The sequence below is a fragment of the Camelina sativa genome, chromosome 17 (assembly GCF_030686135.1).
Source record: "Camelina sativa cultivar CO46 ecotype springtype chromosome 17, ASM3068613v1".
Lineage (NCBI taxonomy): Eukaryota > Viridiplantae > Streptophyta > Magnoliopsida > Brassicales > Brassicaceae > Camelina > Camelina sativa.
In genome coordinates, this window is record NC_141896.1 from 29756721 (window position 1) to 29870744 (window position 114024).

Here is a 114024-nt window from a genome sequence, read left to right on the forward strand (position 1 = left end):
CCATACAGTTTGTAAACCCATCTTCTCTTGAATAGAACTCTTTAACCCATTGATATATCTTGCCACACTACAACAAATATGCACATTGATAGCAGACGGAGATAGCTCATTTTCCGTCACTGCTATGAAAGATGAGATTTTTTTTCGGTTACTTTATAATAGCATCTTATAAACGCTATGATAGGAAAATTATGTAGCGGGAAACAAAAGTGACTTTTGTCCGCCAATACTTAGTGAAATACTAATTCACTTAATCGCCTAATAAAAAAAGCCAAAAATTCGACACACACTCTCTCTCTCTCTCTTGTTACAACCTAAGCTCGCTACACTCGATTTCTTCTTCTAAATTCGTTGTGTGTGATCAATTTCGTATCTTAAATCTCTATCAAATCTTCAATATTATCGCTGTTTGTGAAAAGCCCCAATTTTGCCGTTTTTGAGAAGCCCTAAATCTCCATATCCATCGCAATTGAGAGCTCGAATCGAAGGCATGTCTTTCTTCTTCCTCCTAATTTCTTTATCTGTTTCGATTATTTGTGAATTCAAACAGCTTATGTGTGATTTCGATAAGTTTATGTCAGATTTATCTAGTTTAGTCTTCACACGAATCCATCTATTTTGTTAGGGTTCGATTATTTACAGATTTGACTCAAACTTAGCTTTCGGATTTGAGTATTTGCGCCTTCATAAACGATTAAATTTGCGCCTTCATAAACTTAGCTTTGTATCCTTCATAAACTGAACGATTATTTTTTTTTCCCCAAGTGTTGGTGATTGCAATGTTGGGGAACTGAAGCTTCTCATTTCTCTGTACTCACACAACAGGTTAGTATCACTCAACCAAAATAAGGTGATTGCTATGTTTTATCCTTTGAGTCTGATTCGTATAAATAGTGATTAGATTAGTGAGATTTTACACAGTTTGATATTGGTTTAAGAGCATCTGTATGTGTCTAAATTAGTGCAGTATTGACTGATTCACTAATACGAAACAGTTTTATACAGTTTTAATGTTGGTTATGCTTTGAATACATGTCATGAATTGTCTGAATTGTTGCTTAATGTGAGCTATGTATAATATGTATCTTTATTTTATCTATAAAGGTTAAAATTTATATTATAACATATAATGTTGGACAAGGCATGGGTGCATCTATGCAGGTAAGGAATTATATTTCATAATTAGGTTTCATTTTGGGTTTGGATACTTTAAGATGTTCTTTACTTATCCATTGAAGAGCTGATCCTGGTTATAAAAGTGGAGCTTCGAAATTTGTAAGGGATGTGTTTGCGGCTTTCGGTGACATAGAAATGATAATATGTCCTTGTAAAGACTGTCGTAATAATGGACGCCAGTTAAACAGTGTTGTGGTTGAGCATCTTGTAATAAGAGGGATGGATGAGGCATACAAGCTGCATAGTGATTGGTATCATCATGGAGATGTGAAGTCAGTAGATGAAGTTCAAAGTAAACCAACTCAGTGGAATGAGGAAGTTTTTGAGTTATATAAAGCTGCTGAATTTTTTGATCAAGAGTTGGCTTGTAGAGGTGACTTAGCTGACCAACCTGTGGGCGACTTAAGTGAGATTGCAGAGGGTGAGGACCAACAAGAAGATGAATTCCTTGCAAAGATCCGGGATGCTGAAACTTCACTATACCCTAGCTGTTCAAACCACAGCAAGTTATCGGCTATTGTGACTTTGTTTAGGATTAAGACACATAATGGCTGGTCGGATAAGAGCTTCAGTGAACTGCTTCAGACATTGCCAAGCATGTTGCCAGATGATAATGTCCTTCACACATCATTGTATGATGTCAAGAAATTTTTTAAGAGCTTTCATATGGGATATGAAAAGATCCACGCATGTGTTAATGATTGCTGCCTCTTCAGAAAGAAGTTAAAGAAGCTTGAAAAATGTCCCAAATGTAATGCTTCACGGTGGAAGACTAATAAGCGGACTAATGAGGTAAAGAAAGGTGTCCCACAGAAAGTATTAAGATATTTTCCAATTAAACCAAGGCTGAAGAGAATGTTCAGATCATAGGACATGGCCAAGGACTTACGGTGGCATTACACTAACAAGAGCACTGAAGGAAAACTTTGACATCCAGTAAATTCTGTTACATGGGCTCAGATGAATGAGAAGTATCCTTCATTTGCAGCTGAAGAAAGGAACATACGGCTTGGGCTGTCCATAGATGGATTTAATCCATTCAACATGAAGAATAGTAATTATAGTAGCTGGTCTGGGCTATTGGTAAACTACAATTTTCCTCCTCACCTTTGTATGAAGAAGGAGAATATAATGTTGACATTATTGATTCCTGGTCCACAACAACCAGGTAATAATATTGATGTCTACTTATAACCTCTTATTGAGGATTTGAATTATCTGTCGAATAATGGAGAGCTAACATATGATTCTTTTAGTAAAAGTACATTTACTGTAAAGGCAATGCTTCTCTGGACCATTAGTGATTTCCCTACGTATGGAAACCTTGCTGGTTGTAAAGTAAAAGGTAAAGGGATGTCCTATGTGTGGGAAAAATACTGGTAGTATGTGGTTGAAGTTTAGCAGGAAACATGTCTACATGTGTCATAGAAAAGGTTTGGCTCCAACACACAGATATAGGGAAAAGAAGACTTGGTTTGATGGAAAAGTTGAGCATAGGAGAAAGTCAAGAATTTTAACTGGTCATGAAGTTCATCAGAATCTGAAAAACTTCCAAAATGATTTTGGAAATGTGAAAAAGGCTGTGATGAAGAGAAAGAGAACTGTCTATAAAGAACCAGTCTTTGACAGTGATTATGATGAAAGTGAATCCGATGAAGATGAGGAAGTAGAAGTAGATGAAGATGAGTTATCAAGATGGAAGAAAAAAATCCAACTGGTCACAATGCTACATCACATGCTTCTTTGTCTGCATCAAAGGCCAAGTCTGCAGCCACAGCTTCTAAGTCTGCTACAGATTCCAAAACTACAACAACGGCTTCAAAGGCTGCATCGCAGGCCAAATCTGCATCTATGCAACAGGTCCAATATCTCCAATAAAAAATACTTTACCATCACAGTCTCCTCTCAGGAAGTCTCCAGTAAGTGTTTTCATATGTTATGAAGTTGTTTTTGTTAATTATATGATGACTGATGGTTTATATTGTAAACATGGCAGCGCATTAATAAAGTTATTTCCAAGGAGAATAAGAAGTGCAAGTTGAAGGATTTAACTGGAAAGAATAGGGTTGTGGCTGAAGGACGATGGGGAACAAATGATCCGGAACATAAGGTTCACTTTACTCGCTTGGGTTCTAATGTAGTTAAAGTGTGGATAGATGTTGTGAATGTGAAAAATGTAAAAGTTCGGAGGCCATCCGATGAAATAGAGATTATTGAAGATGCACTTAGCTCCTGCATTGCTTGGCCAGAGAACAAGGTCATTATGTCTTAAACTGATGGTTTTATTGTGTAATGTTAAGTACTTGAGACTGATTGTTTATTTTGGATGTTCTTGAGACTTTGATGGTAAACTGATGTTCTTGAGACTTTTGTTATGTATTTTGGATCAGAGACGTTTAATCAATGGTCAATGTATGAGATTTTATAAAACAGGTTATGTGTGCTATAATCACATATCAGAAAATGCTATAAAAGTAGAGGTAAATGTTATGATAAAAGAATATACCATAGCACAGTAAACAAGATAAAACAGCATTTCGCAACAGCTATATCAGATATGTATAACATAGCACGAAAAATCAAATATTGTATAAATTTTTGCAAAATTATAATCTTGGTAATACATCAGTTTATTAGAGCTATGTTATAAAACTATAACATAGCACGAAAAAAAACATGTTGTATAAATTTTTTCAAAATTATGATCTTGATAATATAGCAATTTCTTATAGCTATGTTATAAAAATATAACATAGCATACGTAAGTCGTGCTATTGTATATGGGGTACATATAATAACAGTGCCCTAAAACAGCGCTCATGAAAACGCTATCAAAGATCATGAAAACGTTTTTCTCTGGTTAACAATGTGCATACTTGTTGTAGTGCCACTTTCTGATTTTCTATCTCTCCAAGATCATTACGCTCAGAAAATCGCAGAAACTCTGATGTATACTTTGTCACAGTCCTTTTTCCTTGAACAACACATTCAATATACATCGTATAGAGAATCTGTTCATAGTCCTCTGGTAAGAACCTATCCATCATGAACTGTTTCATCCGCCTCCATGTCTTGACTGGTCCCTTTCTTTGTTTTGCCTCTGAATAACAAGTTTATCCCACCACACAGCAGCAGTACTCTTCAGCCTAATTGCCACCATCTTAACTTGCTTGTTTTCAGGGACACCCATGACTTCAAAGAACCTATCAACGCTTATTTGCCAATCTAGAAAATCTTCAACACCCATAGTTCCATAGAACAATGGAATGTCAGCCTTTACACGGTAGTCATGATTATTTTGTCGATTCCTTTGCTCAACTTCATCCTCCACAACTACTTCTTCATCAGAACTTGAACTCTCATGAATAACAGCATGATTGTTGTCCACTCTTGGGATTACTCTTCCCCTGTTTCTATGTTAAATTTTTTTTAAGCCCAACTTGTTCGCCTTCTCTACCTCTTTGTAGATTTGCATTGTTGATGCCGTTTCTGATCTCAGTTGTCAGGTTCGTCATCCCAGTTGTCATATTCGCCATTTGGTCAGTCAAAGCAGTTAGGGCTGTGGTAATAGCCTCGGTAAAACCCTGTAAGTCTGCTTTGGTGGCAGATTGATCCCCCATAGCTGATCAAGCTTTGAAAAAGAAACAGGAGAAAGCCTGCTCTGATACCACTTGACGCAGTCGGAAACTCTAAGATTAGCAAGCACTAAACCTAGCTAGAAATCAAGTTCTCAAGCTTGAACTCTGGAAATCCACCAGATTAGAGAAGAAAACTCTCTGCTTTTTATTAATTAGAATCAAAAACTGTCTTACTAATAACCTAAGCTCTCGCTATATATAGAGAAGAAACCCAAAACACAAAATAGAAAACTCTAAACAAAAATAGAAAACTAACATAAGTAGATATCAAAAGAAAATTTAAATTCACTAAATCCTCCCTACGTCAGGAGTTCGTTTGGATTTTTGACTTGTGCGTCATGTGGAAAGGAATTTGCACAGGACTTCTAAAATTAGAAAGTTTCCATAAATGGAAAGTTTCTAAAAATGGAAAGTTTTTGAGGGGTAGAACTTGTCCATTTTCGAAAAGGGTGCAGGGGGACATCCAAAGTGTTTGAGACGTTTGGAGTGAGGCCTGGGGGTGGCCATGACAGTGGTGATATTCTGAGAGAGATTATGGTGCTGGTAGGACATTGAGATGTTCTACGCGGATCATGAGGGGTGGTCTTGGTTGGAGAAATGCTTATAGACGTTATGACCGTCCTGAATAACTCATGAGGATATGGGGGTTCTCCTGAGGGGACAGAGGGTTCCCTAGATACCGATAGCTCGAAGGACTGCGGTCCTGAGGGTGGCAGAGGAGATGGGGGTTCTCCTGGTACTGAGATCCCGAGGGTGAGGCCTGAGGGTGAGACGGTACTGCTCAAACACGGGAGGTTTGAGAGTGAGATCGGTATGGCTTGAAGGTTGTGACCTAAGAGCGGATGAGTTGGGGGAAAAAGGGTCAAGGACGTGGGAATAAGCATTGTAATTAAATGTGGATTAAGGAGATTAATGGGGGTTCAATCTCATATTTCCTATTGTAACCAGATGTGGATTTAGGAGAATGATGGGGGCTCAATCTTAGGTTTTTGGTGTAGACCGGATACGGACCTCGGGGTTGATGGGGTTTCGATCTCGGGGAAGGAGTTTATGTGTGTTGACCAGGAAGGTTAGGTTTATGCTGGTCAGGTGGAGACCTGAGGGTGTGGCCGGTGTGTTATTGGTGTTGCTGGAGGTCCAGCGGGTGCTGTGAGTGTGGCAACATGTTTTGCACTGACCGAGATGACCATATTGCAGATTTACTGACAATGTTATTGTAGAGGATATAATAAGATGATTAGTTCTTATTGAATCTTGATGTGGAATGAATTAAGGGATTATGCAATTCTGGAAATGGAAAGTTTCTAAAAATAGGAAGTTTCTAAATATGTGAAGTGTTAAGAGAGTTAGAGCTTTGCTATTTATGGAGAGTGTTGTTGCAAAAAGAAAATAGAAAGTTCTAGAAAAGGAAAGTTTCTTAAATAGGAAGTTCCCGAAAAGGAAAGTTTCCATAAATAGAAAGTTCTATGAATAGTTATGACTTGTCTATTTTTGGAAAGGGGATGTGAAATGCCTGGAGTGGCGGGAATGTTTAGAGGTTGACCTGAAGAGTGGTCACAGATGAGATGATCAGTTCTCATGGATCTTGATTGGTGATTTCATGGTGCTATGAGATATGCGGGTTCTAAAAATGGGAAGTTTTATGAATAGTTAAAGCTTGCCTATTTATGGAAAGTGCAGTTGCAAACAAATAGAAAGCTCTATAAATAGTTAGAACTTGTCTATTGTTGGGAAGGGCGTGTGTAAACACCCGAATGGTTGAGAAGTTCTAGTGTTGTTCTAAAGAGTGGTCATGGGGTGGTGATATTCTGGTGAGGGAATATGATGGTTGGAAGGACATTGTGTTGCCTTACGAGGACGACGGGAGTGTCGGGAGGTGCTTAGAGACGTCAAGACTTTTTTGCTCTAGGGACGGTGGGTCCTGAACAACTCATAAGGAGATGGTGGTTCTTCTGAGGGGATGGTGGTTCCCCATATACCGATAGCTTGAGGGGTGGTGGGCCTTGAGGGTGGCAGAGGAGATGGTGGTTCTCTATGGTGGTTCTCCTAAGGGGATAGTGGTTCCCCTGGTACAGAGATCTCGAGGGTGACAACCCAAGAGTAGACGGTATGACTCGAGGACGGTGGTCTGAGAGTGAGATCGGTATGGCTCAAGGGTTTTGACCTCAGGGTGGATGAGTTGAGAGCAAATAATGTCTAGGACGTATGGATGAACATAGGGACCGAAAGTGGATGTCGGGGTTGATGGCGGTTCAATCCCGAGATTTAGTGTTGACCAGTGGGGTCAGGACTTTGTTTGACCGGTGGGGCAGGATTGTGTGGACCAGTGGGGTCCAGATTGTGTAGACCAGCGGGGTCAGGATGATGTTGACCAGTGGGGTCGGAATGGTGTTCGCCGGTGGGGTCGGAATTGAATGACCAGTGGGTTCAGGGTGGTTTCGACCAGTGGTGTCCTTGTTGTGGTAGAGCGGATGGTTGGGTGGTGTGAACCATTGCGACGGTTGTTGGAGGAGTTTTGCAGATGAGCTGAGGTGTATTCAGATTCGAGGATGAATATATTGTTAGAGGGGGAGAATTGTAATGCTTGTATCCCGAAAAAATATGAAATATTGGAGTTTATATCGAGAATTGGAGTGGGTTCGGTTTAGTGTCCGGTTGGTTTACTAAACTGGTGGATTTATTAATTAAATCAAAGGATGGTTAATTAATTATGGTTTAGGTAAATCTCGGTTTAATTTAATTAAACCAGTAACCCTTTTTTAATAAGGGGATGCTTCCTTCTTTTGTGATTGTCGACATTGGTTTCTCAGAGAAAGAGAGAGAGATCTCTTGGTTGATTTGTTGTGAAGGAGAAGGAGAAAGAGATCAACAAAGCTTTGTCTTAGAGAGAAGGAGTAGGAACAAAATCGTTAGGTTTTGGGAGAAAATAGTTTTGATATATCAAATCGTTGTCAAAGGTTAGAAAATTTGGTTTTCAAGCCTTTTATCATCATTCTCCTTTTACAGATGTGAATTTAAGTTAATATTCTAGGAGATATTGGCAGTTTCGTGGGGCGTTTCTTCTCAGTCGCGGATTGAGACCAGCGGATTTTTTGGAATCGATTGCTGTTTCATCTGAGATTTGATGGTCCTGAAATTTTGTGGGAAGTTTCTGGACCTCCAGACCTTGCTTTTCATCGGAGGGATTGAAAAGTTAACGGTTCATTTTGATTTCGTGGTTTCACTTGTGAGGTTGTTCTTTTCTGATTTTTCTGGCAGTGTGTTTTCAATGTTTGTTTTGTTATTATGATTGGTTGTAGGAGCGAGTTTGGTTGTTATTGGATATTGGAGAGCTTCTCTTTTGGCTGTAGTTATTTTCGTGAATCACTTGTTAAGGTGAGTGCGTGACCATGAGCTTATTTAAGCGATTGGGTTGTATAACTTGTTTTGTGTGATGATGTGTAGTTGTGGTGAATGAATTATTGGGCGTTTTATTAAATGAATTGTTTGTTATGTTTTATCTGTTGTTGTACTCTTGATTTGTTTGTGTGTATAGCTTTTAGATGGGAGGATCGTCTCACTGGGTATTTCTGGTAATACTCACGCATCTCATTGTGTTTGTGGTGCAGGTAATGAATGTGTAGCGTGGAATCAAGGCGATGAGGAGGAGGATGATCTAGGATCTCAATTATTGTGTTGCGGTTATGTTGGTTAGGTTTATATGTTTCCGCTGTGCATGTTGATAGTTGGTTTTATGTTAATTGGAGTTGTAGATGTTGGTTTATTGTTTGGGTTGTAATTAAATATTATGGGATATTTAATTATATTATTATTAAAAAAAATGGGTCGGGTTGTTTCAGTTTGGTATCAGAGCCCTTAAGGTTCTTGGATGGTTAAGTGGATGGTTTTGAGCGGTTCAGGAATTTAATTGGTTGAATTATTTTCCTGTTGTTTGATGCATGATGCTGGGTGATGGAATTGATTATGAGTAGTTAGTTAATTTGAGTGAGTATAGAGTCCTAGAATCATCCTTTTCGAGCCCTTCAGTGAGATTCCACGGTAAGTTGTTTTGTGTGTTGTTAGTTGTGTTGTAAGAGGTGGATGAGAAAATATCGTTAGCGGCAACTTGTGAAAGTGGATGTATTGCAAATGGAGTTTGTTTGCGCGGGACTTCTAAAATTGGAAAGTTTCCATAAATGGAAAGTTTCTAAAAATGGAAAGTTTTCGGGTGGTAGAATTTGTCCATTTTCGGAAAGGATGCAGGGGGATATCCAAAGTGTTTGAGACGTTTGGAGTGAGGCCTGGGGGTGGCCATGACAGTGGTGATATTCTGGGAGAGATTATGGTGCTGGTAGGACATTGAGATGTTCTACGCAGATCACAGGGGTGATCCCGATTGCAGAAATGCTTATAGACGTTATGACCGTTTGCTATAGGGATAGGGGGTCATGAATAACTCATGAGGAGATGGGGGTTCTCCTGAGGGGACGGAGGGTTTCCTAGATACTGATAGCTCGAAAGACTGCAGTACTGAGGGTGGCAGAGGAGATGGGGGTTCTCCTGAGGAGATGGGGGTTCTCCTGAGGAGATGGGGGTTCTCCTTAGAAGATGGGGGTTCTCCTGGTACCGAGATCCCGAGGCTGAGGCATGAGGGTGAGACGGTACTGCACTAAGATGGGGTATCTGAGAGTGAGATCGGTATGGTTTGAAGGTTGCGACCTAAGAGTGGATGAGTTGGGGGCAAAAGGGTCAAGGACGTGGGAATAAGCATTGTAATTGAATGTGGATTAAGGAGATTGATAGGGGTTAAATCTCAGATTTCCTTTTGTAACCAGATGTGGATTTAGGAGATTGATGGGGGTTCAATCTCAGGTTTTCGGTTGAGACCGGATACGGACCTCGGGGTTGATGGGGGTTTAATCTCGGGGAAGGAGTTTATGTGTGTTGACCGGGAAGGTCAGGTTTATGCTGGTCAGGTGGAGACCTGAGGGTGTGGTTGGTGTGCTTACTGGTGTTGCTAGAAGTCCAGCGGGTGCTGTGAGTGTGGCAACAGGTTTTGCTTAGACCGAGATGACCATATTGCGGATTTACTTACAATGTTGTTGGAGAGGATTTAATAAGATGATAGCTCTTATTGAATCTTGATGTGGAATGGATTAAGAGATTATGCAATTCTTGAAATTGAAGTTTCTAAAAATAGGAAGTTTCTAAATATGTGAAGTGTAAAGTGAGTTAGAGCTTTGCTATTTATGGAGAGTGTTGTTGCAAAAAGAAAATAGAAAGTTCTAGAAAAGGAAAGTTTCTTAAATACGAAGTTCCAGAAAAGGAAAATTTCCATAAATAGAAAGTTCTATGAATAGTTATGACTTGTCTATTTTTGGAAAGGGGATGTGAAATGCCTCGAGTGGCGGGAATGTTTAGGGTTGACCTGAAGAGTGGTCACAGATGGGATGATCAGTTCTCATGGATTTTGATTGGTGATTTCACGGTGCTATGAGATGTACGGGTTCTAAAAATGGAAAGTTTTATGAATAGTTAAAGCTTGCCTATTTATGGAAAGTACAGTTGCAAACAAATAGAAAGCTCTATGAATAGTTAGAACTTGTCTATTGTTGGGAAGGGCGTGTGTAAACACCCGAATGGTTGAGAAGTTCTAGTGTTGGCCTGAAGAGTGGTCATGGGGTGGTGATATTCCGCTGAGGGAATATGATTGTTGGAAGGACATTGTGTTGCCTTACGGGGACCACGGGAGTGTCGGGAGGTGCTTAGAGACGTCAAGACTTTTTTGCTCTAGGACGGTGGGTCCTAAACAACTCATAAGGCGATGGTGGTTCTCCTGAGGGGATGGTGGTTCCCCATATACCGATAGCTTGAGGGGTGGTGGGCCCCGAGGGCGGCAGAGGAGATTGTGGTTCTCCTGGGAGATGGTGGTTCTCCTGAGGGGATGGTGGTTCCCCTGGTTCCGAGATCTCCAGGGTGACGACCCAAGAGTGAGACGATATGTCTCGAGGACGGTGGTCTGAGAGTGAGATCGGTATGGCTCAAGAGTTTTGACCTCAGGGTGGATGAATTGATAGCAAATAATGTCTAGGACGTATGGATGAACATAGGGACCGAATGTGGATGTCTGGGTTGATGGTGGTTCAATCCCGGAATTTGGTGTTGACCAGTGGGGTCAGGACTTTGTTTGACCGGTGGGGTCAGGATTGTGTGGACCAGTGGGGTCCAGATTGTGTAGACCAGCGGGTCGGGATGATGTTGACCAGTGGGGTCGGGATGGTTTTGGCCGGTGGGGTCGGAATTGAATGACCAGTGGGTTCAGGTTGGTTTAGACCAGTGGTGTCCTTGTTGTGGTAGACCGGATGGTTGGGTGGTGCAAACCATTGAGATGGTTGTTGGAGGAGTTTTGTAGATGAGCTGAGGTGTATTCAGATTCGAGGATGAATATATTGTTAGAGGGGGAGAATTGTAACGCCCGTGCTCCGAGAAAATATGAAATATTGGAGTTTATATCAAGAATTGGAGTGAATTCGGTTTAGTTTCCGATTGATTTACTAAGCTGGTCGATTTATTAATTAAATTTAAGAATGGTTTAATTAATTCTGGTTTAGGTAAATTTCGGTTTAATTTAATTAAACCAAAAACCCTTTTATTAATAAGGGACGCCTCCTTCTTTTGTGATTGTCGACATTAGTTGCTCAGAGAAAGAGAGAGATCTCTTGGTTGATTTGTTGTGAAGGAGAAGGAGAAAGAAATCAACAAAACTTTGTCTTAGAGAGAAGGAGTAGGAACAGAATCCTCATGGTTTAGGAGAAAGAGAATCCGACTGCCCAAATCGTTTCGAAAGGTATTGATTTTTGGTAGGGTTGTAGCTAAGAGATTTTCGTACACTCTTCTTTTTACAGAAATGAATTTGAGTTAATATTCTAGGAGATATTAGCAGTTTCATGGGGCGTTTCTTCTCTGTCGCGGATTGAGACCAGCGGGTGTTTCGGGATCGATTGCGGTTTCATCTGAGATTTGATGGTGCTGAAATTTTGTGAGACGCTTCTGGACCTCTAGTCCTTGCTTTTCACCGGAGGGATTGGAAAGTTAACTGTTCGTTTTGATTTCGTCGTTTCAATTGTGAGGTTGTTCTTTTCTGATTTTTCTGACAGTTTGTTTTCAATGTTTGTTTTATATTGTGATTGATTGTACGTGCGAGTTTGGTTGTTCTTGGATATTGGAGAGCTTCTCTTTTGGCTGTAGTTTTTTCGTGAATCACTTGTTAAGGTGAGTGCGTGACCATGAGCTTATCTAAGCGATTGGGTTGTATAACTTGTTTTGTGTGATGATGTGTAGATGTGGTGAATGAATTATTGGGTGTTTTATTTAATGACTGGTTTGTTATGTTCTATTTTTGGTTGTACTCTTGATTTGTTTGTGTGTATAGCTTGTAAATGGGAGGATTGCCTCACTAGGTATTTCTGGTAATACTCACACATCTCATTGTGTTTGTGGTGCAGGTAATGAATGTGTAGCATGGAATCATGGCGATGAGGAGGAGGATGATCTAGTATCTCAATTATTGTGTTGTGGTTATGTTGGTTAGGTTTATATGTTTCCGATGTGCCTGTTGATGGTTGGTTTTATGTTAATTGGAGTTGTAGATGTTGGTTTATGTTTGGGTTTTAATTAAATATTATGGATATTTAATTATATTATTGTTAAAAAAAATGGGTTGGGTTGTTTCAGAGACGTCCCTGTCATCCTCTCCCCATCCTTCAATATCCTTGTCAGGATCAGACCACAAGAGATCACATGATCAGGAATGATCCAAGTGCTTCAACTCAGGGTATAGCCGCCATACTCAAACAATCTCAATAGATCAGAGAACTAACCATGATTATCTCCTGTTAAAACATGAAATCGAATATAGAAGTACTACGCTCACCATAAACTCAATCCCCACACAAGCAGCAGATTCATACGCATTTTTACAAGGGTAAATTTCATAAAATAACCATGCACCATGTTATACGCCACATTTTACAATAAACATATACCACTAAGTGCAATTTTACATTCTAAATTCAGATTTTATTTCAAACTTTTCTATCTCACATACATTTTTCTCTTCCATTCTTACACTTACGATTACAAATTACAATTACATTTTCACATAGATTTCAACACTTAGGATCAGTTTCATTTTTGCCTCAGATCTCCTTCTAATGAACCAAAAATAACTCCCTTGAAGTTTATTGCGGCTCAAGCAGCGGTTTATACAATTTGGCATGAGAGAAATGTTTGCATTTTCACCGGCAATCGTACCCCTGTTACAGGTTTGTTTCAATATCTTGATAGGAGTATTCGTAACACTTGCCTAGGTAGAAATCATATACTGAAGCTTCATGACTTTCTATTGTTATGGTTATGATTTTCTTCTACATAATCTTACTTTTGTATGTTATGGTTCTTGTACCGGGTTTGTTCATCCAAAAATTTTTTTATTGTTGTGGCACTTTATTTATAATCTACATAACCAGAAACAATGCCATTTAATACCATAAAATATGTACATACATACACGAGTTCAATGTACATTGAGATCATTTGCGTACACGAGTTCAATGTATATTCAGATCGTGTGCGTACACGATTTTAATGTACATTGACATCGTGTACATACACGAGTTCAATATCGTGTACTAGAGACTATAGTAAAAGTAGTATGATAAGGGAGACATTGTATGTTTGAAATGTGTTTAATATATATATATATATATATATATATATATATATATATATATTGCAAACAACTAACCAATAAGTAGTTAGTACTATAATATTATTATCATTTGTTATGGAACCAACTATTTACAACTATCAATGAACATGTATCAGTTGCTGCATGGTGGAGTATCTACAATTACAAACCTCCAACCTCGTTCCCACAATGGAGGTCCACTGATTTGAAGCTGACTAATATGAAACATAAAAAAAATCAACAATGTCGACTACTACATTGACATTTGAAATCATGTCCTACAATACCTCACTAGTGGTCACATAGTTAGCAAAATTACCGTATAAGTTAAGAATAAAACATATGCAAACTTGACATGAGGAGCAATTGATCTAAGCAATATGTCCAATTTAAAATGATCGTGTATGTATACCGTGTATTTTCTAATTTTTAGGGTTTGTTTAAAGGTTTTATAATCGTGTGTACGTATATGGTTTACAGTTTAATTTTTAGGGGTTGTGTTTGTTAAATTTAATATGACTGTGTACTTATACGGTTTAAGGTTTTATTTTTAGAGGTTGTGTACGTTTAAATCAATATCATGTACGTATATATTATTTAGGGTTTAATTTAAGGATTTTTTTAGGAATTATGTATGTTTAAGTCAATACGATCGTGTACGTATACGGTTTTAGATTTATTTTCCCTTTAATTTAAATATTTATCATGTACGTATACGGTTTGGATTTATTTTTCAAAAAAATTCAAATAAATAAAAAAAATAACTATATATATTATATATATTTTAATCATATAATTTTAAATGTCATAAGGTTTGTGTACAAAATTATGAGTTAATTAAAAGAAATGCCATGAACAGTAAAACAATTTAGTCAAAATGCCACTTTATTCACTTCTTTTCCACAATGCCACAACTCTCATTTAAAAAGACAAAAATACCCCTTGATGAATACTATGCTGCTGATAGACAAGATACAGATGACGGACAAGATGCGGATGATGGACAAGATATGGATGATTGATAAGATGTCGATGATGGACAATATGCAGATAATAGACAAAATGCAAATGATGGACAAAATTAAGATGATGGACAAGATTATATGGAGAAAGATGCCGGCGAGAAACTCAATTCTCCACTTTCATCCACATCATCCTCTTTTGGTCCACCATCCTCGACATACTCTTTTGGTCCACCATCCTCTATGCTATCACTTTATCCATCATCCACATGTTCTTTTGGTCCATTATCCTCCACATGTTCTTTTGGTCCACAATCTTACATGTTATCACCTTATCCATCATCCTCCATGTCATTTTTTTCTTCATCGTCTTCTCATCCTCCTCCCTATCATCTTGTTCATCATTTTCTGTATCATCTTGTCCATCAAATGCTTCTTGTTCATCAACTGAATCTTGTCCATCAACTGCATCTTGTCCATCATTTTCATCTTGTCAATCATATTTATCTTGTTCGTCATATTTATCTTGTCCATTAACCGCATCTTATCTCATCCTTCTCCCTATCATCGTGTCCATCATTTTTTGTATCATCTTGTCTATCATCTGCACCTTGTCCATCAACCGCATCTTGTCCATCATATTTATCTTGTCCATCATTTTATCCACCATCTTGTCCATCATTCGTACATTTCCCTCCAAAACCATGAAAGAGACACAACTTTCCCTCTTCTTTGCTTCATTATTATCATGAGGGAAAAATCGTCTTTTGACATTATGTCATAAAGTTGTTTTGTGGCATTTTCTTTAAGGTTTTGAGAATGTGGCATTGGTGAAAACTTTTTTAGAAAATATGGCATTTTTGGCAAAAATCCCCAAAATTATGCAATGTCACAAGGTTCATGCTTTCTCCATTAGCAATGTCGATGAACACTGCATCCCAAATGATTCTCTCTTTCTTTTTACAAAGGTTGAAGTCTTTGAATCTTCTTGTTAGTTTATAAATAAGTTCAGAGTCTGTAATTGTAAACCAAATTTTCTTAATTTCCATCTTATTCTTGTTTCACGATATGAGTGCGTTCATTTCCGGATGATGTAAAATAAATATACCAAATCAAGCTAAAAAAGACATGTAACATCTATGTATACGATTAATAATGTCACTTACATTAGTTTGTATCACCAATTCGATTCTGCATGAGCAACAAAAAGTTTGTTGTCTACACTATAAAGTCTAAAAAGCTTGTAAATATTTAATATGTTTTCAACCAACAAAATTGAAATAAAAAAGCATGAATATATTTAACAAGAATTTAGATAATTTTGCATCTTCTCCTTTTTCTATTAAATTGTAAGAAACATCTCCAACCTTCACCATAATTTTTGTTTCTAATTCTGATTATTTCAGCTTCATGGTTATCGTTATTCTCTTAAGCCATCAACGGTTTATGGTTGATCATCCAAAAACAACACTTTTCTTTTAATCATTTTTTGGATTTCTTACAGACACTTTCGTGATGTAAATTTTATCCTCAACAAAATCATTAGTCATATCATGATGTGTAAATGAAAAAAATTACGTACATAAAAAGAACAAAGGACGCCGACAAGAAAAAGGCATAAAAAGTATGTACATATATATATTTACATGGATTTCAGCTTTGGATGTGGTTGTATGAGCCATTCAAAAATTTAACACAATATGCTATGCAGTTCAATATTGTCCTTAATCACTCGACAAAACCGAGAATCACACCAAAATTCTTCTCGATCTAGTCACATCAAAAAAATTTCAATAATTCCCAATCTAAAATTTTGAGACTTGGGTCAGATGATCTGAATATCACGACACCAAAATCGTTCTCCCCTCTTCGCCACAGTTCTCTCATTCTTCTTATCTAGGGACAATATGCACACCAAATTATTCGCCAGATATCTCTTAATCACTCCAACTAGGCAAAAAATCTCCCAATCGACTGAGATCTAATCTCTCTCTTTGATAACGAAACATAAACAATTATCCTACCATGATTAATTTACAATTCAAAATAAGTCTCTGTTCTATTTTACAGATGAAGAAAAAAAAATTGTTCGTTCACGACTTCCTCTGTTTTTTTGCTCCTAATATCTGAATTTCTGATTTTTATAATATCATAATAAAGAAAAAATTGTTACCTCATTAGTTAGAATAAAAACCATACAAGCACAGTCTTTATAAGGATATTTTTGTCCAAAAAAAGTAATGGCTATTGTGTGGAAAGTCTTTTTGACTTTGTCAAAAGGTGAAAGAAAAACTGAAATTGGTGGGATTGGTGAAAATTTCTTTTTTACAAAACTAAGAAAGCTCTCATATCAAAGAAACAACTAACACGAGTTGACCAATCATCATAGTAAAAATTCCTCTAAATAATTTCAACAGCTCTAATTAGCTAATCAACATCGAAATCTGTTCTAATAATCAAACGTAATCTAAGCAAAGAACAAAATTGTAAGGACTTGTGGTTCAGATAAATGAATACTGCCAATTTTGATAGAAGTGTAACTCTCGTTTCCCGAAAAAATGGAAAATTTGTGTGTATGTCCGGAATTGGAGTGAAGCCAGTTTAATTGTAGTTGGTTTATTAATTTAATTGAGTTATGAGTAAGAAAGTGGAAGAAGGTTGCAGATAAAGGCAGTGTGGAGGAGCCTTCTTTGAAGGCTCTTCGGGGCCGGATCCAACATTGGTTTGGAAAGGTAATGTTATTGGCGTGATCTCTAACAAGCCAAGAGTGCAAAGCAATTGGCGGATTGTTAGTCGGAGTTAAATTGAAGGAGCTATGCTCATTAATTCCTGGACAAATAATTGCTGGAAAGGTGAATGCTGGTAAATGGTGCAATTTATGTTAAGTATGGAACATGTGCGAGGATGATTCCCGTCGAACCAGATGGAATCAGCTCACGATTTAAGAATCTATAGAAAGGTCTCTCTGTCTAGAAACTATAGCTGCCGACGGAGCTTGATTTGGGTTATAATCAGGAAGTTATGGACGTTTCTTTCTGGTCCAGTAATTGGAGAACTAGAAGCCTAGAAACAGTTCGTGTTGGCCTCGAATGGGAAATCAAAACTTGTCCAATCTCCACGTAATTTGGTACAGTGCTGCATGAAACTACTGGCTAGGTAATGAACGGTGGGATTGCGTTTCTAACGGTTAGTTTGTGTTTTATTCGAGTGTTTATATAGACTTTTGTATGGACTGAATTGTGTTAAGTTGTGTTGTTGGTTGAACAAACAAGCTCGGTTTGAGCTGGAACCTCCATAAGCTTATGGAGAAAGGTCATGGTGGTTGTAGAACCAAGTTAGAGCTCAGGAGTGTCGGGTTAAAGCTCAGACGGTGAATCAGAGGGTTCATCAGAAAAGGGTTTTCGTGGCTGGACAGAATAAAGTATTCCAGCCCACCTCTCTTGTTACTCGGTTGCTAGGGATTGTTGGTTGTACGACTTAGTAACTAGATGAGGTGGTGTTTGGGATACATGCTTAAGTGGCTTGTTCGGGTGGATCAAGAAGTGGTCTGTTGGAGGAGTAATCAGAGTCTATAAATGTAAATTGCTTGTGGAGCTGAAGTACATTTGTATGATTACTATTAGTAGCTGTAGAGCATGAAATAATTTACTTTAGCTAGTATTTGTACCGCTTTTGTAAGAAGCGGTTAGCACCGGTTGTCTTTGCGGAATTATGGGGTTCTGGTGAGATTGTTTCTCGTATGTCCGGTGAGAATCCGAGTGCGGTTGTTTCAAGGAGGCTCGAGTTTGAGAAGATTAGGTTGACTGAGAAAGATCTGCTTAGTCGTAGAACAAAGTTGATTAATTGTTAGGAAGGTCAAGTGACCTGGGTAAAATGTTTAAATAAAGTTTTTTTGCATATAAAATACTGAAGTTTTTGTAGCAAATTTAGTTTTTTAAGTAATTTGACACCCCCTAATCTAGTTTCAAGACTCCAAAACTTCACCAATAGTCTTTTTTGTGTGTTTAAATATTTAACTTGGAGTCGTATTTGACAACGAAATTGTGAAAAAAATGTTTTGATATCAAAATCACAAAATTTATTTTTTTGGGCTAATTCGAACACTCAAAAAATCGTTTAGTTAAATAATATTTTTTAAGAAATTCTCGCTGTACATATATTAGAAAATTTTGTCTTTTACTCTTTTTTTTTCAAAAAAAAATCATTTAAGAGTTTTATTGTTAAATATAATTCTATGTTTCTAATGTAAATTTACACTAAATTTACTAATTTTATCCTTAACTTAAAACTAGTAATTCATTGAATTTATATTATTAATTTATGCATTTTATATTTTTAATAATATAAATTCAATAATGTGTTCAAAACTTTAAATGACATTTTTTGTGAAATGGAGAGTATATATATTTGTATAAAATTTCCAACAATTGACCTGTAATTCTACACAAAACTATAGGTCCAACACATTAAGTTTCAGGAAGATGAAGAATTGACAAGTAGACTTTTTTGTGTTTTTTTTTTGTTTTTTTTTGTTTTTATATATGTATAAATTAAGATGCAGCCTTTTTCCCTATTTAATTATGAGAAATTGGAACCACTTGCTCTTTTAGTTGTTTAGTTTCGTAGAAAACGAAGGCGTGGCGTTGGAATGATATAAGATCAGATGTGTAACCATCATTACTTTGAGTGGGTCGTGAAAAGCTTGATCTATTAATACTGAGATGTGAATGTGTTATCTATTATTTTTGCCAAAAAACTTAACACTTTCTTTCTTAGCACTGGTGTTAATTTTGGCACTTGTTAGAATAAGTCCTTAAAAGCCAAGCCCCGTATTTAGAATCAGATTTAGTCTTAAGGTTAAAGAAATAAGTACCACTGTATACAATATACTTTATGTTCTTTTCTACAAATTATTGTAAATGTGAATTTCTCTATTCCAGCTTTATACACCAGTGTTTCAAATGAATATCGATTATATATTTGTAACGTTTGTGAACCGGAATTCCGGTTTAGGGGATACATCGGTCGATGCAGTTTATGCATCGGTCGATGCAGCTTATGCATCGGTCAATGCAAGTGTTGGTTTTGTACAGAGCGACTAAGTTAAACGCTCGTTTTGTTGCGTTTTTTTTTTGGAAAACCTCTGGATCGGGTATTTAAGGGTGAAAAGTCAACAATTGTGATGTTGGACCGTTTTTGGTATCTTGAAAGAGTCAGAAAAAGCTTCTGAGAAGTTCTGTGAGTTTTGGGAGCTTTCTGGGTCAGTTTTTGGTGTTCTTGGAACGTGAAGAAGGAGAACTGAGCGTGCGTGTCGAATAGGGGTCGTGGAAAAGCTTGTTTGTCGTTGTTCTTCATCAGATTTTGTCATACGCAAGGTGAGTGATAATGAAATTGTTTTCATTATTTGTTATGATTTTCATGGTTCTCTAAGACTGGTTTTTGGTTGTGGATGTGTTACTGGTCAATTGGTGATGTTGGAGGACGATTCACGGCGTGGACGGCGTTTGGAAATCGAAACTAGGCCAACTGCATCGATCGATGCAAGCAGTGTGTCAGTCGACGCAGTCGCGAGGATTTGCAAAAAATCATTGGGATGCATCGGTCGATGCAAGGAGTGCATCGGTCGATGCAAGGAGTGCATCGGTCTATTCATCTAGGGATTTGCAGAATTACATCGGTCAATGCAAGTTGTGCATTAGTCGATGTGAGGCGTGCGTCGGTCGATGCACGGTCGATCCGAGGCTCGATGCATCGATCAATGCAAGGGAAAGCTGCATCGGTCGACACAAGACATGTGTCAGTCGATGTAGACCTCAATCAGTGATGCTTTGTTGTTTGGTTGACTGTATTGTTTTCTGATTGTTGTTTGGTACTTAGATTTCATACTACTTTTTTGTATAGCCTAGTAGATGGAAGGATTGCCTCACTTAGTATTTCTGGTAATACTTACGCCTCTCTTTTGTGTTGTGGCATAGGTAAAGACAAACTATGATCTTGGAATCAGGACGATGAAGAGGAGGATGTTCTAGAGATTTTATTGATTGTGTTCTAGCTAATGTTAGGTTGTTAGAGTTGAGTCAGTAGGATAATTTAGGATGTTGGAATTTGGTTATTCACTTGGTTGTTTATTGGATAATTCATTGCTCAATTTTTTAATGATTTAATGGTATTGTTCGGTTATCCTCTGTTGTTGATTGTTGTTAGGTTATTAGTGGGTATGGAACCACCAGAGATTTATAATATATATAAAAACAAATAACGGGAAGAGTTGTTTCATTTTGGTATCAGAGCCCTTAAGGTTCTAGGTCTAGGGTTCAAAGTACTTTTTGCTATTGATTTTTGGGATTTCATGCTAGAGTTGATTATGTGAGTTAGTCAATTGTGTGTGGCATAGGGTCCTAGAACATCCTCTTCGAGCCTTCAAGTGATTCCACGGTAAGTTTTGTTTGCTTAGCCTTCTGTTCTTGGTGATACAAATGGTTAGAGGTGGACCTATTGCTGGTCGTGGACGTTAACGTGGTCGTGGTCGGGGTAGGGGCATAGATCCAGTTGCCAGTGAGACTGTGGACTAGAGTTTAACAACTGAGGGCGTCGGCGAGTCACAGACATTTTAGGAGGGATCAGTGGGTGTAGCTTGTAGTGGTACCGATGGTGCCGTAAGAGCCGGTGGGGGTGGTGTCAGTTTCGGGTTTGTCGGTGGTGCTGGGCTTCCAGATGCGGGAGTTGCAGCGGATGGAGCCCCTGGTCGAGATGAATGTATTGCGGACTTGTTGACGTAGGTGCATGAGCGGTTGTCGAGAGTTGTCCTGGTGCAGGCTCCAGTGGTCCCGCCAGTTGCAGAGGAGGTGCAACAGCCAAAGGATGCTGGACTGGGTGTTCACTCTCAGTACGTCGGAATGCTACGGGAGATTGGTAGGATCGGTATGATGTTGTTCTCGGGCGGTACCGACTCTACAATGGCTGATGCTTGGAGGACGAGGCTGGAACGCAACTTCCAGTCTCTCAGGTGTCCTGAGAAGTATAAGGTGGATATAGGGGTCCATCACTTGGCAGACGACGCTCATGTAGGGTGGAGGTCGGTGACTCTCAGGAGAGTGTAGAGTGACATGACTTGGGCTGACTTTGTGGAGGAGTTCAACTGCAAGTCATTTCTTAGGGAGGCAATAGACCAGATGGAGATGCAGTTCATGCAGCTGACGCAGGGGTCTTGGTTGGTTTGTGAGCTGGATATGGAGTTTAGTCAGGTTCTGGTGTATGGGGGCCAGGCGATGGAGTCCGAGAAGTTGCAGATCTAGAGGTTTTTGAGGGCGCTTCGAGACGACTCGCGGGTCCATTGCAGGGGGCAGAGTTATGCCTTGGGAGCGGATTTGGTTGAGATCGCCGATAAGATTGAGGAGGACATGAGAGCTCATGTGGTGGCAGCTGGTTCAGGGGTTCAGCCAAAGAAGGCTTAGCTTCCTGGTAATTCTGACAAAGGGCAGCAAGCCTGCGCAGGGAACCAAGAGCAAGTGAGAGGCCACTCAGAGACCGAATGGTGCATCATGCTATGGGTGCGGTAGCATGGACCATAAAGTCGTCAACTGTCCGCAGAGAGTTTAGTAGCGGCAGTGACAGAGCAGCGGGCGGATACCCGAGCATGCTATTACTGTAGGGAGACAAGGCATATCAAGCCTCGTTCTCCCAAGTTGCACCAGGTGGCAATAGCAGTGCTGTTGGCTGGAGGATAGCCAGGAGTGCAGCTGGGTGTGCAGCCGGTGAGGCGGGTCCAGTTGATACCGCGGGTGTACACGACTGTGGAGACAGGTGGCAACAATGCAGGAGCGATCACAGGAACTTTGTTGGTGGGTGGGTTTACGTCCTACGTCTTGTTTGATTCTGGAGCAACTCATTACTTCATTATCCCAGAGTGCGCTGAGAGCGCTAATATTAGAGGAAATTTCCGGTGAGTGAGTGGGAGTGGTCAGAGTTGCGGGAGGTAAGCTTCTGAGAGTTCTTGGCCGGGCGAGGGATGTGGATATTCAGATTGCATGGGAGTCAAGGCCAGCGGATCTGGTTATCTGTCTCGTTGAGTTATATGATGTCATCTTGGGGATGGATTGGTTGCATCGTCACAAGGTACATCTGGACTGATACATGGGTAGAGTGGTCTTTAGGCGTCTAGAAGGGAACTTGGTTTTTAATGGGGTGAGACCAACTTTGGGGAGTCTTGATCTCGGCCGTGCAAGCCGAGAAGATGATCGAGAAGGGGCATGAGGCCTACCTGGTTACAATTTCAATGCTAGAGTCAGTGGGGCAGTCTACGGTATGAGGTATTCGGATTGTGGAGGAGTTTGAAGATTTTTTCCAATCGTTGCAGGGGTTACCACCATCTCGGTCTGATCCCTTCACGACTGAGTTGGAATCAGGGACAACACTATTGTCTAAGGCGCCCTACAGGATGGCTCTAGCTGATATGGAAGAGCTGAAGAAGCAGCTGGAGGATTTGTTTAGCAAAGGTTTCATCCATCCTAATTGTTCACCGTGGGGAGCACCGGTGTTGTTTGTCAAGAAGAGAGATGGGATTTATTGCTTGTGTATCTGCTATCAGGGTCTAGACCAAGTAACTGTGAAGAACAAGTACCCTCTCCAAGATTGACTTGGTGTCGGGTTACCATCAGATCCTGATATAGGAGGCAGATGTAAGGAAGACTGCCTTTAGGACGAGATATAGGCATTACTTGTTCTTGGTGATGCTGATCGGGTTGACAAACGCACCAACATCATTTATGAGATTGATGAACAGCGTGTTTTAGAAATTTCTGGACGTGTTTATCATCATTTTCATCGACGATATCCTAGTTTATTCCAAGAGTCTTGAGCAGCAGGCAGTGCATCTGAGAGCAGTTCAGGAGATCCTGCGGGAGGATATATTGTTTGCTAAGTTGAGTAAATGTAGTTTCTTGCTATAGGAGATGGGGTTCTTAGGTTACACTGTTTCTGCAGAGGGAGTTTCAATGGATCCAGATAAGATTCAGGCCATCAGGGAGTGGCCAAGACTGTAGAGTGCCACTGAGATCAGGAATTTCCTGGGGTTGGCAGGTTAATACAGGAGTTTCGTTTATGGGTTTTGCGAGCATGGCACAGCCGATGAACAAGCTAACAGGGAAGGAGGTTCCATTTGTGTGGTCACCGGAGTGTGAGACAATTTTTGCAAGCCTCAAGCAGATGCTGACTACCACGCCGGTGTTAGCACTACCAGAGCAGAACGAGCGTTACGTTGTGTACACAGATGCTTCCGGAGTTGGGTTGGGTTGTGTGCTGATGCAGCAAGGAAAGGTTAATTCTTATGCTTTGTGGCAATTACGGGAAGCTACAGGTTTTCGTCCTGAAGATTTGGAGGTCCTATCTTTATGGCGGGAAGCTACAGGTATTTACAGATCATAAGAGCTTGAAGTACATCTTCACTCAGCCTGAGCTGAACTTGAGGCAAATGCGTTGGATGAAGTTGGTAGCGGACTATGATTTGGAGATAGCTTACCATCCTGGTAAAGCTAACCTTGTTGTAGATGCTTTGAGTCGGAAGCGGGCGGCTTTGGCTCAGGATCATAATATGGAGATGTTAGTGGGTGAGATTAGTGCATTGAGGATGTGTGCTATGTCACAGGAGCCTTTGGGCTTGGAGGCAGCTGATTGAGCGGACTGATTGAGCAGGATGCAGTTAGCTTAGGAGAGTGATGTGGGGCTGGTAAATGCCTCTATGGCTGCAGGTTCAAAGTATCAAGTCTCTACTAATGGGACTATCTTTTTGCATGGTCGGGTCTGTGTGCCCAAGGGTGAGGGTCTGAGGCATGAGATATTGAGAGAGGTTCACTCTAGCAAGTTCTCTATTCATCCAGGAATGAAGAAGATGTACCGTGACCTCAAGCGGTATTATCCTTGGGTCAGGATGAAGAAGGACGTAGCCGACTGGGTTGCAAAGTGTAACACTTTCTGGCCATCAAAAAAACCGATGGAGCAACAGTTTTGGCTAGAAAGTATGTGAGGAAGATTGCATGGTGTGCCTGCCAGTATCGTGTCTGAAAGAGTTACCATGTTCACTTTGGTGTTCTGGAGGGAATTTCAGGCTGAGATGGGCACGAAGATACATATGAGCACAACATATCATCCTCAGACGGACGGTCAGTCGGAGAGGACGATCCAGACCTTAGAGGATTTGCTGAGGATATGCGTGCTAGATTGGGGTGGACATTGGGCAGATCACTTGAGCTTGGTGGAGTTTGATTACAATAACAGCAACCAGGCGAGTATTGGGATGGCTCCTTATGAGGCGGGAGGACATTTCGTACACCATTATGTTGGACTAAGGTGAGGGAGAGGAGCATTTATCGTGCAGATTTTGTTAAGGAGACCTCAGAGAAGATCTGGGTTCTAAAGCTGAACATGAAGGAGGCTCTGGATCGGCAGAGCAGCTATGATGATAAGATGAGAAAAGATCTCGAGTTTCAAATGGGTGGCAGAGTGTAACTTAAGATGGCCATGTTGCAGAGTCCGAACAGGGTATTGTCAGAGACTAAGTTGAGTTTGAGGTACATGAGTCCATTCAGAGTGGTTGAGCGGGTGGGACCATTGGCATATAGGCTGGAGTTGCCTGATGTTATGCGTGCATTCCACAAGCTGTTCCATGTGTCGATGATAAGGAAGTGTCTTCTCAAGGATGATTAGTTGTTCGCTAAGATCCCTAAGGATCTTCAGCCTAACATAACTTTGGAGGCGAGGTTAGTGAGGGTTTTCGAGAGAAGAGTCAAGGAACTTCGGCGAAAGAAGATTCCTTTGATGGAGTTAAGGAGCATACTTGGGACCCAGAGGCGAGGATGAAGGCAAGGTTCAAAAGTGGTTCGAGAAAAAGGTCGCGGCTTGAACTTGTCTAGCATGGTCGCACTTGCTATTGTAGATTTGGGTGCAGTGAAGTCCGTGACTGGAGCGGAGTGGAGTATTCCAGCCCATCTCTCTTGATACTTGGTTGCTTAGGGGCAGTTGGTTGTGCAACTAAGTACCAAGATGAGGTAGTGTTCGAGATATGAAATTCCGTGAAGTGCACTGCTAATAGTGGAAAGTTTCTAAATATAGAAGTTTCTAAAAATGAAAGTTTCCATAAATAGAAAATATTGAGGTAGATCAAGTCGGGAGATATTCGATGGCATCAGACTTGTTTGCTCAAGGCGGTGTGGGCCCAACTCATCTGAAACCGATAGCTCAATGGACTTTATGGCCAAAGAGTGGGAGAGGTATGTTTGCTTCGAATGACGATCCGAGAGCGCGCTCTAAGGTGACGACCCAAGAATGGAATTTTGAGACACCCTGGATACCGTAGCAGTGGGCCGCGGCTCGGCAGTAAGCCGGTATGTCTCGAGGGTTGCGACATGAGAATGTGGGGACTAGGTGTGAGTGACTTTCTGGATGTCGTAGCTTAAGGTGGTTAGCCTGATATCAAGCCGGCATGATTTGTTAGTTCCGACCGCGGACGGGGGAAGCACTGAGTTGTGAGCAGAAAACGTCTAGGATGTAAGTATATTGACTAGAGGGAGACCTAGAGGGTTCAGTCAAAGTTGTGGGGGCTGTACCGATAGTTGCACGGGAAACCTCAACTAACGGTGTTTGGTCCAGTCAGAGGACGTGCCAGTCGTGTTGACGATTGTACGGAGGTCCTTGGTGGATTGTTAGTGCTGCGGGATTCGAGGACGAATCCTTGTTGGTGGGAGAGAATTGTAACGCCTGCGAACTGGAATCTCGGTTTAGGGGATGCATCGGTCGATGCAGGTTATGCATCGGTCGATACAAGTGTTGGTTTGTGTGGAGCGATTACGTTAAACGCTTGTTTTTTTGCGTTCGGCTTTTTGGAAAACCCTTGGATCATGTATATATGGGTGATAAGTCGACAATTGTGAGGTTTGGCCGTTCTTGGTATGCTGAAAGAGTTAGAAAAAAGTTTCAGAGAAATTCTGTGAGTTTTGGGAGCTTTTTGGGTCAGTTTTTGGTGTTCTTGGAACGTAAAGAAGGAGATCTGAGCATGGGTGTCAAGTAGGGGTCATGGAAAAGCTTGTTTCTCGTTGTTCTTCATCAGATTTTGTTATTCACAAAGTGAGTGCATGACCATGGCTTATGTAAGCATGAGATCTTTGAGTTCTTTGTGGTTCTTTGTGATTATGGAATTTTTTTCGTTGTTTGTTATGATTTTCATGGTTCTCTATGACTGGTTTTTGTTGTGGATATGTTAGTGGTCGATTGGTGATGTTGGAGAACGATTCACGGCGTGGATGGCGTTCGGAAATCGACACTAGGGCAACTGCATCGATCGATGTAAGGAGTGCGTTGGTTGACGCAGTTGCGAGGATTCGCGAACAATTATGATGATGTATCGGTCGATGCAAGGAGTGCATCGGTTGACGCATCTAGGGATTTGGAGAATTGCATATGTCGATGCAAGGTGTGCATCGGTTAACGCATCTAGGGATTTGGAGAATTGCATCTGTCGATGCAAGGTGTGCATCGGTCGACACGAGGCGCGATGCATCGATCGATGCAAGGCGTGCATTGGTCGTTGCAGGGGAAAATTGCATCGGTCGACACAAGGCGTGTGTCGGTCGATGCGAACCTCAGCCGGCGATGCTTTGTGGTTTGGTTGAATGTATTGTTTTATGATTGTTGTTTTGTGCTTAGAGTTCATACTGCTTGTGTATATAGTCTAGTAGATGGATGGATTGCCTCACTAAGTATTTCTGGTAATACTTACGCCTCTTTTTTGTGTTGTGCCGTAGGTAAATGCAAAGTGTGATTGTGGAATCAGGGCGGTGAAGAGAAGGATGCTCTAGAGACTTGATTGATTGTGGTCTAGCTATTGTTAGGTTGCTAGAGTTGAGTCAATAGGACATGTAGGATGTTGGAATTTGGTTATTGACTTATTGGTTTATTGGATTATTCATTGCTGGAATTTTATTGATTTAATGGTATTGTTTGGTTATCCGCTGTTATTGATTATTTCTAGGTTATTAGTGGATATGGGATCACTAGAGATTTATAATATTAAAAAAATGGAAAGGGGTTTGAGTACTGCTTGAAAGTAACCATTGGTCATGTAAACAATCTTGTCATGTAATGGTTTTTTATTGTTAATCTTGTTTGGGTTCGATAGACACATATCAGAGAATGATAGTTGGTTTTCATTAATCTTGCTTATTTTAGCCATTTTTAGGGAAAAAAACTATGAATAAATGTATTAACTGTGCTGTTTCATATAATGATAATTTTTTTTTGTCAACCAAATATTTATCAGAAAAGAACTCCACGGTTGGTAGCCTTAACCGGTAGGAAAATTATATTTTTGTTTTATATAGATTGTATGATATGTATTTTCTTGTTTCGTCATTTAGAGCGTCTCTAACCAATTTCTATATTTTGTCTCTACATATAGAAAAAATATAGTGTTAATCTCTAATTTAGAGACAAATTTTCTCTTTGTACAAAACAAAAAAAAAAAGGCAAATTTTTTCCAATCCACCTCTATTCACAACTTTAAAGTAGAGATTGATATATTTTTCTCTATATACAGAAAAAAAATAAAAAATAACAATATCTATTTTATAGGTGATAATAGAGGTAGATTGGAGTAAAACTCACATCTATTATATAGTTTCTTTATTTTAGAGATAAAAGTAGGAAAATTTATTGGAGATTGTCTCTTAACTATAGAAATCTAGAATGATCTTAGCTAGCTGTAGTTATTACATAAATAGAATAATATTAAAAAATTGATGATTTTGGTTCTTAACGCTACCAATCGAAGATATATTGTCGATGGTACTTACTAGAAGTTCGAACGAAGGTGACGAAGCAAAGATATTGCAATAAGTGTCGCAAATGATGACCAACTACCATTTTTATTTTTATCGGGTTAGACAATGCAAACTTCAAAGCTGATTTAAGTTAAAAACGAATGCTCACAAATCCAATTCGTAGATTTGATTTCTTTAGGCAATAATTGAATATTTGAATGCATATTTCAATTTGAATTAACGATTACTATAAATCATTAGGTTATATACATATATAATTTGTTTTATTTTGTGTTCAATAGTTTTTTTATATGTTAAATGGTTGGTTAACTTTTTTCTTAACTGGAAATGATAATTTTTATAGTGTAAATGGAATGAGCTCCGAAGTAAATAGAATTGGCTCCACAAACGGAATTATGTTTGAATTAATGTATCCGATGTGGACCTCACGTTATATCACACTCTCATCATTACCGGCACTTCCTACCAACCCCTTAAACACACCCTCCTGGCTCAATGTCACCATCATTTATTTATGTTCTTTTTTCAGTAAAATAGGACAACTTTCAAAATTTACTACTAAAATAAAAAATATTACAAAATATATTTTTTTTCAAAAAATACTAAACAAAAACCAAAACTTTTAAATTAGAAACCAAAACCCTTAAACATTATTTGTTAGGGTCAATGTCAAGGACATAACTAATCCTAATATTTTTCTTTTATTTTGGCAGAATTAACTGTAATTTGCACATTAGCCACATGTATTATTTCGCACAAAAATGTCTCTGATAAGATTGTAATCTGGTTAGGAACAATACACCAATCTAGTTTCTTAAAGTGAAAGGAGAAATCTATTCTTGCGTAACGTGATTTACGTCAATGAGATCCTTTATCACCGTACCTGTTTATTCATTGTACGAAAGGTTTGATTGCTAATATTAAAAAGGTTGAGAGAAAAAAAAAATCGGGTATGTCGTTAGTTCGTGATTGTCTTCCTATTTAACATATATTATTTGCTGAGTAGTCTATTCTTTTGTAAAGTAGAGGAGGATGAATGTAAAACAGTAATGAATATTATTGGTAATTATAGAAAGGCCTCAAGAGAAGAGGTAGACCTTGATAAATCATATATTTTGTTTGGGAAGAAAGTACCATACCAAACTAAAGAGCAGTTAAAATCTGTGATTGATATTTCTAAAGAAAGGGGTATGGGTTCCTATCTGGGTATCCCAAAAAGTCTCGGGGCCTCCTGCAATAAGGTTTTTAGTTATGTTCGTGATAGGCTTAATATCGGGTAAATGGCTGGTCAGAAAAATATATGACGAAAGGTGGGAAAGAAATATTAGATAAATCAGTTGCTCTGGTTCTCCCCACCCATGTCATGTCTTGTTTTAAACTTCTTCAGCATTTGACTTCTAAATTAACAAGCGCCATCTCTAGTTTTTGGTGGAGTTCTAAAGATAAAGATCGAGGATTACATTGGATAGCTTGGGATAACTAGGTTACAAGAAAAAGTAAAGAAGGATTGGGTTTTCGAGATTTGAATAAATTCAATGATGCATTGCTAGCTAAACAAAACTGGTGGCTCATACAATATATGGATTCTTTGTTTGCTCGGGTGATGAATGGTAGGTATTATAGGAATACACATCCTTTATTGGCTAAGAAGCCTTTAGCTTCGTCGTTTTGCTGGAAAAGTATTTTTTCGACAAAAAATTTAGTTAAACGTGGTGCTAGGTGGTTGATAGGATCTGGGTGTAATGTTTTGGTATGGCGAAATCCCTGGATTCCTGATCATCACCCATGTCCCGCGAATGGTAGGGGTAGGTATTTACAGCCAAATTTAATGGTTAATCACTTAATCAATTCAGCCACTATGGAGTGGCATCTGCCTATTCTCCAAGATTTATGGATTCACAAGATATTCAGATTATTCGGGGTAAGGCTATGAGTAAGTCTTTTAAGCCAGATTGTTTAGTATGACATTATACAAGATCCAGGAAATATTCAGTCAAAACGTGTATGGGCTCGCACGGGACATGGTTTAAAACAAGACATAAACAAATCTTTTAGCCTTAAAAAGGGGAAAAATATTTAATGTCCTAGAAGGCCATTCTAACGGTCCATAAGAGGGCTGATGACGTTGTGGGGTTGGTGACCTAGTCGGCAATCAAAACAATGAGAGCATGGTAACTACGATGGGTCGTATTGTGGATACATCCATTTTGCTCCCTCCAAACAAAATATATGATAGTTTAGAAGAGCAAGCGAAGGAAAGTAGTGTCCATGGCAGGAGATGTTTGGTGACTGATGTCCTGCAAAGTTGTTGTCCAGTCTGGGATTGAGCAACGCTGAAGGAGGGGTTCACTCAGTGATGACCATATAGAAAACGAATACGGACAAGCGAAAAAAAGATGATCTCTAGTCTCATTTTTTCTCCACAAAGCGGACAAGACTATAGCCGTCCCCAAAGTCGCATGCGTTGGTCAGTAGATAGCCGATCACGGATCGCAATCCAAGCAATAAAAGAAAACTGTTGCACTGCTTGAGGGAACCAAACAAGACGTGACCAAGATACTCTCAGCAATGGTTCACGAATCTGCTCTTAGGTACATTTACACTACAAGAAAACAGCCGCAAACCGACGGTCATATCTGTCGGAAACCCGTTGGGAACGACCCATACTGACGGAAAAGAAACAGCATCAGTCCGTCGGGACTAGAGCGTCGGAAAAATAAAATCTGTCGGGAATCCGTTAGCCTTTCCAACAGATTTCCGACGGTTTTATTATTCCCGACAGATTACCAACGACTGTTGTTCCCAACGACATGGCGACTGCTAATGTAGCTGTCGAGAACCCGTCAGATAACTTCCCGATGGATTTCCCAACGGATAAATTTCCGACAGATTTCCAACAACTTTACCGATGGTAATCCGACAATTAATACGATCAATTTCTCTGTTTTTCTCTGTTTTTACCGACAAAATCCCGACGGATATAATGTTCTATATTGATTAGGTAATACGATCAATTTATCTTTTTCCCCTGTTTTTACCAACTTTTATGGTTTCTTTTTCTTTCCACAACAACTACTAATTAGGTAATAAGAACTTGAATTCATAAATTTAGAAATCCAAAATACAATATACACAAACATCCAAAAAAGAAAATGCAATATACACAAATCAAAAAGAAATAGAAAATGAAACTTAAATATTGTGAAAACTAAGAACTTGAATTGTCGGAGAACTTTGATCTCATCTCTGCCATGAACGACGCAAGCTCCTCATCTCTCTGCTTGTTCCTCTCATTCTATTTTTCCATCATCTTCTCAAGAGCTTCAATACGGTCATATTTCTCTTGGAGGGCTCGAACAAGTTCAGGATCACGATCATATAGTATCAAAGAATCTGATAAAGAACGGAGTCTTTTTGCAACTTTCCCTAATCCAAAGATTCGACCCTTGGTTTGTGTAGTTTCCTGAAATTTAGAACAATTAGAACCCATACCTGTAAATCCTTTTGTGATAGCGTTAGTAACCCAGACAGTTTTTTCCTTAACATTACCTTTATCTTTTCCTCGATATACCTGTGTAAAAAAACTGAAAAAGTAAGTACGTTTGCTTGATCTAGGAGACTAGAACCCACAAAGAAATTAGCGTCAATCTCAAGTACTCACAAGAACAGACAGATTTTGATGAGGTTGTATGCCAGACAAAACAATACTCATCGCCTGAAATATACAGATGCATCAGAGTGGGAAGCAGGACAATCTAAGCTGGTATTGTTCATGGCAACACATGTAACAAAAGCATGATTCAAAGAAAGAAACAAAGACTTGACCGAAGATGGATGAAATACAAAACCAAAGAAAATAAGAACCTCCATGGTTGTATTACTGATTATAGCAAAAGAATCGTTAATGACAACATCTCCATCAACAAGAGATGGTACAGTACCCAATGGATTGATCTTCTTGAAATCTTGAGGATCATAATTTTCTCAAAATCAAAGAACCCTAATTTTCTCAAATCAAAGAACACTAATTTCTAAATCCTTAAACAAAAATTGATTCAGAAATATGATCAAACTACCATGGGAAAGAGATTGGGTGGAGCGGTTTCTTCCATAACGATATGCTTCGTAGTCCCTTTGAAGAAAAAGAAATATTACAGTTATACAAAAATACAAAAACTCAATAAAACATCAACTAAATACCCATATAAATCGTACCAACTGAATCAGTGAGGAAGAAGAAGTGAGTCGGCTAGGGTGAGAAGATGAAAAGTTAGGGGTTTGTTTTTTTGGTTAACCAAAATTAATTAAACGAATTATTCCTGCAATATCCAAAAAATTTGGGCCAATACTTCGCGGGTAAATTTTGCATCTTATCCAACAGAATCCTGACGGAAATTATTTTTTAATTTTTCACTATAACCGACGGTTTCCTGACGGATCTATGAAATTTTTTCAAAAAACATCATATATAGGGTGAAAAATATATTTCCTACTCAATTACCATTACAATAAGTATACTACATAGCTTGCAAATCTGTTTTGTTAAAAAAAACTATAAAAAAAAATAATTTTAAATTTTAATTATTCACAACATTCAAACTCTTAAGTAACATTATAAGTGTATATAGAAAATCTTATGATGAAATCATGTTAAATTTTGAAAATTTAATTTTATAGTAGTATAATAGACCAAAATTGATTGTAAGTGTTTTAAGACTTAAGAAATAGTGTTTGTGAATGTGTTAAGTTATAAAGTTTCATATTTCAATACCCTATACCCTAAACCTATCGAAAATCTGTTGGTAATCTATTGAAAATGCCCCAATGACTTTCCGATGTTTTCCCGACGGAGTATAAAAGCACGTGTTAAATGCAGTAAAATTTATAAACTTGATAAAACTCGTAAGACTGTCGGGGATCCGTTGAGATTTCCCAACAGATTATCAACGGAATTATCATTTTTTCAATTTTTTTATCTACAATCTTTATAATTTATTTTCTATATTATTGTCAACGGAAGACCGATGGATCACCGACAATTTTCAAACGATTTTAAAAACGGTAACATATGCGCAGCGGAAAAACGACCGAGTTCCGACGAGATCTTCTAACAGACGTTTTCTGTCAGGATTCCGTTGGGATATGGTCCATAATTCCCAACGGACTAACTTCCGTCGGTAATGCCTGACGGATTACCAACGGATAACGACGGTTCAAATCTTGTCGAAAATCCGTCAGAAAGAGCCGACGGGATTTTGTCCGTCAGGAATTTTGTCGGATATCGCCTTGTTTTATTTTAGGGTTAGATGAGAAATTGGCCCTATACTCATCTTGCTTCACTTCAAAATAGAAATTTAAGACGGTAAACACTTTTTCTTATTGTTAGAATTAATAAAAATGTTTTTTAATTATATAAATGAATTTTTGTTTTTTTATTAGAAATGGTAACTCAACTTGCCATATCATATAACTCACGAAAATTTCATGATTATGAATTATGTTTTTATTTCACAGTTTTAGTTTTAAAACGAAGATAACTCAAAAATGTAAGTCAATAGCTCAACAAACTCAAACTCATACTCAAGCTGTTAAAATCAAATCATGATTAGTGACATTTTTCAATCATGTTTATAATTTAATTTTAACTCATACTAACTCATGTTACCAATCAGATGTCATACATCATAATTAGCAAACCAAATTTTAAGATCGAAAATATATTTTTTCGTCGAAAATAGATTTTTATATTGATGAATGAATAAAATCAAGATACAGTTGGTTCACAAGCCAAGGTGGTGGAGAAAAACAGCCACTAAACAAAATAGAAGAGTTACAGCCATGTCTAGCTATGAAATGCGCTACATTATTACAGCTACGCTTTGCAAATACAAATTGGGAATAATTAAACTTGAAGGCCCAGAAACATATATCTTGAATGATCGTAACATCTGTTTGTTGATAGTATAATACTTACGTACAACGGTACAAATATAATACTATAATAGTAACCTTTTTATTTAATAATCAACAATATTTTTTTAAAAAATCACTACGTAGTACGTACCCGATTAATTAGTATCTACTGTCTACATCTAGTTGATGTTAAACATAAACCAAACTCATACAAGTCATTCATTTATTATTACCCTATTATTATATGTAAACTAGATGAGGACCTGCTCGATATGCGGGTTTAAAGTTTTATAAATTATATTAAAATTTGTTGTATGTTATTTATAAATTTTATTTTTGTTATAAAACAATGATTTATATCTATATACAAATTTTTTTATGTAAGTTACCATTAAAAATATATTTTTTTACACCTAAATATACTCTATGTTACAAATATATTTTCACACCTAGAAAATATATGTATGAACACATTATGCCAACTATTTTACTTTTACTTCTGCATAGTTTTTTAATTACTAAAATTGTTAAAAACATTTCGAATAAAAAATATATTACATAATATACTAATCAATGATGTATCATCACAATAGTGTATGACCACTACGGAGAAAACCTCGGTTCTGCCCTAATCTCTTATGCAGAGAACCTTGCGTCCAACATCCTCCATCATGGAGAAAACCTTGGCTCTGCCGTCCTCACCTGGAGAGATAAACCTTACGCCAAACCTCCTCCACCTTCCTCCCTTGGGGAGATAACCTTGTGTCCAACCTTTTACACCCTAGAGAGAACCTCGGCTCTGCCCTCCTCATGTGTGAAGAGAACATGTTCACGTATTATTGTTATCTCAAAATAGCTTGCTCCGAAAACCAATAAAAGTAAAAACCTTTTCTAACGTGACAAAATTTTTTTGATAGTAACTAATGTTAAATTTCCCAATGTATTCGAGGAAGTGTCTTTGACACACCATGATGTAGCCTCTATCTCTGTAACGCCTCAACCGCCACTTTGCTTAGTGGGCCCTATATCTATTTCTGGCTCGTGGACCCACTCATATTTGATGGCCGGTTTGTTACGTCTGGGAGGCTTTAAAAACTTGTTTACCGATCCTACAAATCAACAAATGATCTTTTCCTGTGTTTTTTCCTCACTCGTACAGTTCCGATAATCACTTCCAGGAAGGTAACCCATCATGAAATTTTCTCAGGACCCTGGACCAAAAAAATAAGTGCATTTTGGTGACAAATCCGTTTTCTGGATTTTTTTTCAAAAATAGTAACACCGTCACAATGTCGTTAACGGACGTAACAGAGACAAGGAGAAATTGAAAAAAAAAAATAGTTAGTATATTTTTTGTCAAATAAAAAATAGTTTGCGTATTTTTCTGATTTTTCTGACAACGAAAAAAGTTCATGTGTTTTTCTAGCAAATATTAAATAGTTGGTTTTTTTTTTGGGAATTTTCCCTTATCTTAATATATTTATGCCATCTTTTACTTCTATTTATTGTTTTTTTTAATTCCTACTATGTTTGGCTTCTAATATGTCTTTCATGTCTTCTATTTCTCCTGTTTTTGTCCTTCAGATAAGTTATCTTGTCATGTTCGCCTATATATCACTCACACTTGGGGATGAACCTTGCTTAAATTCCTTTTACATTACGTCAAAGGTTTGGTAATGATTAACGGTTAGAATTATCTGAATCATAGTGTTACTCTGAACTTAATGAGGTTTCAAACCCCAAAGGATTTTCTTATACTTTATTCTGAAATGTAACCTTTTTAATTTCAGGTTTTGCTTGGTCTATCTGGTGTTGTTCTTGTCATGCTTTCTGTCATTGGCTCTGTAGGATTTTTGAGTGCTGCTGGGATGAAATCGACCCTAATCACAATGGAAGTCATACCTTTTCTTGTTTTAGCTGTACGTCATATCTGATACTAATATTGCTTGCAACTTAAATATGTAACTGATGTTGTTGCCGATGATGTGTCTGTATTTTATATGATTTTAACCATAGTTTTCATACCTCTTTTGAGTCTTTTGTTAGGTCCAAATGTACTTTTAGAGTCTTTTTAGTCTTTTGTGAGTCTGTACAGATTCTAGGCTACTTTGGAAGGAAACTGAGTATTTTGGGGATGAAAGCATGCGTTTGGAGCTAAATTGGTTGAAGACTGATCGGATTGGCAAACAGATGGAGCAATCGCAGAAAAAGCATCCGAGATCGGCTGATCCACATTTGGGATCGACCAGTCTCGTACCAGAAGCAACTTTTCTTTTTATGTTTTAAACTGACTTTTAGGGTTTTATTTTACTATTTAAGCACGATGCTCGACCTCTAGAAAAACAATTCTTATTCTACGCAGCTTTTGAGTACTTATAAGCTTTGGGAGAAGATCTCTTATCCTTTCTAACCCTTTGGAGAAGAATTCTGAACCCTTTTATTTCTCTTTGCAATTCGATTATGATTTCTTCATCTTTGATTTGCTGTTCTTTTACTTCCATGTTTGAGTAGTTTTACTATTGGGTTTTGGGTTTCAAAGGGGGATTTACGATTATCTAAACTTAGGTTGTTAGATTTGGGATAGATCTATTTGTTATTCACCTATTGTTGTTCTTAATGCTTAAGCTAGATTGATCACCTAGATTAAGATCTTAGGTTTAATTCATCGTGGCACCGAAAGTGTTGTTGAGTTACTTGAAAGAAACATAGGTGAGCAAGGTGGACCTTAGCCAACAGAAGTTGAAGTTGAGCCACCTTGTGAACAAATTAAACTTGAACTTTAATGCTTGCTTGTTTATCTAGATTCAAACGGAAGTTTAGGGTCTAGTTATTTCTTTGCAAAGTTAGCTAATGCTGCGGAAGTAGGTTAGCTTTATAATTGTGATTTGAGTTCAAGAACGGTTCCTAATGCATTCCAATCTATCATCTAAATTTGTGATTGTAAACCCCTAACTGAATCCCTTCGCCCAATACCTTTCCTTGATTTTGAAACTCTCATTTATTTTCTTTTCCTGATCGGTTACTTGAAACACAATCTTTCTTATTGCCTTACTATATTCGATCTATACAATCTCATCGTGCATCGCTTCGTCTCTGTGGATTCGACCCTAAAGTGCTACGACGACACCACTAGATCGTGGTTGAGTGTACTTTGGGTTTTAATTGACTTTTGATCAATTTGGCGCCGTTGTCGGGGACCAAAACACTGCCTTTAAAATTTTAGATTCACGTTTAGTCTAAGGTTTATTTTATTTTAGTTTACTAACTAGTTCTTGCAACCCTATTCCTCTGTTTCAGGTTTATGCATACAGGGAGCAACAAGACAGCTGACTTGCGTATACTAGGAAACAGGGTGTTAGCACAGCTTGAACGCGAAAACCGGAAAGCAAAAGCCCAGGCCAACCCTATGGCTGACGGAGAAGAGACATGGATTCAAAAACCCAACCCTCAGTTGGGTATCGTCCAACAAAAGCAGAGGCAGAACCAGCAAGAGCAAGCTGCACCGAATCCGCCAGCAAGGCAAGCCACCTTGAGGGATGAAGATGCTTAAAACAGGCTGTTTGCAAATCGATCTGCGATTCAACCACCCGCTCCTGCGAGGCAATACTATGATAAGCATAATTTAATCAATCTGGTTCAGAATCGTGTGTTCCATGGGTTGCCATCGGAGAGTCCTCTAGATCACATCGAGGCTTTTGAAAGACTGACAAGTACGACGAGGTCCAATGGTGTCCCCTACGACTACCTCATTCTGACGTTGTTCCAGTTCTCTTTGGCGGATAAGGCGCTGAGATGGCTGAATCTTCTGGATTCTGGATCGCTCACCACTTGGGCACAATGCAGAGCAACTTTCCTGAATCACTTCTACACCAAATCACGCTCAGCCAAAGTGCGAAGCAAAATCAATACATTCTCTCAAGGTGGCATGGAGACATTTTGCGAAGCATGGGAGAGGTTCAAGGAATATATGAGAGTCTGTCCCCACCACGTTTACACCTAAGAGAACCTGATGAACATCTTCTATGGGGGTATCGAACAGAAGTACCAGATGGCACTAGATACAGCTAGCAAAGGAGATTTCTCCACCAACACCACGAATGAGGCCAATGCACTAATAGAAAATCTTGCGGCAAGCAATAGCAATCACGGCACAGATTATGATCGTACGGTGAGGGTCAATGCTGTCGAGACTGATGCCATCAAGGATCTCACAGCCAAGGCGAATCTCCTACTGAAAATAGATCACCAAAACGTTAACGTATGCGAGGAACAGGCCGGGGGATATGCAGATTTCGGAGGTGAGACATACCTCGAGGGTACGGAGGAGATGAACTACATAGGAGGACAAGGAAATTTTCAGAATCGAGGCTTTAACCAGAGCTTTAGGAATCATCCTAATCTGTTCCTATAGAAGCAACAATGTTGAGAACCCGCAGGATCAGGTCTATCCACCGCGACCTCAGCAGAGCAATTTCGCACAAGGCTTCCAGAATAATGGAACATGTTTTGGAGGATCGAATTTCCAGCAGAAACCTCAACTCAACAACTTCTCACAAGGGTACTAAGCACCACCACCGCAAGCCGCAGCCCCGTAGTAAAGAAAATTAGAACAAATGAAGCATGCTTTGATGGAGAATCAAAAGAAAAACGCCACTAAGGTGAATGTCAAGATCGATAGCATGTATTCAGAGCTGAATTGAAGGATAAAATTGTTAACGATTTTATCGCACAGCTCATTCAGCTCTGAATACATGCTATCGATAGCCACATGCGAGTGTTGGAAAACCAAGTGGCACAGTCTGCAGCGAGAGTTAAAGCACCACCAGGGACACTTCCAGGGAAAAACGAGGCTAATCCAAAAGAATTCCTAAACATCATTACCCTTCGAAGCGGCAGGGAACAGAAAGAACCACAACAGAAAGATGGGACTGACCGATCTAATAACAAGACTGGCCAATCCTCGACAAGAGAGCAGAAAAGCAACTCTGATGAAGCTCCTAACGAAGCTACTGATGGCATTGAAATCTCTGGTACAGTTACTGAGGGAGGACAACCCTGCGAACCTCAATCGCAATATGTGCCCAAGCTTCCCTTTCCCACTTGACGTAAGACCAAGATACAAGAGCGAGAGTATGCAAAGCTAAAATCAGTGGTAGGAGAGCTTCAAGTCAGACTCCCTTCATTGAAGCAGTCCGGATGGTTCCATCTCTCAAGAAGTATATGAAGGAGATCCTCACCGATAAGCTCAGTTTGGAGAAAGGAGTAATGTATCTCACACAATAATGCAGTTCAATGCTCCTAAATCGGATGCGAGAAAAATGTGGAGATCCAAGACCATTTACTCTGCCTTGCACAATACAGGATCTCAAGTTCAAAAATTGCCTTTGCAACTTAGGGGCAAGAGTGAGCCTGATGCCTCTCAGCGTTGCAATGCGACTTGGTCTGTACACTTTGAAGCCAACCCAAGTCACCTTAGTCCTTGCTGATCGCTCTACCCGCCGTCCAGAAGGAGTAATTGGGAACTGCTACATACCAACTGACTTCATTGTTTTGAAACTGGACAAGGAATCCCAAGAATCCATTCTACTTGGAAGACCCTTCTTGGCCACGGCTGGTGCAATGATAAACGTCCGAGAGGGAAAAATTGATTTTCACATGGATGATTTGGTTTTGAGATTCAACCTGGAGAAAGTGGCTAAGAAACCCACAATCGATGGCCAAACCCTCTGGATTGACACCATAGGAGAAATAGCTGATGAGATCTATGAAGAAGTATGTTCGAGTGATCACCTGGCCGTAGCATTGACTAAGGAGAAACCAGAGTTGGGATACTTGTATGAAGAGACTGTGAGGATGGCAGAAACACACGATGCTGCAGCAAATTCAGAATGCGAAGTCCTTTTTGTCAATATGCAAACTGGACTGATCGATCCGGCTCTCTCTGCAGAAATCACAAACAAATGCAGTGGAACAGCTATTCCTATTTCTGGATCGGTCGATAATGAACTCTGTTATGAGGCTTCGGACAACCAGGGGGACTGGAGCGAACTCAAGGCTCCAAAATTGGATTTAGAGCCACTCCCAGTAATTATTAACTCTAACCTGAATAATGTTGAGACCACACTCTTGCTCTGCGAGTTGAGAAAATTCAGGAAGGCTTTGGGCTATTCCTTGGATGACATTTCAGGTATCTCACCGGAGTTATACTCTCACCGCATCCACCTTGAAGATCCTTCGAAATCTTCTATAGAACACCAACGAAGGCTGAATCCAAACCTCAAGGAAGTGGTGAAGAAGGAGATCCTTAAACTATTGGGAGCTGGAGTTATTTTCCCCATCTCTGACAGCACTTGGGTGAGTCCAGTCCACGTTGTGCCAAAGAAAGGAGAAGTGACAGTAGTTGCAAATGAAAAGAACAAGTTGATCCCCACCAGGACGGTAACTGGGCATCGAATGTGCATCGACTACCGCAAGCTGAATGCAGCCACCAGGAAGAATCACTTCCCCCTTCCATTCATTGACCAAATGCTTGAACGCTTAGTAAATCATCCCTATTACTGCTTCTTGGATGGTTATTCTGGTTTCTTTCAGATTCCGATTCACCCGGATGACCAGAAGAAAACTACTTTCACTTGCCCTTATGGCACATTTGCTTACTGACGGATGCCTTTTGGGTTATGCAATGCCCCAGCCACTTTCCAGCGTTGCATGATGTCAATTTTCTCTGACCTGATAGAGGATATTATGGAGGTATTTATGGATGATTTTTCGGTTTATGGCTCATCTTTCTCCTCATGTTTGTCTAACCTGTGCAAAGTTCTCCAACGTTGTGTGGACAAACACCTTGTTTTGATTTAGGAAAAATGCCATTTCATGGTCTCCAATGGGATTGTCCTTGGTCATCGAATTTCTGAGAAGGGGATAGACGTAAGGCCAAGGTCGAGGTGATGTCCAGTCTGCAACCGCCTAAAACGGTAAAGGATATACGCAGTTTCCTCGGTCACGCTGGCTTCCATCGACGGTTCATTAAGGATTTCTCCAAAATCGCTAGACCACTCACCCAGCTGTTATGCAAAGATATCTCCTTTGAGTTTAATGCAGAGTGCTTGGAGGCTTTCCTCACAATCAAACAGGCTCTGATATCAGCTCCAGTAGTTTAGCCACCCGATTGGAACCTGCCATTCGAAGTTATGTGCAACGCAAGCGATTTTGCTGTTGGAGCAGTTTTGGGACAGCACAAGGATGGTAAGTTACATGTCGTCTATTATGCAAGTAGGACACTCGATGGAGCTCAGACCAAATATGCCACGATAGAGAAAGAACTCCTCGCAATAGTCTTTGCGTTTCAGAAGTTCATATCCTACTTGGTCGGCTATAAGGTAATTGTCCACACTGACCACGCCCCCCTGCGCTATTTACTCACAAAGAAGGATGCTAAACCACGGCTGCTACGATGGATTCTCCTCCTGCAAGAATTCGACCTTGAGATAAAGGACAAGAAAGGAGTGGATAATGGAGTCGCAGATCATCTTTCTAGGCTGAGGATCGATGTTGAGATCCCTATCAATGACCGGCTTCCTGAGGAGAATGTCTATGTAGCTGCAGCATATGAGGAATGTTTCAAAGATAAAGCTGATGCTAAGGTCCTCCAGCAGATCAGCGATGACTCCTCATGGTATGCTGACATCGCAAATTATTTGTGTGCTGGAGAGGAACCCCCCAACTTTACTGGTTATGCGAAGAAGAAGTTTTTGCGGGATGTGCAGCGTTACTTCTGGGATGAGCCGTATCTTTACAAGCATTGTGCTGATGACCTTTACAGAAGGTGTGTTCCAGAATCAGAAGTCTCGGGAATTCTTTTTTGACTGTCATGGATCCAACTACGCAGGCCACTTCGCTACGTTCAAAACTGCGACCAAAGTACTTGAAGCAGGCCTCTTGTGGCCCACTCTGTTCCGTGATGCAAATGATCTTGTCTCCTGATGTGATTCTTGCTAGCGACGAGGGAAAATAAGCAAATGGAATGAGATGCTATAAAATCTTATCTTGGAAATCGAAGTGTTTGACTGTTGGGGAATCGCATTTCATGGGACCTTTCCCACCTTCCTATGCCAACCTCTACATACTTGTGGCCATCGACTATGTTTCCAAATGGGTAGAAGCATTGGCGAGTCCCACCAACGATTCGAAGGTCGTTCTTAAAATGTTCAAACACATAATTTTCCCACGGTTCGGTGTCCCGCAGGTGGTGATTAGCATGGTGGAACTCATTTTATAAATAAACTCTTCGAGAATCTTCTAAAGAAGCTTGGAGTAACACACAAGGTCGCTACACCATATCACCCTCAAACTAGTGGGCAAGTTGAGATCACAAACCGTGAAATTAAAAGCATCTTGGAGAAAACAGTAAACTCAACAAGACTCAACAAGGAAGGATTGGTCTGCTAAACTCAATGATGTTTTATGGGCCTACCGGACCGCTTATAAGACACCTATTGGCACCACACCATTCAAGTTGGTCTACGGGATGTCCTGCCATCTACCTGTCGAGTTCGAGTACAACTCACTTTGGGCGACCAAGCAGATGAATTTCAATGTCAAGATCGCGGCCGAACGACGCCTGATTCAGCTGAATGAGCTTGATGAGATCCGCATGAATGCATATGAGAGCACCAAAATCTACAAGGAACACACTAAAGCAATGCATGACAAGAAGATTGTTCCTAAGAATTTTGCTGCTGATGACCTGGTTCTCCTCTTCCACTCTCGCTTGAAGATCTTTCCTGGCAAGCTACGCTCTCGCTGGTCTGGACCTTTCCGCATCAAAGAGGTTATGCCCTACGGAGCCGTCGTTCTATGGAACCATGATGGTAAGGAGTTCACTGTTTACGGTCAACGACTTAAGCCGTATCTCGCTGACCACGGTCCAACTGAGGAAGCTGCCATCTGTAACATCCGCGAACCAAGTTTTGTAGTTTTGGTGTGGGTGTCTATCGACACCCTTGGTGCATCGATCGACACCATGTGTTCCGGTTTGGTCGGGTTCGTTTTAATTGCTGTTTGGTTTGGTTTGGTTCAAGTAGAATCCCTAAATTGTATTTATAAGTGACTAAACGACAAATTAAGGGTTTTGGGAGAGTTTTGTTGTCGCCGTTGAGTGAGAAAAGAGAGAAAAAGGAGAGAAAACGTGTTCTGTGAGTTTCTGGGCTTGTTCTTGGTGTTTTGGAGAGATCTGTGGCTATAGAAGGGATAGCTGTTGCTGGGAACGAAGGAGAAGCTCCTGGAGGTGTTGTTTCCATCGATTTCTCAATCCAATCTTCCTGTATTTGAGGTGGGTGATTGACCATGGTTGATCTAAGCATGAGATCTCTTTTGTTTGGGTGTTTCTTTGTTGTTTGTGGTGTTTGCTTGCTTGGGGTTCGTTATTTTGTGATTAACAGAGATTTCCGAGGTGTTTGGGTGAGTTCGAGACGATTATGATGTGGATTGAAACAAAAGTTCGACGTTCGTGTTCGCGCATATCGTGTCTGCAGAAGAGGCATCGATCGACACCATGTAGCATCGGTCGACACCTTATTGTGAAGCATCGATCGACACCTTTCAGCATCGGTCGACACCGGGTCTTGTGGCATCGGTCGGCACCGATGTAGCATTGGTCGACACTAGTCTTATCTGAGACTTGTTTTCCTGGTTTGTTATATTGCTTGTGTTTTGTTTGCTTGCTTAAACATGAGGGTCTCATATGCTTGTGTGTATAACCTAGTAGATGGGAGGATGGCCTCACTGAGTATTTATGATAATACTTACGCATCTCAATTGTTGTTTGTGGTTTGCAGGTAAAGGCAAAGTGTGATCGCTGAATCAAAGGCGATGAGGAGGAGGATGTTCTAGAGGCTTGATTGATTGTGGTCTAGCTATTGTTAGGTTGCTAGTATTAAGTTGATAGAACATTGTAGGATGTTGGAACTTTGTTATTTCATTGTTGGTTTGGATTATTGCATTATTGGTTATTGGATTATTATTGTTGGAATTCTTATCGGATTAATGGAATTGTTTTTTTTGGTTATCCGCTGTTGTTGGTTGTTGCTAGGATGTTAGTGGGTATGGGACCACTAGTGAATTATATTATAAGATAAAAAAAAGAGAAGGGTTGTTTCACCATCCCTCTGATGGATCCTCAAGCTGCTTGAGCAGCAAGAAAAGTCAGGCTCGTGACTTTAAACAAGCGCTAATGGGAGGCAACCCAAGGGGGTTAGTTTTGTTTTCCACTATCTTTTCATGTTCTTTTAGGAATTTTTGTTTTGTTTGGTTTTCTTTTAGGAATTACCCGCTGGTTGAGGTGGAATTGAGTCTTCATGGGACATGTTCAAAACGCAGAAGATGTGAATTCTTTATACAAAGAGTGTTCCCCAGCCATTATGGATCGGTTAATCTGTTTCTCGATCAGCCGATCCCCATCACAAGTAAGTGAATTCGAGAGAAAAAGAGAAAATAAGAATGAAACTGGTTTATTCCGTTTATTGGACTTAAATTGAACCGGGTTAAACCAGATTCGTGTCTAACACCAGAATTTTAGACCTAATTTCATTCTCTTCTTCTTTCTTCCCTCTCGCCGACCCCGATTTACGCATCCATCTCTCTCTTTCTCGGTTATTTCTTTATTTTGTTGAGATTTGGATTCTATTTAATATGCCCACAGTTAGAATCGAAGCCGACTGAGGTAAGTTTTTCTCTTTCTCATTCTTGTGTTGGATTCTCGGCGATTTCACGGTTCAATTTTGGTCCTCCGTTATCTTTTTCCATCCTTCCTCCTACTTGAGTTGCGAATTGATGGGTTAAATAGTTAAAGGAGGTTTTGGAACTAGATTTAAGTTGTTGTGGCTTGAATTTAGAGATAGGCTTGTAACTTATGTTGGTTGACTAGGAGAATTTTTCAATTAATTTCGCTATCTCACAATGTCTAAAAGACGACGCAGTGGTAAGGAACATGCAAATTCTTCCGTCGTGCGACCAACTCGAATATGGAATGATGACGATGCTAAGTGGTTCAAATTGCTGGGTCAATGTAAGATGGAGCCGACTCGGTTTCCTGACCTAAAGCTTTTCGGGAGGATGGACATGCTTGCTGATTTCAATGAGTTGGTAAAGAACATGGGGTTTGGTTCTTTTGCAGAAAAGCTATGGGACTTACATGAGCAGCTTGCAAGAGAGTTTCTGGCCACTGTGAGGGTGGATATGCCTGCCGGTCCTGACATGTTGGCTGAACAATGTTCGATCAGTTTCTTTCTGCTGAATAAGCATTACACCATCTCTATGTTCGATCACTGTGACATTTTTGGTTTCCCTCGACACAAGCAATGCAAGATGGATAAGATCGAAATCAGGTCCGTTGTTTGGAACTTGATTGGAGCTGGGAACTATGTCTCATGCGGAGCCAGACAATCTCGCATTCGCAACCCAGTCCTTCGGATCGCTGCTAAATTACCATTTATGCTAGGGCTGAAACTAGCACATTGCAGCTACCTGAGTTATGGATGTTCTTTCATGGTCTTCGTTGGTTACTGCATCCTCCGACTTCTCCGGTCCACCATCAAACTCATGACGTTACGTTGGATTCTTGCTTTCTAAGGAGTTTGAGCAGATCCGCAAAGACATGGCCAAAGCAAAGAATAAGAGAATACTCATTGGTAGTTTGGTGACCCCCATCATCGAATATTGTGGCATTGCTTCATCCACTTCGATCCAAGAGAAGAAGCTCCTTGACTTCAAGTACATAATCACCAGTGAGATTCTTGTGCGTCAGAATTTTGTCTATAGATTTCAGGACAAGGCAGGTAACTTTCAGTACATGCGGATCCCTATGCTATCTTGCACTTCACTTCGCAAGACGGAGAACATTGCCTTTGAGCCTCCTGAATGAGCACTCTGCAACCTTGACGAGGTGGTTTGGATGGAGGAAGGTGGATATGCTACTCGCAAGCCCACACGTAGCACACAAGCAGGAGCCGCCGTGGAGTCCACACAGCCAGCTCGCCCCTTTCCACCATTTCCTCCTTTTGATGTGAGCCAATTCGCTGCTGACACACCTACACAAGCGCCTCAATCTGAGTTTGAAAGGTGGGTCTACGACACTGAGAGGAAGAACAACATGCTGCTCACTCGACTGGCTACTTGGCTCCAGGAGCTTGCTCCGTCCTGTTTTGCACCACCATCGTCGGGTCCCAGTGCCGCCAGTGACGACGAGGACGCAGCTACTGAGCCTCTCTTTTCTGACCATTCCGCGACCCCCTCGCCTACTCGCTAGTCTGCTGCTTCACCACAGGTTATCCTTTTTCTTTTTCTAGGATTTTTCTATTTCCCTTTTTTGTTGTCGGAGGTCCTTTTTCTTGGCTTTTCTTTCACACCGGGACGGTGTGAAGTAAGTCCGGGGGAGGGATGTCTCCAGGTTACTAATGTCGTTTTCTTTAGTTGTTTTCTTTTGGGTTTTCATTTATTTTGAGTCATTTTATCGAGACTAAAAAAAAAATTGGGAAACTATGATCAATTTTAGGAATTTCTGCTTTGATCTAACACTCTTATGATTACTTTTGTACCTCTGATTTGGAATGAAACTTGGAATGAACATGAGCAGTCTCAACATGCCCCAAAAGACATTCGACAAGGAGAACAGTAAGTTGAACACTAAGTTGTCTCTAGCTTTGACAAGACTTAACCGGATTTAACTTCTTACCTTGGGGCTTGGTATACATCGGACAAGACTCCTCCCTTCAAGCCTCATGAGACATGCATCTCCTTGCAAAGTATGCTTCCCCTCTCTCTTCCCTTCAGTACTCAGTAAAAAAAAAAAAGAGGATATAGGTAATAAAGAAGTGAACCGAGGGTTGTGCGTAAACCCATGCATCCTTCGAAACTCATGGAAACCTGTCCGCAAGATAAGAGCAAAGGATTGATAAAAAAACTAAAATGATACCCTAGAAAATTAGGGAGAAATCAATCCTTTGGAAGTGAGAAAAGAGAGAGGAAAGGGAGCATACGAAGGAGGTCTTGGGCGATAAAAGGTTGAAGGAGTCAAAAAGTTCAATGATCGATACTCCCATGGTAAGACCGCACCTTTTTATTAATCTGATGTAGAGAGACAATGATGGGGAGATTGAAGGTTCTCTAAGGCTGTGGAGTTCAGAGTAGGGAGTGTTGATCCTAATCATGGGCAGAGTACAAAAAGTAGTTCTTCATTTGATGTGATGAAGAGTGCAAAGAAGAAGTTCCCAAGAATATGTGAGTTTCCACTTTCAAACATTTTCTTTGTTCTTGAGTTTTTGTCTGTTCTTGCTTGAGGACAAGCAAAGATTCAAGTCCGGGGGAATTGATGTGTCTGTATTTTATAGGATTTTAACCATAGTTTTTATACTTCTTTTGAGTCTTTTGTTAGGTCCAAGTGTGCTTTTAGAGTCTTTTTAGTCTTTTGTGAGTCTGTACAGGTTCTAGGCTACTTTGGAAGGAAACTGAGTGTTTTGGGGATGAAAGCATGCGTTTGGAGCTAAATTGGTTGAAGACTGATCGGATTGGCAAGCAGATGGAGCAACCGCAGAAAAAGCATCCGAGATCCGCTGATCCACATTTGGGATCGACCAGTCCCGTACCCGAAGCAACTTTTCTTTTTATGTTTTAAACCGACTTTTAGGGTTTTATTTGACTATTTAAGCACGAGGCTCGACCTCTAGAAAAACAATTCTTATTCTACGCAGCTTTTGAGTACTTGTAAGCTTTGGGAGAAGATCTCTTATCCTTTCTAACCTTTTTGAGAAGAATTCTGAACCCTTTTATTTCTCTTTGCAATTCGATTATGATTTCTTCATCTTTGATTTGCTTTTCTTTTACTTCCATGTCTGAGTAGTTTTACTATTGGGTTTTGGGTTTCAAAGGGGGATTTATGATTATCTAAACTTAGGTTGTTAGATTTGGGATAGATCTATTTGTTCTTCACCTTTTGTTGTTCTTAATGCTTAAGCTAGATTGATCACCTAGATTAAGATCTTAGGTTTAATTCATCGTGGCTCCGAAAGTGTTGTTGAGTTACTTGAAAGAAACATAGGTGAGCAAGGTGGACCTTAGCCAACGGAAGTTGAAGTTGAGGCACCTTGTGAACAATTCAAACTTGAACTTTAATGCTTGCTTGTTTATCTAGATTCAAACGGAAGTTTAGGGTCTAGTTATTTCTTTGCAAAGTTAGCTAATGCTGCGGAAGTAGGTTAGCTTTATAATTGTGATTTGAGTTCAAGAACGGTTCCTAATGCATTCCAATCTATCATCTAAATTTGTGATTAAACCCCTAACTGATTCCCTTCGCCCAATACCTTTCCTTGATTTCGAAACTCATATTTATTTTCTGTTCTTGATCGGTTACTTGAAACACAATCTTTCTTATTACATTAGCTATATTCGATCTATACAATTTCATAGTGCATCGCTTGGTCTCTGTGGATCCGATCCTAAAGTGCTACGACGACACCACTAGATCGTGGTTGAGTGTACTTTGGGTTTTAATTGACCTTTGATCAGCCGACGATCTACATCTTGTTCTTATTTTTTTCCTTACTTCTACATGAAATATTTATTGACAGATCGGTGTTGATAATATGTGTAACTGGTTCATGCTGTCAAGAGACAAGAGCAAGAGCTCCCTTTGGAAAGACGAATAAGCAATGCCCTTATGGAAGTTGGATCATCGATTACTCTTGCAAGTTTAGTTGAGATTTTAGCTTTTCCTGTTGGTGCTTTTATTAAAATGCCAGATGTTCGAGTGTTCTCCATGTTTGCTGGTCAGTAAAAACTTTTCAGTATTTCAGTTCGAATACTTTGATTACCTTCGGACTTTTTAACGATTCTATGCTTCATGCTTGCAGCATTGGCTGTCCTTTTGGACTTTCTTCTCCAGGTTACTGCTTTTGTTGCTTTGATAGTTTTTGAATTCCAACGGACAGAGAATAAGAGGGTTGATTACTTCCCATGTATCAAGACATCACAATCATCAGATAGTGCTGACAAAGGTAATCACTTTTGGGTTTTGATATATCAAATTTTGTGAAATTAAAGTTTCATTGTAGTTGCCTGGGATCACTCTCAGGGATTGGTCAGAGAAAAGCTTGCCTTTTGACTCGATATATGAAGGTACTTCATTAATCAACTCATACCACCTAGTACACCATTGGAGATTTGGTTTATGTTCTACATAATTGAGATTGCCCTTGAAAAGATAACATTTTACGTTATCCTTGCATGTATTTTACTCTAGGCAATTTTTCAATCTATTTATTTTGAATTTTTTATGCTTCATTCTACACTTTCAGGAAATTCATGCACCCATCCTCAGCCATTGGGCAGTCAAAATATTGGTTATTGCCTTCTTCTTTGGCTTAGCAATGGCTGGAATTGTAAGTTGATACATTTTCTGACCCGTAAGAGAAATGTTGTATCCTTCATTTAGCTGTTGAAATTATCTTCTTTTATTAATCATGTTCATGGATTTTGTAGGCATTGTCCACTCGGATTGAGCCTGGTTTGGAGCAACAAATTGTTCTCCCTCAGGATTCATATCTTCAGGTTTCTATTGAACTTTAATAATTTAAAGTATCAAACCTAGGTTATCTTACAAGTGCCCCTCAATTCCTATTAGGGTTACTTCAACAATATTTCTACATTATATTCGTATCGGTCCACCTTTATACTTTGTTCTGAAAAATAATAACTACAGGTATCTCACGTTCTGTTTCTCGTAGCTGTAAGTGTTTAGCTGATATAATTTGGTCCAACTTATGATTAAAACTCAATTTGCCTCATGTCTCAGCTCAGAATCAAGACAGACAAATCAACTTTGTTCCATTAACAAGTGTGATCCCAACTCTCTTTTAAATGAGGTATATAGCTTGTCTGCATTTATTTAATTTGAAAAACTTGAGATAAATGTGATTGTGTGAAAAATGGATAGTGAGACTTTCTTTGGTAAGTTAAGTCTGTAAATAACCTGGAATTGTCTTTAGTACCTACTGAAATTTGTTATTACTAACATTCTTAATGTGTTCCACAAGTCAATGTGGAAAAGAAATAAATAGTTTTATATGTCCTCACAAGATTTTAAGACATGGCACTATTAATATTTACAACTTCTCTAGCTGTTGGCATTAGTTGTGTTTCAGTAATCGAGTAAGCACATATTTACCGAAGTATCTGTTCTTATTCTATACGAGTATCTAACTTTCATTCTTGTCCATAGATTGCAAGGGCTTTTTTGACTCCATAACTAAGCTACATAGCTAAGCCAGCTGCTTCATGGCTTGATGACTTTCTTGTGTGGTTATCTCCTGAGGCATTTGGTTGTTGTCGAAAGTTTACAAATGGTACCTTTTGCCCCCATGATGACCAGGTAGGTATATGTTTTGATTTCACTGCCAAGGCTTAGAGTCAATATATATTTAGTTCTAGTGGTCCCATATGCAACACACATAAATGAACTGATATACAGAAGAAAAGTAACCTCAATTATTGTAAGCGTTCTCATTGGTTATGAATTGGACTAATCATTTCATTGTGTTAAAAATTCACATGGGCATCCCCACTCATAAGCTAGCTTTTAACTGGACTTGGTGTAGGGCCTAGTATGGGATAGGCTCTTATCACATTCTTACAATATTGGAAAACTTATTCAAAAGTAGCACATTGTGATTATTCAAAACGTATAAAATATCATACTTATTTATAAGGTCCAAAATATTATGGTTAAACTGTGTCGAGCAATTTATAAATTACTAAAGGCTAATGTTCTCGTACTTTTGTTGCATTTCTAGCCTCCTTAGTTGCCCTCCTGATCAAGGCAGCTGTGGCCTAAGTGAAGTATGCAAAGATTGTACCACGGTAATTTATTCAATAAATTCGATTAGTGGGGATGTGTTTGACATCTCTAATGATGACTTGCATAATTTTTTTCTTTTCTGGTTGTCCAGTGCTTCCGTCATGCAGATTTAAGTAGTTGACCGCCCATCCACAACCCAGTTCAAAGAGAAACTATAAGAGTCAATACATATTTATACTAGGTTTAAGTTATATCTTAGTATAAATATGTAAACCCTTTCATTCAATAACAACACATTCTATTCTCTACATGGTATAAGAGCAGTACGCTCCTTAACCTAAACCTAAACACAAACAAAAAAAAAAAAATTTCGGCCGCTGCCATGGCCACCACACCCGAGACCTCAAACACCTCTGATTCCGTCACCATCAACCCAAACAACCAAACTCTTCTTAGCCTCAACATGGCTAACATAACGAAATTGACACCAACCACTTACGTCATTTAGAAACTCCAAGTTCATGCTTTTGTCGATGGTCATGGACTTGCTGGTTATCTCGATGGCTCCACTGAAATCCCGCCGGCTACAGTCACCGTCGGTGATGTTGTTTCTCCAAATCCGGCTCTTCTACACTGGCAGCGTCAAGACAAGCTACTTTACAGTGCTCTCCTCGGATCCGTCACTCCCACCGTCCAGTCTCCGCTTTCCCGGACCACTACTTCGGCTGAGATCTGGACCACTCTTGCTGATACCTACGCTAAACCAAGCAGGGGTCATGCATGCCAGTTGAGGGATAAGTTGAAACCTATTGTTAAAGGAACCAAAAAAATTGATGAGTACTTACATAGCCTTACGACTCGTTTTGATGCTCTCGCCAATCTGGGTAGTCCCATGGAGCATGATGACCAGATTGAGCAGATCCTTGATGGTCTCCCCCGACGAGTATAGTCCCATTGTTGATCAGGTGGCTGCATGTGATACATCTCCTACCATCGCCTACGTTCATGAACGTTTGCTCAATCATGAAGCTAAGCTACTCCAAGGCTACTCCACCGACGTTTCCTTTTACGGCAAATGTTGCTACCAATCGTCCTCATCACCAGTCTCGTGGTGGACACCACAACACTAACACCAACAAGCGGTTCCTTCTCACATATCTCCTTTGGCTCCAACTACGGGGGTGTGTCTCACAGTCAGTTCTACCAGCCGCTGTCCACCAATGAACCTCGAGGTTACAAAGGTCGGGGCCAAATTTGTTACACACAAGGCCATAGTGCAAGGTGGTGTCCGCAGTTTCTGTCTCGCGCTACCTCCTCTCCGCAAAACAGTCCTTTCCGTCCATGGCAACCCCGCGCTAATGCTGCTATTGGATCTCCTTATGATCCAAACTCGTGGATACTTGATAGTGGTGCTACGCACCACATGACGTCGGACTTGGCAAACCTCTCTGTTCACGAACCGTACACCGGTGGGGAAGATGTTGTTGTTGCTAATGGCTCTCCGTTAGCCATTTCTCATACTGGTTCCAAACTTCTTCCCTCTCGCTCACGTGATATTCTTTTGAATAAAATCTTGTATGTCCCTGACATTCATAAGAACTTGATTTCTGTATACCGACTATGCAATGCTAATGGTGTCTCTGTTGCATTTTATCCTGCCTTCTTTAAGGTGAAGTGTAACGCCCCCGAACCGTCCTATGACCACGAAGGCCATCGAACAGCCACGAGACGCTACGATAGGAACTGCACCGAAGCGATCCGGTCGTTGGACGGAAGCTGCAGACTTCCCGACCGGTTTTCCTCAGTACAATTCCACCCGCAACCGAGGCTACTTAGGCTTTATAACCCTTGTGGCCTGGAGCGTTGTGTTAGCCCGGACTAGGCCAAGTATCATTTGCAGCTTGCCATGTTTTCCCTGAAAACCGTATATATTACTTTAATAAAATATTTCATCGAAAATAAATCATCAAAGCAATATATAAGATAGTTGGGTAATTTTAACATAACCGTTTATGAAAATATAGGGTTTTACAAAGGACACAAGAAAACCCTATCCGGTACCCTAACGTTTGCTCCGACTCTAGACTCACTTAGGCTTCCCTGCAAGCCCACAAAAAATAAAAACATGAGTAATCTAAGATTACTCAGTGAGCCTGGGTACCCCTTTCACCTACACGGGATTCGACTTTCCCCAACCCAACTACCCGGCAAGCAAAGAAAACAAGCACCACAAACGGTAAGCAAGTGATCAAAGCAACGCAGCCGGAAACACTAGCGGAAGCAAATTAAACCACAACAAGCGATAGAAGTTAGATCATTACAACTCGACTCGATGATCTAGACTCGCTATAACCACCAAATAACGCCCAAGGCGCACCTTAAACTCAAAATTCACACACGACTCGCAAGGACGACCAGAATAAACAAGGAACACTTGAAATATCCTAGGCTCCTTCTCCATTTAACTGAACAAGACATCTAGAATACAACAAGGATCGCTTGAAATACTCTAGACTCTTTTCACCTAAGGGCCCTCGAAATTCTGTTCCGTTCCCCAACACTTCTCCATGTCGAGACACAAAAGGTCACCAACACGAGCCCACAAACATGCTACATCGTCATGTAGCGGTCACGCTAGTAGCTAGCTTGCCGTGACAGTGTCCCGCGCGAGTGTTCATCGGGAATTCATGCGTGACATCCTTAGTTGGAACAGAAGATCGACACACTTATTCTAGCTAAGACTCAAGAAACAAATTCAAGAGACTCGCTAAAATACCAACAACGTCTCAAGCTAGAAAATCAAGCATAAACACGCAAGAAACTTCGAGCAAGAGAATCAACCTTAATCATCAAGTAACAAGAATAGAAATTCAAGTAACCGATGATTTATCTACATGCATGCAGCCAAATTAATCCACTTAAGCAATGCATGCAACATGTTTCATCATGCATGCAATCCAATTGATTTAAACCATTTAACTCCTTCTTATCCCAATTACGCATGCAAGCTCACTCGATTTAACCATTTAAATCCCTTAAATCCAATTTATGCATGCAATCAACCTCGACCAATATTTTGCAATAAAATGCAAAATATTTACTAATTTACTCTTGCATGAAACCGACTTTTAAGCAAGAATTTATACTCGCAAAACCCTCTAGGTCCGATCATGCATGCAACCCTTAAACCACATTTTTAAGTGTTTCGTTTCACTTAAAATTTCACCCAAATTCTTCTTTACCAAATATCGAGTGAGTCCAATTTATTCACCATGCAAATTATCTCATCTACGCATGCATGCACCAAATTTTAAGCCGCAACTACATGCAGCTACTCTAAATACTTACCACAGACTCACCTCTTAACGCGTCGATGTTTACCGGATCTCACGGCACCACTCGATCAGACACTCCGCTTCTTCTTCGCGTCGATCAGCCTCCCGCTTCTTCGACCGCAACCACCGCAACCAACTTTTTTTCTCGGCTCATTCTTGACCAAAAACCGCGTCTAGCTCTCGACCATCTTCGATCACTATTACCGGTTTTTCTCGACAATTCTTCGACACAAACTCTGTCTACTCTCGACGAACTCTTCGGTAGAGCTCTCGACAAAGTGATAATTCTCGTCGATCACCCTCTCGTCTTTCTTCGGCGATCTCTCTCTCGCAATAACCTTCTCTCCTCGATTTCCTCTCGACACAGTGTCGAAAAGTTCTCTCTCTCGACCTCTCTCTCGACTTCTATCTTGATCTTTCTTGATTTTTAAGTGAAAGAAGAGAGCTTAAGACTTAAGAGAAATTTGAGAAATGAGGAAAATGAAATAGTGAAGCCTCACACCCTCTATTTATAGGCTCGAACTCTTCCTCTTCTCCCTTAGTGCTTCTTGACAAGTGTCTTCCTCATGGCTTGCATGTTTAGCGTGATTAACACCCCCAATCGTTAGTCGCCATTAATCCCACTAACTCCACTCTATTAGTGCATGTAAATCTTTTTATTAGTGCATGCGATTGCATGTAATCCGATTGGCCAGATTTTTGAGAAAAATAAAAATTTTATTTTTTTCGGCCAACTCATCTCTCGATCGAGGTTTCTCGGCATTCCTCGTCTCTCGTGCGACGTTCCTCGGTAAAACCTATCTTTCGGTCAACGTTTCTCGACAAAAACCCGTCTCTCGGCATTATTTGGTCTCACCCGGACGTCCCTCTCGGCATTTTCCAGACCGTATCGGTTCTCCCGATAGTTCTCGGACAAACTTTTCTTGGTGTCTTGGATATTGTCGGTCTCTCGATATTTCTTCGAGAATTTTTCTCGACTCCTCGGATAATTTTCTCGACCATTCCCGGTCTTCTCGATTTTCTTTGGTCATCTTGATCTCTTCCCGGACATTACCCGAACATCCCTTGGACGTCTCGGTATTCTTCATCGGTACTTACCCGACTTTCCCGCGGATGCTGTTTTCGCATAAACCATTAATTTTTGATCAGTTTTAAGGCCTCGATCTCACCTCCGGTCACTCCAATCTTGGCTCGGTCATTCCCCGACTCACGAATATTTTCTCGGACTTCTTCTAGTCATTCTTCTTCGTTTAACATCTTCTTTCTTTTGAAGTCTTTCCCGAGTCATTTCCTTGAAATTTTATTTTGGGATTTTTACCCTTGGTGAGGGTCATTACATGAAGGATCTCAGTACGGGGGTTTTACTTCTTCAGGGCCGCACAAAGGATGAACTGTATGAGTGGCCAGTTTCGCCGCACCAAATGACTGCCTTGTCTACCTACACTAGTTCAAAAGCTCCTCTTTCAGTGTGGCATTCCCGTCTTGGCCATCCGTCTTCTTCTGTTTTAAACACTATGCTTTCTAATTTTAAAATTTCTGTTTTGGGTTCTCAAAATTTTTTATCTTGCTCAGACTGTTCTCTTAATAAAAGTCATAAGCTTCCTTTTTCCCAAAACACTATTCAAACTGCACGACCACTTGAATGCTTATACTCGGATGTCTGAACGTCTCCTGTTCTCTCTGTTGATAATTTTAAGTATTACCTGCTCATCGTCGATCACTTCAGACGTTATACTTGGCTATATCCACTTAAACGCAAGTCTGATGTCAAAGAAGTTTTTGTTGCATTTAAATCGTTGATGGAGAATCGATTTCAACAAAAAATTGGAACCTTGTTTTCTGATAATGGAGGTGAATTTGTTGGCTTACGTAGTTTTCTACTTACTCATGGCATCTCTCACTTAACGTCTCCACCACATACGCCAGAGCACAACGACATTGTTGAGCGCAAACATCGCCATGTTGTGGAGACAGGCCTTACTCTCTTGTCTACTGCCTCGATTCCAACTTCGTACTGGCCATATGCTTTCACCACTGCCATCTATCTCATCAATCGTCTCTCTACGCCGGTTCTTGGCCAGCGCTCTCCGTTTCAGATGTTGTTTCAAACTTTGCCAAACATTGACAATCTTAAAGTTTTTGGCTGTCGTTGCTTCCCTTGGTTGAAGCCATACACGACACAAAAGCTTCAGAGTCGATCCCTCTTGTGTGTGTTTCTCGGCTACTCCCTAACACAGAGTGCTTATCACTGCCTTCATGTTCCTTCTGGCCGGATTTATACTTCCCAGCATGTCACGTTTGATGAGACAGTGTTTCCGTTTGCCAAACCTACACCGCCACCATCTTCTCTTCCCGTTGTTGCTTCGGTTCCGCCTCTACACTCACTGGTCACTCCGGTTCCTTGCACTTCATCCTCGCCCTCGTCCTCTAGTGGAACCCCTGACATCATCCTTCACCCGGAACCGCCGTCCCCACCGTTACGCTCATCTCCGCCGTCACCTCAGGTATCTTCTTCGCCTCACTTATCTCCTCTCTCTCTCACGACTGAGCCTACTGCTCCACTAAATCGGCCACAAAACCAGGCCTAACAAACAACAACTTCGAATAAGCCCACTGCTCACACTCAAAATGAATCAAACCCCACGATTCAGCCATAACCTTCTTCCAACAACTCTGCCCCTCCTGAGCAACATCGCTCTACGTCTATCACTCCCCACCAACCTCAACCACAACAACCACAAATACCTCAACCCGTTGAACCACCACAAAATGCAAACTCGAGCCAAAAATGATATCACCAAACCGAAAAACAAATTGAATCTACATGTTAGAGGTCCGCATCAATACAGGGAACCCCGTACCGTGGCTCAAGCCTTAAAGGATGATCGGTGGCGACCGTCCATGTCTGATGAGTACAACGCTCAGATGGCTAATCACTCTTGGTATTTGGTTCCTCCACATCCTTCCCAAAATGTTATCGGTTCAAGCTGGGTTTTCACAACAAAATACCATCCTAATGGTGAGCTCAATCGCTATAAGTCACGCCTTGTTGCAAAGGGGTATCATCAACGCCATGGGGTCGATTATGCTGACACCTTTAGTCCGTTCATTAAAACGACGACGATACACTTGGTTCTCGATGTTGTTGTTGCTCACTCATGGCCGGTAAAACAAGTAGACGTAAACAATGCTTTCTTGCAGGGTGAGTTGACTGAGGAGGTCTACATGGAACAGCCCCAAGGCTTTGTTGATCCTACTCTCACAGAATATGTTTGTCGATTACGCAAGCCCATTTACGGTCTTAAACAACCTCCTCGCGCTTGGTATATGTCTCTCAAACAACACCTACTCCAGTCCGGTTTCACCAACTCTCTTGCTGACACGTCCTTGTTCATTAAACGGAGTGGTTCGGTGTATGTTTATGTTCTTTTCTATGTTGACGATATCCTTCTCACAGGGAGCTCATCGCACATTGCTGAAACACTTGCCTCCTTCGCTTCTCGCTTCTCCATCAAGGATCCCACCGACCTGAGCTACTTTCTTGGTGTCGAAGCCACACAGACCAAAGCTGGACTTCACTTAATGCAACGTAAGTATATCGTTGACCTCTTAGCAAGACACAATATGCATGATGCAAAGCCTGTTGCGACGCCAATGGCGACTTCTCCGAAGCTCACAAAGTCCGGTGGCTCCCTCCTGGCTGATCCTTCTCCGTATCACTCCGTCGTTGGTAGCCTACAGTACCTTGCTTTCACTCGACCTGATATCTCTTATGCTGTGAATCGTCTTTCTCAGTTCATGCATCAGCCGAATGATCTTCACTGGCAGGCTGCTAAGCGGGTTCTACGTTATCTCGCTGGCACTCAAACTCATGGTATCTTTCTTCGTGCACTTTCTTCTCTCACTCTTCGAGGTTTTTTGGATGCAGATTGGGCTGGTGATGTTGATGATTATGTCTCTACCAATGCTTATGTCATTTATCTTGGCACAAACCCTGTCTCTCCGAGCTCAAAGAAGCAACGAGGTGTTACACGTTCTTCAACTGAGGCGGAATATAGGGCTGTGGCCAACACAGCCTCGGAGCTTTGTTGGTTGTGTTCTTTGCTTACTGAACTGGGTCTCACTCTTCGCTCACCTCCGATCATTTATTGTTATAACATTGGCGTCACCTACCTTTGCGCCAATCCAGTTTTCAATTCAAGAATGAAACATATTGCACTTGACTATCATTTCACGCGGAATCACATTCAAGATGGTATGCTTCAGGTTCAACATGTATCCACCAAGGATCAACTTGCTGATGCCCTCACTAAACTGATATGTCAACAACAGTTTGTCACGGCATGTTCCAAGATTGGTGTCACAAGCGCTCCTCCATCTTGCGGGGGTGTATAAGAGTCAATACATATAGGACTCTAAATGTAATTACTTAGTACTAGGTTTAAGTTGTATTTTAGTATAAATATGTAAACCCTTTCATTCAATATCAATACATTCCATTCTCTACAGAAACTTCCTTGGTTCCTCAGTGCGCTTCCTTCCGCTGATTGTGCTAAAGGTAGCCATGGTCCTTATTCTAGTAGTGTTGATTTGCAAGGTTCCACACTATCTCCTTTTTATTTTTGAATCCATTTAACTGTCATCGATTCTAGCATGGTATTGATACCCAAATATGTAATATGTATGTTCTCCTTTCTTACCAGGCTATGAAAATGGTATCATTCAAGCTTCATCGTTCCGCACTTATTATACACCCCTTAATAAGCAGGTTGCAAGTCTCTAATCTTGTGTTAGTTTATACTGAAAGTTGTTTTCAGGTTGACTATGTTAATTCAATGAGAGCTGCTCAAGAGTTTAGTGCAAAAGTTTCCGGTTCCTTAAAGGTAAACATTATATACTACCACCATATATTGATCGATGCAAGTGACATGATTTCATATTTTGATAAACAAATGACTAAACACTTTTTTCCCCCTTTACTATCTAGTTGGATATGGTTTTCTTATTGAAACTGCTCTAGCTTGTCGCAATTTCTTCATCACTATGGTCTCTGCTAAAGTTTCTTTCTAGCGAACTTAATGTCTAACCTGTAGTTTATTCTCTTTCAGATGGAGATTTATCCATATTCAGTATTTTATATGTTCTTTGAGCAATATCTTGACATATGGAAAACTGCATTAATCAACCTCTCCATAGCCATCGGTTTGTAAATCTTATATTCTCAGATCTTAGCTTGAGTTTCTAGTTGGTAGGTCTTGATTCTAACTTTTGACTTCGAGCTGACTTTGAATTTTTTTTTTTTTTCATCTGCCGTGTTTGTCGTGTGTTTAATCATCACATGCAGGTATCACTCTAAAGCTCTTTCCCACTGAAATATACTCTAACCTGTGTGTTAATCATAGTTTTCTTGCTAGATATGGTAAACCTGATTCTACATTTTTTCCCCTCTGTCTGCTTTCTAACTCAGCTTCTGGAGCTCTGTCATTATTTTTCTGGTGATTGCAATGATCATTATTGATCTCCTGGTACTTTACTCTGTCATTGTTATGAAGAAAACGATCTGTTTTCATACTCTCAGATTACTAACGTGATACTCGACCTACCCTTGATTTAAAACATGCTAGGGGGTTATGGCAGTCTTTCATATCCAGCTAAACGCACTGTCGGTTGTAAATCTAATCATGTCCGTGGGCATAGCGGTTGAGTTTTGTGTACACATAAATCACGCTTTCTCGGTCAGTCCCCCTCTGTCTGTATTAACAGTATTAACATTCAAAATGATATTTTCATCCTGACGAGAATTTCCTAAATGCTCAGATAAGCTCTGGGGACAGAAACCAACGGATGAAAGAGGCGCTGGGTGGGATGGGAGCTTCAGTTTTCAGGTATTTTGTCTCTCTTCAACTCGATCTATGAACATAGAACACAAACCAAAGATTCTGTTTCCCTCGGTATAAGATGATAAACGCTTAGCAAAGCCCATAACTTCCCCACGCGTTTACTCGGGAAGAATCCACCAATTCCCGTGATGGATCTCACAAACAAGAACTGCTTCCTATTTATTAGAATTGCTTCCTAATATTTATTTATGTTCTGTATATTGGATTATTCTGATATTCGTATCATGTACTGTGGCAGTGGAATTACATTGACTAAGCTAGTTGGGGTGATTGTGCTCGGTTTCTCAAGATCAGAAGTCTTTGTGGTATGTGCTTTTTTTTTTTTTAATTCTTTCCTTTCCTTTTCGTATTTGGCTTCTGAATTTGTTTTTGTATCTCCCACAGGTCTACTACTTCAAGATGTATCTGACACTAGTCCTACTTGGTTTTTTGCACGGCCTTGTATTTTTACCGGTAAGTCATATGATCATTCAAACATTCACTCATGTTAGATTTTTTTCTTATGTATTATTGACATATTGGTTTGAATGATGAAGGTGTTCTTGAGCATGTTTGGTCCATCACCAAGACACGTAGAAGGAGAAAGGCAAGATCATAGCCATAGGCCTTCGGTTTCATCGCTGCCATAGCTGAATTAGGGGTTTTAGATTTTCTTTTTAATTTATAGTCATCCATTCGTAGATGATTAGAATTGTTTTACCACCCACAACCACAGGGAAAGCTAAGTTCAGTGCAGAGCAAAAAACAAAAGTAAGAAAAAAAAATCAAACCAAATGTTCTTCTTTCGGCCGGTGTTAATGTTTCCATTATTACCAATTCATGATTTATATTTTATTGTGATAGTAATATAACATCCATACAGTGAGCTTCTCTATATGAATGAAAACTTGACTTGATAAAAACAGTGCGATGCAAGCTAAATTATATTATCAAATTTATAGATATTTACAGATTTTGTATTGTAAGAGGATGATGGTTTAGTGATACGCACATACCGAATAGTTTGAAACTAAGGTAGTGAATGGTAACACCATTATTTGCAGAATTCAAACAAAAAATTGAAAACCACTAATGAGTCACCATTCACAGCTTCATTTTTTAATTTGCGTTTTCTCTCACTAAAAAAATTGTAAAGTGTGCGTTATTGTATACAACCATAATCAATACAATAAAAATAAGATGTGTTTCTTTCCAGTGTTGACACCTCAGCTTTTTAGTCGAAGGAGGAATTGACACATCAATTAAAATATTTACACAATAAAATTATAACATTAATACACATCAGTTTTTTGTTTGTCTACATGGACACATAATTGAACCAACAGACTAAGATGCAGAGCATTATCGATATTATATAATTGAATATGGCACAAAACGTTTGTATGATTCTATTCCATGTATGAATGTATTACATATGTTGCCGTGAATAAAAAGATACAAAAATTAACAGCCAAACGAGAAAACTTACCTAATTAAATTTATAAGATGAACTCTAGAATAGGTATATGATTTAGAGACAAAGTTGATGATTTTAGAACAAAAAAGATGGAAAATTCAGAACCAGAGAATTAGAGAAATAGACAATAGTGAACAAGGGTAAGGATGTGCAGTAAAGAGGCTAGAGGAAGAAGAAAAAATGATCTCTAGGTTAATTGATTTTTTTTCTGTCAGTTTCTAAAAAGGTAATATTATTTTTTTATAAAAAAGTAATATAAAAAAGTAAAAAAAGTAATATTTATTAAAGAGATATTTTAGAAATAATTTGTAGCTATTATTTATGAACAAAAACGAAAAATAAATAATAACAAAAGATTAACACTTTTGGAGACTCGAACCTAGAATGTGAAGACCAGAATAAACTGAGCACTACAACTAGACTACATATCGCTACACAATATTTGGGACGAAATTATTTTAATAAATAATCGGCCGCAAGCACTTGCTTGCTTCGCTTGTATCATTCGCAGGCTCTGTTGACAGATGTCTAACTTAGAATGCATCGAAGTTGCTAAAATAGATTTTAAAAACATATAACTCACAAGAAGTCACTTATTCAATAAAAAATGCAAACAAAGTCAATGTTATCAAAACCTGCATGCTAATGATTCATTTAACAAGTTGATCAACAAGTAAATCTAAAAACAAATACCAGTTAACATTTATAATTTCATTTATAACTTGTCAAATCTTAAAATAGATAGCCAATTAAATTAAATAATACAGTTAAACATTTCATGTCCAGTAAAAATCCTTTTATGTTCCACATCACTTCTATCATTAGTCAATGTTATCATATGTCTATGTTATAGCATGCATTCACTACGAATAGAGATGTGATTTCTTTTACTGTGATGATTGTAGTATTTGAATTTTCGTTTAGCCAATTATACAATTAAATTTTTCTGACTTAAAATGTAAACGCATAACAAATACTACGAAGTTTCAAACTAATGTATGTTTTTTTCAGTACATTTGTATATTTTATCATTGTCTAAATCATAATTTTTATGATTAATATAATTTCAGAAAATAAAAATTATATATTTAACATCAAATATATTAAAAAAGAATTAAAAATATCCCGCGGCATCGCGCGGGTCTAACCTAGTTATACCTAAAAGATCAAAAACTCACTTCAATTTTTCAAGGTAGACAATACCCAGCGTTTTTAGCAAATACGCACTCCATAGTTAATAATATCATTTAATAATAATAAAACATGTGAATAAACTTAAACATAAAACACAAAAAAATATCATACACAATTTCTCTCATGTCCCTTATAAAAAAGTTGGTTTTCTTTTTCTTTTTTCATTCAAAATATCCATTACTAGGAGAATTACCGCACAAGCGTGCGGGCAAGAATTAAAAAAAAAAAATGTCAAATAAATATTTTATTTTAAAATAAGATTTGTGTTATTTTAAAATATGTTCAAAATCGTAATTAATTTAGTATTTTAAACTTTTAGGGTTTCTTACTTTTCCTTCACTGTTATCGAAGACGAAAATGGGAATTTGGGATTTGTAAGAATACAAACAGTCACGATTAAACATAGCGTTGCGTCTTAATCGTTTTAGTGTCCTTTTTTAAAAAAATATTTATAATTTTAATATATATAATTATGATTATAATTACAGATTTATAGTATTTTTTTAAAGTCGGTAAATTAGATGTTAATTTAATTTTACAATGGTCTAAGCGTTTATATAACTAAAAAATACATTTTGTGATACAGCAAAAATATTCATTTGCAATAAACATTTTTGAAACTAATTTATCTTATCAATATCGTCATTTCATGGTCTTAGAATAGCGCTTTCACTAAAGAAATTTGTAACAGTCCTCATAGTAGTTTATATATAGACATTATGATACAGATAACAATTATTTAATTTCATTTAACATTGTTTATAACAATAACAAAACGATTTTCTTCAATATGAATTTATATATCCTAATTTCATAGAAATCTTATGATTTGTGATATGTTACATGCAGCAAAAAAATAACGATGAGGATAATGGCCAAATTGCAATGTTAAATTTATTCTCTTGATATATTTTGAAAACATCTATGATCTTTAAATTTTTTATAGTAGATAATATGATAAGACGTTATTAATATATCAAGAATTACGACTATTTGGTAATTAAAATTAAATAATTATATTGCATAATATTTAATTACCGCATATATTTCTGATATCTTTCGTTAATATTCGTATACCATCTTTGGGAATTTTAACTTGATGTAATCATTTTGGTAGGGAAAATAAAAAATCTTAACTATGGGAATCGAAATCTTACTGTTGTATAAATGGTATGCTTTGGTCTTCGATTTTCAGACAATTATGTTTAAATTAAATTTTAAAGGGCATGCATCTGTCATTCATGAAAGATACTCTGTCAAAAGTATCTTTAAAATTTGATATTATGCATAAATTGTTTAAAATATATATTTGAACATAAATTAAAGATTCGATAAGAGTTTTTGGCATAATACGCGAAAATATAGGTCCAAGATTAAAACAACAAACAGCTGAACTTATTCGAATAATAACAAATCTTAACATTACATCGAATCATTAGAATCACTTTCATCTTCTTATGAGCCGTTGTAATCTTCATCGTCTGATGTATCATGAAAACAAAGACTGCAGAAGATAAAGGAACATAAGAGCTAAAACATCTTTTAGTAATGATTCCAAATTAATATTCTGTCATAGTATAGGAAATTTATGAACTTACATTGCCGGATCTGTAGTGAACGCTCTTGCTTCATTACCAAGTAAAAGTTTAGAACATCTTATTTGAGACATTAGACAACGCCGACCTTTTTTAAAAAAAAAAGTAAGTTCCAAATCTTAAATTTGATATATTGGCTTATCTAAAACAAATGCTTTTATATTGCTTAATACCTTCAAAGACAGAGATTCTCCAAAACGTAAGCAGACACAATACTGGTTCACTGGCACAGGAAGGACTTGCAACATGTTGTTCCCATTTTTCACGAAATTCCGAACATGTATCACCGACGGCAATACATTCAATCTGTTCGTTACTTTGCAGTAAAAAATCAACAATTGACAACTTCAGTCTTAATAATAATTATGTATTATTTTCATTGGCATAAATAAATCTAATGAGGTAGTACTTCTTTTAAAAATTTTAAAACTATTTACTTACTTGATGTCAATTACAGTAAAGGGAAGAACCTCTTTCAGATCATTGAATCCAACTTCATTTTCTAGAAAAACAATTTGACTACCTTGCCTTACTCTTACCACCGTTCCACAAAAATCTGAAATTGATTGAAAAGAGAAAAAAAATAAAAAATCTATGAATCTAAGGAAATAATGTTTTATAAAAACTGTAAGTTAAACAGTATATTTAAATTTATTTACCAACACAACAATTTCTCTCATCTTCTGCAGCATTTTCAACTGTTAGTGCATCTATTAGATGAAAAAATTGTCTGGACATCTAGGAGGGATTGGAGTGATGCGAGTTTGGAGAGTGATCAATATTTTGTTAGAATTGTTACAATTCCTGTAAATATTCTGATTTTCAATAACTTGGAACTTGTAAAGAAGAAACCATTGTCCTTCTTGCAACACGTCTATGTACTCAGCAAAGTAAAGCTGACTTCTGAGTTTAGCTTGATTTTTTTTTCCCTAAAATTTATGAAAAAACTAATTTCAGATTTAAATTTAAGGTGATGATGGATATAAATCGATTGTTACCTTTTCATCAACCAAGATCAAACAAATGTAGTTAGGCTGCATTATAACGATTTCGGGTATCCACAGCCTCAGTACTTTTACAGCAACACTCAACCTATCGGTTGATGGATTCAAATCCTCTATGTATGCAACCATCTTTTTGTTTGGTACTTGGTTTTTTTTTAGAAAGAAGAAAGACGATGAAAAGTGAGAGGTTAGAATCTTTTAGATAATAGATATATAGGAAAATTATAGTGAATATTTTATCTTGGATATATCTACAAAAGAGGAATATGAAGAGTGATTGGAAATTACGTAAAAAATTTATGACAATATCGTAACGTCAGTTCGAAATTGATTTAATCAATGCGAAGACTTTGAAAATAACAAAAATCTTTTTTTTTTATACTTCCATCCATACATGCATTGGTTAAATTTGATAATATAATAAATTATTTAATCGAAACTATAATGCATAATTGATTAATTCATATTTATAATGTACTATATTCAATTATACATTATACATGATTTTCTCATGAGTCCTTTCAGAAAATCATGATGTCCTTTCAGAAAATCATGAGAATCGATTACATTTCTGATCTTCACCGAGGAAGAATGAACTGGTCAGAAATGTAATCGTGAATTAAAGTTGTTACTAATCGCATGTACCATAAATTATTTCTACGATCTCAATTCCTACTGCAATAAAAATATGAGAAATATTCATATTTCATAATAGATGACAATTAATTAGAAGTCTTACTTAGTTTAACGAAATATTTTGTATGGTGATTGAAATTGTCTTCTGTTTAATTTTGACTTCCATATAATAGGTTTATAACACTTTTTTAAGAAGTAATGTTCTTAGCAATATTGATAAAAACACTTTTTTAAGAAGTAATGTTCTTAGCAATATTGAAAAATTGTTTCAAACCTTTTAAATTTTTGTATCGTAAAGAGATAATAGTCGAATTATGATCAATAACTAAACTAATAAATTTAAGGGTTGTTATTTTTATAAATATTCAAATTTAGCAGTTAATTTGTACTTTAAGTATTTAATTTCACTTTTAAAAATGGACTTAGTTATTGAGATTTAAATTATTCTCCTATTTATATAAACTTTTATATTATTTTTTTGAAGCCCAAATACAATTTTCATGAATTCGATGAGCCCAATACATTCGGTATGGTTAATTAAATCATGATGGATAAGGATTTGCGTCAAAATAATTTACTACGCTTAGACAATAGAAATAATTTCTGAAAGTAATATAAATTCGAGGTCATACAAACATTACAAATAGTTATAAAGTTTACATATTCATAAAAGTTTTTTTAAAAATAAATTGCCTTCACCTTAAGCCCCTTATACCATTAATCTTCATGCTCCATTATACGATTTATGTAATAGCGTCCAGCAAATTCTGAGCTAATATATAGAAAGCACATTCATAAGTTAAACCCTAGCATGATATACTACATGGTATTAATAAACATTTAAACTTACATAGCCTTGTGATGCTCAAGTCCTTCGAAATCCGGTTTTATATAGATCTGAGGAGGCCAATGTGTTTTCAATACACGGTTTACCTAGAGATGTTTAAAGTGTTATAAAATTTTAGTAAATGAGTATACAAAATAGTTAGTCTTTAACATTTATTAAAAATTGTAAGTGCTATTAACAGTCATACCTTCATACTATCCAACCCTCCATAAACGCAGTACACAAAACACAGGTTCGTTACGATATGTGAGATGGCATCCTGACGACTCCCATGAATACATGAAAAGGGTAGCATAGTTGTTTACTGCACGGCACTTGATAGATTCATTCCTACAGATGAAGATAGTAGAAAATTTTATAAAGAGTGAGACTTAAAACTCTTAGCAACATGATATGTGAATAAATGTGTCTTACCTGCCATTTAATAGCGTGAAAACAACTTCACCAGCATGTTCTCTGTTGTCCGTTACAGCTACTACACATCCGCAAACATCTATTTTTTGCCAAAAAAGTCATTTTTTATTCCAAAAAGATGAGTAATTGTTTCCAAATCTATCATCTACATAAAACTAATTAGTTTAAAAGTTCTATATTTATACTTTTATATGGGAGGAACCAATTCACAAAGTTCCAAAATTCTGAAAGTATAATGATTAACCAACACAAAGATAGCAATATCTATGAATAATTGTTTAAATGGGAGGGACCAATTCACAAAGTTCCAAAATTATGAAAAGTATAAAGATTCACCAACACAAAGATAGCAATATCTAACAATAATTGTTTCTAAATCTATCATCCACATAAAACTACTTATGTAAAAGTTCTATTTGTACTTTATATGGGAGGGACCAATTCACAAAGTTCCAAAATTCTTAAATGTCTAAAGATTAACAAACACAAAGATAGCAAAAATCTTTATCCACAGGGTATAATTGAAATTATTATAAACCGTATATCAAAAACGTACCAAAAGAGATGGGATGATGGATTCTTGAACGATATATATCACCCAAATCTTCGAATCGGAAGTAATTTTTCGAATTTGCTGATTCCAACTGAGCCATAGTTGATTCATCCATAAACTTGATTTGGAAAGGATGATGAGTATTCCTCTCTCGAAGGGTTGGATTGATGATTTGAAATTCCTAATCTCATACCATTTACCCTCATAAATATACTTCGCGAGCTTTTTTAGTGTTGTTGGAACAAAGGCCACTTCAATTGTGTCACCCTTCAAAATTTGAAAAAATTGTGTTAGTAATCTAGTATATAAGACTTTTAAAATAACAAATTTAAGCAGAATTTATCATTTGGGAAATTTTCTAACCCTTTCGTCCACAAGTAGAAGAACTCGTTTGCTGAAGAATTCGTAGACATACCAAGAATTCAAGACCTTGGCTTGGATACACCAGTTGGTTCTTCCCCAATGAAGATCAGAAATATAATCGATATTCATTATTCTATCGAATTAGGGTTTTTCTATTTTCTCTCAGTTGTCGGAGACAAAAAGGGGATTTCGGAACTGTAAGAAAACAAAGAGGCACGATTAAACGTTGTGTATTAACGTTGTAGCGTTCCATTTTTTTTTCACTATTATATATTATTATTAAAATTATGATAACAAATGAAAGACAGAATTTGTTTTTAATAGACATGATGAAATATTCTAAGTTAATGTGTTTGAGATTTAATTGTTAAAATTTAGACTTTATCATACAGTCAACAATAATTTTTACCATTACTTAAATATATTCTATATTTAATTACATAGCAATACCACCATTTTAGTTATATTTCAAATAATTGTAATGAGTATTATGAGACACATTGTATTTTAAAGATCAAAAACTTTGGATTAACTAATTATATAAAATAAAATTTAATCTAAAATTTTCAATTACAAACATAATATTTAAACAGTCTCAAAAACCTCTTTGTGTTTTATTCTGGCATTTCCCATCTTTATCTGTAATTAACACCTTCAATCCTTTCCTGGTTGTGACTCGAGAGAAGGCAACATAAAGCTGTCCATGTGTGAAAACCGGTTTCGGAAGAAACAATCCAACATGTTCTAGAGTCTGACCTTGACTCTTGTATATAGTAATTGCAAACGCCACGGTAATAGAAAACTGTCGTCGTCTCATACAAAAGGGAAACTTTGCATCAGGTGGACTAACATACATTCTAGGGATAAGTACTCGATCACCAACCTTTTTTCCTGTCACGATCCTTGCTTCGATTACATGTTTGGCCATCTGAGTAATAATTAGCCTCGTACCGTTACATAAACCTCCCTTAGGATCTATATTCCTTAGCAACTTGACAGGTGCTCCAATTCTCAAAGTCAAAACATGGCTTGGCAGTCCAGAAACTTGAATATTGTTTAGGAATTCCTGAGTGTAGATCATATCATCAAGTCCGCTTGTATCAGACGTTTCAATACTATCAGAGCTAAGATATCTCCTCTCCTCACCTGTAAATAAAACATTTACAAATTGGTATATCTTTTGAATATTAGAATATTTTTTTTAAAGTAAATTTCTATACACTATTTCATTTGCATACCTGGAAGCTTAGTAAGCATAAACTGATTTATCTTATCAACATCGTCATTTCTTGGACTTAGAATAGCTCTTTCACTAAAGAATTTTTGGTCAGTCCTCCTTGTAAATTGTTCTCCGTAGATCTCTTTAACTATTGCTTCAATAGGATTTCCACTTGTATTAATTAATAAATCATCCGGAATTTCTATCTCCACATCCCCACTATCTGACTCGTTAATTTTGCCATCCCCAATATCAAGAAGCCACTTAGAAAATGTAGCAAGAGCACCCGCATCCATACTATTACATGCTTTGCGAAGTCTCAAATTTTCGGTAAGTTTAAGAACTTTACAACTATTCCAAAGAACAGATGAGTTGATAGATGCTAAAACTGTCGCTACCCTTCCTCCTTCAGTAATAACTGGCAAAATCTGTCTAAAATCACCTCCTAACACAACAACTTTACCTCCAAAAATCTGGTCACACTTCATGATATCTCGCAAACTCCTATCTAAAGTTTCGTAACAAAGCTTGTTCATCATTGGAGCCTCGTCCCATATTATGAGCTTTGCTTCTCTAATTAAATCAGCAAGATCAGATTCGGCATCTATCGAACACACAGAATATTCATTAAGATTGATTGGAATACCAAATCTTGAATGAGCCGTTCTACCACCTTCCAAAAGCAAAGCAGCTATACCACTTGAAGCAACATTAAGAACGATATTACCTTTAGACCTTATATCAGCACCAAGAATAGTCCACATAAAAGTTTTTCCATTACCTCCGAAACCATGGACAAAAAACATACCACTTTTATTGTGATTCAAGAGTGAATAATTTCTTCATAAACACGCTTCTGCTCATTAGTTAGCATAGGTAACAACTTATCGTACAACTCTTGTTGTTTATGTGGCTTATATATTCTCTCATCTGCGATAAGCCTATTTACTCCTATGTTCATTATACTATCATCTAGTCTATGCATTCTCTCGAAGGCCGTAAGAGACGTCCCATTCGATCGTAACATAAGTTCTATTTCAGTTAAACATATATTTCCTATCTTAGTCCGTGACAACATTAGACCTACCACAGAAATTTTAAAATACTTTATTATATTTTTTTCCTTCGAAAACAAGATATTTGCATGAAAGAAAATAAGTTTTTGAAATACCTGGATCGTTCCTGTTTGTCCTTTCTTTAAACAAAATATCCTCACACAAGATGTCTTTCGTTTTATTCCAAACTTCAAGAGGAACAGTTAAACTCTTTGTATGCAGTAAGATCAACTTTCTTAAAAATTCCCCAAAACACCATTCACCTGCTTTGTTTATAGCTGCAATGTACTCCTTATCATCATTCAATAATCCCAATGCATAGCAAGCTTCTTGGAAATCTTTATAAAGTACACCATTGACTGTGTTTAAATAGTCAAAGCTTGTTGGTCCTGGAATTTTATTAAGCAGAACTCGCAAGTAATAGGCTTCTCCTACAGAAGGCGGTACATACGTAATTCTGCCTATTGCAAAACTTTTCCGTTTCTCTGACCTTGGCTTCCAAAGTTTTTCTCTCTTATTCCACACAAATTTAGATGGAAATTCAGCATACGTAAGTTTTTTGGCCTGGGGATAAATCTTATTGCATTCCATCCAGCCAAAAAAATTAGAAGTTCTATTTGTTGTACGGTGCAAAACATCTTCTATTGGATCATCCTGGTTGTAAATAGCCAATTCTTGTCCTGGAAGATGAAACGAGAGCTTTTCTACGGCTGTAGTACGATAACAAATCGGGAAAGCAAAGATTCGCCAAGAAGCCTCACATGCAGATACATACCTAAAAAATCTTGGATTAGTTTTTCACGTATAATTTAATATGAGAATGTTTGACTCCTAATAAGTTGTTACCTGCAATTGAAAAACTTTTTAAATTCATTTGTCTGATCTTCTTCTCCTACTTCGGCTCTAACATAGTCCAGACCTTTAGTGATGTACTTGAACAAATACTTTACTGAACGTGTCTGGTTGCACCACTCAACATTTATATGAGTACAAAAACGGAGTGATAAATCACGATTATAGGGAATAACGTAACTATTATCGTATTGAAAACATCTTTTCTCCATGATTCTCCCATCGTTCTGTCGTCTATATATTGGATAGCCAGCATCGTTGACAACAGTATTATCCATGAATGGTTTTGGGAAGAATTTCGTGCATTGCCCATTATTCATGCAGACACTATCTCTGTTCATATGACCACACGGACCATGGATCATCACATCAGAAACAACTTCGTATAAATACTTATCCACCTCTTTATCAGGAATCTCAGCGCTTATGTATTTATCAATGTCGTCTGATGTACGCATCTTATTGTCTGGGTGTAAAAACAGAATCATGTGTGCATGAGGCAGACCCCTATTCTGGAATTCTATTGTATACATTGCTGAAAATTTTTAAAACAAATAAACATTTTTAAAAAACATTATATTTTTCCAAAACTAATATAAATAATAATAATTGAAATTTAGTTAATACATACCAGAATGGCAAAATTTACGATACCAAAAGTTTTTTCCTTTCTCACTTGGTCCATTAATCTATCAAGTTTCATCTTGAAAACTCGACTACATATATCAGGTCTATCTTCTTTACTAAGACGATGCCTTGCTAGATAACGATCTATTTCAGGCCACCTTGGGTTGCACGTAAAAGTTATGAAAAGATCAGGAAATCCAAAATACTGGCAAGTAGCCATGGCACGTAAATGTTGCATCATATATCTCTTTCCACCCGTAAACGATGACGGAATAAATATTTTTTTTCCATGTTGTGCAAGATCTTCATGTCCTTTTTCAGCAGCTTCAATTATCTTATCGACTCTTTCAGTTTGGAGTTTGCTTTGGTTCATCCATATGTAGTTCAACCTGTTCGACTCGATGGTAGTGAATGCATCGACTAAAAACTGCTGGAATAATTTGCCTGCCATAACAATAGTCGAAAACTCTTCATATCTTTCGAATATTCTATACGCATAAAATTCCCTTATAGTCACTGTTTTCCTTTTACGTCCACGGGTATCCATGAAACCTATATCGATGCCTAATCTGAATCCATCTTCACCATAAGGGAACAACAATGGGTACTGTAAAGGCAAGTATGCGGGATGAAGCTCACTTATTCTCTGTAAATTCCCCGAACGACTTTCTATAACAATGTCACAATTATTCACACCAGCCGTAAAATCTCCGGGTATTAAAGCAGCGACCTCTTTACTGGTAGGAAGATTATGAGTTCTTGCATCAGTAGTTCTTTCCGAAGGTAAGATTAATTGCAAACCTTCGCTACCTTCTTCCATATTAAATCTTTCACGTGCCGATATAAACGCCTTAACATGCGGATTATGACTATCAAGCATCTTTTTTAATAGTCCAACAATCTCATGTCTTAAATCTCCAGAAGATCCTGATGATCTATATCAAATTATAATCATGATTAGTAGATATAATAATCATGATTAGTAGATATATCAAATTATACTAAAGATATTTAACAAATAATTAAGATATGGAAAATATTTAAATACATATTTATCAATATTTATAATTACCTAAATGCAGAAATTCTATTAGTTATCTCGTTACATACATCATGTATACAATTGCAAAAACATTGGTTCCTTTCCAGGTTATGGCAAGATATCACCGATACGATGATAGTTTTCTCCGCACATCTGAAATAAATACGGCCCTCTACCATTATTTATTGAATGGTTAACTTTCCCACCTAATGATGTGAGCAAAAACATCATGTTGTACGCTCGTATGTTATCGCGGAAGTTTTTACCCCTATCGTCATTATTATAAAACAACGATAATAATGTTTTAGGTGCAGTCTTCAAAGTAGGAAGTATTACTTTGCCGCGATGGCAACACAGTGAAAATCCGGCTTTGCCTTTTTAGTCCGTTTGTTCACCCGTTCTCCATACCACATATATGCTCCACAATTATCACATAAAAACTAAGGATCTCCATCATCATAATAACCTACATATAAATTTTTTTTTAAAAAGTATTATAAATATATGTTAGATACATACCTATTTACAAAACAGTCGTATAACGAATCAGATATGCATCGAGATATACCATTATTTAATAACTTAGCTTTCACGGGAGGAAAGCCAAGAAACGTCTCAGATGTCGCATCGTTTTCATTAGTATCGAATGAAATCCCATCAGTTGAGCTGTCTGAATCACTTTCATCGTTCGTATCCGAATCAGTTGCGATAAAACATGCGAAATCTTCCTGTAATCCGGGAAGAAGGAAATTTTCTGCATAAGTAACAGTTGGATTAGTTATTAGCATTTATATATATATATATATATATATATATATATTTACTCATTTTGAAATCCATTCCCGAACATATTACCTTTTTTCTTCCTTTGTGCCCGTTTAGACTTCAGTATTTGCATTCTTTTCAACCTTGCCATCTTATGTGGATCAGGATACTGAAAATTCAGTGTATTCGTAAAAGCAGGAAGATTTATCGTAGAACTAACACCTGTAGTTTAATAATGATGTTACGTGCAATCTATTAGTTTCGAATGAAATATATCTCTTAATGTAAAGAATAGAAAATGTCTGTACGTTTTCTAGAGACGGCATGTGTTGTTACATTCTTCCTCCGATATGGAATCTTCGAAGGTCTCATTATAATACGTCAAGTGTAGCAATATGAATTTCAAAGTACGATCAAGAATTCATATAATCGAGTAATCCTGACCATTTTATTCTAAATTTTGCTGTTAGGTTTGTTTATATTGGAAGACGGTGCCGTATATATGATGCAAACTAAAATGTACTAATTATTGATATATACGAATATTGACATATGTATCTATATATCTTCTTAACTTATTTGAATACTTTTTTAAAAAATATGTTATTTATCTTTCTATTATGTATGGGGATATCTAATACGTTTTTTTTTTGAATTTTACTTTCTTGATCTTTGTCAATATTGTTTTATCTTTTTTTGATATATTTCCATAATTTTGTAAATCATTATCCGGTCATTACTGTACAATTAGTTTAATCTAAATATTTTTCTAATTTTATATCATAATTATTATAACAGAATTTAAAACATGTCAAACTATATTTTATTTTTTCCATTATTAACATTATACTATTATCGAACTATCCGCTGAATTGTCATATCATAATTATAATTAAGTAGGAAGATAATGTCATTGTGTTATAAAACTAACATTTGATAATCATTAAAAAGTGATAATATCCCTTTTAAAAACATAACGAATTATACTAACATCGTGATGTTAATAATAAATAAAAATAGTTATTATTATTGAATATTAAATTCTAAAATTAAAATTCAAAAACGTCATTCTAAAGTCTACCCTTTTTCATGGTAGATCTTTGCGTACATATCTCTTGTTCTTCACACACCAGAAATATCCAGTAACATCCTTATCATATGTGTTAATTGGCTCATTGATAGGCATGACATTGTATTCCATCCAGGATTGAAATTGAGATTTCTTGTTCGTTGATTTCAAAATACTATTTTCACCGTCAACAATGGTATTTTGAACGTCAAGATGCGCCAATGAGTTATATTCAGGAGAAATTGATTCTTTTCTGGTTTTCCTGGCTTTTTTTAACTGGTTCCAGAATGCGATCCTCACAAAAGAAAACAAATCGTTCTGGTTGAATTTGCGAATAGAACGCATTTTCATCAGGTCCTGATCTTTCTTTGTTGGTTTGACGAACTCCAGATAAACGTTTCATTATGATTCTGCACGTATACATTTGAAACATGTGAATGTAGTTTCAATAATACAAAATAATGAAAAGCTTGATTTTTGCTTTACCTTATACGTCAAACAGCAAGAACTTAAAAATTGTTTCAGATTTTTTTTTTCTTTCTAGTTGAAATGGTAAATTAATAAGACTTATATATATACATATAACATGTAAAAGATAAGTTTTCACATTTGATAATATTATGTTTCCTAAAATTTGGTATTGAATAAGCAAAATATTCAGGATTACCTTTACGTTTTTTAATATAAAAAGTATTGTTAATATATTCGTTAATGGTCACTTTCTTAGATTCTCATATTGAATATTCAGATTATTAAATTTGGCCTTTTATTTTTAACATATTATCGTTACTTATGGAATTCTGATTTATGTTTAAAAAGATTTAGGTTGGGGTTTAGAGATATCCTAACTATCATTATATCCCAAATGATAATATAGTATGATCTTATTTAAATTATATTATATATACCTTTAATATTCGTTTATTGTAACATAATTATAGTAATTGATAAAATTAAAGTTTGACAAATACAAACACGATAAGATGTTTGAAAGCGTTCTTAATTGTCCAAAAATAATAAAAACTTTCAATTCAAAAATTAAAACAAAAAGTTGAAAATAAAAATTAACCAATATCATGTTTTGAAATGACGCAACTTTTTCAATATCGAGGTTCAGTTTTGATTTTTTTTCCTTGTCATCATGCTATGACCCCCAGTCGTTCCAACATTGCTGTCTGTATGATCTCTCTTAGATGAAGTCAAACTCATTTCAGCTAGTGCGATTTGCAACTTATGGTCGTCGAGATTCAAAGAATTAGTCGAAAGTTCATTCCTTCCATATAGTTCCTACATTGGAATTATATACATTGAGATTTAAAAAATATAGAATTCATAATGGTATTATGGATATCTGTTCTTTTTTGTTTACTTTAGTACCTTTCCAAATTGCACAACCATGTCTTCCTTTTCCCAAAACTTTTCGACAACATAAGCAGACTTGTTGCTTTTTAAATTCTTGATTGTAATCGAAATTTTAAACATCATAGTCCTCCCTACCAAGGCAGAGAGACTTCCAGGAATAGGTGCAGTATCGCCTGAACAAAGGTCAAATCTTGATTAAATACTTGTTTTTATAACTTAAAACCAAAAGGAATTCAAATGATACTATACTTACTTTAGGTTTTTCCAAAGTTAGTTCTTCTGCTTTTTTGCCAATAAATAGTTGGGCAAGACCGTCAAAGAAGAGCAGCTTAATCTTTTGCGAACTTCCGTACCCAACATGAAGTATGAGTTTATACCTTAAAAACAGTTTGGTATGACTTAAGTGTGCATATAGTTATAATCCACAATTCTTTAAAAAATTTAAGAGACTAATTGAAACTTACTTGTAATCAACTTCCATAACATCAGAATCACAAACTCCACAACTATAAAGTAAATCCTTTCCATATTGAGATTCTGGTGGATATGGCTGCACCTTCTTATTGCAAACTTTACAGGCAATATAATACCATTTGGGCAACAGTTCAACATAGTGAATTGTCGCGATTGTCACACATGTTCGCGCCTGTAAAAAATTAATCAAACATTTATTCTCCCATTTATAATTCAGGAAAAAATTAAGATCATGATATCAATTTTACGTTACAATCATTACCTCAAGTGCATAAACGATTTGGTCCATAGTACTCTTTTCGTTCACAATGAAAAACTCCTCATATAATGTCACTTTGGGTTTCTGAGGGCTTGGGTCATCATCAAGTTGTATTAAATCAACAGCATCAGTAGGCAACCTATATAGTTATGATAATAATAAGAATATGTATATGATTAAAGCACGTCTTGCAGAATAATATGGAAGGGATATATATATTCATATATATACTTACTTATTTCGAAACGCATCTACTTCAGACATAACTGGATTTATCAGAATATCGGTAGAGTTGAACGCATTGGAAATACTATAATTCCCTGTAACATTGATTTAATTGGCAACGTTAGATTTAACAAACATAAGCTTAAAGTTTTTATTTCCGAAAGTAAGATATTACCTTTCCATTCCTTCAGGCATGCAAATCGTATTACACAAACGACAACAATATCTTGATGTTCTTTTATTTGTGTATCAAAGTCCTTTGCAAGATCACCCCACACCGTGCAATTTAACCGGGTTCCACTATATTACGAATGCATGAAATAAGAATAAAATTTAGTTATTTTATTTTAAATTGAATTAATTTTCAAAAATATTTACTAAAGTTTCATACGTTAAAGCTTGCAGATCGAAGCTCAATTTGACATTATCCTTCCCTTTCGTTTTGACGCTATCAAGATTTCCAACACTGACGATTTGGCCGATTACATCTACAAAAAAAAATATTTGAATTAATATTTTGCTTTTTTTCACGTAAATCTAACTTTAAAAAACGAAGTTAACAACTCACCAAACAATACATTCTTATCTAATTCTCCAGCTAAGATAGTAGTAAACGCCTGAAAATATTTTTCTGGAACACGAACTGGGAATTCATCACATGGTTTCACAACAGTGGTTCTATAAAAGACGATTTTAAATCCCAAAGAACTTGTCTTATAACTACTATCATAATCCACTAAGCTGAACGTATCGACTATTTTTGACTCGCCGACAGCGAGTTGGTTTTGAAACCTGATGACCAAACCATCTTCAATAGATGCATGTATCCTTGTACCCTATATATAACGATTTGAAGTTATAAAACTATTATCCAGATTCACTAAAAATTTCATAGATAATTCAAACAAACATGATGTTTTAATTTAAAATTAGAAATTACATCACTATCAACGAAGGCCATCTGAAGGGACTTGAATGACTTCCAAAGTCTTATGATACGGACTCTTATCTTTTGATAGTCTAAAGCAGGGTTGAGATTGCCTAACTGAACAAAAGGTCGAACCTTCATCTTTTTAGAAGTCATATTGAGTTGAAAATACAACTCATAAACACATTAGCGGATCAATATTTATAGAGATGTTATACAACCGACTTGATTTTTTCTTTTTTTATAATATTTTCTTACTTTATTTTGTTAAAACGATAATGATGAGGAATGTAAATGAAACAAGCTTTTTTTGGTGTGGTGAATGATGAATGATGATATGCAATGGTGAGATATGAATGGATAGATGGATGGGTGTTTCAATTCCCCTTATGCTGTTGCAGTATAAGAGGTATCAATCCTAAATGAGTGTTTGTGACCAATTAAAATATGTATATGAATCTAAGTTAAGCCAAATGCATAGATTGTTTGTCACTAACAATCCTAAGATGAAAATGTAAAGATGCAGAAAGTAAACTACAAGAACTAAGAACTAAATGTGAATGGAACAGAATGGTTATGACTATATGAAGCTAGAACAGAAATAGAAACTACTATGATGAACTAATGCAAGACAATAATGAACAGGACAATTAGTATATGAAACAGAAATGCAAAAAGGAATGAAACAGAACAATCACAAATCATAAACAAGAATCCTGGGGATGAACTCGAGCAAGCACTCGACCGAGTGTAGGTCGAGTACAGGGTCGATCTGGATAAATCCGGGAAACAGAGCAACACAATAAAAACAGAGCAATGCAAATACGAATCAAACAACAAGCAAGCAACATGATTAAGACTTAAAAATCAATAAACAAAGAATCTTGTTTCTTGCACTCTCATGGCAAGAAACAATCAAACCTATGCAATTCTAGACTTGTTCTCACACAGTAAAGAATCTACACAAGCAGGCATTAAGCAATACATCTCAAACCAAACAAGACATCTAATCTCTTAGCAAGCCTAATGGTAAGCTCTAGATCTAGCCTTATCTATGCTCCTTAAACATTGGTGTGATGCTAAGATGCTTGAAATCAAACCCTAACCTCTCAGTTCAGGATCAGCATTAAGAACATCTAGCCTAGAAGAGATCTACAACAATCAAGCTTGACCAAATCACACAAACCACAAGATCAATCCAGCCTAACCCATCCTCAAGATCCTAAAGGACTACTCACAAGAACACATGATGAACACAAAAATCATAAACCCAGAAAATATTGAAACTTGCATCAAATGAAAGATAACACAGAGATCTACAATATTGATGAAGGAATAAAACTTGAAATCTTTATACCTTGAAAGTTATGAAACCAACAAAATACAAGAATCTAGTCTTTTCTCTCTCTCAAACAAGTACAAAATCTAAGGAAAATAAAAAGTGCAAAAAGAATAATTCCCAAAAGGGTAAAAACTAGGTTTAGAGAATATCTAAAAGCCGGACTGTTTTGGTGGCTGCAGGTGCAAGGCCTTATATAGGAGAGGGGGTGGAAGCCCTAAAAATACTGAAAGACAAAATAGTCAACGGCTCGGTCGAGTGGCAGGTCGAGCTGGCTTCTCTCGTGCATTCTCCACTCGGTCGAGTCCTCCTCAGCACACGGTCGAGTGTCTGGTCGAGTGTGCGGTCGAGTTGGACTCTGGACCTTGGTTCTTCAGCCTTAACTCTCTTGCTTTCCCTTCATGATTGCTTCACTTCTCCTCAGCATTGCTTCCAAGCTTCTTAAGCTCCAAAATCACCTGAATATGCATGAAAGGATGCAAATGCAATGCATCTAAACTATAATGCATGATTAGTGCTATAGCTACACAATAATGGCCTAAATGGATAGCAAAAGATGCAAAAGATGTGAATAAACTAAGGGAAAACAAGGTAAAATATATGAACATCAACACCCCCAAACTTAGTCTTTGCTTGCCCTCAAGCAAATAATCAAGACATAAGAAGGTAAGTGAAGTTTGAAAGTGGGATCTCAGCTCCTAAAGCTTGCAAATAGACCATCTAGAATCAATGTCCAAGTTACTAATACTATGATGCAAGTTGAATGAGCTGTACATAAAGACTTTAGACAAGCATATCACAACCTTTACTGATTTGAGCCTTAGATGTCCACATGCATTCAAATCAACCATTTCATTTATCATTCATTAATCAAGAACATGAATCAATTCTATGCAATGCTTAAACTCATTTGGCTTGGAGATAAAGGTTTTGAGACAATGATGGTCTCTTTTTAGAGTGGGGCTTGTCAATATCAAGGTTCTCTCATGAAAAATGGATTGAGCTTTAGAAGAATGCTAAAGGTAAGAACACTTAGACACATACAAGAACAAAACCTTGTCTATCCAAAGGTACCCAAAGTGTTTATCCTATCAATCTAAACCCAAATGATCCTAGTGCTACCCTTTAACTTCTTCTTTTCTCTTTTGGTTTTCAAGTCTTAGGAGAGGTTTCTTATTTGATCTTTCTAGTGGGATGGGGGATTCTTACTTATTTGCTATGGTTCTCTTTTCTTCTTATTCTTAAGACATATAAGCTTTTTGCTAGACTTTCCTTTTCTTTATTTTTTTTCTTTCTTAAGCTAGAACCATTTTCAACAATACTTTACTTCCCATCCTTTCACTAGACTTTGTTTAAACACAATCTCCTCTTAAAGACTCTACCCTTTGTTCTCTTTCTCTTTTTCTTTCTTTTCTTTTCTTTTCATAACAGCCAAGTCCCAAACCCAACAAGTGAACCACCTAGTCCTATCTAGTTGGAAAAATGCAAACTAGAACTACACAAGGTCTTACTCTTGTCAGTTCAAACCTAACACTTTCTACCAAGCTCAATCCCAAAAATAGGCCTCACACACACAAGAATAAACATGGCTTGAAAGAAGGGTCGGTTAAGGGTAGGGGAACTGATTCTTAATGAGGAAATCAGCTACTTGGATCAACAAGAGTGGTAAAAAGAAAAAGATGATCCAAATATGTATATGGTATCCATGAGTTTAAAGCAATGCACACATTGATAATTGAAATTCAATATTAGGTTCTTATAAGTAGGAAATGGTTTCAAATCACAACATGCTTCAATTTAGACCAAATGCAATGCAAGAATTCAAGGCTTGGTTCAATCTTATGCTTCTAACTACTCAACTAGCATCAAAGTACTATTAACTTGGGCATTGATCTTAGTCTAGTGAATTAAGCAAGCTAACAAGGAAATACTCATCATAGATCCCTAATGCAAATGTTATACAATCCTATATTAAACATGCTAAACAAGATCCTAATACGCAATGCAAACTACATGAACACTCTTTTTTTATAAAGGTTTTTTTTTCAAAAATTTTCAAATTTTTAGGGTTTTTCTATGCCTTAGATGCTATGCAAATACTAATATGAAGATGCTAAAAATTTGAAATAAGAACACAAAACACAACATCAAATGTTATCTCAAACCCTCCCCCAAACTTAAATCACACAGTCCTCTGTGTGAAAGAAATTTGTAAGAGGATTCAAGATTAAAAACAAAACACAACTATAAATGCAATGATATTTACAAGTGACGTTGATGATGGTACCTTAGGGATTGTGGAAAAAGTTGTCCACATCCATCTGCATGCTGTCATAGGAGTAGTTGGGGTCTTGTTGGTGACTTGGAGATGGACTTTGGGGCAGCTCGACGATGGCCATCGACCGCGACTCGGTCGAGTGCGTGTCCGAGTGGGGGGGTCGAGCTGGACCGCGAGTGTCCATTACCTGTCTCTTCCTCTTCTATTCAGACTCCCTTGCTTCCCTGACCATGAAAACACTAAAGCAAAAATCAAAATACCAAAATTCCAAAGCAATTTATACAAAGATACCTTAGGGACTTCCTCCCCAGTGAGCTTGTTTAAAGTCACTAAGCTTGACTTTTGATGCCTTTTCAGGCTTGGTTTAAATACCAAGGAGGTGATGAAATCCCCCCTAGTTCTATTTGGTAACCCTGGTGTTCCTTCTTGATCACTATCTCATTAGCACTTGAACCATGTTTCTTTTTAACCTTGATCTTTGGCCTTGCTCTCTTCAAAGTCCTTTTGTTCAGCTTGACTTGGAGATCCTTGACTAAAGCAGTCAGTTCTTGAACCGAATTCTTAAGCTTCTCCACTGAATCTTCTTGAAAGGTTAGCTTACCCCTTGAAGCAGTTTCCTCACTTGAGACCTCATGATCCTCCTTTCTTTTGATAGTGTAAGGTGGATCATATTTTGAAGGCAGATTAGTGGGATTGTTGATGTCAAACTTCATAGTGAAGTCTTCAGCAAGGTGAAGCTTGATAGTCCCCATCTTCACATCAATAACAGCCCCAGCTGTAGCTAAGAATGGCATTCCCAAGATAAGAGGGTCTTCAGGCTCTTGTTCCATGCTCATGATTGCAAAATCAGTTGGGATCCTTGCTTCTCCTATTTTGATAGGGAGGTTTTCAATCATTCCAACCACATCCCTCTTGGATCCATCTGCTAGACTGACATAGTAGTTGTTGTCCTTGAAGTCCTCATACCACAACTTCTCAGCCACTGAGTATGGCATCAAGCTCACTGAAGCTCCTAAATCACAAAGGCACTTATTGAAGTGCATGTAGCTGATGGAACAGGGTAAGTTGAATGAGCCTAGATCTTCAAGCTTTGTTGGTACAATAGCTTTCCCAATCTCTTTCAAATCCTTCATATCTTGGTCATGAGCCCTCTTCTTTGACATCTCAAGTAAAAAATCCTGATAGAGAGGGTATGGAGCATACTGTTCCAAAGCAGGTCCTCTCTCTTCTTCTTGGTAAGCAATGATGACCTCTTGTATGGCCATCACTTCCTTCTTCTCAATTACACCCTCTTCTTTCAAGGCTTTCTCTTTCTCTTGTTGCAAAGCTATCTTCTCCTTTTTCTCAATGATCTCCCTGAGTTCTCTTATCTTTTGTGCCTTGAAACGCCCTGGGAATGGTAGAGGTGGTTTGTAAGCAGGAGGAATGTATCTGGCAGGCTTAACAGCTTCTGTGTCTTCAACTCGATCAGTCACTCGATCAGGTACTCGATCGTGTGTGTGGTCGAGCACCTGGTCGAGTTGTTTCTCTGCTTCAGTCTGCTTAGTAAAATCTTCACTCTGGGCTTCAATTAGTGATGAATCCTTCCCACCTTAAACTTCAATGTCCTCAGTGACATCTTCCTCATGGAGATGGATTGCTTTAACAGTGATCTCCCTTGGGTTTTGAATGGCTTGTTCAGGAAGTTGGTGTGGCCTAGGAGCTAAAGAAGAAGCAATGGAGCTCTCCATGTACTGGAATGAAGAGGTTAGACTCTCAAGCTGGTTACTCAGGTCATGAGAATAAGAATTCAATTTTTGGGTCAGCTCTCCAAACTGCCTTGCTTCTTCAAGCTGCTTATTGGCTTGCCCAAGCAACAATTGTTGCATCATAGTGCTTAAGTTAGGTTCTTGGGCTTGGTAGGTCTGAAACATTGGAGTGGGACACCATTGAGCCTGGAATCCTGGTTGATGTTGCCATGGTACAGAATGGAACATACTGCTGTGAAACATGATGATTGACTCGAACTGACACTCGGTCGAGCACAGGCTTGAGTGGGTGGTCGAGTCGACTGAGATAAGAAGTCCATTTGGATCCGGGTTCTGACTCGATCAACTGCTCGATCACTACTCGGTCGAGTGGTGGTCGAGTGGTTGGTCGAGTGGGTACCTGAAACTCAAGACAACCCAGCAACAGAAGATTCGAGTGCAGCAACTTCACAAGTGGATAAACAAACTTAATCTTAGACTAATATGGATCCTAAATGTCACAAAAACACACACAAATGGGCAACGGCGCCAAATTGAAACAAGCTTTTTTTGGTGTGGTGAATGATGAATAATGATATGCAATGGTGAGATATGAATGGATAGATGGATGGGTGTTTCAATTCCTCTTATGCTGTTGCAGTATAAGAGGTATCAATCCTAAATGAGTGTTTGTGAACAATTAAGATATGTATATGAATCTAAGTTAAGCCAAATGCATAGATTGTTTGTCACTAACAATCCTAAGATGAAAATGTAAAGATGCAGAAAGTAAACTACAAGAACTAAGAACTAAATGTGAATGGAACAGAATGGTTATGACTATATGAAGCTAGAACAGAAATAGAAACTACTATGATGAAATAATGCAAGACAATAATGAACAGGACAATGAGTAGATGAAACAGAAATGCAAAAAGGAATGAAACAGAACAATCACAAATCATAAACAAGAATCCTGGGGATGAACTCGAGCAAGCACTCGACCGAGTGTAGGTCGAGTACAGGGTCGAGCTGGATAAATCCATGAAACAAAGCAACACAATAAAAACAGAGCAATGCAAATATGAATCAAACAACAAGCAAGCAACAGGATTAAGACTTAAAAATCAATAAACAAAGAAGGCCTTGAGGAGGGATTCATGGGCTGAACTAATCATTGTGGTTATCTAACTTGGTCAACAAATCTCAAGCTAACTTTGAGCTAATCTCTAGACATATAAATCTAAGACAAGTTTCTTCCACTCTCATGGCAAGAAACAATCAAACCTATGCAATTCTAGACTTGTTCTCACACATTAAAGAATCTACACAAGCAGGCATTAAGCAATACATCTCAAACCAAACAAGACCTCTAATCTCTTAGCAAGCCTAATGGTAAGCTCTAGATCTAGCCTTATCTATGCTCCTTAAACATTGGTGTGATGCTAAGATGCTTGAAATCAAACCCTAACCTCTCAGTTCAGGATCAGCATTAAGAACATCTAGCCTAGAAGAGATCTACAACAATCAAGCTTGACCAAATCACACAAACCACAAGATCAATCCAGCCTAACCCATCCTCAAGATCCTAAAGGACTACTCACAAGAACACATGATGAACACAAAAATCATAAACCCAGAAAATATTGAAACTTGCATCAAATGAAAGATAACACAGAGATCTACAATATTGATGAAGGAATAAAACTCGAAATCTTTATACCTTGAAAGTTATGAAACCAACAAAATACAAGAATCTAGTCTTTTCTCTCTCTCAAACAAGTACAAAATCTAAGGGAAATAAAAAGTGCAAAAAGAATAATTCCCAAAAAGGTAAAAACTAGGTTTAGAGAATATCTAAAAGCTGGACTGTTTTGGTGGCTGCAGGTACAAGGCTTTATATAGGAGAGGGGGTGGAAGCCCTAAAAATACTAAAAGACAAAATAGTCAACGGCTCGGTCGAGTTGCAGGTCGAGCTGGCTTCTCTCGTGCATTCTCCACTCGGTCAAGTCCTCCTCAGCATACGGTCGAGTGTCTGGTCGAGTGTGCGGTCGAGTTGGACTCTGGACCTTGGTTCTTCAGCCTTAACTCTCTTGCTTTTCCTTCATGATTGCTTCACTTCTCCTTAGCATTGCTTCCAAGCTTCTTAAGCTCCAAAATCACCTGAATATGCATGAAAAGATGCAAATACAATGCATCTAAACTATAATGCATGATAAGTGCTAAAGCTGCACAATAATGGCCTAAATGGATAGCAAAAGATGCAAAAGATGTGAATAAACTAAGGGAAAACAAGGTAAAATATATGAACATCAGTAAACATATCATTTATGAATATTCTCGATATGCTTAATGTCATTATTCAAAAAGTAAATTTAACATTTTTTTACTCTTTCAGATTTAATGAAATTCATCAAGCAGTTGTAAATTACCATATATCGATCTTAAAATAAATGTTATTTTATAAATTATAAAAATGGTCTTTAAGATTTTAAATTAAACAGATCTCTATATGTTATAATTTGCAACTATTTATATTTATAAATAATCCGAAAAAATAATATTTTAATTAATATATTAAATCCCAAAAAATATTCAAATACAAATTAACAAAAGTGTTTATCAATAATTTCCAAAAACTAGGGAACATCGAAGTACGGATTTGAGCATAGTTATCAATAAGGATTTCGATGCTTCTCAAAGGAGTCCTCAACAGCAAGATGAATATAGAAGTCAAATGAATCTCTGTATTTTGCAGAAGGATAAATTCTAATCAGTATTTTTTCATATCAATTTGTCATTAATCAAATAAAGTTAGATTTTATTATTACCTTAGGTCTATAACGAACCTATAGTCGGTATCATCCAAATCTTTGATTCTTGACTCACCATGATCAACGTAATTGTACCTAAATATTTTTAGTTAGTCAGATACATCCACAAAATTTTAAAATATTTAATCGAAAGATGATCCAAAGTAAAATTCTGACTTACATGAACATGTAGTCTGCAAATTCTGCACTCTTTGGATCCTCAACAATCTTCGAGCATCCATCGCCGTTGGTTAGGAGAACATTATCATCTAGCATCACCGATTTTAAATAAATATATTATTCATTAACATAAAAACTGTATTGAACTTCTAAACTAATTTTCTATAAACAAATGTAATCACCTCCGAATCTTACTGCTTTCCACATCTTGAACAGTCAGACCCTCTTCCTATCACGCAGTTTGAAAGTTTTGAACATATGATTGGCATAGACTCCTGTTGCGAAGCAGTCAAGTACATATCCCCTTTGGAAAAAGGTTTGTTGATATAATAATGTCAACCAACGTATTTTATCAAGTAGTTTAAACAGTTTCAAAAAATATTACTATTCATATATAAACTTACTCAATCAACTCGATAGTGAATTTTATGTAGCGATCCATCAAGCTCCAACGATAGACACCATCTTCTTTTTTGAAACTCTTGATTTCACCCATTTTGATGAAGCATCCAATCAGATTAACTGCCATAAAAACGATTAATATGTATTAAAAATAACAAATTAATGTTTTCTAAAACAATTCATTATAAAGTCTGATTTACCGTAAGGCCATCTTCCATGAAACGCATTATCATAAACACGTTTAAAATCTAGATTATTAAAAGATTTGCAAATGATAGGATCTCTTGCAAAACTGATTATAGTCTTGTCTGTGAAGAAGATCCGATAATCGTTTCTAGTTTTCTGGATCTGTTCTCTGTCATCCTTGACTTCGAACTTCTCTATAATATAAGTTCGATCCTCCGACAAATTAAATTCCGGAACACCATTGAGTGATGCCGGGATAGTAGCATGTCCAAATGTACCCTAATTCAGAGTATGATTATCCAAAGTATTTAGACACACGAATACATGTGAAGAAACAACGAAATCAATCTGTATAACATACCTCTTCGTCTACCAAGATTAGTTCTGTCGACACATGATTTGAACGATCTCTCACTCTCCATGAACGGAAAACCTTGACACGAATCATCCATCCCATTGTCCAAGGACACAATTTGTCGAGCATCACAAATCTCGCCATTCCTTTTTTTGTCTTAAAAAACAAAAGTATTTGAGTTAGAGAGAAGTTTAGAAAGAGAGTGAAATGTAGAAGTTGAAAAGACAATAATTTAGTTTTAAGTTTTTAAACTCGACTATAAGAATTTATAAGGTGTTAATGGTTGCATAAAAAGTATCGAATCGAAGGGATGTTACCACTCACATCTTTTAACTACATAATTGAAAGGTTCATGAATATGTAGATATCAGAGGGGATGACTATTTTGAATACAAAAGGGAATTGATATAATATAGATTTCGTTTTATGAATTATATAATAATTGAATAATATTATAAATCAATTTAAAATCCAACCACATTATCATAGGGATTAAAGTATTATTCTTTTTCTTATAAATATGAAGTAAAAAAGTCATACACTTTAAAATTAAATTCAAATTTCCATATTAGCAAAGGCATCCAACATCTGTGTGACTTGAGGACATGGAGGATTGATCATGACACTGATACAATTGTGCACTGTGGTAGCCATCCATGTATCTACATTAATAAAATTTGATCATTAGTTATCTTTTTATAAAGAAAGCAATTATAAATATATCAGCAAGAAATGGTCCGAACCTTTATTACTTTCGAGTTTGGCAAAACGTAATACACATATGATAATATCATTGTCACGATGTATCCAATGATCATAGAAGCCGTTCGCGTAGTCTTTTGGTAAACGACATGAGAAACGTTCACCCCTACAATTATACGTTATGTAGAATTAGAGACATTAACGAACACAATTGTATTATTAAATCAAATTTCGTTAATAGAACGACTTACTCAATATTTTCCAAAACGACTTACAACTCATCCCATTCTTTATATGGAGGACCTTCATCAAAACGATTTCCAACAGTGACTCTTCCAATAATGTCTGTTCATAAAAGTTGCATTAGAAATTATTTTACAGGTATTTTTTAAAAACTTTTAATATAATTATTTTTATCTCACCTACACAATGATCAGGATCTAATTTCCCTCTTTTGATATCATTAAATGATACAAAAGAATAAAACTGCTTGGAATACAAAGGATGAATTTTTTTAAACCATGTTTTGTCTCCCCAATGTATCATAAAACGATGATTAGTTAACTTTAAAACCCCATCAACAATGGTTAGTGAGAATCTTGATAACGCTATCCAGTCACCTTCTTCAAGATCGTTTAAAAAGATGTCACGATAAGGAGGACGCATCATCACTTGAATTTTTTTACCCTACATTATTAAAAAATATATAAGCAACATAATATGATTATTTTTTTTTATATAAAATTTATCATACGGGATACATACTGTAAATTTACCTTATCATCGACTACAATCAAGTCTGATGATTTAAAATTTGGATGGCACACCTCAAACTTCCTCAGTATTTTGACGTTAATCGTCCACTCATGAATAAAAGGGTTTAGGTCTTCCACATCGTAAAAATAGTCTCTTTTTCTGTTTTTTTTAATATGATCGAACATAAGGCATGCCATGTTTATAAAAGTGAAAAAAAATCTGATGATAAAAGTAAACCTATGATCTCGATTTAAAGTTGTTATCAGAAATATATATATATATACATTATCCTTTTTTTTTTTTTTTGGAAATTGTACATTTACGATATTGTCAAATCTCAATATTCCTTATCATTAGATAATTTCGATGGTATATTTTCATTCTCAGAAATCACCAATATATTTGTATATTTACATAAACTTAAATATTTACCTAATCTTTTAAGAAACTTACGATTTTAAAAAGTTTTAAATATTTGTATAAATATATCATTCAATGAATATAGGAACTATATATCATGAATATCTATGGAAATATTAAAGTCCAAGATTAAATTATGTTTTATTTACGATTTATGAGAATAACTTTAAACTAATTTTAGATTTAGTAATTATGTCAATATCTCTATTTTATATTATCGCTTTAACGAAAATCCGGGTTTTAGAATAATAAAATAAAGCATCGATTATATTTTATGTCAGATAATAAATATTTAAAATTCAAGAACAGCAAACAATTAAGATAAAATTCTTAACATTGTTATTCACTAATAAAGGGAAGACGAAGTTTATCCCAATCAATATTAGGAACAACACATTCTTTTTCATCTTTCTCAATAACAACCCTAACATCTTCTAGCCTGTTTCGCTCTTCAACCAAGTCGATTCGCCCCTCCAATATATCGTCTATTAGCGAGATCTGAGCATCGATTGTTTCAAGCTGACAGTTTAAGCCGACAGATTCTTCCTTTTTGTTGATATACTCTTTCAACATATCAATAATCGCAGTGAAATGTTTCGTCGTTTCCTTTAGAACCACGTCTCTCGATTTTCGGAACGCTTGTTTAACCATGTTGATTGCTCCATCTTCCCATCCGAAATCTGACATGGGCTCTTTCCGTTTCTTAGAACTTTCACCTTCCATCTATGATTCTGAAAAAAAAAATATAAAAATCTTTAAACTTTCAAACTAAGAACTGCTGAGACGAAAAAAAATAATTAATATCGTTTGGGATCTTACCACAAGGTTATGGATGATAATAAGCTTTATTTTTCTCTTTCTTTCTTTACAGGGGAAAACAAAAAGTCACGATAATAATATAAAGACTTAGAATGCTTAAATATTAGTTCTAAGAGTCACCAAGGTTCTCTAATTGGCGTCTATTAAGGCCAGGCCCATATAGGTTAACCAAGCAAAACCTTCGATCCTATCTGTCAATTTTTAGATTTTAGTTTAATTAAAATCAAGTGAGACTACTTGTAAAGATATTAATTATTTTAGGAAATATTAAATAAAAGTTAATAATCATTCCGAAACATAATTAAATAGATAAAAATATTTATTCATGCCCAAAGTTTAAACCAACTATAGATTGATGCTCGTATGACAAAATTACTCATCATCTTAATCTTCATCGTCTTCATCACTAGAATCAACGTCTAGCCAGCGTCTGTAAAAATAAAACAATTCAGGATTAAACTTCCCACATAATTTTGTTTATACTAATTTTCAATTTATTAAATTAATGAAATTACAGCATATCGCCATTATTCATTCCATCCACTTCATCTTCAAGAATGACCTTTGAGCATTGCAACTGAGACATCAAACATTGCATATCTAGCAAAGTAGAATTTAAGTAAAATGATATTTTGGGTGGTATATGAGACTAATATTAAACAGTACCTTTGTAAACAGAGATCCTCCAAAACAGAAGAGTACACATTATTGGTTGATTAGTAGTATAGGTAGGCGAAGACATAATTTTTTTCCGATTCTCAAGAAGTGCAGTACAAACCGAACCAACAGCAACACATTCAATCTCTTGGCCACTTTCAGAAAAAAAAAATGATTGTATATAATTTAATCAAGGACTGTTTAAAATAATTTTTCTATGTATTTACAATGTTATAGAAAGTTTTCTAAAATATCTTACTTGTGTTCAAGGATAGTGAAGGTCACAACTTCATTCTCTGAAATGTAGCCATATTGATGATCGAGGAAATCAATCATCTGCGAATCGTTTTGCATTTGGCTATTGTTTTAATTATGATGCATTTGGCTATTTTCGGAACGCTTGTTTAACCATGTTGATTGCTCCATCTTCCCATCCGAAATCTGACATGGGCTCTTTCCGTTTCCTAGAACTTTCACCTTCCATCTATGATTCTGAAAAAAAAAATATAAAAATCTTTAAACTTTCAAACTAAGAACTGCTGAGACGAAAAAAAATAATTAATATCGTTTGGGATCTTACCACAAGGTTATGGATGATAATAAGCTTTATTTTTCTCTTTCTTTCTTTACAGGGGAAAACAAAAAGTCACGATGATAATATAAAGACTTAGAATGCTTAAATATTAGTTCTAAGAGTCACCAAGGTTCTCTAATTGGCGTCTATTAAGGCCAGGCCCATATAGGTTAACCAAGCAAAACCTTCGATCCTATTTGTCAATTTTTAGATTTTAGTTTAATTAAAATCAAATGAGACTACTTGTAAAGATATTAATTATTTTAGGAAATATTAAATAAAAGTTAATAATCATTCCGAAACATAATTAAATAGATAAAAATATTTATTCATGCCCAAAGTTTAAACCAACTATAGATTGATGCTCGTATGACAAAATTACTCATCATCTTAATCTTCATCGTCTTCATCACTAGAATCAACGTCTAGCCAGCGTCTGTAAAAATAAAACAATTCAGGATTAAACTTCCCACATAATTTTGTTTATACTAATTTTCAATTTATTAAATTAATGAAATTACAGCATATCGCCATTATTCATTCCATCCACTTCATCTTCAAGAATGACCTTTGAGCATTGCAACTGAGACATCAAACATTGCATATCTAGCAAAGTAGAATTTAAGTAAAATGATATTTTGGGTGGTATATGAGACTAATATTAAACAGTACCTTTGTAAACAGAGATCCTCCAAAACAGAAGAGTACACATTATTGGTTGATTAGTAGTATAGGTAGGCGAAGACATAATTTTTTTCCGATTCTCAAGAAGTGCAGTACAAACCGAACCAACAGCAACACATTCAATCTCTTGGCCACTTTCAGAAAAAAAAAATGATTGTATATAATTTAATCAAGAACTGTTTAAAATAATTTTTCTATGTATTTACAATGTTATAGAAAGTTTTCTAAAATATCTTACTTGTGTTCAAGGATAGTGAAGGTCACAACTTCATTCTCTGAAATGTAGCCATATTGATGATCGAGGAAATCAATCATCTGCGAATCGTTTACATGTACCACAATTCCTAAGACATCTAATATAAAAAGTAATTTAAATGTTTTAAAAATATAGTAAAAATAAGATGGATGTATGAACATGAATTGAGTATAATAACTTACCTACACAACAATTCTTCTCGTCAGGCGTCGCATTTTGCATTCTTGGTGCATCGTACATAAGAATAATATTGTCAGTACTTCAGGGATTTATTGGAACCATTTTTGTTTTTTCCTGGATCAGGATCTCAAACGGATGGTTTGAATTTCGGAATGATTGTTGACCTTCAATCACCATAAATCCTGAAATCTCGTACCAGTCTCCTTCATTGAGCTTTCCATAGTAACAGTCTACATAAAGTTCCGCATATATCTTGGCATCAATCCTAGTTCCCTAAAATATAAACATAATTTAGCATTCCATTGATTTATTTTGTTGTATATCTCCTTTGATATTTGCAAAAACTGCTAAATGGGATGAGGAAGAAAATTTACCCTTTCGTCTACCAAAATCAAACTTTGAAAAAAAGGCTGCCCTTGAATAAAATGGGGTGGCCATTCTCGAAGTATTTTCACAGCAACTTTTGGGTTACGTAAAGTAGGATTCAGATCTTTCAAGTACAGCACCATCCCGATTGGACTTTTTTTTTGCGTGTATTTAGAAGCAAGAAAAGTTTTAGAGAGAACTTACAATTTGTTGTACTTCAAATATTCATAGACAAAAGAAGATAAGGATTATAACAATTACAGTTAAATATTTGTGTGGATTGTATTAAAAACCCGTGCTCTACATAAGGAAAGCTGCATGAGTCTCTGTTCGATATGAATAATCAATGTTTTCGTATTTTCAGAATACTTTATTTTTAAAAAAAATAAACTGGACGGTTGAAACTCTAAATTTCAGACTGCATGCCCTCCTTTTTTTTATTTTCAAATCGTTTTTAATTATGATGCATTTGGCTATTGTTTTTTTATTAAGGTTTTTGTTGAAACTTCATTGAAAAACTAAAAGTCTTCCACTTCATATTTCTTTATAAGTAATTTATATGTAGTTAATTTTAATATTTTTGTTTAAAGAAAAATTAATGGTTATTTAAACCATAATTCGTTATATGTAAATAATTTAATTAGCTCATTATATGTAATTAAATTAAATATTTCATTTTATATCAAAGAAAGAATTTTTAAAAATCCAACTACTAATTAAATATAAAATAATTAAAATCCCACAAAATCCCTAGAAAGCCATAAAAATTGTGGAGTCATTCTTCTATCCGCGAGTCCTCTTCCTCGATCTCCTATAATTCAATTAAGTAGAACATGAAAGAAGTTTATAAACGAATTTCGTTTTCATCTATTTTATAGCACGAACAAAGATGTTATTCTTACAATTCCATCATTTTCGCAACCTCAGAATTGCGAGGATTGAGTGTTATTCGCGTAAAAACTGTAGAAGATATACTTCTTTTTCCTGCAAAGTTATAACAGAATTTATTCTTTTAAATACTCGATCATCAAAAATATGCAATAATTTTAATTAAATTAATTGTATACCTTGGAAATCTTCAATAACATCCCAACGAATAACACAAATTAAACATTCACCCTGGAATGATTTTAAAGCATCATAGAATTTCGCAGCCGTTTTTTCGAATAATTCACACCTTAGTAGGGTTGCACTAAAATTAAAAAATTAAAATTTGTATGTTTCAAAATAATAGGTAAAGAGTATGATTATGTATAATATATAAATATATAAATGAGTTTTATAATTTACCTGAAATCACGAAGATCAAATGAGATTTTGTGGTTAATTGAGATATCCTCTCCTCTTTTTTTAATTTTAAGATTATCTTCAGTACTTTGCAGCTCATCATATTTTTCATCTTCTTCTAAATCTTGGACATAATGTTCGTCATCTTGATCATTGTTACCACTGTTATCTGATTGGTATTTGCCATCATCATCAGTTTCTTCCTCAGTATCATCCTCTTCTTCATCCGTTGTATCATTGTGAATAAAATCTTCCTTATAATCATCATCGTCCTGATCTCCAACATCACTGTCATCATCAGAGTCTTCAAAGATTGTGCAATCTGTTTCAGATTGATCATGAAAAGTAATGTTTTTCTTTTGATCTGAACCATATCGAGTACAGTACTTAAATAACATACGGATATTATCACTTTGTGTGACATCCTCATGTTTTTCATTATTTTCCACCCCTTTGATTTCCTCTTTTTGTTGTAATTCTCTGAAATTACATCTGAATTCGCCAACATTTACAACCTCACCAATAATGTCTATATAAAATTTAAATTAGTTCAAATATAAAGAATCTGAAATAATTTTTGAAATTTATTTTAAAATAACTGAATTAATCCCTCACCGATTAAGTAATCTTCACATTGGGTACCATCATGGATGAGTTTGAAATCGACGAAATCATAGAAATCTTCCCCTCCAACAATTGAATTCTCTCCGATCTTGGTATTGTACAAAATAACAATTTTGTAACGATGTGTTGTAGCTAAACATGAACCATTCTGCTCAACAACCTTAAAGTCCTCGAAATCAAGCCAATCACCAACCTTGAACTTTCAGACAAAACGATCATATACATCTCCACGAAAGGAGCATTGGACCTTTACACCCTAATAAAACATAGTATTATTAATTATCCCATAATACGATATTATTACATGTCTTAACAATATTTTTAAACCTTGTAATTTGTAACTTTCATGTATAATTGCATATAAACTTATTGTTTGAAATATATGATGAGCTTATAATTAAAGTAAAGTAAATACCTTAATATCAGTTAAAACCATCTCCAAACTTGGACCTTTCTCATCCCACAGACACAAGACCTTCACACGAATTTTCCATTCATATTTTGAAGAGTTCAAACGCGAAACATCATGGAAAAGGCTATACCTAACCATAGTTTTTTGCTTTTTTTTTTGGTTCTTTGGATTTCTTCTTTGATTTAGGTTAAAATCAAAAGTGTCGAATAGACGTATATATATATATGCAATTTTATATATTCACAATTTACATTTTTATCAGAAGTGATATGTTTAAATTTTTGTTTACCAAAACATTTTACTATTCTGTATAGATCTCCAGACATTGATATATTTTATATTTCCATTTATTTTAGAGATATATTTCCATTTATTTTATGTTTATCAATAGGACTTTTAATGCGTATTAATATTTTCTTTTTTAAAAATAAATCATGATCTTACACTATATTTTATTCTGTTTTAAATATAGAATATCTCTTAAGATTATCCACTCTACTTTACATAAGGTAAAATAACAATATTAGATTTTCCTAACAATAATCTTCAAAATTTTGAACATAATAACTATCACATTTTAAAGAACATTAGCTATCATTATGTCATTTCACTTTTTTTTTTTCAAAATTGAATTAATAATCAAGAACTTTAGTAACTGATCGATTAGATATCATAATATTCATAATACTATTCTCTAAATATCATGCTTATCTTCTCCTCACGCCTGAATATGAGCCACGACACCAAGGATTATTCTTCCATATGCAGATTGTTTTCATTAATTAACAATATTATTCAAAATATTAAACATAATTTCAAACAATTTTTTTTTTCTTAATAATAATTATGAATATAGCATTTCATTGTTCTATTTAGTTCTTATATAATCATCAAGAACCTTGGTATCCGGTCGTTTGATCGTCATTAATAAAGTACAATTTTTATTTTTAAAATAAATAATCATTGGACTATTTCTATTTCAAAAACTATTCATCCATGTAAAACAATATCAATAAAAATACGATTATAAGATCGCATAACATTCATCCTACTATTCTCTAAAATTCGTCTTCCTCCTTTTTTCACGCCTGAATTTTTGCAACGACACCAATCATATCTTCTTCCATACGCTGTCTATTTTTTTAAATAATAACAATGTTATAAATTATATCTAACGGAATTTGATTGAGAATATTTGAAGATAATTACCGTGTAGTTTAAAGGGAAAGGAAACGACTTTGATTTTTTGCGATCAATAGTTTCTCTGCAGATTTTCACAAAAATAGGATTACGTTCAAATTTACGGAAAAAATGCTAGTAAAATGTTTCATTAAATTTTAGTATCAGGATGACTTTAAAACACTTAAAATTTCCGTAATAATACCAAATAAACAAATGATTAACAAACGTTAGAAGATGATCCAAACAAATAATTAGTGTCAAAACCGCCTTTTAACATAGAATTACTACCGAACAATAGCCGAAAGACGTTGTATTGCTGACTCTGCATCTCTAATATGTTGATTAATCACACTAAATGTTGTTATATCCGTGGAAATAAGAGTTATTAATTTAAATCAATAACTATTAATTATTTTTAAAATATACCATAACTTCTGGGATATTATTAACACCATTCACAGTCTTTCTGCAATAATAATCAGTAAATACAAATGTTAATATGATTATCTGAATCAAATATATATATATATATATATATATATATATATATATATATAAATTTCCTTTAAAATTAAAGATACCTGTTTTTCACCATACGATCATTGGTAGATTCATCTAAACAATGTTTAAATTTAATTAAATCATTAGAAATATATTAATAAAAGGAATTTTAAATTTAGCAACATACCTTTTACCATAGATGAAGATGCAGAATTCAAATAAGAAATTTCGATAGTCCTTGCCACCTCCACCTTTTCATTTATATTTATTTGTTAGAGCCACAACACATGAATAAAATTTTATAACGATGATAGAGTAGTTTACTATTAAAATTACCAAACATCTCTCATCACTATGATCATCTTCAGAAGCTTTCCTGCAACTATAGAAATAAGCCTTTCTATTTAGCATCATCAAACTATAAGGAATAAAGTTTAAAGTATGAGGGGACGAGTTTTTGTTCCAAAGTTAGCACACATCTTCAAATATTCCAAAAGTTAATAGCACACATCTTCTGAATTTTGAGCCAGATGACTATGAGGGGACGAGTGTTTCTCAGCTAGAGGAGTTACTGTCATTTCGTGTCTCCTCTCCTCAACAAGAGGGTTTGTTGAAGTTGGTTTATGACGAAGAGATTCGTCAAACGCTATTTAAGATGCCGGTTAGTAAGTCACCTGGTCCGGATGGTTACACTATCGAGTTTTTCAAGCAAGCATGGTCAATATTAGGCCGAGACTTTGTTGTTGCGGTTCAATCCTTTTTCCTCAAAGTTTTCCTTCCTAAAAGTGTAAAATCGACAATCTTGGCCATTATCCCAAAAAAATCTGACTCTAAGGAGATGAAGGATTACCGTCCTATTTCATGCTGCAATGTGTTATATAAGGTAGTCTCCAAGATTATTGCTAATCGTTTGAAGGTTATATTGCCTTCATTCATTGCTCCCAATCAGTCAGCTTTCATCAAGGATAGGCTTATGATGGAAAATATGTTGCTTGCTTCATAATTGGTGAAGGATTATCACAAGGAGTCCATCTCTCCTTGTTGCATGATGAAGATTGATATCTCCAAGGCATTTGATTCAGTGCAATGGCCGTTTCTACTCAATATCCTCAAAACTATAAATGTTCCCGTGGTTTTTATTCATTGGATAGAACTCTGCATCTGCTCGGCTTCCTTTTCTGTACAAGTCAAAGGGGAGTTAGCTGGTTATTTTCAAAGCAAAAGAGGTTTGAGGCAAGGATGTTCTCTGTCCCCTTAACTGTTTGTCATTTGTATGAATGTGTTGTCCCTAATGTTGGATAAGGCTGCTACTGATCATCGCATTGGTTATCACCCTCGCTGCAAAACAATGAACCTCACACATCTCTGCTTTGCTGACGATATTCTCATTTTTACTGATGGGAGCTCACACTCTGTTGTAGAGACTCTAGCTGTTTTTGATCGATTTGCAGTTGTCTCTGGCCTCAAAATAAGCCTTGAGAAATCCACGCTGTTCATGGCTGGTTTTTCTACGCAACATCAGCAAGACATTCTACAGCACTTCCCGTTCTCTGTCGGCTCTCTCCCTGTTCAGTATCTGGGACTCCCTCTCCTCACTCGTTCTATGACACATGCTGACTATCTTCCACTCCTTTAGCGTATTCGTAGTCGTATCTCCTGCTGGACAGGTCGGTTCTTGTCTTTTGCAGGCCGGCTTCAGTTGATTAAATCGGTGTTATCTAGTTTAACCAACTTCTGGTTCTCTGCTTTCCGTTTGCCAAAATGATGCCTTCAGGAGTTGATAGTCTTTTCTCGGCATTATTGTGGTATGAACCGGATCTAAAAAAAGGCCAATATCTCTTGGCTTGATGTGTGTAAACCTGCGCATGAGGGAGGTTTGGGGCTTTGTCGTTTGCAGGATACGAATACAGTGTGTATTTTGAAGCTCATTTGGCGACTAGTGTCTGCTAGTAACTCACTTTGAGTCAACTGGGTTCGAAGGAACTTGATCCGAACTGGTTCCTTTTGGTCAGTTAATGAGAGGAGCGTTGGTGGATCATGGATGTGGAGGAAGATCCTGAAGTATTGTGACCTTGCTGCAAATTTACATAAAAAGGAGATATCATCTGGCACTGAAACATCATTCTGGTTTGATGTTTAGAGCCCTATTGGTCAGCTGTTTGCTCAACTTGGGAACCGGGGAAGTATTTATATGGGGATACCACAGCAGAGTACTGTGGCAGAGGCTCTTTCGCATCAGAGACGTCGGCACCATGTTGACATTCTGAATCAGATTGAGAATGCTCTAGACTTTATCCGTCAATCAGTGCAACTTCAAGGTGGTGATCATTCACTATGGAAACAGAAGAATGGTTCTTTTAAGAATAAATTCACATCCTATGATACTTGGTGTTTGATACGGCAACCAAACGCTCCCTGTGCCTGGTCTGCAGGAATTTGGTTCACTCATTCAACACCTAAATTCTCCTTTATAGTTTGGCTTGCTTACCATAATAGGCTCTCTACTGACGATAAGTTGGTTCAGTGAAACGCTGCTGCAAATGGAGATTGTGTTCTCTGTCAGGGTTATGGGTAAATGAGAGAACATCTTTTTTTCTCCTGCTCCTATTCCTCAAACGTGTGGTCTGCTCTGGTTCAGAAGTTGCTGGGGGTTCGGTTCACCAAGTCCTGGGCAACTTTGGCTCCTCTGCTTGTGGACTCTTCTACTCCTCGCCTTCACCTTTTTGTCTTGCCGTATGTCTTTCAATCTACTATACACAATTTATGGCGGGAACGTAATGCTCGAAGGCATGCCGAAGCTCCAACTCCATCATCAACCCTCTGCCGCTTCATCGACAAGCATGTCCGTAATCGTTTACTCACGCTGACATCACCTCTGGCTATGAGAGTGGCCTTCAACTCTGGTTGCAAAGTCATCCTCTTTCAGCCAACTCAGACTCTTAAAATTTTTCTGCTTTTAAAACGTTGTTTTAAGATGTAAAGCCAACTTTGGACCAATGTTATTTTTTTGATGAATATAATTTACCATTCATACATAAAAAAAATAATAATAATCATAATAAAAAAGACTGTAGCTTTCTTATGGCTGTTGCTCTGTTTTCCGTTTTCCGACTTACTGTTATTGAATTGTTTTGTTGTTCCTTCAGCTGTCGTGGATTAATCTCTCAAGCTCGAGGAACTTGATTTTGGCCTAACAGAGTTTTGGTGTAGTCTACGGTAACCTCAGTACATCTCCTCTTTATGTCTTTCCTAGCACATTTATTGGAAAGTTGCATAAGCATCAGAACGAGGAAACTGTATTTGGTGCTTTCTTTGATTTTCTGGACCCTCACCCTCATTCCTCTTCTCAAGTACCTACCCTCACCCTCATTCCTCTTCTCAAGTACCTTCTTTTACTCAGTGCCGATGATAATGGAGAAGGTGCAGTGTAGGAAACGAGCAACCTCCTCTGTTCAACTTTTATTTTTCCTTCTGCTGCCAATTTTTTAAGAGCCTCGGCATGATACAGTCTTTTTCTCCCTTTTTTTTGTTTCCCTCTCTAGGCGGAACATTTGCTCTCTATTCGCTGCTTTGTAGGCATGCAAAGCTTAGATTACTTCCTAACCAGCAAGCTGCTGATGAAGAGCTCCCAGCTTACAAGTTTGGTCCGTCCACGGGTAATGGAGGTTCATCTCGCTTTAGAAGATTTCTTGAAAAGGACAAAAGCCTGAGGACCGCTTTGCTCGTCCTTCTACTTTTTGGAGCTGCTATAGTCATAGGAGATGGGGTTCTGACTCCAGCTATATAAGGTAAAGTATGCCTGCCTCCCTCCTACATATTATTATATTCAGAGTTGGAGTTGCTCAATATCATCTGCTCTTACTTGTAGTTGAAGTCACCCACCTTCTTCGTGAGCATTCTTCTTTTTTTCATTCATCAGTATGGTTTTTTGTTTGTTTGGTGACTTAATCACACTCCTGATTCCTTTCAGTTATGTCGTCCATGTCAGGCTTGGAAGCTACAGAGAAGAAAGTGACTGATGGTATATAATGCGTGTTACTCGGACCATGTGCTTGTATCTTGTTTGTGGACTTTCTTTTGTTTTGGAGGGATATCTGAAGGTCTTCTCTTAATCCACTGCAGGCGAACTTCTGGTGCTTGCCTGTGTCGTATTGGTTGGACTCTTTGCTTTACAACACTGTGGTACTCACAGGGTGGCCTTCATGTTTGCACCAATTGTGATAATCTGGCTTATTTCAATACTCTTCATTGGTTTATACAACATCATACACTGGAATCCAAAGATTATACATGCTATTTCCCCGCTTTATATCATCAAATTCTTCAGAGTGACTGGTCAAGCTGGATGGATTTCCCTTGGAGGGGTTCTTCTTTCTGTAACAGGTAGTTCTGGTTCTGGATCAAGACATAACCATAAAATTGTTTTGTTTTTGTTGTGAATGGTCTAGTGAGCTGGTTCGCTAAAGTAACTATCACTGTTTTATCAGGTATTGAGGCTATGTTTGCAAATCTTGGCCATTTCACCTCGCTCTCAATCAGATTAAGCAGAGGTTGCATATCTAGTGGTGTACATCAGTTATTTTATCTGTCAACCTTGCCAGTGATCCATCAATATAAGTCCATGCTGGTTTCACAGCTTAATTTGTTTCTTACATTCTCTTCCTTTTGTTTTGTGCAGCTAGCTTTCGCTGTTGTCGTGTACCCCTGTCTGGTGGTACAATACATGGGCCAAACAGCTCTCTTGTCAAAGAACCTCGGGTGGTCTATTCCTAACAGCTTTTACGATTCAATCCCCGGTTCATTCATTCTGACACGGCCAGTGTTTAATATTCACTTATTTTCCTTGTGCTAAATGACGATTTTACATGATCCTGGTCCATTATGCAGATACTGTTTTCTGGCCTGTCTTTGTCATTGCCACGCTTGCAGCCATTGTTGGCAGTCAGTCTGTGATAACCGCTACGTTCTCAACAATCAAACAATGTCATGTCCTTGGGTGCTTCCCACGCATCAAAGTAGTCCATACTTGGAAACATATATATGGACAGATCTATATCCCAGAGATCAACTGGATCCTAATGATCCTTACTCTTGCAATAGCTATAGGCTTTCGAGACACAACTTTGATTGGAAATGCCTACGGTACACTTTATGATATTATTATTGGAAACTATTTTTTTTTCCCATCTGATTGTTCTTGATAGGTGTTTCTCTTATTACTCACCACAGGACTCGCATGCATGATAGTAATGTTCGTCACGACGCTTTTCGTGGCTCTTGTCATAGTTGTGGTTTGGGAGAAGAGTATTTTTCTAGCGGCTTTGTTTCTTGGAACTCTATGGATAATTGAAGGTGCCTACCTCTCAGCAGCGCTCATGAAAATTCCCGAAGGTGGTTGGGTGCCTTTGGTGCTTGCGTTCATACTTATGATTGCCATGTATGTGTGGCACTATGGGACCCGCAGGAAATACAGCTTTGATCTTCATAACAAAGTTTCGTTGAAGTGGTTGCTGGGATTAGGACCTAGTCTTGGTATTGTACGTGTGCCTGGAATAGGACTCGTATACTCAGAACTTGCAACTGGGGTTCCTGCAATTTTCTCTCACTTTGTCACCAATCTCCCGGCATTCCGTAAAGTCGTGGTGTTTGTTTGTGTGAAATCAGCTCCAGTGCCTCATGTGTCCCCTGAGGAACGCTATCTCATTGGGCGTGTTTGCCCCAAGCCTTATCGTATGTACAGGTGCGTAGTGAGGTACGGGTACAAGGACATTCAACGGGAAGACGGGGACTTTGAGAATCAGCTTGTACAGAGCATAGCGGAGTTCATCCAGATGGAAGCAAGCGACCTCCAACAATCCTCCTCGGCTTCTTCTGAGTCTCAATCCTATGATGGGAGAATGGCAGTTTTAAGCAGTCAGAAGAGTCTCTCTAACTCAATCCTGACGGCGGTTTCAGAGGAGAATGATTTTGCTGAGCCCACCATACTAGAAAGCAGTAGTAAATCCATGACCCTGCAGAGTTTGCGCTTAGTGTACGAGGATGAGTATCCACAAGGGCAAGTGAGGAGGCGGCGTGTGAGGTTCAGGTAAACGCTGTCAAGTGGTGCTGCTGGGATGGAGTCCTCTGTGAGGGAAGAGCTAATGGATCTAATACGAGCTAAAGAGGCGGGTGTAGCATATATAATGGGTCACTCATATGTGAAATCGAGGAAATCATTGTCCTGGTTGAAGAAGATGACGATTGATATTGGCTATTCTTTCTTGAGGAAGAACTGCAGAGGACCAGCTGTAGCACTCAACGTTCCTCACATCAGCCCCATTGAAGTTGGCATGATTTACTATGTTTAAAAGCCAGTAACCTAAAAAAACAACTCTCCTATGTAATGTAATGTGTAGCATTCATAACTCATGGGAGGTGGTACCGTATAATCTGTTACAGCAATAAATCAATGCAAGCATATGTTATCGATTAAGAAGTGTCCCCGAAACAAAAGAACAACCCTGGAGATGAAGATTTGTACTGTAGTAGTATATTTGAATAGTATTCTTCTCTTTGGAATGAAATCGTTGTTGGAACATTAATATAATCTTAATCAAGGGATAAAATTGCCAGTTTTTTTATTAAGGGATGTTTGGATGGATGATGTACAATTTTTTGCTCAACCACGCAAATCCTAAAATGTGTGCTTGGAAGCGTAAACCACCCTTAAGCTAAAAGCGCTAAGCATCTCCTTCACACTCTCTCTCTTCATTATCTATCCCCTTGTAAATCTAAAACCTTTGGGGTTCTTCTTTCTTTGTTAAAGATGACATCTTTGCTCTCAAATCCCAACCCGATTACTATACCCCTCGTCTTCAAGCTCTGCTCCTTTCCTTCGCCGCGGAGGCTCTTCTCTCTCAGGCTCAGGCGCTCCTCCATCACCCGACACTCATCATCTCTTCTTCCGCTGGTCGTCACTGTTTCCTCTCTCTCCTCTACTGCCGCAAAACCTACCAGATGGAGAGAGAAGCCAGAGTTAGCGGAAAGTGACTCAATTTCCCTCCTCAACGAGAGGATTTGGCGTGACCTCGGCAAGAGGGAGACCGCTAGGCCAGCCATGGACTCTGAGGAGTCCGAGAAGTGCATTCATATGGTCAAGGAGCAATGATGAGCCGCGGGAACGTGAGAGAGGTTTGACCGTAGCAGTCCGGCCCGTTCGTCAGAGGAAACCCAACCCTCGTTATCTAGATTGATCTCATGAACAGTGTAAACTACCAAACAAATATCTTGTGTCGTGTTCGTGTAAACGCCAATTGGGACCTTACCAATTGGTATCAGAGCAGTGTAACATAGGGGCTTGATCCGGACCACTGGCGTGGTGTCAAGCATGGGTAACAAGGAGAGAATCAAGGACTTGGAGGCTAACTTGAGAGATATGCAGGACGAGATCGTCAAAATGCGAGAGGGCATGGCAGAAAAGTTTCAGTGATTGGAACTCGCTGTCAACCGTCTAGCAGAATCGGTGATGAGTAGCCAGGAAGATCTGAACGAATTAAAGAAGAATGATTTGAGTGTAACCATAAGTATGAAATCGGATAGAGTAGGAAGAGAGTGAGGAGAGTGAGCGATTGAGAGAGAGTATGTTGGAGAAAGAGAGATAAACTCTTTTCTTACTTCATTTAGAACATACTTACAAACCATATATAGAAAGATACAAAGAGGATATTCTCCCTAGGATTCTATGCACGAATATACATAGAGATAGTGACATCTCCTTAATCAAACATGTGACTTCTTCCCTTGACTTCCCACTTGTGCAACTTGCCCAACGGCTCTCAATGGAAGGTTCTCGAGGATATGCGACAGTTGGAGGCTCTCCTTAATGGACCAGACTCGTGAGACTCTCGGTTGTATGGACGGCCCAGTCGGTTGGTTGTACAAACGTCCGTACGGTCATACGGACGGTGGTGTGCTCCTTCATACTCCCCCTCAAGCTTGACTTAAGACATTGGTCAAGCTTGACAACATGGGCACCCACCTCATTAAAAACCTTAGTATAGAAAACCTCTTGGGAAAAACTATACATAAGGGAAAAAGAGTGTAGGTGCCAGGCTAGGAACTCATGGACGAGTGAGGTCCATGGGACCAAGTTTCGAGTGAATGTATTCACACACTTGTGAACTTCCTTCTTTGGTGAGAATGTCAGCAAGCTCTTCCTTGCTTTCAGTATGACACGGTAGGACAACTCCAAGCTTGATTTGCTCTCGAACTTTATGACAATCCACTTCAATATGCTTGGTTCTCTCATGAAACACCGAATTGGTTGCAATATGAATGGCAGCTTCATTATCACAATGCATTGTGATTGGCTTTGTTGACTCAATTCCAAGATCCTTGAGAAGAGCCTTGAGCCACATCAGTTCCGTTGTAAGTTTCCTCATAGCTCTATATTCGGATTTGGCACTTGAAAGCAATACGACATTTTGCTTCTTGCTCTTCCAAGTGACCAAGTTCCCTCCAAGAAACGTGCAGTAGCCAGTGGTAGAGCGGCGGTCTCCACGATCTCCGGCATAGTTATCATCGCAATAGGCTACTAGTTCGGTGTTCTTGTTGCGCCCCATCCAAATGCCTTGTCCCGGCGAGCCTTTGATGTATTTAAGGATTCGGGTCACCATGTTCCAGTGATGGACCGTCGGATTCTTCATTTGCTGGCTCGCCTGGTTCATAGCAAAGAAAATGTCAGGCCGTGTGATGGTTAAGTAGATAAGCTTACCTACTAGGCGTCGGTAGAGGCTAACATCCTTGAATGGAGCTGTATTGAGCTCCCCCTGTCCTCCAGCCTTGTAGTTTTCTTCAAGAGGTGTTGTCACTGCCTTTGATCCTAATTTACTTGTCTCACTCAACAAGTCAAGCGCATATTTCCTTTGTGACAAGAATAATCCTTCATCCGATCTATATACTTCTATCCCAAGGAAATATTTCAATTCTCCAAGATCTTTTATGTCAAAGACTGATTTCAAGAAAGTTTTAGTATCTTGAATACCTACCGTGTCACTTCTATCATCAACATATACTAGAATGACCACTATACCTTTGGTGCTCGGTAATGTGAATAGGGTGTGGTGCTTAGCTTATGGTACCATGCCCTTGGAGACTGTTTCAAACCATAGATCGCTTTGTTGAGTTTTAAGACCTTTCCCAGACCAATGGTGTCTTCTAAGCCCGGTGGTGGCCGCATATATACTTCGTCTTCAAGCTCTCCTTGCAAGAAGGCGTTGTTAACATCCATTTGCCACAGTTCCCAATCGAGGTTTGTGGCGAGAGAGAGGACCACTCAAACAGTATGAAGCTTAGCCACCGGAGCAAACGTATCGAGATAGTCCTCCCCATACGTTTGCGTGAATCCCCGAGCTACAAGACGCGCTTTATAGCGTTTTATCTCCCCATTGCTCTTATACTTGATCGTGAAGATATATCGTGACGTTACAGCCTTCTTGCCCTTGGGTAAGTCGGCTTCGTCCCATGTGAAATTTTGAACCATGGCCGTGTTCTCGGCACCGTGTTCTCGGCATCAACCGCATCTCGCCATACCTTGTGGTTCTTAGCCTCATCATAGGTCCGTGAAATCCAGTTTTCGTCAATATGGCCAAGGAAGAATTGATGATCCTTAGGAAAATGTGCAAGGGAACACACGGCTTGAATAGGGTGTGCAACGGCCATGTTGTTGTAGTATACCAGATTGTGCTGCGAGTCAATCCGTTGGCTGTGTCATAATGGTGTTACGGCCAGGCGTTGGCTCCGTCTAAGAGGAACTATAGTCCCAGCATCAGAGTCATCACTTTCTTGTGTGACTGGTTCCTCGGCCTGAACTTCATCAATAAGAGGCGGCTCGGCATTTTCGTCTGTAGGCGATTCCTCGGGTGGAGATGCATTTGTTGGTGGGTCTGATGCATCAAGATCAGGTTCAATAGATGGCTCAGGGTGTGTTGGTGATGTTGACCCGGCCGGTTCGTTGGTGACCCAATCATTTTCAATGCCTAGCCGCTCAAGGATAACGCGTAGGTTTCGTGTCCGGTTGGATGGTGAGGTTTATAGATTGCAAAGCTCGTCCTAGTTTTTCTCGTCATAGAACCCTTGTGACTCCACAAACTTGACATCACGAGATACAAGGACTCGCCTCGTCTCCGGCTCACTGCACTTATACCCTTTTTGTGTAGTGGAATAGCCTATAAGCATGCTTTTAATGCTCTTGGCATCAAGCTTGTCTCGTAGTTCACCTGGTCGCAACACATAGCAAACACAACCAAACACCCTTAAATGATCAAACGTAGGTTTTTCCTTGTTTAATACCTCAAATGGGGATATGTCGTTAAGGATCTTTGTTGGTGTGCGGTTGATAAGATAACAGGCTGCGAGTACGGCATCTCCCCAAAACGCTTTGGAACCCTTGTGTGAAACATCATAGACCTTGCTACCTCCATGAGATGCCTTTTCTTCCTCTCAGCCACTCCATTTTGTTGTAGTGTGTATGGACAACTAGTTTGGTGAATGATTCCATGTTTGGCTAGATGTTGTTTAAAGGCATGACTTGTGTACTCTCCACCATTATCTGATCTTAAAATTTTAATCTTTGCATTATAGTGGTTAGTAACATAATTTTGAAAGTTAGTAAAAGCCTCAAGAACTCTATCCTTAGAAGGAAGTAAAGTCAACCAAGTATATTTTGATTTTTCATCAATAAAAGTAACAAAATACTTTTGATTTTCTCTTGATAAGCAAGGAGATGTCCAAACATCAGAATGAACCAAATCAAAACAATTTTCATAAATAGTAATAGACTTAGGAAAAACAGATTTGCAATGTTTACCAAGGATACAAGCCTCACAATTTTCATTCTTAAAAGACATATTAGGAAACATAAGTTCTAATGCCCTAAAGTGAGGATGTCCTAGTCTAGCATGCCAAATAGCACTATTAGCCTTAATGATAATTTAACTAAAACAAGAGGAACTAGAAGGAGCTAAGTTCAAATCCTCAAGCTCATAGAGGTCGTCTTTCGATGTTCCTTGGCCGAGGACTCTACTTGTGTCAATATCCTGAAAATGAACATCTTTAGGACCGAATATAGCATAAAAATTTAGATCATTGGTAGCTCTCTTGACTAATAATAAATTTGAAGTGAAGGTAGGCAGGAAAAATGCTTTAGAGGTTTTGTTAAATAGTTTCAAGTTACCAATGCCTTTAACCGGAACTTTATCACCATTAGCAATAACTACACTACCATTTGCGGGTTCAATTTCACTAATCAACCTAGAGTCACTAATCATGTGATGTGAAGCTCCAGAATCAATGATAAGAGGTTTAGAGGAGTTTGAGGCAAGATTAGAGTTACCGGACGCCTCTTTGAGGGCTTTAATGAGAGCGTCAAGGTCCGACTTCTTCACCAGCTCCGAAGACGCCGTTAACGCCGCTCCATTCCCCTCAAGAGCTTGGCCACTTGGTGTCGAGGTAGTCGCCTCTCCTATCATGTTCGATTGGTGAGCCCTCGGTCCACCTTGGCTTGTTCCTCCACGGTTTATGCGGAGGTGAGGATGGAGAATCCAGCAGCGACTCTTGAAATGGCCAGTCTTCTTACAGTGTTCGCAAAATGGTGTGTTCTTATCATCATGCTTGTAGAAGTTTCTGTTCGCGGAGGCCATCTCTACCTTATTGGCGGTTACTAGCTTCCCCTTGCCTCCAAATAGCCCCATGGAACCATGTTCCTATTGAATTTAGTTGCATACGTCGTCGAGGCTAGGGAGCTTGTCGGATCGCAAGATATGCTTGATAAGGTCGTTGTAGGAAGAGTTTAAAGTCAAGAGTAAGCCAAACACCTTATCTTGTTCACGCCTCTTGTTCAAGATGGCCGGATCTATTGTCCCCGGTCGAAGCATCTCTAGTTCAGCCCAAAGGGACCTAAACTTCCCAAAGTTCTTGGTGAACTCCATGTCTTCTTGGTTGAGATTGTTGATGGCTCTCTTAATCTCAAAGATTCGGTTCACACTGGTAACATTCCCAAAGACATTCTTAAGAGTGTCCCACAAGTCCTTTGCGGTTTCGCAATAGGAGTAAGCTTCAAGGATAGGAGCATCTAGAGAGTTCTGAATAATGGCTAGAACTCCTTGATCTTCTTGAAACCACTTGTTTCTTTCATCCGCGACAAGATCATTGCCCTCTTTGGTGGTCTCACCACTTGGAGCTTCGCTCGTTTCAACATGGGACCAAAGTCCTCGGCCACATAGGACTGTCTTCGTGGTCCTTGCCCACAGTAAGTAGTTCTCTCCTTTGAGAGTAACCGGAACAATCTTGGTTTTGGTGTTTTCCATGGTAAAATCGTTGGTTTAAGTGTTTGTCTAACGGTTAAAAGAAAGAGAGTTTTAAGAACAAAGATTTTTTTTGAGAACAAAGAGAGTTGATGCGGAAGATTGTGATGGAAATGGAGTCAAGAAATAGGAACAATCTGCTCTGATACCATGAAAGAATTAAAGAAGAATGATTTGAGTGTAACCAAGAGTATGAAATCAGATAGAGTAGGAAGAGAGTGAGGAGAGTGAGCTATTGAGAGAGAGTATGTTGGAGAAAGAGAGATAAACTCTTTTCTTACTTCATTTAGAACATACTTACAAACCATATATAGAGAGATACAAAGAGGATATTCTCCCTAGGATTCTATGCACGAATATACATAAAGATAGTGACATCTCCTTAATCTAACATGTGACTTCTTCCTTTGACTTCCCACTTGTGCAACTTGCCCAACGGCTCTCAATGGAAGGTTCTCGAGGATATACGACCGTTGGAGGCTCTCCTTAATGGACCGGACTCGTGAGAGTCTCAGTTGTACGGACGGCCCAGTCGGTTGGTTGTACGGATGGTGGTGTGCCCCTTCATAAGACCGAGGAAGTGCTCAACGCTAGGAGAGACGTGGAGACACCAACTGGACGTTGTTTCGAACGGACAACACTAATCCATTCGCAGGTGGGAGGTTGGTGAAGCTTGAGTTCCCATGATTCAAGGAGGGTGATCCGACGTCATGGGTGAGCAAAGTTAAACAATACTTTGATTACCATGGTACCGTGGAAGAACAGAGGGTCCAGTTCGCTTCTTGCCACTTGAGGACGAAGCGAATGAGTGGTGGCAGGCAACGGCGAAAGGGTTGCTGCAACACGGGGTTCCACTGACTTGGCAAGTGTTCGAAGAAGAGTTGTGGGTCCGTTCTGGGCCTACCGACGGGGAGGACTTCGACGAAGCACTGTCAAAGATTCAGCAGAAGGGGACGTTGCCAGAGTACCAAAGAGAATTTGAGAGACTCCATAACAAGGTAGAGAAGTGGACTCAAAAAGGCGTTGATTGGTACCTATGTTGGAGGGCTCAACTATTCTATCGCAGACAGCGTCCGAATGTTCAGGCCAAAGACGCTCAAGGAAGTTCTGAATCTGACTAGACTTAAAGACGAACAAATGCAGCGCGGGAGGAAGAGATTCAGTAGTAGTCCATCAGCGACAAGCTACGGCAAGCCTACATCTCGGTTCCAGCAACCCTTGATGGGTAACCGGGTCGAATCGCCCAGGGAAGTTGACTCTAAAACCAAAGAATCAGCGTCGTCAGCACCACGTCGTTTGAGCTGGGATGAGTTGAAGAAAAAGAGGAGTTTAGGCCTATGCTTCAGCTGCGACAAGAAATATATTCCAGGTCATAGGTGCAAGCAACCGCAACTGTTTGTCATGGAGGGAGAAGGAGATGTCGACAGTGACTCAGACAAAGAAGTGGAGGGAGAGCCGAGATATGATGAAGCTCCAGAGATCACCACCTATGCACTAACGGGTTGGAGTGGATCACAGACAATCCGCTTGTCAACCTGCATTGGCAAACATCACCTCACGGCGTTGGTCGATAGCGGGTCCATGCACAATTTCATCAGTGAAAGAACGGCGAGGGAGTTGAGGATTGATCTGACACCGGTGAAACCGTTTGTAGTGAAGGTGGTAGATGGGAAGCCATTGCAGTGTTAAAGCAAGTTCGAATCGGTCAGGATGGGCTTCGGAGCAGTGGACTTCACCATGACGCTATATGCTCTACCCCTTGTGGGGTTAGACATGGTCTTAGGAGTACAGTGGTTGAGGTGCCTAAGACCAACGGTCTGTGACTGGAAGGAGCAAACGATGGAGTTCGAATGGGGAGGGGAGACATTCAAACTCAGAGGAATACAACCAAACCTTCAAGTCGGCGGTCCGCAGGAGATGGAGAAAGAGGCTCGTCAGGGACAATCTCTGTTTGCCATACATATTGCCGAGGCGACAGAGAAGGAGCGGATCATTCCAGAGTGCATTCGACCCTTGATCAAGGAGTATGACGACCTTTTCCAACCACCAACGCAACTACCGCCGTAGAGAGACATTGAGCATCACATTCCGTTGAAAGAAGGAACAGACCCGGTCAATGTCAGGCCATATCGGTACGCCCATTTCCAGAAAAATGAGATCGAGAAACAAGTAAACGAGATGCTGAGGGCTGGTATCATTCGCACAAGTCTTAGTCCCTTTTCGTCACTAGTGCTTTTGGTCAAGAAAAAGGATGGGACGTGGCGGTTCTATACGGAGTACCGGGCTCTCAACTCCGTCACCATTAAGGACCGTTTTCTGATCCCTATTGTTGATGACATGCTTGATGAGCTCCATAGGGCTGCTTTCTTCACTAAGCTGGACTTGACTTCTGGATACCACCAAGTGCGAATGCATCCCGGAGATGTGCATAAGACCGCATTTCGAACCCACAACGGCCACTGTGAGTACTTAGTCATGCCGTTTGGGCTCTACAATGCACCATCGACTTTCCAAGAGCTTATGAACGACATCTTCAGGCCCATCCTCCACCAGTTCGTGCTAGTATGTTTCGACGATATCCTTGTTTACAGTGCGACATGGGAAAAACATGTGCATTACGTGGAGCAGATTTTTGCTATCTTACGCAAGCATCGACTAGCCGTAAAGCTCAAGAAATGCGAGTTTGGGTAGCGGGAAATGGAATATCTGGGACATATAATCTCCGACGAAGGTGTGAAGGTGGACCGAACCAAGATCCAAGCTATGCTTGACTGGCCAACACCCACGAATGTCACCGAGTTACGAGGATTTCTTGGCCTGACTGGGTATTACCGCAAGTTCGTACAGAACTATGGGATAATTGCCAGGCCACTGACTAACTTGCTTCGCAAGGGAGGGTTCGAATGGGGAGAAGAGGCAGAGGTTGCTTTTGCGGCTCTCAATACGGTACTTACCACAACTCCAACACTGGCTCTACCGGATTTCTCGAGTCCGTTTGTGATACAAACCGATGTGTCCGGAGGTGGTATTGGTGTCGTTTTATCGCAGAACGAGAAACCAATCGCTTTCATTAGCAGGTCGCTGGGAGTAGCAAAACGATCGTGGTCCACCTATGCAAGGGAGATGCTGGCCATTGTGGTGTCAATAAGAACGTGGCGACCATACCTGCTGGGGAGGAGATTCCTCATACAGACCAACCAGAGCAGCCTATGTTATCTCCTTGAGCAGCGCATCTTAACGCCTGAACAACAAAAGTGGATGGGAAAACTATTGGGTTACGACTATGATATTACATACAAACCAGGCAAAACCAATGTGGTCGCTGATGCTTTATCGCGTGTTCCAGGGAGTCCGGTTTTAAATGCTATCTCGGTGCAACATACGTCATTGTGGGACGACATACGGGCATTGGCGAAGGAGGATGCTTATATGCAGCGTATGGGTCGACTAGCACGCTCCAAACCAGGGTGTCCTTACGCATGGAGGAACGAGCTATTATGTTACAAGAACCGGGTGATCATTCCCCCTAGCTCGCCTTTGGTGACCCAACTCCTACATGAGCATCACGACACACCAATGGGAGGATACTCGGGCGTACTCCATACGTATCATCGACTGGCAAGGCAGTTTTACTGGCCCACCATGCATCGGATTGTGAAGGAATATGTGGCGGCTTGCGACATATGTCAACGGGCGAAGTCGTCGTCGCTGGCACCAGCCGGCTTGTTGCAGCCACTACCTATCCCGAACCAAATCTGGGAGGATGTCTCTATGGACTTTGTTGATGGCTTGCCACAGTCCGACGGTCATACCTCGATCATGGTGGTGGTGGATCGACTAACTAAGTCCGCCCACTTGGTTCCATTGGCACATCCGTATACTGCTAAGATTGTGGCGGCAAAATTTGTGGCTGCAATTTTGAAGCTCCATGGCATTCCGCGTTCCATTGAAAGTGATCGTGATCCCATTTTTGTCAGTTTCTTTTGGAAGGAGTTCTGGAGGTTGGCTGGTACCAAGCTTCGTATGTCCACGGCCTATCATCCCCAGTATGACGGTCAGTCGGAGGTGGTCAACCGGTGCATCGAACAATTCCTTAGATGCTTTGTTCAGAACCGACCCAAGCAGTGAAGCGCTTTGTTGTCGTGGGCAGAATTTTGGTATAACAACACTTTCCACTCCTCAACGGGCACCACTCCTTTCCAAGCACTCTATGGACGCGCGCCACCCGCCATTCCTTTGTACGAATCGGGTTCCTCGACGCTCGCAGAAGTGGACGAGCAGTTGACCTTCTGTGACCAAATTCTCGATAAACTAAAGCAACACCTCCAACGGGCTAACAACCGCACCAAGCAACTGGCAGATGCAAAACGCAGGGAGGTGGAGCTTGAGTGTGGAGGATGGGTGTATCTGAAGTTACAACCATATCGCCAACGGTCGGTTCTTCGTCGGACTTCACAGAAGCTTGCCCATAAGTTTTTTGGGCCCTTTTAGGTCATTGAGAAGGTGGGGGCTGTTGCATATCGTTTGGTGTTACCAGCTAGCTCCCGCATACACCCTGTTTTTCATGTCTCATTACTCAAGCCTCACATTGGTCGAGAAACGCCTGTGCAAGGGGAGCTGCCGCCACTGAGGGAGAATGGGTATCTTATCTTGCAGCCGGATTCTGTGCTCCAGCAGCAAAAGGTTCGCTCGAGCAAGAAGGATGAAACACAAGTTT

At 38.0% G+C, this 114024-nt stretch overlaps 5 protein-coding genes, 1 non-coding gene and 1 pseudogene across 9 annotated transcripts; 3 read left to right on the plus strand and 4 right to left on the minus strand.

Annotated features, from left to right (window-relative positions):
* Positions 1-31412: 31412 nt before the first annotated feature.
* On the minus strand, positions 31413-32676 carry LOC104757894 (glutathione S-transferase Z1-like). Of its 2 annotated transcripts, none has more exons than XR_762561.3 (5): positions 32549-32676; positions 32410-32465; positions 31995-32048; positions 31883-31904; positions 31413-31796 (listed from the first exon to the last, which is right to left on the minus strand). XR_762561.3 is itself a non-coding variant. In XM_087496330.1 (5 exons), the coding sequence occupies exons 2-5, from the start codon at positions 32443-32445 to the stop codon at positions 31708-31710; spliced, it is 240 nt and encodes a 79-aa protein (XP_087352456.1). In that variant the 5' UTR covers positions 32446-32465; positions 32549-32676; the 3' UTR covers positions 31564-31707. The 2 variants fall into 2 exon arrangements, 1 of the variants encoding a protein (XP_087352456.1); XM_087496330.1 differs by having other exon boundaries at positions 31564-31778; positions 31826-31904.
* Positions 32677-38132: 5456 nt separating this feature from the next.
* On the minus strand, positions 38133-38238 carry LOC147924492 (small nucleolar RNA R71). The gene has a single exon (XR_015587954.1). It is a non-coding gene; the product is annotated as a small nucleolar RNA R71 (small nucleolar RNA).
* Positions 38239-46869: 8631 nt separating this feature from the next.
* Positions 46870-49864, plus strand: LOC147924493 (uncharacterized). The gene is made up of 7 exons (XM_087496800.1): positions 46870-46915; positions 48432-48490; positions 48909-49065; positions 49150-49293; positions 49371-49414; positions 49594-49677; positions 49778-49864. The coding sequence occupies exons 1-7, from the start codon at positions 46870-46872 to the stop codon at positions 49862-49864; spliced, it is 621 nt and encodes a 206-aa protein (XP_087352926.1).
* Positions 49865-59221: 9357 nt separating this feature from the next.
* On the plus strand, positions 59222-61143 carry LOC104759756 (uncharacterized). Of its 2 annotated transcripts, XM_087497027.1 has the most exons (8): positions 59222-59310; positions 59536-59629; positions 59895-59952; positions 60052-60162; positions 60245-60312; positions 60566-60632; positions 60712-60780; positions 60864-61143. In XM_087497027.1, exons 2-8 carry the CDS (start codon positions 59592-59594, stop codon positions 60954-60956), a joined length of 504 nt encoding a protein of 167 aa, XP_087353153.1. In that variant the 5' UTR covers positions 59222-59310; positions 59536-59591; the 3' UTR covers positions 60957-61143. The 2 variants fall into 2 exon arrangements, with proteins under 2 accessions (XP_087353153.1, XP_087353152.1); XM_087497026.1 differs by lacking the exon at positions 59222-59310 and having other exon boundaries at positions 59451-59629.
* A 5786-nt stretch (positions 61144-66929) lies between these two features.
* On the minus strand, positions 66930-82878 carry LOC147924494 (uncharacterized). The gene is made up of 22 exons (XM_087496801.1): positions 82354-82878; positions 78279-78407; positions 77907-78174; positions 77730-77826; positions 77514-77638; positions 77349-77433; positions 77117-77252; positions 76845-77026; positions 76630-76757; positions 76396-76553; positions 76170-76305; positions 74040-74171; positions 73704-73938; positions 72170-73077; positions 71510-72050; positions 70927-71438; positions 69628-70116; positions 69353-69535; positions 67474-67552; positions 67263-67389; positions 67063-67145; positions 66930-66984 (listed from the first exon to the last, which is right to left on the minus strand). The coding sequence occupies exons 1-22, from the start codon at positions 82876-82878 to the stop codon at positions 66930-66932; spliced, it is 5313 nt and encodes a 1770-aa protein (XP_087352927.1).
* A 4125-nt stretch (positions 82879-87003) lies between these two features.
* LOC147924495 (uncharacterized) lies at positions 87004-87690 on the minus strand. Its single transcript, XM_087496802.1, has 3 exons — positions 87553-87690; positions 87206-87470; positions 87004-87125 (listed from the first exon to the last, which is right to left on the minus strand). Exons 1-3 carry the CDS (start codon positions 87688-87690, stop codon positions 87004-87006), a joined length of 525 nt encoding a protein of 174 aa, XP_087352928.1.
* An 11467-nt stretch (positions 87691-99157) lies between these two features.
* Positions 99158-103313, plus strand: LOC104759759 (potassium transporter 4-like; annotated as a pseudogene). The gene is made up of 10 exons (XR_015587504.1): positions 99158-99484; positions 99605-99877; positions 100113-100386; positions 100509-100754; positions 100937-100987; positions 101089-101349; positions 101454-101510; positions 101649-101762; positions 101854-102108; positions 102196-103313. The product of XR_015587504.1 is annotated as a potassium transporter 4-like (transcript).
* Positions 103314-114024: the final 10711 nt, after the last annotated feature.

Coding starts and splice junctions, on each gene's coding strand:
- LOC104757894 (XM_087496330.1), bottom strand. CDS start 32,445: ATGGAAGAAACCGCTCCACCCAATCTCTTTCCCATG. Junction 31,905..31,994: donor ATCAAAATCTGTCTGTTCTT/GTGAGTACTTGA, acceptor TTTTTTACACAG/GTATATCGAGGAAAAGATAA. Junction 31,779..31,825: donor TATCACAAAAGGATTTACAG/GTATGGGTTCTA, acceptor ACACAAACCAAG/GGTCGAATCTTTGGATTAGG.
- LOC147924493 (XM_087496800.1), top strand. CDS start 46,870: ATGAGCAGTCTCAACATGCCCCAAAAGACATTCGACAAGGAGAACA. Junction 49,066..49,149: donor AGTGTTCTCCATGTTTGCTG/GTCAGTAAAAAC, acceptor TCATGCTTGCAG/CATTGGCTGTCCTTTTGGAC. Junction 49,415..49,593: donor TTTTGACTCGATATATGAAG/GTACTTCATTAA, acceptor CTACACTTTCAG/GAAATTCATGCACCCATCCT.
- LOC104759756 (XM_087497027.1), top strand. CDS start 59,592: ATGGAAAACTGCATTAATCAACCTCTCCATAGCCATCG. Junction 59,630..59,894: donor CAACCTCTCCATAGCCATCG/GTTTGTAAATCT, acceptor TTTCTAACTCAG/CTTCTGGAGCTCTGTCATTA. Junction 60,633..60,711: donor CAAGATCAGAAGTCTTTGTG/GTATGTGCTTTT, acceptor TATCTCCCACAG/GTCTACTACTTCAAGATGTA.
- LOC147924494 (XM_087496801.1), bottom strand. CDS start 82,878: ATGCCATACTCAGTGGCTGAGAAGTTGTGGTATGAGGACTTCAAGGAC. Junction 77,827..77,906: donor AGATAAGAATGTATTGTTTG/GTGAGTTGTTAA, acceptor TTTTTTTTGTAG/ATGTAATCGGCCAAATCGTC. Junction 74,172..76,169: donor CAATGTTGGAACGACTGGGG/GTCATAGCATGA, acceptor ATTAAACTACAG/GTGTTAGTTCTACGATAAAT.
- LOC147924495 (XM_087496802.1), bottom strand. CDS start 87,690: ATGGCGAGATTTGTGATGCTCGACAAATTGTGTCCTTGGACAATGGGA. Junction 87,471..87,552: donor TAATCTTGGTAGACGAAGAG/GTATGTTATACA, acceptor ACTCTGAATTAG/GGTACATTTGGACATGCTAC. Junction 87,126..87,205: donor TCATGGAAGATGGCCTTACG/GTAAATCAGACT, acceptor TTTTTATGGCAG/TTAATCTGATTGGATGCTTC.